Source organism: Bubalus kerabau, chromosome 10 (genome assembly GCF_029407905.1).
Source record: "Bubalus kerabau isolate K-KA32 ecotype Philippines breed swamp buffalo chromosome 10, PCC_UOA_SB_1v2, whole genome shotgun sequence".
Classification (NCBI taxonomy): Eukaryota; Metazoa; Chordata; class Mammalia; order Artiodactyla; family Bovidae; genus Bubalus; species Bubalus kerabau.
In genome coordinates, this window is record NC_073633.1 from 87,051,305 (window position 1) to 87,195,483 (window position 144,179).

Sequence of the window (144,179 nt, forward strand, 5' to 3'; positions counted from 1 at the left end):
CTGTGGTAGGGATAGAGAAATGACTAGAATTGAGAAGATTATTGGACACAGTACCTGCAGTGATATTGATGCTCAGATTCCAAAGCATCATTGTGGACCCTGAAATAGTGGGAGCTTATGACATCAGGAAAAAAGTGGAGTTCTAGCTGGCATACGTTTTACAATGGGTTCTGTGCCCTGCAGTCCAACTTAGTGGTCGCATGTCTGAGTCCTCAGGTATGTAATTGGGATTGGTATCTTAAGTAGTGGGAATAATGTCCATATGAAGTTGGCATGTGGAATAAAAGCTATCATCATTGCTATGCAGGTGGATGCCTCTTAAACATGCCTCTGCCTCTGGCCAGGATGATGAATCAAAGTCAATACTGTGTTCATGGTGAGAAGGTAGACACAAGTGCACTATTCAAGCCTAAAAGAAACAGCAGCAGTTGTATGTCTCACATCTGCATAGAAATCACCAATCCAGCCATTACAGAAACTGTATTGATCCTAGTGAGTGATTGTAGACAACCAACTCTCCAAAGAGAATGTCTTATTGCTGATAGTGGGTCACATATATCTACCATTGCTAGAGGATGTTAAATGGCATCAGGTGATGGTGGCATCAGGTGCATCAGTCATTGATTCACTAAACTTGTTAATTTCTATTTTGATCAGAAAAGAGCATCCAAAAAAAGTGTAGCATTCATATGTCATGGATAACCATGTATATTTTGTATATTTGCCTCCAGAGTTGTGTTCACCTTCTTGCATCTGGCATATTATCTGAACAGGTTTAGACTGTCTGAACATTGCAGAAGACATTGAACTGACTCATTATATCTACAGCATCATGAGGATGAGCCCAGGCAAACATGAGTTGGTTAGTTCATTGGAGGTCTTATAAGGAGATATACATTCCAAGTTTAGGAGACAAACCTTACAAAGATTCAGGGACAATTCATATTATTGGAGTATTTCAGATTACAGGATGTAGCTCATGTTGGGAAATAGCCGAAGAATAAAGGCAGATTGCTTCATGATGCCTTCCCTACCACAAAGAAGGTGATGCCTGATATATGCTTCTTTGGGTTACTGAAGCAAACATTTCACACCTGTGAATATGATGCTGGATGATAATAAAAGTGGCCAGTTTTGAGTAAGAATGCAAGGCAAGAAAAGGTCTTGGTTTCTTGCTTGCCCATTGAAAACCCAAAGCCATAATTAGAGCTGTCAAGTATGGCACAGCTGATGTCTTTGACCCTGTTGGAAACTGGTGGTAGTGGTAGATACGATGTGAAATCTATGACAAGAACCCCCCAAAAGAATCACTATATAGGCCTTGGGGTTTGGAAACAAGGCCATGTCCTCTGCCTATGAAGAAATAGCTCTTAGTGTGTGAGTAGATCCCAGGCAAAAATGAGAGTTTTGTCCATGTGGCTCCATATGAGCACATATACTGAATCACTGAGTATCAGCTAGGTTTCTTTGGGTCTGTTAACTTACAAAATCAAAAGGATCTTGCAGCAATTCACAGAAAGCTCAAAATAGAACATCTAGTGTCAACCTCATACAAAGGAAGACATCTGTAAATTGTATGAGCAGGTATTTGAAGTCATCATACCACTCATCATTGCTACACCAGTGTGCTTCACTCAGCTTCGATATATGCCCACGTGTCGGATATGCTCAGTTAGCTAAAGGAGGAATAAAATGCCTGACTTTGGTATATGAATGGGTAGGCTTGGTATCTGAGTTCAAACTAAACATGCAAGATTACTGCATAATATTCCTCTTCAGAGATGATTCTAAAAGGAGAGAAATAACAAAAAATCATATTCTCGGGCAGTTTTATGGCTAGTACTGTTGATTGTCTACCCTATGTGGAAAGTCCCTAATTAGACTACTTCAGGTGGCCAAGATATTACATAATATCATTTAGCATGATATTCTTTATTTCCATCCATGTTGTTGCAAATGGCAACATTTCCTCTTTTATGACTGAGTACTATTCTAGTGTATGTATTTATACCACATCTTTGTTTTAAAGCTTTTTATTTTATATTGGAGTATAATTGATTAACAATATTGTGTTAGTTTTAGGTATACAGCAAAGTCATTCAGTTATACATATACATATATCTATTCTTTTTCAAATTCTTTTCTCCATTAGGTTGTTACGGAACATTGAGCAGAGTTCCCTGTGCCATGCAGTAGGTCCTGTGTACTTGTCAATCGCACATTCCCTAACTATCTCTTTCTCCCTACCATTTGCCCCTGCTAACTATAAGTGCATTCTCTAAGTCTGTGAGTCTGTTTCTATTTTGTAAATAAGCTCATGTCTATCATTTTTTAAAGATTCTGCATATAAGTGATATCATACGATCTTTCTCTTTCTCTGTCTGACTTACTTCACTCAGTATGACAATCTCCAGATCCATCCATGTAGCTGAAAGTGGCATTACTTCTTCTTTTCAAAGGCTGAGTAAAATTCTATTGTATACACTTACCATCTCTTCTTCATCTGTTCTTCTGTTGATGGACATTTCTGTCGCTTCCATGTCATGACTATAATAAACAGTGCCACAATGAACATTGAAGTGCATGTATCCTTTTGTACCATGTTTTTCTCCAGGTATGTGCCCAAGAGTGGGATTTTAGGATCATATGATAGCTCTATCTTCAGTTTTTTAAGGAGCCTCCACACTGTTCTCCACAGTGGCTATACCAATTTACATCTTCATCAACAGTGTAGGAGGGTTCCCTTCCCTCCACAACCACTCCAGCGTTTATTTGTGGATTTTTTCCTTTTATGATAGTCATGCTGACTGGTGTGAGGAAATATCTCATTGTAGTTTTGATTTGCATGTCTCTAATAATTAGCAATGTTAAACATTTTTTCATGTGCCTCTTGGCCATCTGTATGTCTTCTTTGGAGAAATGTCAGTTAGCTTTTCTGCCTGTCTTTTCATTGGATTTTTTTTTTTTTTTAAAGATACTAAGTTGCACTCAGCTTTGTTAGTAAATCTTGGAGACTAATCCCCTGATCCATCACACAATTGGCAAATATTTTCTCCCCATCTGTGGGTTGTCTTTTTGTTTTATTTATGGTTTCCTTTGTTGTACAAAAACCTCTGCATTTAATTAGGTTCCACTTGCTTATTTTTGTTTTTATTTCCATTAAACAAAGAGATGGATTGAAAAATAACAGTGCTGTGATGTAATTTTTAAATTTATTTTTAGTTGCAGGATAATTCCTTTACAATGTTGTGTTAGTTTTGCCGTACAACATGAATCTGCTATAGTGTACATGTATCCCCTCCCTTTTGAACAGAGCAATGAGCTGAGTTTCCTGTGCTACACAGCTGCTTCCTGCTAGCTGTCTGTTTTACACATGGTAGTGTATATATGTCAGTGCTACTCTATCAATGGTCCCACCCTCTCCTTCCCCCACTGTGTCCACAAGTCCCTTCTCTATGTATGTGTCTATTCTTGCCCTGCAGGTTCATCAGTACTATTTTCTAGATTCCATATGTGTGTGTTAATAAATGATATTTGATTTTCTCTTTCTGACTTACTTCACTCTGTATAATAGGCTCTAGGTTCATCCACCTCATTACAACTGACTCAAATTCATTGCAGTTTATGGCTGAGTAATATTTAATTGTATGTATGTACACAACTTCTTTATCCATTCATCTGTCGATGGATATCTATGCTGCTTCCATGTCCTGGCTATAGTTCTGCTATTAGCATTAGGATATATGTATTTTTGAATTATGGTTTTCTCAGGGTATAAGCCCAGAAGTGGGATTGCTAAGTCATATTATAGTTTTATTCCCAGTTTTTTAGGGATTCTCCATACTGTTCTCCATAGTGGCTATATCAATTTACATTCCCACCAACAATGCAAGAGGGTTTGCTTTTCTCCACATCTTCTGCAGCATTTATTGTTTGTAGATTTTTTTGATGGTGGCCATTTTGACTGGTGGGATGTGATACCTCATTGTACTTTTGATTTGCATTTCTTTAATAATGAGTGACTTTGAGCATCTTTTCATGTGTTTCTTAGCCATTTGTATGTATTCTTTGGAGAAATATCTGTTTAGGTCTTCTACTCATTTTTTTAATGGCTTCTTGGTTTTTTTGATACTGAGCTGCATGAACTGCTTATATCCTTCAGAGATTAATCCTTTGTCACTTGCTTCATTTGCAAGTATTTTCTTCCATTCTGAGGATTGTCTTTTCATATTGTAATTTCCTTTGCTGTGCAAAAGCTTTTAAGTTTAATTAGTCCCATTTGTTTATTTTTGTTTCCATACTCTAGGAGGTGGTCAAAGAGGATTTTGCTGTGATTTATGTCAAAGAGAATTCTATCTGTGTTTAGAATTTTCTATGAATGGTATCAAGTCATCTGCAAATAGTGACAGTTTAATTTTTTATTTTCAAACTTGGATTCCTTGTATTTATTTTTCTTCCCTGATTACCATAGCTAAGATTTCCAAAATTACATTGAATTAAAGTGGCAACAGTGGACTCCTTCTATCTTGTTCCAGATCTTAGAGGAAATGTCTTCAGGTTTTTACCATTGAGTGTGGTATTAGCTGTAGGTTTGTTATATATGGACTTTACTATGCTGAAGTGTGTTGCCTCTGTGCCCACTGTCTGCAGAGTTTTTATCATAAATAAGTATTGATTAATTTCAAGTTTTTTCTCTATTGAGATGATCATATGGTTTCTATTCTTTATTTTGTTGATGTGGTATATCACACTGATTAATTTGTGAATATTGAAAAACCCTTGCATTCCTGGGATAAATCTTACTTGATCATGGTGTCTGATCCTTTTAATGTACTGTCTTGGATCATTGTGCTTTTGTTTTCATTTGTCTCTAGGTATTTTTCAGTTCCTTTGTTTTCTTCATTGATCCATTGGTTGTTTAGAAACATACTGTTTTTTCTTCATGTTTTTGTGTTTTTTATAGTTTTTTTCTTGTAGTTGGTTTCTAATCTCAGCATTTTGGTTAGAAAAGATACCTGATGTGATTTCAGTTTTTTAAAATGTGCTGAAACTTGCTTTGTGGACCAGCATGTGGTCAATCCTCAAGAATGTTCCATGTATACATGAGGAGAGTGTGTATTCTGCTCCTTTTGGATGGAATGCTCTATAAATATCAATTAAGTCCATCTGGTCTGATGTGTCATTTAAGGCCTGTGTTTCCTTACTGATCTTCTGTCTGGATGATCTGTCCATTGATGTAAGTGCAGTGTTAAAGTCCCCTACTCTTACTGTTTTACTGTTGGTTTTTCCCTTTATGGCTATTAGTATTTGCCTTGTATATTGTTGTGCTCCAGCATTGGGTGCATATATATTTACAATTGTTTTACCTTCTTCTTCAGTAGATCCCTTGATCATTTTATGCAGTGTCCTTTTTTTATCTTGTCTCTTGTGAAAGACTTTATTTTAAATTCTATTTTGCCTGATAAGAGTATTGTTCCTTCAGCTTTCTTTTGATTCCCATTTTCATGGAATATCATTTTCCATCCCCTCTCTTTCAGTCTGTATGTGTCTCTAGGTCTGAAGTGGGTCTCTTGGAGACAGCATATACACAGGTGGTCTTATTTTTGTATCCATTCATCCAGTCTGTGTCTTTTGCTTGGAGTATTTAATCCATTTGCATTTAGAGTAATAATTGGTATATGTTCCTAGTGGCATTTTCTTAATTGTTTTGGGTTTGTTTTGTAGGTCTTTTCCTTCTCTTGTGTTCTCTGTGTAGGGAAATCCTTTTAGCATTTGTTATCTAAAGCTGATTTGGTGGTGCTGAATTCTCTTACATTTTGCTTGTTTGGAAAGCTTTTAATTTCTCCATTAAATGTGAATGAGAGCATTGCTGGAAAGAGTATTTTTGGTTGGAGATTCTTCCCTTTCTTCACTTTAAATATATTATGCCATGTTCTTCTGATGTGCAGAGTTTCTGCTGAAAAATCAGCTGATAACCTTATGGGAGGTCCCTTGTATGTTTTTTGTTATTTTTCCCTTGTTGCTTTTAATATTTTTTCTTTGTCTTTAATTTTTGTTAATTTGATTTCTATTTGTCTCAGCACAGATTTATCCTACCTGGGACTCTCTGTATTTCCTGGAATTGGGTGATTGTTTCCTGTCCCATGTTATAGAAGTTTCCAGCAATTATCTCTCCAAATATTTCCTCAGGTCCTTTCTCTCTCTCTTTTCCTTCTGGAACCCTTAGAGTGGAAATGTTGGTGCATATAATGTTGTTCCAAAGGTCTCTTAGACTATCTTCTCATCTTTTCACTCTTTTTCTTCATTCTGTTCTGTGGCAATGATTTCTACCATTCTGTCTTCCTGGTTATTCATCAGATCTTCTGCCTCAGTTATTGACCTATTGATTCCTTTCAGTGTATTTTTTCTTTTCAGTTATTGTATTGCTCATCTTTTTGTTCTTTAGTTATTCTAGGTCTTTGTTAAACATTTCTTGCATCTTCTCAGTCCTTGCCTCCATTCTTTTTCCAAGATCCTGCATCATCTTCACTGTCATTATTTTGAAATCTTTTTCCAGAAGATTGCCTATCTCCATTTAACATAGTGTTTTGTTTTGTTTTCTGGGGTTTTATCTTGTTCCTTCTTCTGGGACATATACTCCTGCCATTTCATTCTGTCTGACTTTCTTTGATTGTGGATTCCATCCTGCAGGCTACAGGATTGTAGTTTTTCTTGCTTCTGCTACCTGCATTCTGGTGGAATGAGGCTATCTAAGAGGCTTGTGAAGGCTTTCTAATGGGAGGGACTAGTGTTGAGTGGAGATGGGTCTTGTCCCTCTAGTGGACAGGGCTGTGCTCAGTAAAACTTTAATCTGCTTGTCTGCTAATGGGTGGGGCTGTGTTCCCACCCTATTAGTTGGTTGACTTGCAGCAACTCAGCACTGGAGCCAAAGGCTGTTTTGTGGGGTTAATGGCAGGCTCTTAGGAGGGCTCATGCCAATGGATACTTCCCAGAACTACTGCTGCCAGTGAGTGTCCTTGACCACACATTGAGCCCTAGTCATCCCCACTTCTACAGGAGATCCTTCAATACTAGCAAGTAGGTCTGGCCGAGTCTCTTATGGGGGTCACTCCTTTTTCCCCCTGGGATCTAGCACACATGAGAGTTTGTGTGTCCTCCCCCTCCAAGAATGGAGTCTCTATTTACCCCAGTCCTGGGAGTGTCCTGTGATCAAAACCCACTGGGCTTCAAAAGTAGATTCTCTGGGGACTCCTCCTCCTGCTGCTAGCCTGGGAAACCAGATATGGGGCTTAGAAATTTCACTCCCGTGGGAAAACTTCTGTGGTATAATTGTTTTCCAGTTTGTGGGTCCTGAAATTTAAGTTTATCACAATTGAGACCTTCTTACTGTCTCTCTTTGTCTTTGGATATAGGGTATCCTGTATTAGTATGTTCCAGTGTTTTTTTGTTGATGGTTGTTCAGCTATTAGTTGTGATTTGGTGCTTTCATAAGAAGGGGATTATCCTGCATCCTTCTACCCTACCATCTTGAGCTAATCTCCTACCACATCTTCTTAAACCAATCACCTGTTGATGAGCACATGGGTTGTTCCCATGTCTTGGCTACTGAAAGTAGTATTGCTATGAACATTGGGGTGCATGTATGTTTTCAAATTAGTGTTTGTTTTCTTTTCCAAATATATATACCCAATAGTGGAATTACTGAATCATGTGGTAGTTCTAATTTCAGTTTTTAAAGGAACCTTCATAGTATATTCCATGGTGGGTGCAACCACTTACAGTGTACAGGGGCTCCCTTTTCCCTGCCTCTTCTCTAGCATTTATCATTTGTGGACAATCTGATGATAGCCATTCTGACAGTTGTGAAGTGAAACCTTTTTGCAGTTTTGATTTCCATTACCCCAGTACTTAGTGACATTGAGCATCTCTTCATGGGCCTGTTGGCCATCTGTATGTCTTATTTGAATAAATGTTCATATAGGTATTCTGCCCATTTTTTTTTGTTGGATTTTTGCAGCAGAGGTTCATGCTTGTCAAAAAGCATCCATCCTGGAAAAGGCGCAAACAACCAAGTAAGCAAAATGATTTGGCCAGTCAACATTAGGCAAACTTTACCAGTGACCATCATGGAACTGGCACAGTGGGTACAGGAACAGAGTGGCCATGCTGGCAGAAGTAGTGGCTACACTGGGCTCGATAGCATGAACTCTCATTTGCCAAGAAAGTCCAATCTCTAAATGTCCAACTTGCCAACAACAGAGATCATTGCTGAGATCCTGAGAAGTCACTGTTTCTCAAGAAGACCTGGCAACTGATCAGTGGGAAGTCAACTACTATGGGGCCCTTTAATCTGAAAGGGCCAGCATTTGGTCCTTGCAAGAATAGATATTTATTCTAGTTGTGATGAGTGGCCTTTTGTGCCTGCAGAGTCACAGTCAACATCTGTACTGAGGGCTTGCTTAGAAGTGTATGATCTTTAACCATGGAATCCCACATGGCTTAGCATGTGAACAGATATTTCAGCCTTCCATGACTGAGGCACAGAAATAGGTCCATCCCAATAGTATCCATTGTTTGCATCACTTATCAAATATTCACTAGCAACCACATGCACAGTGTGGTGCAACAATCTACAGAAGACACAGCAGAAAAACCAGCTCAGAAACAATATCCTGGAAGGATGAGTGCCATCCTTCAGGGTACAGTGTCTATACTAAATCAGAGACTGCCATATGGTACTGTATATCCGTTATGAGGAATATATGGGATCAGAAAGCAAGGAATAGAAGTTGGGTGGCCCTCCTTAACATGACTCTTAATGAGCCACTGGTTGTTTTTCTACTTGTCCTCCCAGCAACTGGGTGTTCTCCAGGGCTTTAGGAAGCCCATGGGCCACAGAAAATGTACTTTTGCCAGAGACACAGCATGAGTGCCATGGAACTGCAAGGTACAGCTGCTGTAAAAGCCCCCCAGGTATTAACACGTCCAAAGACTAGTCTGTGGGAGGAGGAGTCACCATTTTGGATGGAGTCATTGACCCTGAGTAGCAGGGGAGTTAGGGCTACTGATCCTCAGTAGAGGCTTGGAAGATTACCTGTAGAACCTAGGTAATACATTTGCCAGACTCCTGGAGCTCCCTTGCTTGGGCAATGGTGTGACTGGACTTGTGCAGCGATCTTCACCTGAGGGGTCTCAGAATCCTGAGGATAAAGATGCAAAATTTTTAAACAAACAATATGGAAAGTCCTGTGTTTTTTCACCATATATTCTACTCTGCTCCCTCTACTTTCTCCTTTCTTATACTCATACCACATGGGTATCTAAAACTACTATAAGGTTGGCAGAAACAGTTCTCAGCAGTAGTGTTCTGTTGTTTATCAGGACTCCTCCAAGGTATGGGATAATAGGAAACAGCCTCATGCATTAGTTTTTGTTAAAAGAGAAACTGTGGCTAAAGTTTAAACATAGAACTGCTATTCCAATTCTTCCTCTTCCAAAAACCCTGACCCTCTTTCATCTGGAAAGTGACCCTGGTCTGCAGATGTTCTCTGACACACCTCAACACAATGAAGTCTTTACCATCTATTGGAGTCACAGAAATCTTTAAAAAATTTTGATTCCATTGTTTGGGAGAAGTGGAAAAATTTCCAACACTGCCTAGTGGGGTTAAAAACAGAATCAGTACAGAAGACCTGTATATGGAAAATTGTAAGACACCGATGAATGAAATCAAAGATGACACAAACAGATGGAGAGATAGTCTATGTTCCTGGTTAGGAAGAATTAATATTGTGAAATGACTATACTATCAAATGCCATCTACAGATTCAATCAAATCCCCATAAAACTTCCATTTTTCACAGAACTAGAACAAAAATTTTCACAATTCATATGGAAACACAAAAGACCCTGAATAGCCAAAGCCTTCTTAAGAAGGAAGAATGGAACTGGAGGAATCAATCTTCCTGACTTCAGATTAAACTACAAAGCTACAGTCATCAAGACAGTATGGTACTGGCACAAAAACAGAAACATAGACCAATGAAACAAGATGGAGAACCCTGAGATAAACCCACACACCTGTGGGTACCTTACTTTTGACAAAGGAGGGAAGATTATACAATGGGGCATAGATTGCCTTTTCAGTAAGTGGTGCTGGTAAAACTGGACAGCTACATGCAAAAGAATGGAATTAGAACACTTCTTAATGCCATACACAAAGATAAACTCAAAATGGATTAAAGACCTAAATGAAAGAGCAGAAACTATAAAACTCTTAGAGGAAAGCATAGGCAGAGCACTTAATGACGTAAATCAAAGCAAGATCTTCTATAACCCACCTCATAGAGTAATGGTAATAAAAACAAAAATAAAGAAGTGGGACCTAATTAAACTTAAAAGCTTTTGCACAGCAAAGGAAACTACAAATAAGATGAAAAAACAACCCTCAGAATGGGAGAAAATAATAGCAAATGAAACAACTGACAAAGAATTAATTTCCAAAATATAGAAGCAGATCATACAACTCAACACCAGAAAAACAAATAACCCAATCAAAAGTGGGAAAAAGACCTAAAAAGACATTTCGCCAAAGAAGACATACAGATGGGTAACAAACACATGAAAAAGATGCTCAACATCATTCATTATTAGAGAAATGCAAATCAAAACTACAGTGAGATACCACCTCACACCAGTCAGAATGGTCATCATCAAAAAGTCTATTAAAAAAAAAATAGTCTACAAACAATAAATGCCAGAGAGTGTGTGGAGAAAAGGGAACTCTCTTGCATTGCTGGTGGGAATGTAAACTGATACAGCCACTGTAGAGATTCCTTTAAAAGCTAGGAATAAAACCACCATATGATCCAGCAGTTCCACTCCTAGACATATACCCTGAGGAAGCCAAAATTGAAAAAGACACATGTACTCCAATGTTCGTTGCAGCACTATTTAGTATAACTAGAACATGGAAGGAACCTAGATGTCCATTGACAGATAATGGATAAAGAAGCTGTGATAAATATGTACAATGGAATACTACTTAGCCATAAAAAGGAAGGCATTTGAGTCAGTTCAAGTGAGGTGGACGAACCTAGAGCCTATTATACAGAGTGAAGTAAGTCAGAAAGAGAAATGTAGATATCGTATACTGACACACACATATATATATAGAATGGTGGAATATATATGGAATCTTTTATATACCATAAAAGATAGTACTGATGAATTTATTTTCAGGGCAGCAATGGGGAAATAGACATAGAGAACAGACGAATGGACATGGAGGGAGGGGAAGAGGGAGAGGACGAGATGTATGGAGAGACTAACACGGACATTTACAATACCATATGTAAAATAGAGAGCCAGTGGGAACTCACTGTATGACTCAGGGAACTCAAACAGGGACTCTGTGACAATCTAGCAGGGTGGGATGGGGAGGGAGATGGGAGGGAGGTTCAGGAGGTAGGGGACATTGGCGTATCTATGGCTGGTTCTTATTGATGTATGACAGAAAACCACAAAATTCTGTAAAGCAATTATCCTTCAATTTAAAAAGTTAAATTAAAAAAACAGAACTGGTCAAAAACCCCTATTTTTTTCTTTTTGGTGTGGAAGTAAGTCCTCCTCCTGTTCTCATTTTTTTGCTTGTTTCTTTTTTGGTGTGTTTGTTTGTTTATAATTTGGAGTTGGGGGGCTGTAAATCTCTTGATTTTTTGGAGCACCCAAAAATAAAGTCTGACACTGTTTCCACTGTTTCCCCATCTATTTCCCATGAAGTGATGGGACCAGAGGCCATGATCTTAGTCTTCTGAGTGTTGAGCTTTAAGCCAACTTTTTCACTCTCCTCTTTCACTTTCATCAAGAGGCTTTTTAGTTCCTCTTCACTTTGAGCCATAAGGGTGGTGTCATCTGCATATCTGAGATTATTGGTATTTCTCCCGGTAATCTTGATCCCAGCTTGTGCTTCTTCCAGCCTAGCGTTTCTCATGACGTACTCTGCATATAAGTTAAATAAACAGGGTGACAATATACAGCCTTGACATACTCCTTTTCCTATTTGGAGCCAGTCTGTTGTGCCATGTCCAGTTCTAACTGTTGCTTCCTGACCTGCATATAGGTTTCTCAAGAGGCAGGTCAGGTGGTCTGGTATTCCCATCTCTTTCAGATCACTGCAGATGGTGATTGCAGCCATGAAATTAAAAGATGCTTACTCCTTGGAAGGAAAGTTATGACCAACCTAGATAGCATATTGAAAAGCAGAGATATTACTTTGCCAACAAAGGTCCATCTAGTCAAGGCTATGGTTTTTCCAGTGGTCATGTATGGATATGAGAGTTGGACTGTGAAGAAAGCTGAGCACCAAAGAATTGATGCTTTTGAACTGTGGTGTTGGAGAAGAGTCTTGAGAGTCCCTTGGACTGCAAGGAGATCCAACCAGTCCATTCTAAAGGAGATCAGTCCTGGGTGTTCTTTGGAAGGACTGATGCTAAAGCTGAAACTCCAATACTTTGGCCATCTCATGCAAAGAGTTGACTCATTGGAAAAGACCCTGATGCTGGGAGGGATCGGGGGCAGGAGGAGAAGGGGACTACAGAGGATGAGATGGCTGGATGGCATCACCGACTCGATGGACATGAGTTTGGGTGAACTCCGGGAGCTGGTGATGGACAGGGAGGCCTGGCGTGCTGCGATTCATGGTATCACAAAGAGTCGGACATGACTGAGTGACTGAACTGAACTGAAATCTCTTGAAGGTCAACCTTTTGTCACACGGAGGTCAGTATTTTTCTTTTGCTTTCTGAAGATCTTTGGACAAGCAGAAAATTAGGCATCTTTCCTAAGGTAGATCATGTGCCTCCTTTTACTTCAGACTTTTTTTTTACCAGAGAAACTCATATTTTATTCAAACTGTTCGTCAGATTTACTCTAGATATATGATGTGCCAGAAAGACCCTTAGTCTGTTAATTTCTTCTCAAAGTAGTATAGTCTTATTGAGTAAGATCTGGAATTGTAGTGGCCCTCTCTGGCTTCTTGGGGATGTCAGAGTTGTAAGTGTGGCCCTTAAGAAGAAAGGGCATTGGAATAGTCATCACACCATGGGCAATCTACCTCAGTTTGAGGTAGGAGATCGATGGGCCCCTGGTATGGACAGCTGGTATTTGTCAAATTTGTCAAACAAAACCGAAGCTTTGTTTTCTCTGAGCCAACCCAAGGACAAAGCTAGTGGCAGAAGCTGAACTCTGCTGAAGTAAAGAGAAAAGGGGACCACTCCTGAAGTCAAGGAAAACCTCCCTGTCTGCACATGTGCAGGAAGGCTCTTTAGGGGTCAGAAAGGGTGGAGGTGCCACCCTGTAATAAGTGTGGACATACCTCCACAGGCCTCAGGAGCGGGAGCCATCTTTGCAAAAACTTGCAGAGGCATGCTGGGGAGGGTCCTAGGGCAGGTCAGGTGTGAAAAAAGATAACTGGCCAAAGGTAAACAAGGACCCAGAAGGACTGTCTCACTTAAGTGATTTAAATAAGAGACACTGATGTATAGAACAGTCTTATGGACTCTGTGGGAGAGGGAGAGGGTGGGAAGATTTGGGAGAATGGCATTGAAACATGTAAAATATCATGTATGAAACGAGTTGCCAGTCCAGGTTCGATGCACGATACTGGATGCTTGGGGCTGGTGCACTGGGACGACCCAGAGGGATGGTATGGGGAGGGAGGAGGGAGGAGGGTTCAGGATGGGGAACACATGTATACCTGTGGCGGATTCATTTTGATATTTGGCAAAACTAATACAATTATGTAAAGTTTAAAAATAAAATAAAATTAAAAAAAAATTTTTTAATGAACATTTCAAATAATGATAAAAAATAAATAAATAAAAGAGAAAAAATAAAAAAATAAATCACCTCGTACTGCGGGCTTCCTCGTTAGAGAGGACCACCTCACGATTTCTCTCTTTTTTCTCCCGTGTGTAAAAAAATAAACAAACTGTTTCTCTGTGTGCTCTCCCACTTATGCTATGTCTCTAAGAATAAACTTTGTACTTATTTTTGTATTCTTGAAGCATTCTTGCTTTCAAATGGGGGCTAGAGCCAGGGGATCATTGCTTCCAGCCTCTAGTCACTGGTGGTCCAGTGGTGAGGATTTCTATTTTTTCACTCAGGTTACCCAGTTTCAGTTCCTGGGCAGGGAACTAAGATCTCTTAAGACCACTCCCTGCTCTCTCTCCAAAATCAAGCTGGTGAAAAGAAGCCAAGAAATGAAAGATTTTGAGTAGATTCTAATATTCTGTGGCCTCTATTATATAACTTTCACCTTGCTGCTGCTTCTGCTTTTTCTGTAGAAAAAGACCTTGTCTTTCTATGTCTTCATTTGATGAAAAGTAGTGTGCTCCCCACCACCAGGAATTTCCTTCACGTTGCTACAGTGTAGCATTCCACACAGAACATCATCTTGTTCACATTGTACAGGTTTTTCTCCTCCTCATATCACCATCACACCACAGTTTCCAAATTGGTCACCCCTGACAGTCAACACGTCATAGCATGCTGGGACAGCCTGTTTTATGTCATAGCCAAAGGAGGGCTTACCAGTATAAATCACAGTCACTACAGTTTGCCCTCACACAAACAGCTGATGCTGAACATGGGGTTCCATCCTGGATATAAGTGTCAGTTGGACAATCATGTGTCTCCCTGTTACAGTATTCTGGTAGATCACAAATACCAAGAGCATCTCTGTACATATATCCAGGTTGAGCATATTTACACTTCATGCAGCAATCTCCATGATCACGGTCACTGCCAAGGCTGAGGATACAACTGGTTTCACAACATGAGACCTCACTACAGTCTTTTAAGGTGCCACAGTCACATCCTTCAAAATTATCTGTTATCTTGTCACCACACCGTCTAGCTACATAAGGAAAATTATTATATGCTATATTTAGTGAACTCAAACAAGTTCAAACTCCCACACATGCAACCATTGATGAATAGCCTCAAAAGTACAATTGTTTATCATATCTAGAAGACCAGGATTAGGAGCCATGAGGCACTGATATCTTTGAAAACACCAACAACCTGGAACATCGTGAAATGCACCCATAAGACCTGTTCCATGTGCTCCAACAGTAGCAGCTAAAAATATGTGATATCTTACGACATAAACATATGATGCTCCCCGATTGTGGTTGCATATTCCATTATGGCTGCTATAATAGGAGGTCCCAGCGATTTTATGTCCTGTTAAAAGCAATGAAGTATCATGTGGTATATTTGCATGAAAATTCTGAGATTTCCATAAACCAAACTGAGCCTTTGCCTCTGCAGGGCTTCTAAACCTTTGGAGATTCATCTGATCTCTATGACTCCATATGCACAAAGCACGTATGAAAACCTGAAGTTGACCCTGGTAACAAATGGTGTGCAATATGTTGTTTATATTCACTATATTCTCTATTATATGCGTCTCATTACTGTTCTGAACAACTAATGAGTGAGAAATTGTGTAGTGAACTTTTAAGGCTTTTCTGTGTGGCCACCACAGATACACAGGGCCTGCTCTAGGCATTTCAGAAATCATTGCCTCCTCATACTCTTGATTTGTATCTTTCTCTTCAGCCTCACATTTCTCATCCTCTGCTGCTATTTTCTGTGTCACAAGCTGAGAAATCAGATGCTCAAATTTGGAAGAAGCCTCCAATGGTTTGATTTCGTAAGTGAAGTCGTCCAGCTGCAGCATGCCACGCAGACCCCCATAGCAGGTGTCCAGGGTGCCCATGGACCCAGGAACCCCTTCGATGTAGCTAAAGTAGTAGCAGTCTCGGGGGATATAAGGGTAGTTCTCCTGCATGGCACCTTGGTCGTTATCGGTGATAACAGGAAAATGTCTGGGCAGCAAGTTCTTCTTGACTCTCAAGTGAACCACGTGTCTTTGGCCGCTGAAGCGAATCTTGTAGGAGAGCTGGCCTTGTCTCTCAATTCCACTCACTCTGTGGGACACCTTCCTGGGAATCACAATTTCAGAAGAAGTGAAGCACCATCCTGGTGGGTCATGGGAACAGCAGGTTGGAAACAGGAATAGCCAGAGCAGAGGCAGCCAGAGATCACCTCTCAGGTGGGCCTGGGTGCAGGCACACCCCATGAGTGAGGAAGTGTGTGACCAAAGAAAATGCACTGCGGTGGGAGGCAGGCAAGACTATCCCTGGAGCAGCAACTTTTAGACAGCAGGCTAGTCCTGAGGAGAGCAGAGACAGACTGGAGGCTGGGCAGCCCCAGAGGTGGGGGAGGGAGGGGACGCTCTTACATAACAATGTGTCCTCATGAAGGGGAGGGGCTGTGCCAAGTGGTGCTAGGGGTCCTAACACAGGGGGGTTAGGGAAGACAAAACATGTCAGAAATGAGGAAAACAGAGTGCATATCTGGGCTGAGTGGTTCCAATCAGGGGGTTTGGTGCAAATTTGAGACAGTAATTGACTTTTTGCCCTCAAACCAAAATGAGACAAGGCTTCAATTTGTAATGAAAATACGAAATGGAGAAGAGGGTGGAAGCTTCTTTTAGTCAGACTTTTGAGGAGAGAATCAAATTCTTTCATACTTTACAAACGTGGGATGTGTTGGGGGTGATGAGTGGAACAAAACAATAGTGTCCTGAGTAGAAATGTTAGGGTGGATAATAGTTCCTTATAAAGTTAAAATTATGCCGGCCCTGTGTCTTGGTGATTCTAGCCATAGGAAGTTACCACAATGATTCTATATACATATTCATAACAGCATTATGCTTGAATTTATTCCACAGACTGGAAACAAGCAAACAGTGCTGGACAGATGAATGGCAGACACACGGGGCTATTCATTCAGTGGGAAAATCGTCAGTAAATCTGAACGAGTTTCTGGTATGTGTACGATCGTGGATGTATCTCATAGATAATATGATAACAGAAAGAAAGCAGACCAAAGAAGCAGTACATAGGACTTCCTTTGTACGACGTTCTGGAATAGTCCAAAATAATGTACGGGGAATCGAATTTTAATCAGTGCTTTGCTGATGTGAGGGAATGGAGGGATGGAGGGAACTTTCTGGAGTGATGGGAAACTTCTGAATCTTGACTGGGGTGTGTTCAAGATGAAGGTTTCCCTCCAGGGTCCACATGTTGAAATCCGACCCCCCGCCCCAGGTGATGGTATTAGCAGCTGGGGTCTTCGGGAGGTGATTGGTGCTTTTACAAGAGGCCTCAGAGAGATCCTTCAAGCCTTCTGCCCTGTGTGTTTACAGTGAGAAGGTGCATCTGTGAACCAGGAAAGGGTTCTCCAGACACTAAATTTGCTGGCGTCTTGATCTTGGTCTCACTAGCCTCCAGAACTATGAGAAATATTTTTGTTTATTACCCACCCAGACTAAGGTATTTTATTATAGTATTCTCAACACACTAAGACAGGATGGTACTTACCATCCTGTCAAACCTCAACAAGCTGCATGATTAAATCTGAGTATTTTATTGTATATGCTGAGCATACCTCGAAAAGTTGATTCACTTAAAAAGTTCTGACTTGAGCTTTTTTTTAGTTCCTTACAGAATAATGAATCATAATCTCTTTCATACATCTTTCTGCTTTCAAAAATCATTTCTGCATTGAATTGCCTGTAAATGAACTCAACTCAAACTAAGGAAGTTACCATGAGCAATTTATGTCGCCTGATTTCTCTTTTTGTGGGTCATATCTTGAAGTTGGAACCAGTAATAAGGACATTAACATTTAGAAGAGAAGACTGTCCTATTGCATAAATGTGATGTATGCAACACTGAAGGATTTTTAAAAAATTAGTGCACTCAGGAATATTCAAAAAAATACAAGTACGCTTGAACTCAGCTTGAAGTCAATTCACCATGAAAAGAATAGGTGATTTCCTATTTTTTAACTGAAGTGTAATTGAGTTATTGTATTGTTTTCAGGTATACAGCATAGTGATTCAATATTTTTATGGATTATATTCACTGAAAGTTGCTATCCTTTAAATATCTGATGCCAGATGCCACTCCCTTCTGCCTCCAAAGTTTCCACAGAAAAGTCAGCTGATGGCCTTTTGATTTAGTGTTTTCCTTTTCTTCTTCTATATACCCAGGTGTGGAGTTGCCGGATCATGTGGTGCATTTACTTTTAATTTTCTGGTAATCCTCCCTACTGTTTTCCTTAGTGTACCGATTTACATTCCTAACAACAGTGCACAACGCTTCCCTTTCCTCTGTATCCTCACTAACACTTGTTGTCTTTTTGATGATAGCTCTTCTGAGAGGTTCATGAAGTCATATCTCATTGTAGTTTTGATTTAAATTTCCTTAATGATTAGCGATGTTCAACACCTTTTCATATGCATATTGGCCATGTGTGTGTCTTTCTTGGAGAAGTGTCTATTCAGGTCTTCTGCCCATTTTCTAATTGGGTCGTTTGGTTTTCTATTTGATATTGAGTTATTATATACTTTGCATAATAATCCCTTATCCATCATTGCATCTCCAAATAATTTTTCCCATTCAGTAGATTGTCTTTGAGTTCAGTTAGTTCAATCACTCAGTTGTGTCCGACTCTTTTGGACCCCATGAATTGCAGCACGCCAGGCCTCCCTGTCCATCACCAACTCCCGGAGTTCATCCAAACCCATGTCCATTGAGTCGGTGATGCCATCCAGCCATCTCATCCTCTGTCGTCCTCTTCTCCTCCTGACCCCAATCCCTCCCAACATCAGAGTCTTTTCCAATGAGTCAACTCTTTGCATGAGGAAGCCAAAGTACTGGAGTTTCAGCTTTAGCATCATTCCTTCCAAAGAACACCCAGGACTGATCTCCTTTAGAATGGACTGGTGGATATCCTTGCAGTCCAGGGACTCTCAAGAGTCTTCTCCAACACCACAGTTCAAAAGCATCAATTCTTTGGTGCTCAGCTTTCTTCACAGTCCAACTCTCACATCCATTCACGACTACTGGAAAAACCATAGCCTTGACATGGACCTTTGTTGGCAAAGTAATGTCGCTGCTTTTGAATATGCTATCTAGGTTGGTCATAACTTTCCTTCCAAGGAGTAAGCGTCTTTTAATTTCATGGCTGCAGTCACCATCTGCAGTGATTTTGGAGCCCCCCAAAATAAAGTCTGACACTGTTTCCACTGGTTCCCCATCCACTTCCCATGAATTGATAGGACCAGATGCCATGATCTTCGTTTTCTGAATGTTGAGCTTTAAGCCAACTTTTTCACTCTCCTCTTTCACTTTCATCAACAGGCTTTTGAGTTCCTCTTCTCTTTCTGCCATAAGAGTGGTGTCATCTGCATAATGAGATTATTGATATTTCTCCCAGCAACCTTGATTCTAGCTTGTGCTTCTTCCAGCCCGGCGTTTCTCATGTACTCTGCATATAAGTTAAATAAACAGGGTGACAATATACAGCCTTGACATACTCCTTTTCCTATTTGGAACCAGTCTGTTGTTCCATGTCCAGTTCTAACTGTTGCTTCCTGACCTGCATATAGGTTTCTCAAGAGGCAGGTCAGGTGGTCTGGTATTCCCATCTCTTTCAGAATTTTCCTCAGTTTATTGTGATCCACACAGTCAAAGGCTTTGGCATAGTCAATAAAGCAGAAATAGATGTTTTTCTGGAACTCTCTTGATTTTCCCATGATCCAGTGGCAATTTGATCTCTGGTTCCTCTGCCTTTTCTAAAACCAGCTTGAACATCTGGAAGTTCATAGTTCACGTATTGCTGAAGCCTGGCTTGGAGAATTTTGAGCATTACTTTACTAGCGTGTGAGATGAGTGCCATTATGTGGTAGTTTGAGCATTCTTTGGCATTGCCTTTCTTTGGGATTGGAATGAAAACTGACCTTTTCCAGTCCTGTGGCCACTGCTGAGTTTTCCAAATTTGCTGGCATATTGAGTGCAGCACTTTCACAGCATCATCTTTCAGGATTTGGAATAGCTCCACTGGAATTCCATCACCTCCACTAGCTTTGTTCGTAGTGATGCTTCCTAAGGCCGTGACTTCACATTCCAGGATGTCTGGCTCTAGGTCAGTGATCACACCATCGTGATTATCTGGGTCGTGAAGATCTTTTTTGTACAGTTCTTCTGTGTATTCTTGCCATTTCTTCTTAATATCTTCTGCTTTTGTTAGGTCCATACCTTTTTTATCCTTTATCGAGCCCATCTTTGCATGAAATGTTCCCTTGGTATCTCTGATTTTCTTGAAGAAATCTGTAGTCTTTCCCGTTCTGTTGTTTTCATCTATTTCTTTGCATTGATTGCTGAGGAAGGCTTTCTTATCTCTCCTTGCTATTCTTTGGAAGACTGCATTCAGATGCTTATATCTTTCCTTTCTCCTTTGCTTTTCACTTCTCTTCTTTTCACAGCTATTTGTAAGGCCTCCCCAGACAGCCATTTTGCTTTTTTGCATTTCTTTTCCATGGGGATGGTCTTGATCCCTGTCTCCTGTACAATGTCATGAACCTCCGTCCATAGTTCCTCAGGCAGTCTGTCTATCAGATCTAGTCCCTTAAATCTATTTCTCACTTCCACTGTATAATCATAAGGGATTTGCTTTAGGTCATACCCGAATGGTCTAGTGGTTTACCTTACTTTCTTCAATTTAAGTCTGAATTTTGCAATAAGAAGTTCATGATCTGAGCCACAGTCAGCTCCCGGTCTTACTTTTGCTGACTGTATAGAGCTTGGCTGCAAAGAATGTAATCAATCTGATTTCGGTGTTGACCATCTGGCATCTCCAAATAATTTTTCCCATACAGTAGATTGTCTTTTAGTTTTGTGAATAGTTTACTTTGCTATGCAAAAGCTTTTAAGTTTAATTAGGCCCCATTTATTTATTTGTGCTTGTGTTTCTTTTGCCTTAGGAGACAGATCCAAAAGAATACTGCTGTGATATTTTTCAAGGAGTGTATGCCCATGTTCTCTTTTAAGTGTTTTATGGTTTCTGGTTTAGGGCTGTCACGCGAGCGTATGTTTCTCGGTTCCTTGTCTCATCACAACAAAGATTTGCAATGACGGAGTGTCAGAGCTCTCAGGTCTTGGATAGACCATGTTATAGCTCTCAGGTCGTGAAAGGACCGTGTTATAGCTCTTAGACAAATCAGTGTTACAGCTCAATTTTATTTAGAAGATAGCAGGAAAATCCATCTTCAAGGCGTGAGGGCATGTCGATCCAAAGACGGGAAGAGAAGAGCGCCCCAGTGTGCGGGAGAGAGAGCGAGCTAGCTTTGGCTCCTCTTTTTATATGTTTATGTCTCCCTAGGCCTGTCCCATGTAAATTGGGCCAGCCAGGAGTGTTGTTTGCTTTACCTGAGGTCCTCACTCTGGTCCTCGGACCTTCTTTTGTTCTATTTTCACGGGCTTTTCCCTTCTTTGTCTTGTAGCCACCGCCATTTTGGACTCCTTTCCCCTATTCTACCTACCTAACATTTCCAAACCCTCAGGAGATGGGAGGCCCAATTCTTTGGGAATAGGGGCATCGAGGTCTTTTTGGCTATTTCCTGCTCTACTGGGATGGCTAGGGGTATTGGGCCTCCTGTCCATCTAAGGGTGTGTGATATTTTTCGTGGTCAGCTGTAGTTTTATGTCTTTGTTGAACTGGCACTGCGTGTTGTAGCTTGTTGACCTGGGCAGAGACAAAACAGGTAAGACAATTGAGAGTACATGGAATAATCATAAGCATCATCAATATAGCATAACAAGCACTAGTAGAGACATCAGTCAATTTTAAACTCACATGGTCAGGATGGCTCAAGTCCCTCCTTGTTCAGGGATCAGAAGATCTATCTCCTGTCTGTTTTGGAGTACAATCTCTGTCAAGCTGTGTTGGCTCCTTAGAGTTATCCTGAGAAATCTTATCTCCAGAAACCAGGTTTTGGGGGGTGTTCATTAGAATGACACTCATTGGTAGTTCTGAATAGGTATCTGAGATCTCCCAGGGGCTCACAGGTGTATTGAGTATCCTCTTCTGTTTTCTTCCATGGCTTGACTCGTGAGTAGTGAATCCAGGAGTCATGTCCTGGTAACTTGACTGTTGTGGGGGTAGAAAGTATTACAGGGTAGGGGCCCTTCCATGTGGGCTGGAGTTGAGCCTTTGGGGACCCATCTTTCCAGACTTTAATTAGGACTTGAGTCCCTGGAGCATATAGTGGTGACTCCTTAGAATCTTTTGGGTCCTGGTTCATACCCCACAAGCATATATCCTGTTGGAATTGCCCAATGGCCTCGGCATAAGACTGGAGGGTCTGAACCTCTGGATCTAGGAAGAGGTCATTGACATAAACAAAAGGTCTCCCATATAGCATCTCATAAGGACTAAGACCAACCTGTTCCTTAGGGGCAATACGGGTGTGGAGGAGAGCTATTGGTAAAGCCTCCTTCCATCCCAGGGAGGTCTCCTGGGTTATCTTTTTTATCGCTGATTTTAAGAATTGATTGGCTCTTTCTAGTTTTTCTGAAAATTGCGGCCTCCAGGCACAATGGAGATAATAAGTAATGCCCAGTGCGCTCGAGACCCCTTGGGTGACCTTAGAAGTAAATGATGTCCCATTGTCACTTTGTAATGACCTGGGCAGACCAAATCTTGGAATGATTTCATGGAGCAGTTTTTTTACCACCTCCTCAGCCTTCTCAGTCCAGGTGGGAAAGCCTTCAGTCCATCCTGTGAATGTATCTATCATGACTAATAGGTATTTATACCCTTGAGAAACTGGCATCTGGGCGAAGTCCATCTGCCAGTCCTCTACTGGGTAGGCCCCACGTCGTTGGATGGGCTGGGCCAGCTGGGGTCTTCAGGCTCCTTGGGGGTTGTTTAGTTGGCAAGTGGGACAAGAGGAGACCACCTGTCTTATAGTTGTTTGGAAGCCTGTTCTTCTGAAGGACCTTTCTAGTAATCTTTGAAGGGACTTTTCCCCCAAATGAGTGGTAGCATGTAAGGAGTTAACCAACTTCCATTGGAGGTTCCCAGGCAGAAAAAGGAGTCCCTCCTTTTGGAACCACCCCATATGATCTTCTTGAAAGCCCTCGCTCTTAGCTTTAAGAGTCTCATCTTCAGTATATGAAGGAGTTTCTGGCAAATTAGTCTGTGGAACTAAGGTGGCAACCCCTATTAGGTCATGGTTCTGTAATGCTGTTCTCCTAGCTGCCTGATCAGATGCCTGGTTCCCTCGTGCCACTTCTGTGTTCCCTTTTTGGTGTCCTTTACAGTGGGAGACTGAAACCTCAGTGGGCAGATGGACTGCCTCCAAGAGTTGAAGAATCTGATCACCATATTTGATTGGGGACCCTCGGGTGGTAAAGTGGCCCCTTTCTTTCCAAATAGCCACATGTGCATGTAGCACCAGAAAGGCATACTTGGAGTCAGTGTAAATGGCTATTCTTTTTCCTTTTCCCAGCTCTAAAGCTCGAGGCAGGGCTATGAGCTCAGCTAATTGGGCCGAAGTACCTGGTGGTAGAGGCTTAGCCTCTATGGTCTCAAAATTGGAGACTACTGCATACCCGGCTCTTCTTCCATCCAAGACAAAGCTGCTTCCATCAGTGTACCAGATTTCCTCAGGATTAGTCAGAGGATCTTCTGACAATCCCTCTCGGGGTTTTGTGTAGTGGTCCAAGGTTTCTAGACAAGAGTGAAAGGGGAGAGAGCCCTCGGGGATAGGCAGGAGGGTGGCTGGGTTAAGAACCTCACAAGGGCATATAGTGAGGCCTGGATCAAGCATTACTTGATATCTGAGGATTCTTTGATCAGACATCCATAAATGGCCTCTCCCGTTTAGGAGTTGTTTTACTTGGTGGCTGATAAAAATAGTTAGTTTGCCCCCAAAGGAGAGTTTTAAAGCATCTTCTATCATGATTGCAATAGCTGCAAGACTTCAAAGGCAGCGGGGCCAGCCTCGGGTGGTTGGACCGAGCCTCTTGGATAAGTAAGCTACAGGCTGGGGCTCAGATCCCAACCTCTGAGTTAACACTCCCAAGGCTATTTCCTTTCTTTCATGGACATAAAGTTGGAATGCTTTTTCTGGGTCTGGCAACCTCAAGGCAGGTGCCTGACTTAAGGCCTGTTTTAGTGTAGCCTCTGCCTCCTTTTGAGGAGTTCCCCACATCAGTGGGATTGAATCATCTCGTCCCTTTAAGCTTTCATATAAGGGCAGGGCAATTAGACCATAGTTGGGTATCCAGATTCTACAATACCCAGTTAGCCCCTGGAAAGCTCGCAATTGTTTTTGAGTCATGGGGGAGGACAACTGGAGGATTCCTCGTACCCGATCAGAGGACAGCCTCCTGGGCCCGTGTGTAATCTGAACTCCCAGGTAAGCCCCTTTGTCTTGACCATCTGTGCCTTAGCACAGGAGACTTTATATCCCCTTTCTGCCAAGAAGTTTAGAACCTGAATTGTATGTTGTTGGGCACTTTTCTCCTCTGGAGAGCAGATTAGTAGGTCATCTACATATTGTAATATTTTCCCATTAGGTCCCAGGTCCAGATCTAGGAGATCCCGGCTAAGGGCCTGTCCAAACAGGTGGGGGCTATCTCTGAACCCCTGAGGTAATATTGTCCAAGTCATCTGTTGGTGTTTTTCTCCTGGGGCCTCCCACTCAAAGGCAAAAAGGTATTGGGATTCTTTAGCCAGTGGTATGCAAAAAAATGCATCTTTGAGATCCAAAACTGTAAACCACTTGGCACTGGGTGGGATTTCTCCCAAGATTACATAGGGATTGGGTACTGTGGGATAGAGGGGGACTACAGCTTCATTTATGATCTGGAGATCTTGAACCATTCGCCAGGTTCCGTCTTTTTTCTTTACTGAGAGGATTGGGGTGTTACATGGCGAACTGGTGGGGACCAATAGCCCACAAGCAAGGAATTTGTTTATTAAAGGCTGTAGTCCCTCCCCAGCCTCTCTTTTGAGAGGATATTGTTTCCGGTTAGGAAACCGAGTGGGATCTTGGAGGACAATGATGACGGGTTCAGCTTGGTGGGCTCATCCAGGAATCCCCTGGTCCCACACCTGGGGGTTAATTTTGTCTTCCCATAGTTTTTGGTCCCTCTCTATTGAAGGTGTAATGGGTTCTTCAGTAGTAACCAGGAGCTGTAGAGCTCTAGGGGCTGAAAAACTTCCCATCACAAGGGTGGTCCCCAGTTTAGTGAGTATCAGATCAAATCAGTCGCTCAGTCATGTCCGACTCTTTGCGACACCATGAATCGCAGCACACCAGGCCTCCCTGTCCATCACCAACTCCCGGAGTTCACTCAAACTCACGTCCATCGAGTCAGTGAAGCCATCCAGCCATCTCATCCTCTGTCGTCCCCTTCTCCTCTTGCCCCCAATCCCTCCCAGCATCAGAGTCTTTTCCAATGAGTCAACTCTTCGCATGAGGTAGCCAAAGTACTGGAGTTTCAGCTTTAGCATCATTCCTTCCAAAGAAATCCCAGGGCTGATCTCCTTCAGAATGGACCGGTTGGATCTCCTTTCAGTCCAAGGAACTCTCAAGAGTCTTCTCCAACACCACAGTTCAAAAGCATCAATTCTTCGGCGCTCAGCCTTCTTCACAGTCCAACTCTCACATCCATACATGACCACAGGAAAAACCATAGCCTTGACTAGCCGAAACTTTGTTGGCAAAGTAATGTCTCTGCTTTTGAATATGCTATCTAGGTTGATCATAACTTTCCTTCCAAGGAGTAAGCGTCTTTTAATTTCATGGCTGCAGTCACCATCTGCAGTGATTTTGGAGCCCAGAAAAATAAAGTCTGACACTGTTTCCCCTGTTTCCCCATCTATTTCCCATGAAGTGATGGGACCGGATGCCATGATCTTCGTTTTCTGAATGTTGAGCTTTAAGCCAACTTTTTCACTCTCCACTTTCACTTTCATCAACAGGCTTTTGAGTTCCTCTTCACTTTCTGCCATAAGGGTGGTGTCATCTGCATATCTGAGATTATTGATATTTCTCCCGGCAGTCTTGATTCCAGCTTGTGTTTCTTCCAGTCCAGCATTTCTCATGATGTACTCTGCATATAAGTTAAATAAACAGGGTGACAATATACAGCCTTGACGTACTCCTTTTCCTATTTGGAACCAGTCTGTTGTTCCATGTCCAGTTCTAACTGTTGCTTCCTGACCTGCATACAAATTTCTCAAGAGGCAGATCAGGTGGTCTGGTATTCCCATCTCTTTCAGAATTTTCCACAGTTTATTGTGATCTACACAGTCAAAGGCTTTGGCATAGTCAATAAAGCAGAAATAGATGTTTTTCTGGAACTCTCTTGCTTTTTATATGATCCAGCGGATGTTGGCAATTTGATCTCTGGTTCCTCTGCCTTTTCTAAAACCAACTTGAACATCAGGAATTTCACAGTTCACATATTGCTGAAGCCTGGCTTGGAGAATTTTGAGCATTACTTTACTAGCATGTGAGATGAGTGCAGTTGTGCGGTAGTTTGAGCATTCTTTGGCATTGCCTTTCTTAGGGAGTAGGACACTCAGGGACCACCAGAAACTGGTGGGAAAATATGTGTCCATCCCAGCAACAAAGAAGTGCTCGGGTGAATCTGTTAGTAGTTGCTTTTCCTGTGGCACCCAAAATGGTACAGGTTTGGGAGGAGAAGGCTCCGGAGTAGGAGATCAAGACAGAGTAGGTAGCCCCTGTGTCAACCAAGAAATTCTTGGACCTACCTGCCACATGGAGTTGCACCCTTGGCTCCAGCCCCGTGATGGTTATCTGTGACAGGCGGGCTGGCTGGAGTGGGCCGCTTCAGTCCTCTTGAACCATCGTGAGGGTAGGCTTGGCGCTTGACCTTGAGGCCCGATGTCCCAGTTGATGGCATTTGTGGCAAGCCGTTCTAGGAGACTTGTCATGGTTTGGACACTCTGGCCCAATGCCCCGCCTGTCTACAGATTAAGCATTTGCTTAGTGCCTTGTCCTTCAAGGGCTCGGGGTTTGCCATAGGGCTTCCCTGGAAGGGGGCCAGCATCTGGGCATGCCTTGTCTCTTTCTTTCTCTCCCTCTCCTAGGCCTTGGCCTCCTTCTCCTGTTCTCTGTTCTAAAAGGTATTGGTGGCTGTCTGGACCATCTCATCTAAAGAGGCAGCCGAGTCCTGCTGTTGTAGCTGTTGTAACTTAATTCTGATATCTGATGCACATTGGGACAGGAATTTGTCCTTTAAAATCACCTACCCCTCGTAAGAGTCTAAGTCCAGATTGGTAAACTTTTTGAGTGCTATTTTAGCCTTTCCAGAAAGGCAATGGGGTTCTCATTGGGCTCCCGAGTTATTGCTGAGACCCAGGCATAGCTAATTACTTTTTATTGTGCTGCTTTCAGTCCTGCCTTCACACGGATTAGAAAATGATCCCTTTCCCAGATGTGCTCAGGGTCATTATAATTCCAGTTAGGATCGGAGGAGGGGACTGCAGTTTCCCCTACTGGGTATCTATCACCAGACATGTGAAGCCCTGTTGCATACCTCCAGGCTTCCTTTAAGACCCTAGTATGTTCAGGGTCAGATAATATTTGACTAAATCTTACCATGATGTCTTTCCACATCAAGTCAAAGGCCAAGGTAATATGTTGGAATATATCTATATATTTGCCTGGGTCATCTGTATAGCTTCCCAGGTCTTGTTTGATCTGTCTTAGTTCTAAGAAGGAGAAGGGTTTATGGACCCGGGTTGGTCCGAATTCTCCTCCAGTTTCAACTAAGGGACATACTCGAGCTGGCTTTTGTGGAGGGGGTGCTCCCAGATATGGGGGCACGTTTGGATACAAGGAAGGAGCACCAAGGAACTTGGGAGCTGTGGGAGGTGAGCCTTCACGGGGTGGTTGGGGGGGGGGTTCCTTTTCTTGGTTGCCTGTGCCTAACACCATTTGCCTAGTGGTCTCACTTTGAGGGCGTACAACAATCCCATACTTAAGACAGAGTTCTTTCATATCTTTTAGTCGGAATAAAATTTGGACATAGGGGATCTCTGTCCATTTCCCTTGTCTTTTGCAGAATAATTCTAATTGCAAGATGGTATTGTAATTTAAAGTCCCATCCTCAGGCCAGTGTTCCTTGTCCCCCAGTGGATACTGTGGCCATGCAGTGGCACAAAAGAATTTCAAGCGACTTCTTAGAGCTAGAGGGTCAAACAGCTTCCAGTTATCAAGGATGCATCTCAAGGGCCTCTGCCGGGAAGTGGATTGGTTATTTCCCATCTGAAAGACAGTAATGACAGGAGAAAAGAAAAAGACCTCCTTTGATTTTCATGGGTGGACTTCCTTAGGGGTGAGTCTGAAGCTTATCCTACCCAGAACTGTTGCAGCCTGAGAGCCAGGCGTCCCCGGGTCAGGGTGCAGATCCCCAGGCAGGCTGAGGCGTGACAGCCTCCTAGAGATCGAATCCCCGGGCAGGTCGAGGCGTGACGACCTCCCGAGAATTGGGTCTCTGGACAGGTCGAGGCATGATGACCTCCTGGGATCCCCGGACTGGAGTTGAGCATCCCCAAGGTCTCCAGCATGACCAGTGCTGGGTAGAATTAAGGGGTTTGTAACTCATTGCTAGTTTGCCCACCGTGGACGGGAATAGATGTGATGTAAGCTCATCCTACCTAGTACTGTTGCAACCTGAGAGCCAGGTGTCCCTGGGTCAGGGTGCAGATCCCCAGGCAGGCTGAGGCATGACAGCCTTTTAGAGATCGAATCCCTGGGCAGGTGGAGGCATGACAGCCTCCCGAGAATTGGGCCCCTGGGCAAGTCGAGGCGTGACGACCTTCTGGGACCCCTGGGACTGGTGGATCGCCGAGCAGGTTGAGGCGTGACAACTTTTTGAGGACCAGATCCCTAGGCAGATCAAGGTGTGATGACTTCCTGGGACCCCTGGACTGGAGTTGGGCATCCCCAAGATCTCCAGTGTGACCAGTACCGGGTAGGATTAGGGGCTTGGACATTATAGAGTATTTCCCTTCCAAGGCCAGCTATTTTCTGATTGTCTCTCCAGAAGATTGTAGAGGCAACCTTGTGGGTCTGGATGGGGCTCAGGAAAAGAGCATGAAACAGGACGGAAGGGGGCAGAGCACAACCTTTGAAAGAATGACATAGCACAAGGGTATAATGTAAACCAATTAAAATCAATTGGGTCCAAGATGACAAGTCAAATTCAAGTAAACCTTAATCCCCAATCTATAAGCCAACGGACACACCCAGGGGGGCAGGACATCTCCAAGGCACTGTCAAAAGATGGAGGAGTGGATGGTTCCCCAAAGGCTGGGATGATCCTCTCACTCATTAGCATATGAATTCACCCCGCTAGCAAAATGCGGCCTAGCCAGGCTGCATTCCTTGGCCTGTACCCTGTAGAGTGGGCGCCTCTCTCTGAAACTTAACAAGTCTACCTCTTACTTATCACTTTGACTCTCAATGAATTTTTGCAATGAGACCTCAGAGCCTGAGCTTAATTAGGTACCCAAAGCCATTCTGGGTTTTGGTTGGGCTCAAGTCCCGGGAGAGGGCTGAAGGACAGGAGGAAAAAGCAGTAGGAAAAACTTGCCAAGGAATCCCCTTCATAGCCTGCCGGAAATTTTGCTTAATATCTGACCGATGCTCACAGTTTTATTGGTCTGATCCTTGGCACAGAGAAGAGAAAGGACAGAAGAACCCCCACCGGCTTGTGTAACAGCTACTGGGGCTCAGCAGATAGCGCCTTTGGGACATGCTGAGGAGTAGCCTCTCCAGAGTCCCTCAGTTGTGCCCCCTGCCACCCGCCTGTTCGCGGGAGGTTTGAGGAAACAAGGAATGAGAGATTGTAAAGGAATTAAGATTTCGTTAGGTATGTCCCTCAAGCCATAGGAGCAAGGACCTCCTACCTTAACCGGAGGTCTTCTGGAATCTGAGACTGGGCCGCGTGAGCTTTCTGCTGAATTCGTTTTTCACTGTCCTGGTTTCCAGCACAATGGGCCTTCCCCTGCGCTGGGTTTTCTTCCCGTTAGGCTTCTACTGTGGGAGTGTCACTGAGTGGGCTCCTGCTGTGCTTGGCCCCTTCCGCGCGGAGTTTGTTTCAGCCAGGTTAAACCCGAGTCACGGCACCATAGATGTCATGTATGTTCCTTGGTTCTTTGTCTCGTCACAACAAAGATTGGAATGACGGACATGAAAGCCCCCTCGGAATGTCACAGCTCTCCGGTCTTGGATAGACCGTGTTATAGCTCTCAGGTCGCGAAACCACCGTGTTACAGCTCTTAGACAAACCAGTGCTACAGCTCAGTGTTACAGCTGTATTTTATTTAGAAGAGAGCAGGAAAATCCATCTTCGAGGCGTGAGGGCACGTCGATCCAAAGACGGGAAGAGAAGAACGCCCCAGCTCGCAGGAGAGAGAGCGAGCTAACTTTGGCTCCTCTTTCTATATGTTTATGTCTCCCTAGGCCTGTCCCATGTAAATTGGGCCAGCCGGGAGTGTTGTTTGTTTTACCTGAGGTCCTCACTCTGGTCCTTGGACCTTCTTTTGTTCTATTTTCACAAGCTTTTCCCTTCTTTGTCTTGTAGCCACCGCCATTTTGGACTCCTTTCCCCTATTCTACCTACCTAATAGGTCTTTAGTCCATTTTGAGTTTATTTTTGTATATGGGGTGAGGAAATGCTCTTGTTTGCTGTACAGACAGCAAAGTCGCTCAGTCATGTATGACTCTTTGCGACCCCATGGACTATACAGTCCATGGAATTCTCCAGGCAAGAATACTGGAGTGCATAGCCTTTCCCTTCTCCAGGGGATCTTCCCAACCCAGGGATCGAACCCAGGTCTCCCGCATTGCAGGCGGATTCTCTACCAACTGAGCTGTCAGGGAAGCCCATTGCCAAAGCCCTTGACAAGTTTTGCTCTGCATTACTCCTGGAGGCCTCAATCCTCAGGAAAGGGAGAAAGAGCCAATCATTTCCTCAAAACATTCTCGAAAAACTAATCCGGGAAACTAAACAAGTTTGGGTAACCCTGTTACCTATTGCCCTCCTTAGCAGTAGAATAACTCCAAAGTATCCCTCAGATTGAGTCCACATACATTCTTTCTAACATCAGACCTCCTTATGGACAGGGACGCCCTAGGGCTATAGTATTATGTAACCAAACTCTCAGTGTTCTAACAGGCCATTAGGGAATTTGGCCCAGAAGCCAACCCTCCTAGCCCTCATTCAGCCATTCTATATCAACTTGGGGATAGAGTCCTTAATGGAACTTGGAAGGACAGTTCTCCCAAGTCCCAGCTGGTTCCTATTTGAAAGGGACATCTTCCAGTCTTCCTTTCCTCACCTACAGCCATCAAGGTTTCAGGAATCTCCAGCCGGATTCACCACTTTGGTGGGGGGAGCCTTGGAAACTGCCCTCTGAAGACTCAGGCACTCCAGCATCCTACGCCTCTGAACCACTTGAAGACCTTAAATTCCTCTTCAAAAGGACCAAAGATAAGTAACAATCGAACTCTTTAAATAAATACATGATCAACTGCCCGTGTTGTGCTGCTGATATCGTGATTGTCCTTTCTTTCTTCCAGTCTTGTGCCCTCCTGTGGATGATCCTGTCTCACACCTGTGGTACCTAGCCTTGGTTGTCTGGTCTTTCTGAGGCCTACACCAGGCATCATTCTTGACTAAATGCCCCTCAAACTCACTGTTGGGCTCCAGAATCACTGAGGACCGTGACTGAAGCCATGAAATTAAAAGACACTTGCTTATTGGAAGAAAAGCTATGACAAACCTAGACAGTGTATTAAAAAGCAGAGACATCACTTTGCCAACAAAAGGTTGTATAGTCAAAGCTATGGTTACTCCATTAGTCACGTACAGATGTGAGAGATGAAACATAAAGAAGGCTGAGTGCCGAACGCCTGATGCTTCTGAACTGTGGTGCTGGAGAAGACTGTTGAGAGTCCCATGTTCAGACCAGTCAGTTCTAAAGGAAATCAACCCTGAATATTCACTGGAAGGATGCTGAAGCTGAAGCTCCAGTACTTTGGCCACCTGACATGAAGAGCCGACTCACTGGAAAAGACCCTGATACTGGGGAAGATTGAGGGTAGGAGGAGAAAGGGGTGACAGAGGATGAGATGAGACGGTTGGATGGCATCATTGACTCAATGGATGTGAGATGAGTTTGAGCAAACTCTGGGAGATAGTGAAGGACAGGGAAGCCTGGTGTGCTGCAGTCCATGGGGTCCCAAAGAGTTGGACACGACTGAGCGACTGAACAACAACAAACTCACTCTCACTCTCACCTTACCCTTCCTCTGTTCCATCACACAAGCTAAACCCTCCCAACATTCCTTAGACCCAGAGGAGTATTTATAGACCTTAGCTACTGCCCACAACCCATCCTTCTACTGACTATGCATCTCTGGAACTAGCCTTCAGACAGTATTACTCTGGCCAGTAGAAACTCAGTCTAATGTCTCATCTTACCCAGATGCATAATTTGATCCTAGGACCACAAGCTTTAAGTTAGATCATATGGAGTCTATCTTTCTTCAGGTCCTACGAGAATGCCTAAATTTTATTCCTGTCATTCTGTCAACCCCACAACCCGGAAGCATCCTAACGAACCTAACCAAGGCTCCCATATACCCCCTCTATTTTCAGGGTGGTCACCCGTTGGGGTATTCTATGGTAACATCTCCACACCGTGGAACCATACTTTCATCCTGACTTTTCCCCCAGTGAGTAAACAACATTGGAACAGCACCAACCAAACTATCCAAGCAGCAGTTAAACACAAAAAAACTAGCCCTCTGAAATATCTCAGCTTTTTGGTTTTCAAACTACAGATGCCAGACAAACCCCTCTTTAATCATAGATACCGACAGTACTTTCATTTCTACAGGATGGGTCTCACTAAACATCTCTGGTCACCCCACACTTTTTGCACAATTACTGGTCTGGGGACAAAAAAAACCCCACTTTTTAAGTCTATGCTGTTTCCAGCATCCACAGGGGCAAATTGGGACCCTCTGATCCATGTGGAGGTCGGCTGGGAGTCCCAGTAGCCAGTAACACCAACCCCCCAATTACACTCCACTCCGACTCATATGGAGCCAGCTTACCCCCATCTCAAGGCCTCTTTTTCATGTGTGTGAGCTCAGCATACATGCGCCTGCCCCCACAGTGGAAAGGAAAATGTTCCCTGGGTTACATGCATGAAAATCTTTACCTGAAAATGTCTAATCATCTGAAGGCCTGTTAGCCCCTTATTGTTTTTTTTGTTTTTCCCCAGAGCACACTGCCTAATTTCTGATTTCCACTTTGAGCTCCTTTCAGGAGGTGCTGAAGGTTAGCTGCTGCAGTGGCTATGATGTAAGTTTTGTAGAGGCAGCCAGCACGTGCCAGAGTCCAGTTGGCAGGGCCCCTTCATGGCCAAAAATTTGACCATGGTTGGGAGCATCTTATGACCATTGGTCCTATGGTGCTAGGAATGCTCGTTTGCTGGTTTGGCAGAGATTCAGCTGATAGGCAAGTCAGTGTGCTGTTACTGGATTAGGCCATGAAAGTAGCAAAAGTTCTGGACCATACCTGTCTTACTAGTAATCTCTTATGGTCCAGGAAAATATTCCCTCTGTTGCTTCTTCCCATGTCTACACTCACATTATTACAATCAGCGATCTCATGTGTGTAGTTTAATCCCTGTGTTGTGCCCACTCTTTTGTAACCCTATAGACTGTAGCCCAGCAGAGGCTCCTCTGTCTATGGCATTTCCCAGGTGGGAATACTGGAATGCATTGATATTTCCTTCTCGGGGAACTTCCCAACTGAGAATTGAACCCTCGTCTCTTGCACTGGCAGGCAGATTCTTTACCACTGAGCCACCAGGGAGGCTATTGATTTCGTATGGAACTGTATATTTATATATATACATCATCGTTTTATCAGAGGCTCAGCCACACACACTTGGTAGTGCAAGCAACAGTTTTGTAAACCAGGCAATGAAAAGAAAGGAGCCAGCAGTAGTAGTGTCAGAAGCAAGAATTTAAGAATTTTATTAGGTATAGTCCAGGATACCCTAGGTCATCTAACTTAGTCTGTTAAGTAACTATTCAGTTCAGTTCAGTCGCTCAGTTGTGTCCGGCTCTTGCGACCCCATGAATCGCAGCACGCCAGACCTCCCTGTCCATCACCAGCTCCCAGAGTTCACTCAAACCCATGTCCATCGAGTCGGTGATGCCATCCAGCCATCTCATCCTCTGTTGTCCCCTTTTTCTCCTGCCCCAAATCCCTCCCAATATCAGAGTCTTTTCCAATGAGTCAACTCTTCGCATGATGTGGCCAAAGTAGTGGAGTTTCGGCTTTAGCATCAGTCCTTCCAAAGAACACCCAGGGCTAATCTCCTTTAGAATTGACTGCTTGGAACTCTTTACAGTCTAAAAGACTCTCAAGAGTCTTCTCCATACCACAGTTCAAAAGCATCAATTCTTCGGCTTAAGTAACTATAGCCTGGTGTTAATCTCCTGGTTGTAAATGGTGAAGCATCTGCTTTTACCCGAAGGTTGATGATGAAGTTAGGCATTAGGGGGAAAAAAAAACCCCACGACTTAGAGTATCCCTTTAATAATTTAGTTAAATATTGTTAACAGTATAACATAACAGCAAAGGACTGCCTGGGAAGTGAGTCTTAGTAGCACAGACCTTAATTAATAAAACTAGAATTTAATATTTAGTGAAACATAATTTTTTCTAAAATTATGCTCTTTTATTAAACATAGCCGACTAGTTTGTTCTAAAAATAAATTTGGTCCACTGACCATATAGGCTTTTTTTGTATTGACTCTGGCATAATCTTTCAGGAGTCTCAGACTAAATTCCCAAAGGCCTCTCAATGCCAAGAAGGTCATGCCAAAGGCCTGCCATCAGATTTTTCTCTTGTATCGGTCCCCCAAATATTTTGAGATATCTGTATTTTTTAGGAGACAGTCTTTTTATTTATTTGATGAGGTTTTTCAGAACCCAAGTGTCTCTAGTTTCTGGAGGGACAAGGCAGAGAGTAAAGGAAAATGTTTTAATTTTACCCACAGGTGTAAAATGCCAAATTGTTTTAAACCATAAGTAACTTGAGGAGAAGAGCTTTTTTATATCTGGGAAAAAAAAAAAAAAACCCACAAAGATTAGAAGCCGGTAAAATATCAGACAAAAAGTCATGAAAGTTGCAACCATATTTAGCAGTTCATTTAATCCTCTGTAATTAATCTTTGTTCTGTCTATGGGGTCCCACAGAGTAGGACACGAGTGAAGCGACTTAGCAGCAGCAGCAGCAGCAGCTGTTGCCCTTGCCTGATAATTGAGGATGATAGTTTAAAGAAGTTTGTAAAGTTTTTGTTAAGGCTTGTGTGATGGTCCAGAGAAGTAGAGGCCTTGCTCACTGGCGATTATAGAAAGCATATCCCAAGTGGAAGACACATTGTTAACCGTTTTTTCTGCACCGTGAGGGCATTAACCCTGTGCAGGCAAAAAAAACAAAAAACAAAAAAACAAAAACAACAATGAGGTTCGTCAGGGAGCGGGGAAAAGCCAAGCAGCTGTCGTAGATTTCCCATGGCCCTGACTGTTTGATTTACCCATTTTAAATTTCCTGACTTAGGAGTAGACTGTTGCCATGTTTTAAAGACATCAATACGGCAAAAGTCTTAATTTTTGTAGAAGAGGAATGAACTTTATCCACATGTGCCATAGTCTTCATAGACCATTGTGAAATAATGCTTATTTACTTTACCAAAGTAACAAAAGATTTTAAAAACAAATATAAATCACTTAAAGGTAAGGAAATTCACATAGTCTGTTATCAAAAGCCACATTCCAAGAAAACTTTGTCCTCTTAGGAGAGAGAAAACCAAATTCCAGTCTGATACCAGGTTATATTCACTGTGGTACAATAGTTATTCACTTAGTCAAAGTAACAAAAGATTTCAAAGGCAGTCAACATCTTAAGAAATCTTTACTATGCACCCTACTTTTCTTAAGCAACCATGAACTGTTCTTTATATTAGCACTCTGTAGGTTGGTAAACAGAAATCACCCAGAGCTCTTTTCTTTTCATTTTCTTTCCTTAAAAGTTTCTTCACGTAAAGTGACTTTCCCTGTTGACAAATTTGCAATAGATGTAAGAAGAATGTTATACTTATTGTTGATGATTCTTAAGACCTGTCCATATTAATTAGATTAGCAAACATTAATACCAGGTATTAATTTAACATTGAATATTTCCCAGTTCATGTGAACCTAAAATTCATTCAGCTTAATTTCTCTGTATTTAGAATTGTTTGATTTGTAAGCACTTTTCTTTAGGCCCGTTAAATTAGAACTCATTTACAAAATAACCTCAGCAATAGGATTCAAAGACAAAGATGCACACTGAGACATAGATTACTCCACATGGAAAGAGATCTCATAGTTTTCCACTTGAGATTTAAAATGTCTCTTTGCCCTTGTATTTTCTTCCTTGGCTTGGAGTTCTACTAATTTGTCCAAGACTGAAATCTCAGGCAGTGTGGGCCGTGTATGTCAAGGATGTGATAACAGTTAACTTCAGGTTTTTTCCTAGGCATGTTTCTGAAGGTCAGAAGTCTGAAAGAAGTATTTTAACAAGCTAGCTTTCTCCAATTGCACATGCAAAAAGAACCGGTTTTGTAATTTCAAAAAGGTTTCATTTTGACCAGTTTTCTCCAGAGTCTGAAGAATATTATGACCAGTCGTTCTGCATCATGACCTCATAGCTAACATTTAAATCCGAAAGTGCTCAGATTGGTTCTGATGACAGGTGCAGACTGACTGATAAGATGTTGTCCCCGGAGAGGTTGACCCTCTGGGGAGGTGGGGTCTTCGTTTGATCAGAAGAATCGGAAGGAGTAAGAAAACTTGCAGGAGTGGGGAAAGCTTGGTTTCCCTTCCTTCCTCACCACACGCCCTGAGAGGTAGGAGAAGTTAGAAGGAGATTTTTTTAGAACGTTCAGAGAGTTTTTTCAGGCTTCTGATTACAGACAGAGTAGGGGATGGGGAGATAAGGCAGCCACAGAAAGACACATACAACATGAGTCTTTCAGATTTGGATTCTGACTTCCCGCCATGAAGGAGTTTAGTGTGCCATTAAGAGGCCATTTTTCTTTGGCCCCTCAATTTGTGTTGGGGCTAGGAAAAGAAAATGAGCCTTTTCTTTTTGAGGTTTTCAGCATCAAAATTTTTTTCCAGTTCCCTAGAATGTAGCTGAGAGGTGAGTCTGAGGGACTCTTCCTCCCTCTCCAAAACCCATTCTTAGCCTATATGCCATAGAATGGGGGTGCTGAGAGTCACCAGCCATAGAAAGGAATCCCTTTTGTCCCAGGGAGCCCTCCCTGAAACTGAGACACCATGTGACTAATGGCACAAATGGCCAATCACCCCAACAATCGGGTCAAACAGTGAGAGGTAGCGCCTGAGCATGCAGCTAGGGCACAAAGTGTGAGGCTAGACACCATGGGACTCGGGCAGGAAAAGATAGGAGAGAAAGAGACTACTGGAACCAACCTGGTGACTCACCCTTTGGCAATACCCTGAAACACGGAGGCACTTTTTAGAATGACTCAGAGGCAACTCCCAGACTCCTGTGAATCAATCCAGACCAAGGGAGGAAAAGTGAAAGTAACAGGGAAGACAGGCTGAGGGATCTGCTTTGTGGCTCTGCCGGGAAAGCAGCAGTCAGGGGTGAATGGGCTCAGTGCTTTGCTTGAACCCATGTGTGCTTGACATTGCACAGAAACTGTGGTGGTGGGGGCAGATGTCCTAGTAGCCTTGTCCATTTTGTGACCCCCTCTCCTGTCATGGGAGTATTCACGTGGCAGGTGCACTAAGGGCTTTTAAGTGCCTGACCTGTGCTTGCAATTTTAATTGGCCTGGTCCTCAGCTTAAGGGAGAATGGGGGAAGGAGGAAAGGAGGGCCCTCACCCTTTTGGGTGGCAGTTACTGGGGCATAGTGGACTTTGGGGCCTTTGGAACATGCCAGAGAGTACCCCTGGCCAGAGTTCCTCAATTGCTTCCACAGACACTGGCCTGTTCACAAGCGGTTTGAAGAAAAAGAAATGAGAGAAGAAAGGAGAGTAGGGGAAAACCCCCCTGAGAATCCCCATATGGGCCACTCAATGTTGTGATCTGTGCCTGGGTTGGAAAAGAATTTCCAAATACAGAGTATTTTAGAAAGGAATGAGTTCATTACGAAAAAGAGCAGAGAAAATGAGGGTGCTGCAAGCACACGGGGTGACCTCCTGACAGACCAGGGAAAGGTAACGCTTTTCGTGGGTTCGTAGCCAATTGTTATAGTCTCAAGACACGGAAAATTCCTGCCAGAAGGGTGGCATTAGATAATTGCTTAGGATGGGTACTTTTGTCTATTCTGGGGTTAGGGAGCTGGCCGGTTTACATCAGGGGAGCTCTCGCAAAGCTTGCTATGTGGCTCGGTCACGTCCCGATGCCCATGGCGCAGGGCTCCACGTCTGTGGAACCTACCGCGTTCCACATAGAGCAGTAATCAACACAGCATGAAAAAGTTATCCTTCAATAAAAAGAAAAAAAGGAGAAAAATTTGGACAAATGAAAATGTCACAGGGTGGCTATCTTGTTGATTCTCTACTGCTACATCCATCCTCTTCCCTTAGGTAGTTACCCTCATCTGAGCTTTATATTTATAGAAACGGATTTGCCCCGAGGACTGAGACATTTAAATACCATGAATATAACATATATCACTTATGAGACCCGCTTCTAAGAATCTCTTATGAAGCAATTGCTTCCTGTCTCGTTTTGTATAAATTTTGTATCTGTACATACAAAAGGCACTCAGTTACACCTGTAGTTTATAAACAGGTTGTGCTTAGGCAATTCCTATGATTTTAGTATGAGATGCTATGACATTAATACCTGGGGACCACCAGTAGTGATAGAGCAGTGATCAATGGCTCCTTGTGTATTGGTTTTAAATTAAAGATAGCATATGCCAAAGTCATTATACTTTGAATACTTCTGTTTTAGCACAACCCAAGAGAACAATGAGAATGATAGGCACAGCATGTATTAAGTGCATAACATGTTCCAGGCCCCTCTTAGGTCCCTTCTTTGGACCATCACAAAACTCCAGAAAGGTACATTTCATCTTTCAGTGTAAAATGTCATATATAACCTTGATCCCTTAAAGCCTATGACTTTGAGCAAGATCATACTTAGCAGAGTGTTGAACTGCTGTTGATATTCACATGCCTGTAACATGGAATTTTTTATCTTCCTACAGCATCAGTTAAGGTATCTTTTATGCTATCTTCAAGTTAGGTTTATTTAACGCTAGCAAAAACATGAACTGGTAACAAAAACCTAGTACATAATCAACTAAGCAAAATGCTAATAAACTACTAAACACGTGCATACCAGTTCTAACAAGATGTGCTACAGGCACATCCATGAAACATTAGTAACCACAACATAAATAAGTAGAGGTCCTCTTGTTGGTTGGACTCTAACAGTTCCCATTATCATTGAGAGGAGTAGTAACACTAAGACCAGATATAAAATATTAAATGCATTTAACCACACAGACGCCTTTTAAATTGCCAAGTCATTTTAGTTGAAGATAACAATTTGGGAATTAGCAGTGTGATTATTGATCATTTCTCCCAGTAAGTGCCAATGTGATTTTCTCCATTTTGTGAACTCCAGTTTTATTTACTTGGATTCAAGGGATTAATTCTCAACACTTTAATCTTCCTCTTCAAGGATATCTTTTACATAGTAAATGGCACCTATAAATGCTGCAAAGAAAAGAAGGCAAAGGCGAAGAAGCATCACAGCTAATGCTCTGTTTAGACTCAGCCTTAGACTGGCTCGAATGCCTAGTTCTCTGTCAGGTGGAGGGCCACTATCTACGCTGCCACCTGGTCCTCTCTCAGTACAGTTTGGTGGTTTCCAACCTTGCTGACAGTGACAATGTTTCCGGTTGTTGCACACCCCTCTGTAATTGCATTTCCTGACATCGCAGTCAAAACCCAGGTCTTGAAAAAAAGTACAGTTTTGGTCCTTACAGTATGCTCCTGGGCCACATGTTGCACCATCCACTACAAGCCCCATTTCTGGCACATCTGTCCCGAAGTGGGCATCATACCCAAAGCAGGTTTGCGGTGTAACATCATGTACTATTATTTGATGAAAAGTAGTGTGCTCCCCACCACCAGGAATTTCCTTCACGTTGCTACAGTGCAGCATTCCACACCGAACATCATCCTGTTCACATGCAACAGGTCTTCCTCCTCCTTGAGTCAACTTCACACCACAGTTTCCAAATCGGTCACCCCTGATATTCAATACCTCGTAGCATGATGACGCAGCCTCTCTTATGTCATAGCCAAAGAGGGCTTGACACTGTAAATCACGGTCACTACAGTTTCCCCTCATACAAACAGCTGAAGGTGAGCACGGGGTTCCATCCTGGATATAAGTGTCATCTGGACAATCATGTGTCTTCCCGTTACAGTATTCTGGTAGATCACAAATACCAAGAGTATCTCTGCAAATATATCCAGGATAAGCATATTTGCAGTTTCTGCAACAACCTCCATAATCACAATCACTGCCAAGGCTGAGGGCACAATTGGAATTGCAGCACCGATCCTGAGTACAGTCTTTTAAGGTGCCACAGTCACATTCTTCATTGGGGTCTATCTTCTTGTCACCACATCGTCTTGCTATATAAGGAAAATTATCGTATGGTACATATGGAGCACTCAAACAAACATCCCACATATGTAACCGTCGGTGAATTCTCTCAAAAGTGCAATTGCTTATCATATCTAGAAGACCAGGGTTAGAATTCATGAGACAGTGTTGTCTCCGAAAACACTGACAACCTGGAACATCATGATGACAACCCAATACATGACCTATCGAATGTGCTCCAATAGTTGCAGTTAAAAATAGGTGGTATCTTGAAGCAAATACATATGATGCTCCCCAATTGGGATTGCATACTCCATCAAAGCTGCTACCATAGGAGGCCCCAGCAATTTTATGTCCTGTTACAAGCAATGAAGTATCATGAGGAATTTTTTCATACCATCCCCAATATTTCCATAAACCAAAGTTAGTTACTGCCTTTATAACAGTTCTAAATCTATCCAAATTGAACTTATCTCGGCCATCCCATATGCATAAAACACGTATAAAAACCTGAAGTTGACCCTGGTAATAAATGCTATGTATTATGTTATTCAAAATCACCATATTCTCTATTATATGTGTCATATTAATGTCCTGCATATATAATGAGTGAGAAACTGTGTAGTGAACTTTTAAGGCTTTCTTGTGTGGCCACCACAGATACACAGGGCCTGCTCTAGGCATTTCAGAAATCATTGCCTCCTCATACTCTTGATTTGTATCTTTCTCTTCAGCCTCACATTTCTCATCCTCTGCTGCTGTTTTCTGTGTCACAAGCTGAGAAATCAGATGCTCAAATTTGGAAGAAGCCTCCAATGGTTTGATTTCGTAAGTGAAGTCATCCAGCTGCAGCATGCCACGCAGACCCCCATAGCAGGTGTCCAGGGTGCCCATGGACCCAGGAACCCCTTCGATGTAGCTAAAGTAGTAGCAGTCTCGGGGGATATAAGGGTAGTTCTCCTGCATGGCACCTTGGTCGTTATCGGTGATAACAGGAAAATGTCTGGGCAGCAAGTTCTTCTTGACTCTCAAGTGAACCACGTGTCTTTGGCCGCTGAAGCGAATCTTGTAGGAGAGCTGGCCTTGTCTCTCAATTCCACTCACTCTGTGGGACACCTTCCTGGGAATCACAATTTCAGAAGAAGTGAAGCGCCATCCTGGTGGGTCATGGGAACAGCAGGTTGGAAACAGGAATAGCCAGAGCAGAGGCAGCCAGAGATCACCTCTCAGGTGGGCCTGGGTGCAGGCACACCCCATGAGTGAGGAAGTGTGTGACCAAAGAAAATGCACTGCGGTGGGAGGCAGGCAAGACTATCCCTGGAGCAGCAACTTTTAGACAGCAGGCTAGTCCTGAGGAGAGCAGAGACAGACTGGAGGCTGGGCAGCCCCAGAGGTGGGGGAGGGAGGGGAAGCTCTTACATAACAATGTGTCCTCATGAAGGGGAGGGGCTGTGCCAAGTGGTGCTAGGGGTCCTAACACAGGGGGGTTAGGGAAGACAAAACATGGCAGAAATGAGGAAAACAGAGTGCATATCTGGGCTGAGTGGTTCCATGGTCCTTTGGAAAAGTCACAGGGGGAGAATCAGGGGGTTTGGTGCAAATTTGAGACAGTGATTGACTTTTTGCCCTCAAACCAAAATGAGACAAGGCTTCAATTTGTAATGAAAATACGAAATGGAGAAGAGAGTGGAAGCTTCTTTCAGTCAGACTTTTGAGGAGAGAATCAAATTCTTTCATACTTTACAAACGTGGGATGTGTTGGGGGTGATGAGTGGAACAAAACAATAGTGTCCTGAGTAGAAATGTTAGGGTGGATAATAGTTCCTTATAAAGTTAAAATTATGCCGGCCCTGTGTCTTGGTGATTCTAGCCATAGGAAGTTACCACAATGATTCTATATACATATTCATAACAGCATTATGCTTGAATTTATTCCACAGACTGGAAACAAGCAAACAGTGCTGGACAGATGAATGGCAGACACACGGGGCTATTCGTTCAGTGGGAAAATCGTCAGTAAATCTGAACAAGTTTCTGGTATGTGTACGATTGTGGATGTGTCTCATAGATAATATGATAACAGAAAGAAAGCAGACCAAAGAAGCAGTACATAGGACTTCCTTTGTACGACGTTCTGGAATAGTCCAAAATAATGTACGGGGAATCGAATTTTAATCAGTGCTTTGCTGATATAAGGGAATGGAGGGATGGAGGGAACTTTCTGGAGTGATGGGAAACTTCTGAATCTTGACTGGGGTGTGTTCAAGATGAAGGTTTCCCTCCAGGGTCCACATGTTGAAATCCGACCCCCCGCCCCAGGTGATGGTATTAGCAGCTGGGGTCTTCGGGAGGTGATTGGTGCTTTTACAAGAGGCCTCAGAGAGATCCTTCAAGCCTTCTGCCCTGTGTGTTTACAGTGAGAAGGTGCATCTGTGAACCAGGAAAGGGTTCTCCAGACACTAAATTTGCTGGCGTCTTGATCTTGGTCTCACTAGCCTCCAGAACTATGAGAAATATTTTTGTTTATTACCCACCCAGACTAAGGTATTTTATTATAGTATTCTCAACACACTAAGACAGGATGGTACTTACCATCCTGTCAAACCTCAACAAGCTGCATGATTAAATCTGAGTATTTTATTGTATATGCTGAGCATACCTCGAAAAGTTGATTCACTTAAAAAGTTCTGACTTGAGCTTTTTTTTAGTTCCTTACAGAATAATGAATCATAATCTCTTTCATACATCTTTCTGCTTTCAAAAATCATTTCTGCATTGAATTGCCTGTAAATGAACTCAACTCAAACTAAGGAAGTTACCATGAGCAATTTATGTCGCCTGATTTCTCTTTTTGTGGGTCATATCTTGAAGTTGGAACCAGTAATAAGGACATTAACATTTAGAAGAGAAGACTGTCCTATTGCATAAATGTGATGTATGCAACACTGAAGGATTTTTAAAAAATTAGTGCACTCAGGAATATTCAAAAAAATATAAGTACGCTTGAACTCAGCTTGAAGTCAATTCACCATGAAAAGAATAGGTGATTTCCTATTTTTTAACTGAAGTGTAATTGAGTTATTGTATTGTTTTCAGGTATACAGCATAGTGATTCAATATTTTTATGGATTATATTCACTGAAAGTTGCTATCCTTTAAATATCTGATGCCAGATGCCACTCCCTTCTGCCTCCAAAGTTTCCACAGAAAAGTCAGCTGATGGCCTTTTGATTTAGTGTTTTCCTTTTCTTCTTCTATATACCCAGGTGTGGAGTTGCCGGATCATGTGGTGCATTTACTTTTAATTTTCTGGTAATCCTCCCTACTGTTTTCCTTAGTGTACCGATTTACATTCCTAACAACAGTGCACAACGCTTCCCTTTCCTCTGTATCCTCACTAACACTTGTTGTCTTTTTGATGATAGCTCTTCTGAGAGGTTCATGAAGTCATATCTCATTGTAGTTTTGATTTAAATTTCCTTAATGATTAGCGATGTTCAACACCTTTTCATATGCATATTGGCCATGTGTGTGTCTTTCTTGGAGAAGTGTCTATTCAGGTCTTCTGCCCATTTTCTAATTGGGTCGTTTGGTTTTCTATTTGATATTGAGTTATTATATACTTTGCATAATAATCCCTTATCCATCATTGCATCTCCAAATAATTTTTCCCATTCAGTAGATTGTCTTTGAGTTCAGTTAGTTCAATCACTCAGTTGTGTCCGACTCTTTTGGACTCCATGAATTGCAGCACGCCAGGCCTCCCTGTCCATCACCAACTCCCAGAGTTCATCCAAACCCATGTCCATCGAGTCGGTGATGCCATCCAGCCATCTCATCCTCTGTTGTCCTCTTCTCCTCCTGACCCCAATCCCTCCCAACATCAGAGTCTTTTCCAATGAGTCAACTCTTTGCATGAGGAAGCCAAAGTACTGGAGTTTCAGCTTTAGCATCATTCCTTCCAAAGAACACCCAGGACTGATCTCCTTTAGAATGGACTGGTGGATATCCTTGCAGTCCAGGGACTCTCAAGAGTCTTCTCCAACACCACAGTTCAAAAGCATCAATTCTTTGGTGCTCAGCTTTCTTCACAGTCCAACTCTCACATCCATTCACGACTACTGGAAAAACCATAGCCTTGACATGGACCTTTGTTGGCAAAGTAATGTCGCTGCTTTTGAATATGCTATCTAGGTTGGTCATAACTTTCCTTCCAAGGAGTAAGCGTCTTTTAATTTCATGGCTGCAGTCACCATCTGCAGTGATTTTGGAGCCCCCCAAAATAAAGTCTGACACTGTTTCCACTGGTTCCCCATCCACTTCCCATGAATTGATAGGACCAGATGCCATGATCTTCGTTTTCTGAATGTTGAGCTTTAAGCCAACTTTTTCACTCTCCTCTTTCACTTTCATCAACAGGCTTTTGAGTTCCTCTTCTCTTTCTGCCATAAGAGTGGTGTCATCTGCATAATGAGATTATTGATATTTCTCCCAGCAACCTTGATTCTAGCTTGTGCTTCTTCCAGCCCGGCGTTTCTCATGTACTCTGCATATAAGTTAAATAAACAGGGTGACAATATACAGCCTTGACATACTCCTTTTCCTATTTGGAACCAGTCTGTTGTTCCATGTCCAGTTCTAACTGTTGCTTCCTGACCTGCATATAGGTTTCTCAAGAGGCCGGTCAGGTGGTCTGGTATTCCCATCTCTTTCAGAATTTTCCTCAGTTTATTGTGATCCACACAGTCAAAGGCTTTGGCATAGTCAATAAAGCAGAAATAGATGTTTTTCTGGAACTCTCTTGATTTTCCCATGATCCAGTGGCAATTTGATCTCTGGTTCCTCTGCCTTTTCTAAAACCAGCTTGAACATCTGGAAGTTCATAATTCACGTATTGCTGAAGCCTGGCTTGGAGAATTTTGAGCATTACTTTACTAGCGTGTGAGATGAGTGCCATTATGTGGTAGTTTGAGCATTCTTTGGCATTGCCTTTCTTTGGGATTGGAATGAAAACTGACCTTTTCCAGTCCTGTGGCCACTGCTGAGTTTTCCAAATTTGCTGGCATATTGAGTGCAGCACTTTCACAGCATCATCTTTCAGGATTTGGAATAGCTCCACTGGAATTCCATCACCTCCACTAGCTTTGTTCATAGTGATGCTTCCTAAGGCCGTGACTTCACATTCCAGGATGTCTGGCTCTAGGTCAGTGATCACACCATCGTGATTATCTGGGTCGTGAAGATCTTTTTTGTACAGTTCTTCTGTGTATTCTTGCCATTTCTTCTTAATATCTTCTGCTTTTGTTAGGTCCATACCTTTTTTATCCTTTATCGAGCCCATCTTTGCATGAAATGTTCCCTTGGTATCTCTGATTTTCTTGAAGAAATCTGTAGTCTTTCCCGTTCTGTTGTTTTCATCTATTTCTTTGCATTGATTGCTGAGGAAGGCTTTCTTATCTCTCCTTGCTATTCTTTGGAAGACTGCATTCAGATGCTTATATCTTTCCTTTCTCCTTTGCTTTTCACTTCTCTTCTTTTCACAGCTATTTGTAAGGCCTCCCCAGACAGCCATTTTGCTTTTTTGCATTTCTTTTCCATGGGGATGGTCTTGATCCCTGTCTCCTGTACAATGTCATGAACCTCCGTCCATAGTTCCTCAGGCAGTCTGTCTATCAGATCTAGTCCCTTAAATCTATTTCTCACTTCCACTGTATAATCATAAGGGATTTGCTTTAGGTCATACCCGAATGGTCTAGTGGTTTACCTTACTTTCTTCAATTTAAGTCTGAATTTTGCAATAAGAAGTTCATGATCTGAGCCACAGTCAGCTCCCGGTCTTACTTTTGCTGACTGTATAGAGCTTGGCTGCAAAGAATGTAATCAATCTGATTTCGGTGTTGACCATCTGGCATCTCCAAATAATTTTTCCCATACAGTAGATTGTCTTTTAGTTTTGTGAATAGTTTACTTTGCTATGCAAAAGCTTTTAAGTTTAATTAGGCCCCATTTATTTATTTGTGCTTGTGTTTCTTTTGCCTTAGGAGACAGATCCAAAAGAATACTGCTGTGATATTTTTCAAGGAGTGTATGCCCATGTTCTCTTTTAAGTGTTTTATGGTTTCTGGTTTAGGGCTGTCACGCGAGCGTATGTTTCTCGGTTCCTTGTCTCATCACAACAAAGATTTGCAATGACGGAGTGTCAGAGCTCTCAGGTCTTGGATAGACCATGTTATAGCTCTCAGGTCGTGAAAGGACCGTGTTATAGCTCTTAGACAAATCAGTGTTACAGCTCAATTTTATTTAGAAGATAGCAGGAAAATCCATCTTCAAGGCGTGAGGGCATGTCGATCCAAAGACGGGAAGAGAAGAGCGCCCCAGTGTGCGGGAGAGAGAGCGAGCTAGCTTTGGCTCCTCTTTTTATATGTTTATGTCTCCCTAGGCCTGTCCCATGTAAATTGGGCCAGCCAGGAGTGTTGTTTGCTTTACCTGAGGTCCTCACTCTGGTCCTCGGACCTTCTTTTGTTCTATTTTCACGGGCTTTTCCCTTCTTTGTCTTGTAGCCACCGCCATTTTGGACTCCTTTCCCCTATTCTACCTACCTAACATTTCCAAACCCTCAGGAGATGGGAGGCCCAATTCTTTGGGAATAGGGGCATCGAGGTCTTTTTGGCTATTTCCTGCTCTACTGGGATGGCTAGGGGTATTGGGCCTCCTGTCCATCTAAGGGTGTGTGATATTTTTCGTGGTCAGCTGTAGTTTTATGTCTTTGTTGAACTGGCACTGCGTGTTGTAGCTTGTTGACCTGGGCAGAGACAAAACAGGTAAGACAATTGAGAGTACATGGAATAATCATAAGCATCATCAATATAGCATAACAAGCACTAGTAGAGACATCAGTCAATTTTAAACTCACATGGTCAGGATGGCTCAAGTCCCTCCTTGTTCAGGGATCAGAAGATCTATCTCCTGTCTGTTTTGGAGTACAATCTCTGTCAAGCTGTGTTGGCTCCTTAGAGTTATCCTGAGAAATCTTATCTCCAGAAACCAGGTTTTGGGGGTGTTCATTAGAATGACACTCATTGGTAGTTCTGAATAGGTATCTGAGATCTCCCAGGGGCTCACAGGTGTATTGAGTATCCTCTTCTGTTTTCTTCCATGGCTTGACTCGTGAGTAGTGAATCCAGGAGTCATGTCCTGGTAACTTGACTGTTGTGGGGGTAGAAAGTATTACAGGGTAGGGGCCCTTCCATGTGGGCTGGAGTTGAGCCTTTGGGGACCCATCTTTCCAGACTTTAATTAGGACTTGAGTCCCTGGAGCATATAGTGGTGACTCCTTAGAATCTTTTGGGTCCTGGTTCATACCCCACAAGCATATATCCTGTTGGAATTGCCCAATGGCCTTGGCATAAGACTGGAGGGTCTGAACCTCTGGATCTAGGAAGAGGTCATTGACATAAACAAAAGGTCTCCCATATAGCATCTCATAAGGACTAAGACCAACCTGTTCCTTAGGGGCAATACGGGTGTGGAGGAGAGCTATTGGTAAAGCCTCCTTCCATCCCAGGGAGGTCTCCTGGGTTATCTTTTTTATCGCTGATTTTAAGAATTGATTGGCTCCTTCTAGTTTTTCTGAAAATTGCGGCCTCCAGGCACAATGGAGATAATAAGTAATGCCCAGTGCGCTCGAGACCCCTTGGGTGACCTTAGAAGTAAATGATGTCCCATTGTCACTTTGTAATGACCTGGGCAGACCAAATCTTGGAATGATTTCATGGAGCAGTTTTTTTACCACCTCCTCAGCCTTCTCAGTCCAGGTGGGAAAGCCTTCAATCCATCCTGTGAATGTATCTATCATGACTAATAGGTATTTATACCCTTGAGAAACTGGCATCTGGGCGAAGTCCATCTGCCAGTCCTCTACTGGGTAGGCCCCACGTCGTTGGATGGGCTGGGCCAGCTGGGGTCTTCAGGCTCCTTGGGGGTTGTTTAGTTGGCAAGTGGGACAAGAGGAGACCACCTGTCTTATAGTTGTTTGGAAGCCTGTTCTTCTGAAGGACCTTTCTAGTAATCTTTGAAGGGACTTTTCCCCCAAATGAGTGGTAGCATGTAAGGAGTTAACCAACTTCCATTGGAGGTTCCCAGGCAGAAAAAGGAGTCCCTCCTTTTGGAACCACCCCATATGATCTTCTTGAAAGCCCTCGCTCTTAGCTTTAAGAGTCTCATCTTCAGTATATGAAGGAGTTTCTGGCAAATTAGTCTGTGGAACTAAGGTGGCAACCCCTATTAGGTCATGGTTCTGTAATGCTGTTCTCCTAGCTGCCTGATCAGATGCTTGGTTCCCTCGTGCCACTTCTGTGTTCCCTTTTTGGTGTCCTTTACAGTGGGAGACTGAAACCTCAGTGGGCAGATGGACTGCCTCCAAGAGTTGAAGAATCTGATCACCATATTTGATTGGGGACCCTCGGGTGGTAAAGTGGCCCCTTTCTTTCCAAATAGCCACATGTGCATGTAGCACCAGAAAGGCATACTTGGAGTCAGTGTAAATGGCTATTCTTTTTCCTTTTCCCAGCTCTAAAGCTCGAGGCAGGGCTATGAGCTCAGCTAATTGGGCCGAAGTACCTGGTGGTAGAGGCTTAGCCTCTATGGTCTCAAAATTGGAGACTACTGCATACCCGGCTCTTCTTCCATCCAAGACAAAGCTGCTTCCATCAGTGTACCAGATTTCCTCAGGATTAGTCAGAGGATCTTCTGACAATCCCTTTCGGGGTTTTGTGTAGTGGTCCAAGGTTTCTAGACAAGAGTGAAAGGGGAGAGAGCCCTCGGGGATAGGCAGGAGGGTGGCTGGGTTAAGAACCTCACAAGGGCATATAGTGAGGCCTGGATCAAGCATTACTTGATATCTGAGGATTCTTTGATCAGACATCCATAAATGGCCTCTCCCGTTTAGGAGTTGTTTTACTTGGTGGCTGATAAAAATAGTTTGCCCCCAAAGGAGAGTTTTAAAGCATCTTCTATCATGATTGCAATAGCTGCAAGACTTCAAAGGCAGCGGGGCCAGCCTCGGGTGGTTGGACCGAGCCTCTTGGATAAGTAAGCTACAGGCTGGGGCTCAGATCCCAACCTCTGAGTTAACACTCCCAAGGCTATTTCCTTTCTTTCATGGACATAAAGTTGGAATGCTTTTTCTGGGTCTGGCAACCTCAAGGCAGGTGCCTGACTTAAGGCCTGTTTTAGTGTAGCCTCTGCCTCCTTTTGAGGAGTTCCCCACATCAGTGGGATTGAATCATCTCATCCCTTTAAGCTTTCATATAAGGGCAGGGCAATTAGACCATAGTTGGGTATCCAGATTCTACAATACCCAGTTAGCCCCTGGAAAGCTCGCAATTGTTTTTGAGTCATGGGGGAGGACAACTGGAGGATTCCTCGTACCCGATCAGAGGACAGCCTCCTGGGCCCGTGTGTAATCTGAACTCCCAGGTAAGCCCCTTTGTCTTGACCATCTGTGCCTTAGCACAGGAGACTTTATATCCCCTTTCTGCCAAGAAGTTTAGAACCTGAATTGTATGTTGTTGGGCACTTTTCTCCTCTGGAGAGCAGATTAGTAGGTCATCTACATATTGTAATATTTTCCCATTAGGTCCCAGGTCCAGATCTAGGAGATCCCGGCTAAGGGCCTGTCCAAACAGGTGGGGGCTATCTCTGAACCCCTGAGGTAATATTGTCCAAGTCATCTGTTGGTGTTTTTCTCCTGGGGCCTCCCACTCAAAGGCAAAAAGGTATTGGGATTCTTTAGCCAGTGGTATGCAAAAAAATGCATCTTTGAGATCCAAAACTGTAAACCACTTGGCACTGGGTGGGATTTCTCCCAAGATTACATAGGGATTGGGTACTGTGGGATAGAGGGGGACTACAGCTTCATTTATGATCTGGAGATCTTGAACCATTCGCCAGGTTCCATCTTTTTTCTTTACTGAGAGGATTGGGGTGTTACATGGCGAACTGGTGGGAACCAATAGCCCACAAGCAAGGAATTTGTTTATTAAAGGCTGTAGTCCCTCCCCAGCCTCTCTTTTGAGAGGATATTGTTTCCGGTTAGGAAACCGAGTGGGATCTTGGAGGACAATGATGACGGGTTCAGCTTGGTGGGCTCATCCAGGAATCCCCTGGTCCCACACCTGGGGGTTAATTTTGTCTTCCCATAGTTTTTGGTCCCTCTCTATTGAAGGTGTAATGGGTTCTTCAGTAGTAACCAGGAGCTGCAGAGCCCTAGGGGCTGAAAAACTTCCCATCACAAGGGTGGTCCCCAGTTTAGTGAGTATCAGATCAAATCAGTCGCTCAGTCATGTCCGACTCTTTGCGACACCATGAATCGCAGCACACCAGGCCTCCCTGTCCATCACCAACTCCTGGAGTTCACTCAGACTCACGTCCATCGAGTCAGGGAAGCCATCCAGCCATCTCATCCTCTGTCGTCCCCTTCTCCTCTTGCCCCCAATCCCTCCCAGCATCAGAGTCTTTTCCAATGAGTCAACTCTTCGCATGAGGTGCCCAAAGTACTGGAGTTTCAGCTTTAGCATCATTCCTTCCAAAGAAATCCCAGGGCTGATCTCCTTCAGAATGGACTGGTTGGATCTCCTTTCAGTCCAAGGAACTCTCAAGAGTCTTCTCCAACACCACAGTTCAAAGCCATCAATTCTTCGGCGCTCAGCCTTCTTCACAGTCCAACTCTCACATCCATACATGACCACAGGAAAAACCATAGCCTTGACTAGCCGAAACTTTGTTGGCAAAGTAATGTCTCTGCTTTTGAATATGCTATCCAGGTTGGTCATAACTTTCCTTCCAAGGAGTAGGTGTCTTTTAATTTCATGGCTGCAGTCACCATCTGCAGTGATTTTGGAGCCCAGAAAAATAAAGTCTGACGCTGTTTCCCCTGTTTCCCCATCTATTTCCCATGAAGTGATGGGACCGGATGCCATGATCTTCGTTTTCTGAATGTTGAGCTTTAAGCCAACTTTTTCACTCTCCACTTTCACTTTCATCAACAGGCTTTTGAGTTCCTCTTCACTTTCTGCCATAAGGGTGGTGTCATCTGCATATCTGAGATTATTGATATTTCTCCCGGCAGTCTTGATTCCAGCTTGTGTTTCTTCCAGTCCAGCATTTCTCATGATGTACTCTGCATATAAGTTAAATAAACAGGGTGACAATATACAGCCTTGACGTACTCCTTTTCCTATTTGGAACCAATCTGTTGTTCCATGTCCAGTTCTAACTGTTGCTTCCTGACCTGCATACAAATTTCTCAAGAGGCAGATCAGGTGGTCTGGTATTCCCATCTCTTTCAGAATTTTCCACAGTTTATTGTGATCTACACAGTCAAAGGCTTTGGCATAGTCAATAAAGCAGAAATAGATGTTTTTCTGGAACTCTCTTGCTTTTTATATGATCCAGCGGATGTTGGCAATTTGATCTCTGGTTCCTCTGCCTTTTCTAAAACCAACTTGAACATCAGGAATTTCACAGTTCACATATTGCTGAAGCCTGGCTTGGAGAATTTTGAGCATTACTTTACTAGCATGTGAGATGAGTGCAGTTGTGCGGTAGTTTGAGCATTCTTTGGCATTGCCTTTCTTAGTGAGTAGGACACTCAGGGACCACCAGAAACTGGTGGGAAAATATGTGTCCATCCCAGCAACAAAGAAGTGCTCGGGTGAATCTGTTAGTAGTTGCTTTTCCTGTGGCACCCAAAATGGTACAGGTTTGGGAGGAGAAGGCTCCGGAGTAGGAGATCAAGACAGAGTAGGTAGCCCCTGTGTCAACCAAGAAATTCTTGGACCTACCTGCCACATGGAGTTGCACCCTTGGCTCCAGCCCCGTGATGGTTATCTGTGACAGGCGGGCTGGCTGGAGTGGGCCGCTTCAGTCCTCTTGAACCATCGTGAGGGTAGGCTTGGCGCTTGACCTTGAGGCTCTTGGGTCTCGAGAACAGAGTGCTGCCCGATGTCCCAGTTGATGGCATTTGTGGCAAGCCGTTCTAGGAGACTTGTCATGGTTTGGACACTCTGGCCCAATGCCCCGCCTGTCTACAGATTAAGCATTTGCTTAGTGCCTTGTCCTTCAAGGACTCGGGGTTTGCCATAGGGCTTCCCTGGAAGGGGGCCAGCATCTGGGCATGCCTTGTCTCTTTCTTTCTCTCCCTCTCCTAGGCCTTGGCCTCCTTCTCCTGTTCTCTGTTCTAAAAGGTATTGGTGGCTGTCTGGACCATCTCATCTAAAGAGGCAGCCGAGTCCTGCTGTTGTAGCTGTTGTAACTTAATTCTGATATCTGATGCACATTGGGACAGGAATTTGTCCTTTAAAATCACCTACCCCTCGTAAGAGTCTAAGTCCAGATTGGTAAACTTTTTGAGTGCTATTTTAGCCTTTCCAGAAAGGCAATGGGGTTCTCATTGGGCTCCCGAGTTATTGCTGAGACCCAGGCATAGCTAATTACTTTTTATTGTGCTGCTTTCAGTCCTGCCTTCACACGGATTAGAAAATGATCCCTTTCCCAGATGTGCTCAGGGTCATTATAATTCCAGTTAGGATCGGAGGAGGGGACTGCAGTTTCCCCTACTGGGTATCTATCACCAGACATGTGAAGCCCTGTTGCATACCTCCAGGCTTCCTTTAAGACCCTAGTATGTTCAGGGTCAGATAATATTTGACTAAATCTTACCATGATGTCTTTCCACGTCAAGTCAAAGGCCAAGGTAATATGTTGGAATATATCTATATATTTGCCTGGGTCATCTGTATAGCTTCCCAGGTCTTGTTTGATCTGTCTTAGTTCTAAGAAGGAGAAGGGTTTATGGACCCGGGTTGGTCCGAATTCTCCTCCAGTTTCAACTAAGGGACATACTCGAGCTGGCCTTTGTGGAGGGGGTGCTCCCAGATATGGGGGCACGTTTGGATACAAGGAAGGAGCACCAAGGAACTCGGGAGCTGTGGGAGGTGAGCCTTCACGGGGTGGTTGGGGGGGGGGTTCCTTTTCTTGGTTGCCTGTGCCTAACACCATTTGCCTAGTGGTCTCACTTTGAGGGCGTACAACAATCCCATACTTAAGACAGAGTTCCTTCATATCTCTTAGTCGGAATAAAATTTGGACATAGGGGATCTCTGTCCATTTCCCTTGTCTTTTGCAGAATAATTCTAATTGCAAGATGGTATTGTAATTTAAAGTCCCATCCTCAGGCCAGTGTTCCTTGTCCCCCAGTGGATACTGTGGCCATGCAGTGGCACAAAAGAATTTCAAGTGACTTCTTAGAGCTAGAGGGTCAAACAGCTTCCAGTTATCAAGGATGCATCTCAAGGGCCTCTGCCGGGAAGTGGATTGGTTATTTCCCATCTGAAAGACAGTAATGACAGGAGAAAAGTAAAAGACCTCCTTTGATTTTCATGGGTGGACTTCCTTAGGGGTGAGTCTGAAGCTTATCCTACCCAGAACTGTTGCAGCCTGAGAGCCAGGCGTCCCCGGGTCAGGGTGCAGATCCCCAGGCAGGCTGAGGCGTGACAGCCTCCTAGAGATCGAATCCCCGGGCAGGTCGAGGCGTGACGACCTCCCGAGAATTGGGTCTCTGGACAGGTCGAGGCATGATGACCTCCTGGGATCCCCGGACTGGAGTTGAGCATCCCCAAGGTCTCCAGCATGACCAGTGCTGGGTAGAATTAAGGGGTTTGTAACTCATTGCTAGTTTGCCCACCGTGGACGGGAATAGATGTGATGTAAGCTCATCCTACCTAGTACTGTTGCAACCTGAGAGCCAGGTGTCCCTGGGTCAGGGTGCAGATCCCCAGGCAGGCTGAGGCATGACAGCCTTTTAGAGATCGAATCCCTGGGCAGGTGGAGGCATGACAGCCTCCCGAGAATTGGGCCCCTGGGCAAGTCGAGGCGTGACGACCTTCTGGGACCCCTGGGACTGGTGGATCGCCGAGCAGGTTGAGGCGTGACAACTTTTTGAGGACCAGATCCCTAGGCAGATCAAGGTGTGATGACTTCCTGGGACCCCTGGACTGGAGTTGGGCATCCCCAAGATCTCCAGTGTGACCAGTACCGGGTAGGATTAGGGGCTTGGACATTATAGAGTATTTCCCTTCCAAGGCCAGCTATTTTCTGATTGTCTCTCCAGAAGATTGTAGAGGCAACCTTGTGGGTCTGGATGGGGCTCAGGAAAAGAGCATGAAACAGGACGGAAGGGGGCAGAGCACAACCTTTGAAAGAATGACATAGCACAAGGGTATAATGTAAACCAATTAAAATCAATTGGGTCCAAGATGACAAGTCAAATTCAAGTAAACCTTAATCCCCAATCTATAAGCCAACGGACACACCCAGGGGGGCAGGACATCTCCAAGGCACTGTCAAAAGATGGAGGAGTGGATGGTTCCCCAAAGGCTGGGATGATCCTCTCACTCATTAGCATATGAATTCACCCCGCTAGCAAAATGCGGCCTAGCCAGGCTGCATTCCTTGGCCTGTACCCTGTAGAGTGGGCGCCTCTCTCTGAAACTTAACAAGTCTACCTCTTACTTATCACTTTGACTCTCAATGAATTTTTGCAATGAGACCTCAGAGCCTGAGCTTAATTAGGTACCCAAAGCCATTCTGGGTTTTGGTTGGGCTCAAGTCCCGGGAGAGGGCTGAAGGACAGGAGGAAAAAGCAGTAGGAAAAACTTGCCAAGGAATCCCCTTCATAGCCTGCCGGAAATTTTGCTAAATATCTGACCAATGCTCACAGTTTTATTGGTCTGATCCTTGGCACAGAGAAGAGAAAGGACAGAAGAACCCCCACCGGCTTGTGTAACAGCTACTGGGGCTCAGCAGATAGCGCCTTTGGGACATGATGAGGAGTAGCCTCTCCAGAGTCCCTCAGTTGTGCCCCCTGCCACCCGCCTGTTCGCGGGAGGTTTGAGGAAACACGAAATGAGAGATTGTAAAGGAATTAAGATTTCGTTAGGTATGTCCCTCAAGCCATAGGAGCAAGGACCTCCTACCTTAACCGGAGGTCTTCTGGAATCTGAGACTGGGCCGCGTGAGCTTTCTGCTGAATTCGTTTTTCACTGTCCTGGTTTCCAGCACAATGGGCCTTCCCCTGCGCTGGGTTTTCTTCCCGTTCGGCTTCTACTGCGGGAGCCTCACTGAGTGGGCTCCTGCTGTGCTTGGCCCCTTCCGCGCAGAGTTTGTTTCAGCCAGGTTAAACCCGAGTCACGGCACCATAGATGTCATGTATGTTCCTTGGTTCTTTGTCTCGTCACAACAAAGATTGGAATGACGGACATGAAAGCCCCCTCGGAATGTCACAGCTCTCCGGTCTTGGATAGACCGTGTTATAGCTCTCAGGTCGCGAAACCACCGTGTTATAGCTCTTAGACAAACCAGTGCTACAGCTCAGTGTTACAGCTGTATTTTATTTAGAAGAGAGCAGGAAAATCCATCTTCGAGGCGTGAGGGCACGTCGATCCAAAGACGGGAAGAGAAGAACGCCCCAGCTCGCAGGAGAGAGAGCGAGCTAACTTTGGCTCCTCTTTCTATATGTTTATGTCTCCCTAGGCCTGTCCCATGTAAATTGGGCCAGCCGGGAGTGCTGTTTGTTTTACCTGAGGTCCTCACTCCGGTCCTTGGACCTTCTTTTGTTCTATTTTCACAAGCTTTTCCCTTCTTTGTCTTGTAGCCACCGCCATTTTGGACTCCTTTCCCCTATTCTACCTACCTAATAGGTCTTTAGTCCATTTTGAGTTTATTTTTGTATATGGGGTGAGGAAATGCTCTTGTTTGCTGTACAGACAGCAAAGTCGCTCAGTCATGTATGACTCTTTGCGACCCCATGGACTATACAGTCCATGGAATTCTCCAGGCAAGAATACTGGAGTGCATAGCCTTTCCCTTCTCCAGGGGATCTTCCCAACCCAGGGATCGAACCCAGGTCTCCCGCATTGCAGGCGGATTCTCTACCAACTGAGCTGTCAGGGAAGCCCATTGCCAAAGCCCTTGACAAGTTTTGCTCTGCATTACTCCTGGAGGCCTCAATCCTCAGGAAAGGGAGAAAGAGCCAATCATTTCCTCAAAACATTCTCGAAAAACTAATCCGGGAAACTTCACAAGTTTGGGTAACCCTGTTACCTATTGCCCTCCTTAGCAGTAGAATAACTCCCAAGTATCCCTCAGATTGAGTCCACATACATTCTTTCTAACATCAGACCTCCTTATGGACAGGGACGCCCTAGGGCTATAGTATTATGTAACCAAACTCTCAGTGTTCTAACAGGCCATTAGGGAATTTGGCCCAGAAGCCAACCCTCCTAGCCCTCATTCAGCCATTCTATATCAACTTGGGGATAGAGTCCTTAATGGAACTTGGAAGGACAGTTCTCCCAAGTCCCAGCTGGTTCCTGTTTGAAAGGGACTTCTTCCAGTCTTCCTTTCCTCACCTACAGCCATCACGGTTTCAGGAATCTCCAGCCGGATTCACCACTTTGGTGGGGGGAGCCTTGGAAACTGCCCTCTGAAGACTCAGGCACTCCAGCATCCTACGCCTCTGAACCACTTGAAGACCTTAAATTCCTCTTCAAAAGGACCAAAGATAAGTAACAATCGAACTCTTTAAATAAATACATGATCAACTGCCCGTGTTGTGCTGCTGATATCGTGATTGTCCTTTCTTTCTTCCAGTCTTGTGCCCTCCTGTGGATGATCCTGTCTCACACCTGTGGTACCTAGCCTTGGTTGTCTGGTCTTTCTGAGGCCTACACCAGGCATCATTCTTGACTAAATGCCCCTCAAACTCACCGTTGGGCTCCAGAATCACTGAGGACCGTGACTGAAGCCATGAAATTAAAAGACACTTGCTTATTGGAAGAAAAGCTCTGACAAACCTAGACAGTGTATTAAAAAGCAGAGACATCACTTTGCCAACAAAAGGTTGTATAGTCAAAGCTATGGTTACTCCATTAGTCACGTACAGATGTGAGAGATGAAACATAAAGAAGGCTGAGTGCCGAACGCCTGATGCTTCTGAACTGTGGTGCTGGAGAAGACTGTTGAGAGTCCCATGTTCAGACCAGTCAGTTCTAAAGGAAATCAACCCTGAATATTCACTGGAAGGATGCTGAAGCTGAAGCTCCAGTACTTTGGCCATCTGACATGAAGAGCCGACTCACTGGAAAAGACCCTGATACTGGGGAAGATTGAGGGTAGGAGGAGAAAGGGGTGACAGAGGATGAGATGAGATGGTTGGATGGCATCATTGACTCAATGGATGTGAGATGAGTTTGAGCAAACTCTGGGAGATAGTGAAGGACAGGGAAGCCTGGTGTGCTGCAGTCCATGGGGTCCCAAAGAGTTGGACACGACTGAGCGACTGAACAACAACAAACTCACTCTCACTCTCACCTTACCCTTCCTCTGTTCCATCACACAAGCTAAACCCTCCCAACAGTCCTTAGACCCAGAGGAGTATTTGTAGACCTTAGCTACTGCCCACAACCCATCCTTCTACTGGCTATGCATCTCTGGAACTAGCCTTCAGACAGTATTACTCTGGCCAGTAGAAACTCAGTCTAATGTCTCATCTTACCCAGATGCATAATTTGATCCTAGGACCACAAGCTTTAAGTTAGATCATGTGGAGTCTATCTTTCTTCAGGTCCTACGAGAATGCCTAAATTTTATTCCTGTCATTCTGTCAACCCCACAACCCGGAAGCATCCTAACGAACCTAACCAAGGCTCCCATATACCCCCTCTATTTTCAGGGTGGTCACCCGTTGGGGTATTCTATGGTAACATCTCCACACCGTGCAACCATACTTTCATCCTGACTTTTCCCCCAGTGAGTAAACAACATTGGAACAGCACCAACCAAACTATCCAAGCAGCAGTTAAACACAAAAAAACTAGCCCTCCGAAATATCTCAGCTTTTTGGTTTTCAAACTACAGATGCCAGACAAACCCCTCTTTAATCATAGATACCGACAGTACTTTCATTTCTACAGGATGGGTCTCACTAAACATCTCTGGTCACCCCTCACTTTTTGCACAATTACTGGTCTGGGGACAAAAAAAACCCCACTTTTTAAGTCTATGCTGTTTCCAGCATCCACAGGGGCAAATTGGGACCCTCTGATCCATGTGGAGGTCGGCTGGGAGTCCCAGTAGCCAGTAACACCAAGCCCCCAATTACACTCCACTCCGACTCATATGGAGCCAGCTTACCCCCATCTCAAGGCCTCTTTTTCATGTGTGTGAGCTCAGCATACATGCGCCTGCCCCCACAGTGGAAAGGAAAATGTTCCCTGGGTTACATGCATGAAAATCTTTACCTGAAAATGTCTAATCATCTGAAGGCCTGTTAGCCCCTTATTGTTTTTTTGTTTTTCCCCAGAGCACACTGCCTAATTTCTGATTTCCACTTTGAGCTCCTTTCAGGAGGTGCTGAAGGTTAGCTGCTGCAGTGGCTATGATTTAAGTTTTGTAGAGGCAGCCAGCACGTGCCAGAGTCCAGTTGGCAGGGCCCCTTCATGGCCAAAAATTTGACCATGGTTGGGAGCATCTTATGACCATTAGTCCTATGGTGCTAGGAATGCTCGTTTGCTGGTTTGGCAGAGATTCAGCTGATAGGCAAGTCAGTGTGCTGTTACTGGATTAGGCCATGAAAGTAGCAAAAGTTCTGGACCATACCTGTCTTACTAGTAATCTCTTATGGTCCAGGAAAATATTCCCTCTGTTGCTTCTTCCCATGTCTACACTCACATTATTACAATCAGCGATCTCATGTGTGTAGTTTAATCCCTGTGTTGTGCCCACTCTTTTGTAACCCTATAGACTGTAGCCCAGCAGAGGCTCCTCTGTCTATGGCATTTCCCAGGTGGGAATACTGGAATGCATTGATATTTCCTTCTCGGGGAATTTCCCAACTGAGAATTGAACCCTCGTCTCTTGCACTGGCAGGCAGATTCTTTACCACTGAGCCACCAGGGAGGCTATTGATTTCGTATGGAACTGTATATTTATATATATACATCATCGTTTTATCAGAGGCTCAGCCACACACACTTGGTAGTGCAAGCAACAGTTTTGTAAACCAGGCAATGAAAAGAAAGGAGCCAGCAGTAGTAGTGTCAGAAGCAAGAATTTAAGAATTTTATTAGGTATAGTCCAGGATACCCTAGGTCATCTAACTTAGTCTGTTAAGTAACTATTCAGTTCAGTTCAGTCGCTCAGTTGTGTCCGGCTCTTGCGACCCCATGAATCGCAGCACGCCAGACCTCCCTGTCCATCACCAGCTCCCAGAGTTCACTCAAACCCATGTCCATCGAGTCGGTGATGCCATCCAGCCATCTCATCCTCTGTTGTCCCCTTTTTCTCCTGCCCCAAATCCCTCCCAATATCAGAGTCTTTTCCAATGAGTCAACTCTTCGCATGATGTGGCCAAAGTAGTGGAGTTTCGGCTTTAGCATCAGTCCTTCCAAAGAACACCCAGGGCTAATCTCCTTTAGAATTGACTGCTTGGAACTCTTTACAGTCTAAAAGACTCTCAAGAGTCTTCTCCATACCACAGTTCAAAAGCATCAATTCTTCGGCTTAAGTAACTATAGCCTGGTGTTAATCTCCTGGTTGTAAATGGTGAAGCATCTGCTTTTACCCGAAGGTTGATGATGAAGTTAGGCATTAGGGGGAAAAAAAAAACCCCACGACTTAGAGTATCCCTTTAATAATTTAGTTAAATATTGTTAACAGTATAACATAACAGCAAAGGACTGCCTGGGAAGTGAGTCTTAGTAGCACAGACCTTAATTAATAAAACTAGAATTTAATATTTAGTGAAACATAATTTTTTCTAAAATTATGCTCTTTTATTAAACATAGCCGACTAGTTTGTTCTAAAAATAAATTTGGTCCACTGACCATATAGGCTTTTTTTGTATTGACTCTGGCATAATCTTTCAGGAGTCTCAGACTAAATTCCCAAAGGCCTCTCAATGCCAAGAAGGTCATGCCAAAGGCCTGCCATCAGATTTTTCTCTTGTATCGGTCCCCCAAATATTTTGAGATATCTGTATTTTTTAGGAGACAGTCTTTTTATTTATTTGATGAGGTTTTTCAGAACCCAAGTGTCTCTAGTTTCTGGAGGGACAAGGCAGAGAGTAAAGGAAAATGTTTTAATTTTACCCACAGGTGTAAAATGCCAAATTGTTTTAAACCATAAGTAACTTGAGGAGAAGAGCTTTTTTATATCTGGGAAAAAAAAAAAACCCCACAAAGATTAGAAGCCGGTAAAATATCAGACAAAAAGTCATGAAAGTTGCAACCATATTTAGCAGTTCATTTAATCCTCTGTAATTAATCTTTGTTCTGTCTATGGGGTCCCACAGAGTAGGACATGAGTGAAGCGACTTAGCAGCAGCAGCTGTTGCCCTTGCCTGATAATTGAGGATGATAGTTTAAAGAAGTTTGTAAAGTTTTTGTTAAGGCTTGTGTGATGGTCCAGAGAAGTAGAGGCCTTGCTCACTGGCGATTATAGAAAGCATATCCCAAGTGGAAGACACATTGTTAACCGTTTTTTCTGCACCGTGAGGGCATTAACCCTGTGCAGGCAAAAAAAACAAAAAAACAAAAAAAAACAACAATGAGGTTCGTCAGGGAGCGGGGAAAAGCCAAGCAGCTGTCGTAGATTTCCCATGGCCCTGACTGTTTGATTTACCCATTTTAAATTTCCTGACTTAGGAGTAGACTGTTGCCATGTTTTAAAGACATCAATACGGCAAAAGTCTTAATTTTTGTAGAAGAGGAATGAACTTTATCCACATGTGCCATAGTCTTCATAAACCATTGTGAAGTAATGCTTCTTTACTTTACCAAAGTAACAAAAGATTTTAAAAACAAATATAAATCACTTAAAGGTAAGGAAATTCACACAGTCTGTTATCAAAAGCCACATTCCAAGAAAACTTTGTCCTCTTAGGAGAGAGAAAACCAAATTCCAGTCTGATACCAGGTTATATTCACTGTGGTACAATAGTTATTCACTTAGTCAAAGTAACAAAAGATTTCAAAGGCAGTCAACATCTTAAGAAATCTTTACTATGCACCCTACTTTTCTTAAGCAACCATGAACTGTTCTTTATATTAGCACTCTGTAGGTTGGTAAACAGAAATCACCCAGAGCTCTTTTCTTTTCATTTTCTTTCCTTAAAAGTTTCTTCACGTAAAGTGACTTTCCCTGTTGACAAATTTGCAATAGATGTAAGAAGAATGTTATACTTATTGTTGATGATTCTTAAGACCTGTCCATATTAATTAGATTAGCAAACATTAATACCAGGTATTAATTTAACATTGAATATTTCCCAGTTCATGTGAACCTAAAATTCATTCAGCTTAATTTCTCTGTATTTAGAATTGTTTGATTTGTAAGCACTTTTCTTTAGGCCCGTTAAATTAGAACTCATTTACAAAATAACCTCAGCAATAGGATTCAAAGACAAAGATGCACACTGAGACATAGATTACTCCACATGGAAAGAGATCTCATAGTTTTCCACTTGAGATTTAAAATGTCTCTTTGCCCTTGTATTTTCTTCCTTGGCTTGGAGTTCTACTAATTTGTCCAAGACTGAAATCTCAGGCAGTGTGGGCCGTGTATGTCAAGGATGTGATAACAGTTAACTTCAGGTTTTTTCCTAGGCATGTTTCTGAAGGTCAGAAGTCTGAAAGAAGTATTTTAACAAGCTAGCTTTCTCCAATTGCACATGCAAAAAGAACCGGTTTTGTAATTTCAAAAAGGTTTCATTTTGACCAGTTTTCTCCAGAGTCTGAAGAATATTATGACCAGTCGTTCTGCATCATGACCTCATAGCTAACATTTAAATCCGAAAGTGCTCAGATTGGTTCTGATGACAGGTGCAGACTGACTGATAAGATGTTGTCCCCGGAGAGGTTGACCCTCTGGGGAGGTGGGGTCTTCGTTTGATCAGAAGAATCGGAAGGAGTAAGAAAACTTGCAGGAGTGGGGAAAGCTTGGTTTCCCTTCCTTCCTCACCACACGCCCTGAGAGGTAGGAGAAGTTAGAAGGAGATTTTTTTAGAACGTTCAGAGAGTTTTTTCAGGCTTCTGATTACAGACAGAGTAGGGGATGGGGAGATAAGGCAGCCACAGAAAGACACATACAACATGAGTCTTTCAGATTTGGATTCTGACTTCCCGCCATGAAGGAGTTTAGTGTGCCATTAAGAGGCCATTTTTCTTTGGCCCCTCAATTTGTGTTGGGGCTAGGAAAAGAAAATGAGCCTTTTCTTTTTGAGGTTTTCAGCATCAAAATTTTTTTCCAGTTCCCTAGAATGTAGCTGAGAGGTGAGTCTGAGGGACTCTTCCTCCCTCTCCAAAACCCATTCTTAGCCTATATGCCATAGAATGGGGGTGCTGAGAGTCACCAGCCATAGAAAGGAATCCCTTTTGTCCCAGGGAGCCCTCCCTGAAACTGAGACACCATGTGACTAATGGCACAAATGGCCAATCACCCCAACAATCGGGTCAAACAGTGAGAGGTAGCGCCTGAGCATGCAGCTAGGGCACAAAGTGTGAGGCTAGACACCATGGGACTCGGGCAGGAAAAGATAGGAGAGAAAGAGACTACTGGAACCAACCTGGTGACTCACCCTTTGGCAATACCCTGAAACACGGAGGCACTTTTTAGAATGACTCAGAGGCAACTCCCAGACTCCTGTGAATCAATCCAGACCAAGGGAGGAAAAGTGAAAGTAACAGGGAAGACAGGCTGAGGGATCTGCTTTGTGGCTCTGCCGGGAAAGCAGCAGTCAGGGGTGAATGGGCTCAGTGCTTTGCTTGAACCCATGTGTGCTTGACATTGCACAGAAACTGTGGTGGTGGGGGCAGATGTCCTAGTAGCCTTGTCCATTTTGTGACCCCCTCTCCTGTCATGGGAGTATTCACGTGGCAGGTGCACTAAGGGCTTTTAAGTGCCTGACCTGTGCTTGCAATTTTAATTGGCCTGGTCCTCAGCTTAAGGGAGAATGGGGGAAGGAGGAAAGGAGGGCCCTCACCCTTTTGGGTGGCAGTTACTGGGGCATAGTGGACTTTGGGGCCTTTGGAACATGCCAGAGAGTACCCCTGGCCAGAGTTCCTCAATTGCTTCCACAGACACTGGCCTGTTCACAAGCGGTTTGAAGAAAAAGAAATGAGAGAAGAAAGGAGAGTAGGGGAAAACCCCCCTGAGAATCCCCATATGGGCCACTCAATGTTGTGATCTGTGCCTGGGTTGGAAAAGAATTTCCAAATACAGAGTATTTTAGAAAGGAATGAGTTCATTACGAAAAAGAGCAGAGAAAATGAGGGTGCTGCAAGCACACGGGGTGACCTCCTGACAGACCAGGGAAAGGTAACGCTTTTCGTGGGTTCGTAGCCAATTGTTATAGTCTCAAGACACGGAAAATTCCTGCCAGAAGGGTGGCATTAGATAATTGCTTAGGATGGGTACTTTTGTCTATTCTGGGGTTAGGGAGCTGGCCGGTTTACATCAGGGGAGCTCTCGCAAAGCTTGCTATGTGGCTCGGTCACGTCCCGATGCCCATGGCGCAGGGCTCCACGTCTGTGGAACCTACCGCGTTCCACATAGAGCAGTAATCAACACAGCATGAAAAAGTTATCCTTCAATAAAAAGAAAAAAAGGAGAAAAATTTGGACAAATGAAAATGTCACAGGGTGGCTATCTTGTTGATTCTCTACTGCTACATCCATCCTCTTCCCTTAGGTAGTTACCCTCATCTGAGCTTTATATTTATAGAAACGGATTTGCCCCGAGGACTGAGACATTTAAATACCATGAATATAACATATATCACTTATGAGACCCGCTTCTAAGAATCTCTTATGAAGCAATTGCTTCCTGTCTCGTTTTGTATAAATTTTGTATCTGTACATACAAAAGGCACTCAGTTACACCTGTAGTTTATAAACAGGTTGTGCTTAGGCAATTCCTATGATTTTAGTATGAGATGCTATGACATTAATACCTGGGGACCACCAGTAGTGATAGAGCAGTGATCAATGGCTCCTTGTGTATTGGTTTTAAATTAAAGATAGCATATGCCAAAGTCATTATACTTTGAATACTTCTGTTTTAGCACAACCCAAGAGAACAATGAGAATGATAGGCACAGCATGTATTAAGTGCATAACATGTTCCAGGCCCCTCTTAGGTCCCTTCTTTGGACCATCACAAAACTCCAGAAAGGTACATTTCATCTTTCAGTGTAAAATGTCATATATAACCTTGATCCTCTTAAAGCCTATGACTTTGAGCAAGATCATACTTAGCAGAGTGTTGAACTGCTGTTGATATTCACATGCCTGTAACACGGAAATTTTTATCTTCCTACAGCATCAGTTAAGGTATCTTTTATGCTATCTTCAAGTTAGGTTTATTTAACGCTAGCAAAAACATGAACTGGTAACAAAAACCTAGTACATAATCAACTAAGCAAAATGCTAATAAACTACTAAACACGTGCATACCAGTTCTAACAAGATGTGCTACAGGCACATCCATGAAACATTAGTAACCACAACATAAATAAGTAGAGGTCCTCTTGTTGGTTGGACTCTAACAGTTCCCATTATCATTGAGAGGAGTAGTAACACTAAGACCAGATATAAAATATTAAATGCATTTAACCACACAGACGCCTTTTAAATTGCCAAGTCATTTTAGTTGAAGATAACAATTTGGGAATTAGCAGTGTGATTATTGATCATTTCTCCCAGTAAGTGCCAATGTGATTTTCTCCATTTTGTGAACTCCAGTTTTATTTACTTGGATTCAAGGGATTAATTCTCAACACTTTAATCTTCCTCTTCAAGGATATCTTTTACATAGTAAATGGCACCTATAAATGCTGCAAAGAAAAGAAGGCAAAGGCGAAGAAGCATCACAGCTAATGCTCTGTTTAGACTCAGCCTTAGACTGGCTCGAATGCCTAGTTCTCTGTCAGGTGGAGGGCCACTATCTACGCTGCCACCTGGTCCTCTCTCAGTACAGTTTGGTGGTTTCCAACCTTGCTGACAGTGACAATGTTTCTGGCTGTTGCACACCCCTCTGTAATTGCATTTCCTGACATCGCAGTCAAAACCCAGGTCTTGAAAAAAAGTACAGTTTTGGTCCTTACAGTATGCTCCTGGGCCACATGTTGCACCATCCACTACAAGCCCCATTTCTGGCACATCTGTCCCGAAGTGGGCATCATACCCAAAGCAGGTTTGCGGTGTAACATCAGGTACTATTATTTGATGAAATGTAGTGTGCTCCCCACCACCTGGAATTTCCTTCACGTCGCTACAGTGCAGCATTCCACACAGAACATCATCCTGTTCACATGCAACAGGTCTTCCTCCTCCTCGAGTCAACTTCACACCACAGTTTCCAAATCGGTCACCCCTGATATTCAATACCTCGTAGCATGATGACGCAGCCTCTCTTATGTCATAGCCAAAGAGGGCTTGACACTGTAAATCACGGTCACTACAGTTTCCCCTCATACAAACAGCTGATGGTGAGCACGGGGTTCCATCCTGGATATAAGTGTCATCTGGACAATCATGTGTCTTCCCATTACAGTATTCTGGTAGATCACAAATACCAAGAGTATCTCTGCAAATATATCCAGGATAAGCATATTTACAGTTTCTGCAACAACCTCCATAATCACAATCACTGCCAAGGCTGAGGGCACAATTGGAATTGCAGCACCGATCCTGAGTACAGTCTTTTAAGGTGCCACAGTCACATTCTTCATTGGGGTCTATCTTCTTGTCACCACATCGTCTTGCTATATAAGGAAAATTATCGTATGGTACATATGGAACACTCAAACAAACATCCCACATATGTAACCGTCGGTGAATTCTCTCAAAAGTGCAATTGCTTATCATATCTAGAAGACCAGGATTAGAATTCATGAGACAGTGTTGTCTCCGAAAACACTGACAACCTGGAACGTCATGACGACAACCCAATACATGACCCATCGAATGTGCTCCAATAGTTGCAGTTAAAAATAAGTGGTATCTTGAAGCAAATACATATGATACTCCCCAATTGGGATTGCATACTCCGTCAAAGCTGCTAGCATAGGAGGCCCCAGCAATTTTATGTCCTGTTACAAGCAACGAAGTATCATGAGGAATTTGTTCAAACCATCCAAATAATTTATATAAACCAAAATCAGATACTGCCGTTTCAACATTTCCATATTCATACAAATTCATCCTATCGTGGCCATCCCATATGCATAAAACACGTATCAAAACCTGAAGTTGACCCTGGTAATAAATGCTATGTATTATGTTATTCAAAATCACCATATTCTCTGTTATACGTGTCATATTAATGTCCTGAATATATAATGAGTGAGAAACCGTGTAGTGAACTTTTAAGGCTTTCCTGTGTGGCCACCACAGATACACAGGGCCTGCTCTAGGCATTTGAGAAATTATTGCCTCCTCATACTCCTGATTTGTATCTTTCTCTTCAGCCTCACATTTCTCATCCTCTGCTGCTGTTTTCTGTGTCACAAGCTGAGAAATCAGATGCTCAAATTTGGAAGAAGCCTCCAATGGTTTGATTTCGTAAGTGAAGTCATCCAGCTGCAGCATGCCACGCAGACCCCCATAGCAGGTGTCCAGGGTGCCCATGGACCCAGGAACCCCTTCGATGTAGCTAAAGTAGTAGCAGTCTCGGGGGATATAAGGGTAGTTCTCCTGCATGGCACCTTGGTCGTTATCGGTGATAACAGGAAAATGTCTGGGCAGCAAGTTCTTCTTGACTCTCAAGTGAACCACGTGTCTTTGGCCGCTGAAGCGAATCTTGTAGGAGAGCTGGCCTTGTCTCTCAATTCCACTCACTCTGTGGGACACCTTCCTGGGAATCACAATTTCAGAAGAAGTGAAGCGCCATCCTGGTGGGTCATGGGAACAGCAGGTTGGAAACAGGAATAGCCAGAGCAGAGGCAGCCAGAGATCACCTCTCAGGTGGGCCTGGGTGCAGGCACACCCCATGAGTGAGGAAGTGTGTGACCAAAGAAAATGCACTGCGGTGGGAGGCAGGCAAGACTATCCCTGGAGCAGCAACTTTTAGACAGCAGGCTAGTCCTGAGGAGAGCAGAGACAGACTGGAGGCTGGGCAGCCCCAGAGGTGGGGGAGGGAGGGGAAGCTCTTACATAACAATGTGTCCTCATGAAGGGGAGGGGCTGTGCCAAGTGGTGCTAGGGGTCCTAACACAGGGGGGTTAGGGAAGACAAAACATGGCAGAAATGAGGAAAACAGAGTGCATATCTGGGCTGAGTGGTTCCATGGTCCTTTGGAAAAGTCACAGGGGGAGAATCAGGGGGTTTGGTGCAAATTTGAGACAGTGATTGACTTTTTGCCCTCAAACCAAAATGAGACAAGGCTTCAATTTGTAATGAAAATACGAAATGGAGAAGAGAGTGGAAGCTTCTTTCAGTCAGACTTTTGAGGAGAGAATCAAATTCTTTCATACTTTACAAACGTGGGATGTGTTGGGGGTGATGAGTGGAACAAAACAATAGTGTCCTGAGTAGAAATGTTAGGGTGGATAATAGTTCCTTATAAAGTTAAAATTATGCCGGCCCTGTGTCTTGGTGATTCTAGCCATAGGAAGTTACCACAATGATTCTATATACATATTCATAACAGCATTATGCTTGAATTTATTCCACAGACTGGAAACAAGCAAACAGTACTGGACAGATGAATGGCAGACACACGGGGCTATTCATTCAGTGGGAAAATCGTCAGTAAATCTGAACAAGTTTCTGGTATGTGTACGATTGTGGATGTGTCTCATAGATAATATGATAACAGAAAGAAAGCAGACCAAAGAAGCTGTACATAGGACTTCCTTTGTACGACGTTCTGGAATCACATCAGATCAGTCGCTCAGTCGTGTCCAACTCTTTGCGAACCCATGAATCACAGCACTCCAGGCCTCCCTGTCCATCACCCACTTCCGGAGTTCACTCAGACTCAAGTCCATCAAGTCAATGATGCCATCCAGCCATCTCATCCTCTGTCGTCCCCTTCTACTCCTGCCCCCAATCCCTCCCAGCATCAGAGTCTTTTCCCATGAGTCAACTCTTCGCATGAGGTGGCCAAAGTGCTGGAGTTTCAGCTTCAGCATCATTCCTTCCAAAGAAATCCCAGGGCTGATCTCCTTCAGAATGGACTGGTTGGATCTCCTTGCAGTCCAAGGGACTCTCCAGAGTCTTCTCCAACACCACAGTTCAAAAGCATCAATTCTTCAGCGCTCAGCCTTCTTCACAGTCCAACTCTCACATCCATACATGACCACAGGAAAAACCATAGCCTTGACTAGCCGAAACTTTGTTAGCAAAGTAATGTCTCTGCTTTTGAACGTGGTATCTAGGTTGGTCATATCATTCCTTCCAAGGAGTAAGCGTCTTTTAATTTCATGGCTGCAGTCATCATCTGCAGTGATTTTGGAGCCCAGAAAAATAAAGTCTGACACTGTTTCCACTGTTTCCCCATCTATTTCCCATGAAGTGGTGGGACTGGATGCCATGATCTTCGTTTTCTGAATGTTGAGCTTTAAGCCAACTTTTTCACTCTCCACTTTCACTTTCATCAACAGGCTTTTGAGTTCCTCTTCACTTTCTGCCATAAGGGTGGTGTCATCTGCATATCTGAGGTTATTGATATTTCTCCCGGCAATCTTGGTTCCGGTTTGTGTTTCTTCCAGTCCAGCGTTTCTCATGATGTACTCTGCATATAAGTTAAATAAACATGGTGACAATATACAACCTTGATGAACTCTTTTTCCTATTTGGAGCCAGTCTGTTGTTCCATGTCCAGTTCTAACTATTGCTTCCTGACCTGCATACAGATTTCTCAAATGGCAGGTCAGGTGGTCTGATATTCCCATCTCTTTCAAAATTTTCCACAGTTTACTGTGATCCACACAGTCAAAGGCTTTGGCATAGTCAATAAAGCAGAAATAGATGTTTTTCTGGAACTCTCTTGCTTTTTCGATGATCCAGTGGATGTTGACAATTTGATCTGTGGTTCCTCTGCCTTTTCTAAAACCAACTTGAACATCAGGAAGTTCACGGTTCACATATTGCTGAAGCCTGGCTTGGAGAATTTTGAGCATTACTTTACTAGCGTGTGAGATGAGTGCAATTGTGCAGTAGTTTGAGCATTCTTTGGCATTACCTTTCTTTGGGATTGGAATGAAAACTGACCTTTTCCAGTCCTGTGGCCACTGCTGAGTTTTCCAAATTTGCTGGCATATTGAGTGCAGCACTTTCACAGCATCATCTTTCAGGATTTGGAATAGCTCCACTGGAATTCCATCACCTCCACTAGCTTTGTTCGTAGTGATGCTTTCTAAGGCCCACTTGACTTCACATTCCAGGATGTCTGGCTCCAGGTCAGTGATCACACCATCGTGATTATCTGGGTCGTGAAGATCTTTTTTATATAGTACTTCTGTGTATTCTTGCCATCTCTTCTTAATATCTTCTGCTTCTGTTAGGTCCATACCGTTTCTGTCTTTTATTGTGCCCATCTTTGCATGGAATGTTCCCTTGGTCTCTCTAATTTTCTTGAAGAGATCCCTAGTCTTTCCCATTCTGTTGTTTTCCTCTATTTCTTTGCATTGATCACTGAAGAAGGCTTTCTTATCTCTTCTTGCTATTCTTTGGAACTCTGCATTCAGATGTTTATATCTTTCCTTTCTCCTTAGCTTTTTGCTTCTCTTCTTTTCACAGCTATTTGTAAGGCCTCCCCAGACAGCCATTTTGTTTTTTTGCATTTCTTTTCTATGGGAATGGTCTTGATCCCTGTCTCCTGTACAATGTCATGAACCTCATCCCATAGTTCATCAGGCACTCTATCTATCAGATCTAGGCCCTTAAATCTATTTCTCACTTCCACTGTATAATCATAAGGGATTTGATTTAGGTCATACCTGAATGGTCTAGTGGTTTTCCCTACTTTCTTCAATTTAAGTCTGAATTTGGTAATAAGGAGTTCATGGTCTGAGCCACAGTCAGCTCCTGGTCTTGTTTTTGCTGACTGTATAGAGCTTCTCTATCATTGGCTGCAAAGAATATAATCAATCTGATTTCGGTGTCGACCATCTGGTGATGTCCATGTATAGAGTCTTCTCTTGTGTTGTTGGAAGAGGGTGTTTGTTATGACCCGTGCATTTTCTTGGCAAAACTCTATTAGTCTTTGCCCTGCTTCATTCCGTATTCCAAGGCCAAATTTGCCTGTTACTCCAGGTGTTTCTTGACTTCCTACTTTTACATTCCAGTCCCCTATAATGAAAAGGACATCTTTTTTGGGTGTTATTTCTAAAAGGTCTTGTAGGTCTTCATAGAACCGTTCAACTTCAGCTTCTTCAGCATTACTGGTTGGGGCATAGACTTGGATTACTGTGATATTGAATGGTTTGCCTTGGAAACGAATAGAGATTATTCTGTCGTTTCTGAGATTGCATCCAAGTTCTGCATTTCGGACTCTTTTGTTGACCATGATGGCCACTCCATTTCTTCTGAGGGATTCCTGCCTGCAGTAGTATATATAATGGTCATCTGAGTTAAATTCACCCATTCCAGTCCATTTCAGTTCGCTGATTCCTAGAATGTCAACATTCACTCTTGCTATCTCTTGTTTGACCACTTCCAATTTGCCTTGATTCATGGACCTGACATTCCGGGTTCCTATGCAATATTGCTCTTTACAGCATTGGACCTTGCTTCTATCACCAGTCACATCCACAGCTGGGTATTGTTTTTGTTTTGGCTCCATCCCTTCATTCTTTCTGGAGTTATTTCTCCACTGATCTCCAGTAGCATATTGGGCACCTACTGACCTGGGGAGTTTCTCTTTCAGTATCCTATCATATTGCCTTTTCATACTGTTCATGTGGTTCTCAAGGCAAGAATACTGAAGTGGTTTGCCATTCCCTTCTCCAATAGGACTTCCTTTGTACGAGGTTCTGGAATAGTCCAAAATAATGTACGGGGAATCAAATTTTAATCAGTGCTTTCCTGATATAAGGGAATGGAGGGATGGAGGGAACTTTCTGGAGTGATGGGAAACTTCTGAATCTTGACTGGGGTGTGTTCAAGATGAAGGTTTCCCTCCAGGGTCCACATGTTGAAATCCGACCCCCCGCCCCAGGTGATGGTATTAGCAGCTGGGGTCTTCGGGAGGTGATTGGTGCTTTTACAAGAGGCCTCAGAGAGATCCTTCAAGCCTTCTGCCCTGTGTGTTTACAGTGAGAAGGTGCATCTGTGAACCAGGAAAGGGTTCTCCAGACACTAAATTTGCTGGCGTCTTGATCTTGGTCTCACTAGCCTCCAGAACTATGAGAAATATTTTTGTTTATTACCCACCCAGACTAAGGTATTTTATTATAGTATTCTCAACACACTAAGACAGGATGGTACTTACCATCCTGTCAAACCTCAACAAGCTGCATGATTAAATCTGAGTATTTTATTGTATATGCTGAGCATACCTCGAAAAGTTGATTCACTTAAAAAGTTCTGACTTGAGCTTTTTTTTAGTTCCTTACAGAATAATGAATCATAATCTCTTTCATACATCTTTCTGCTTTCAAAAATCATTTCTGCATTGAATTGCCTGTAAATGAACTCAACTCAAACTAAGGAAGTTACCATGAGCAATTTATGTCGCCTGATTTCTCTTTTTGTGGGTCATATCTTGACGTTGGAACCAGTAATAAGGACATTAACATTTAGAAGAGAAGACTGTCCTATTGCATAAATGTGATGTATGCAACACTGAAGGATTTTTTAAAAATTAGTGCCCTCAGGAATATTCAAAAAATACAAGTATGCTTGAACTCAGCTTGAAGTCAATTCACCATGAAAAGAATAGGTGATTTCCTATTTTTTAACTGAAGTGTAATTGAGTTATTGTATTGTTTTCAGGTATACAGCATAGTGATTCAATATTTTTATGGATTATATTCACTGAAAGTTGCTATCCTTTAAATATCTGATGCCAGATGCCACTCTCTTTTGCCTCCAAAGTTTCCACAGAAAAGTCAGCTGATGGCCTTTTGATTTAGTGTTTTCCTTTTCTTCTTCTATATACCCAGGTGTGGAGTTGCTGGATCATGTGGTGAATTTACTTTTAATTTTCTGGTAATCCTCCCTACTGTTTTCCTTAGTGTACCGATTTACATTCCTAACAACAGTGCACAATGCTTCCCTTTCCTCTGTATCCTCACTAACACTTGTTATCTTTTTGATGATAGCTCTTCTGAGAGGTTCATGAAGTCATATCTCATTGTAGTTTTGATTTAAATTTCCTTAATGATTAGCGATGTTCAACACCTTTTCATATGCATATTGGCCATGTGTGTGTCTTTCTTGGAGAAATGTCTATCCAGGTCTGCCCATTTTCTAATTGGGTCGTTTGGTTTTCTATTTGATATTGAGTTATTATATACTTTGCATAATAATCCCTTATCCATCATTGCACCTCCAAATAATTTTTCCCATTCAGTAGATTGAGTTGTAGTTTTGTGAATAGTTTACTGTGCTCTGCAAAAGCTTTTAAGTTTAATTAGGCCCCCTTTATTTATTTGTGCTTTTTTTTTTTTTTTGCCTTAGGAGACAGATCCAAAAGAATAATGCTGTGATATTTTTCAAGGAGTGTTATGCTCATTTTCTCTTCTAAGAGTTTTATGGTTTCCTGTTTACATCTTTAGTCCATTTTGAGTTTATTTTTGTATACGGGGTGAGGAAATGCTCTTGTTTGGTGTACACACAGAAAAGTTGCTCAGTCACGTCTGACTTTTTGCTACCCCGTGGACTATACAGTCCATGGAATTCTCCAGGCAAGAATACTGGAGTGCATAGCCTTTCCCTTCTCCAGGGGATCTTCCCAACCCAGGGATCGAACCCAGGTCTCCCGCATTGCAGGCGGATTCTCTACCAACTGAGCTGTCAGGGAAGCCCATTGCCAAAGCCCTTGACAAAAGTTTTGCTCTGCATTACTCCTGGAGGCCTCAATCCTCAGGAAAGGGAGAAAGAGCCAATCATTTCCTCAAAACATTCTCGAAAAACTAATCCGGGAAACTTCACAAGTTTGGGTAACCCTGTTACCTATTGCCCTCCTTAGCAGTAGAATAACTCCAAAGTATCCCTCGGATTGAGTCCATATACATTCTTTCTAACATCAGACCTCCTTATGGACAGGGAAGCCCTAGGGCTATAGTATTATGTAACCAAACTCTCAGTGTTCTAACAGGCCATTAGGGAATTTGGCCCAGAAGCCAACCCTCCTAGCCCTCATTCAGCCATTCTATATCAACTTGGGGATAGAGTCCTTAATGGAACTTGGAAGGACAGTTCTCCCAAGTCCCAGCTGGTTCCTATTTGAAAGGGACTTCTTCCAGTCTTCCTTTCCTCACCTACAGCCATCAAGGTTTCAGGAATCTCCAGCCGGATTCACCACTTTGGTGGGGGGAGCCTTGGAAACTGCCCTCTGAAGACTCAGGCACTCCAGCATCCTACGCCTCTGAACCACTTGAAGACCTTAAATTCCTCTTCAAAAGGACCAAAGATAAGTAACAATCGAACTCTTTAAATAAATACATGATCAACTGCCCATGTTGTGCTGCTGATATCGTGATTGTCCTTTCTTTCTTCCAGTCTTGTGCCCTCCTGTGAATGATCTTGTCTCACACCTGTGGTACCTAACCTTGGTTGTCTGGTCTTTCTGAGGCCTACACCAGGCATCATTCTTGACTAAATGCCCCTCAAACTCACCGTTGGGCTCCAGAATCACTGAGGACCGTGACTGAAGCCATGAAATTAAAAGACACTTGCTTATTGGAAGAAAAGCTCTGACAAACCTAGACAGTGTATTAAAAAGCAGAGACATCACTTTGCCAACAAAAGGTTGTATAGTCAAAGCTATGGTTACTCCATTAGTCACGTACAGTCACGTATGTGAGAGATGAAACATAAAGAAGGCTGAGTGCCGAACGCCTGATGCTTCTGAACTGTGGTGCTGGAGAAGACTGTTGAGAGTCCCATGTTCAGACCAGTCAGTTCTAAAGGAAATCAACCCTGAATATTCACTGGAAGGATGCTGAAGCTGAAGCTCCAGTACTTTGGCCATCTGACATGAAGAGCCGACTCACTGGAAAAGACCCTGATACTGGGGAAGATTGAGGGTAGGAGGAGAAAGGGGTGACAGAGGATGAGATGAGATGGTTGGATGGCATCATTGACTCAATGGATGTGAGATGAGTTTGAGCAAACTCTGGGAGATAGTGAAGGACAGGGAAGCCTGGTGTGCTGCAATCCATGGGGTCCCAAAGGGTTGGACACGACTGAGTGACTGAACAACAACAAACTCACTCTCACTCTCACCTTACCCTTCCTCTGTTCCATCACACAAGCTAAACCCTCCCAACATTCCTTAGACCCAGAGGAGTATTTATAGACCTTAGCTACTGCCCACAACCCATCCTTCTACTGGCTATGCATCTCTGGAACTAGCCTTCAGACAGTATTACTCTGGCCAGTAGAAACTCAGTCTAATGTCTCATCTTACCCAGATGCATAATTTGATCCTAGGACCACAAGCTTTAAGTTAGATCATGTGGAGTCTATCTTTCTTCAGGTCCTACGAGAATGCCTAAATTTTATTCCTGTCATTCTGTCAACCCCACAACCCGGAAGCATCCTAACGAACCTAACCAAGGCTCCCATATACCCCCTCTTTTTTCAGGGCGGTCACCCGTGGGGGTATTCTGTTGGTAACATCTCCACACTGTGCAACCATACTTTCATCCTGATTTTTCCCCCAGTGAGTAAACAACATTGGAACAGCACCAACCAAACTATCCAAGCAGCAGTTAAACACAAAAAAAACTAGCCCTCTGAAATATCTCAGCTTTTTGGTTTTCAAACTACAGATGCCAGACAAACCCCTCTTTAATCATAGATACCGACAGTACTTTCATTTCTACAGGATGGGTCTCACTAAACATCTCTGGTCACCCCTCACTTTTTGCACAATTACTGGTCTGGGGACAAAAAAAACCCCCACTTTTTAAAAGTCTATGCTGTTTCCAGCATCCACAGGGGCAAATTGGGACCCTCTGATCCATGTGGAGGTCGGCTGGGAGTCCCAGTAGCCAGTAACACCAACCCCCCAATTACACTCCACTCCGACTCATATGGAGCCAGCTTACCCCCATCTCAAGGCCTCTTTTTCATGTGTGTGAGCTCAGCATACATGCGCCTGCCCCCACAGTGGAAAGGAAAATGTTCCCTGGGTTACATGCATGAAAATCTTTACCTGAAAATGTCTAATCATCTGAAGGCCTGTTAGCCCCTTTTTGTTTTTTGTTTTTTCCCCAGAGCACACTGCCTAATTTCTGATTTCCACTTTGAGCTCCTTTCAGGAGGTGCTGAAGGTTAGCTGCTGCAGTGGCTATGATGTAAGTTTTGTAGAGGCAGCCAGCACGTGCCAGAGTCCAGTTGGCAGGGCCCCTTCATGGCCAAAAATTTGACCATGGTTGGGAGCATCTTATGACCATTGGTCCTATGGTGCTAGGAATGCTCGTTTGCTGGTTTGGCAGAGATTCAGCTGATAGGCAAGTCAGTGTGCTGTTACTGGATTAGGCCATGAAAGTAGCAAAAGTTCTGGACCATACCTGTCTTACTAGTAATCTCTTATGGTCCAGGAAAATATTCCCTCTGTTGCTTCTTCCCATGTCTACACTCACATTATTACAATCAGCGATCTCATGTGTGTAGTTTAATCCCTGTGTTGTGCCCACTCTTTTGTGACCCTATAGACTGTAGCCCAGCAGAGGCTCCTCTGTCTATGGCATTTCCCAGGTGGGAATACTGGAATGCATTGATATTTCCTTCTCGGGGAACTTCCCAACTGAGAATTGAACCCTCGTCTCTTGCACTGGCAGGCAGATTCTTTACCACTGAGCCACCAGGGAGGCTATTGATTTCGTATGGAACTGTATATTTATATATATACATCATCGTTTTATCAGAGGCTCAGCCACACACACTTGGTAGTGCAAGCAACAGTTTTGTAAACCAGGCAATGAAAAGAAAGGAGCCAGCAGTAGTAGTGTCAGAAGCAAGAATTTAAGAATTTTATTAGGTATAGTCCAGGATACCCTAGGTCATCTAACTTAGTCTTGTTACATAACTCTAGCCTGGTGTTAATCTCCTGGTTGTAAATGGTGAAGCATCTGCTTTTACCCGAAGGTTGATGATGAAGTTAGGCATTAGGGGGAAAAAAAAAACCCCACGACTTAGAGTATCCCTTTAATAATTTAGTTAAATATTGTTAACAGTATAACATAACAGCAAAGGACTGCCTGGGAAGTGAGTCTTAGTAGCACAGACCTTAATTAATAAACCTAGAACTTAATATTGAGTGAAACATAATTTTTTCTAAAATTATGCTTTTTTATTAAACATAGCCAACTAGTTTGTTCTTAAAATAAGTTTGGTCCACTAACCATATAGGCTTTTTTTGTATTAACTGGCATAATTTTTCAGGAGTCTCAGACTAAATTCCCAAAGGCCTCTCAATGCCAAGAAGATCATGCCAAAGTCCTGCCATCAGATTTTTCTCTTGTATCGGTCCCCCAAATATTTTGAGATATATTTTTTAGGAGACAGTCTTTTTATTTATTTGATGAGGTTTTTCAGAACCCAAGTGTCTCTAGTTTCTGGAGGGACAAGGCAGAGAGTAAAGGAAAATGTTTTAATTTTACCCACAGGTGTAAAATGCCAAATTGTTTTAAACCATAAGTAACTTGAGGAGAAGAGCTTTTTTATATCTGGGGAAAAAAAAAAAAAAACCCACAAAGATTAGAAGCCGGTAAAATATCAGACAAAAAGTCATGAAAGTTGCAACCATATTTAGCAGTTCATTTCAGTTCAGTTCAGTCGCTCATTCGTGTCCGACTCTGCAACCCCATGAATCACAGCACGCCAGGCCTCCCTGTCCATTACCAACTCCCAGAGTTCACCCAGACTCACGTCCATCGAGTCAGTGATGCCATCCAGCCATCTCATTCTCTGTTGCCCCCGTCTCCCCCTGCCCCCAATCCCTCCCAGCATCAGAGTCTTTTCCAATGAGTCAACTCTTCGCATAAGGTGGCCAAAGTGCTGGAGTTTCAGTTTCAGCATCATTCCTTCCAAAGAAATCCCAGGGCTGATCTCCTTCAGAATGGACTGGTTGGATCTCCTTGCAGTCCAAGGAACTCTCAAGAGTCTTCTCCAACACCACAGTTCAAAGCCATCAATTTTTCGGCGCTCAGCCTTCTTCACAGTCCAACTCTCACATCCATACATGACCACAGGAAAAACCATAGCCTTGACTAGATGCACCTTTGTTGGCAAAGTAATGTCTCTGCTTTTGAATATGCTATCTAGGTTGGTCATAACTTTCCTTCCAAGGAGTAAGTGTCTTTTAATTTCATGGCTGCAGTCACCATCTGCAGTGATTTTGGAGCCCCAAAAAATAAAGTCTGACACTGTTTCCACTGTTTCCCCTTCTGTTTCCCATGAAGTGATGGGACTGGATGCCATGATCTTCGTTTTCTGAATGTTGAGCTTTAAGCCAACTTTTCCACTCTCCACTTTCACTTTCATCAACAGGCTTTTGAGTTCCTCTTCACTTTCTGCCATAAGGGTGGTGTCATCTGCACATCTGAGGTTATTGATATTTCTCCCGGCAATCTTGATTCCAGCTTGTGTTTCTTCCAGTCCAGCGTTTCTCATGATGTACTCTGCATATAAGCTAAATAAACAGGGTGACAATATACAACCTTGATGAACTCTTTTTCCTATTTGGAACCAGTCTGTTGTTCCATGTCCAGTTCTAACTGTTGCTTCCTGACCTGCATACAAATTTCTCAAGAGGCAGATCAGGTGGTCTGGTATTCCCATCTCTTTCAGAATTCCACAGTTTATTGTGATCCACACAGTCAAAGGCTTCGGCATAGTCCATAAAGCAGAAATAGATGTTTTTCTGGAATTCTCTTGCTTTTTCCATGATCCAGGGATGTTGGCAATTTGAGCTCTGGTTCCTCTGCCTTTTCTAAAACCAGCTTGAGCATCAGGAAGTTCACGGTTCACATATTGCTGAAGCCTGGCTTGGAGAATTTTGAGCAAATCTTTACTAGCGTGTGAGATGAGTGCAATTGTGCAGTAGTTTGAGCATTCTTTGGCATTGCCTTTCTTTGGGATTGGAATGAAAACTGACCTTTTCCAGTCCTGTGGCCACTGCTGAGTTTTCGAAATTTGCTGGCATATTGAGTGCAGCACTTTCACAGCATCATCTTTCAGGATTTGGAATAACTCCACTGGAATTCCATCACCTCCACTAGCTTTGCTCATAGTGATGCTTTCTAAGGCCCACTTGACTTCACATTCCAGGATGTCTGGCTCTAGGTCAGTGATCACACCATCGTGATTATCTGGGTCGTGAAGATCTTTTTTGTATAGTTCTTCTGTGTATTCTTGCCACCTCTTCTTAATATCTTCTGCTTCTGTTAGGTCCATACCGTTTCTGTCCTTTATTGTGCCCATCTTTGCATGGAATGTTCCCTTGGTCTCTCTAATTTTCTTGAAGAGATTCCTAGTCTTTCCCTTTCTGTTGTTTTCCTCTATTTCTTTGCATTGATCGCTGAAGAAGGCTTTCTTATCTCTTCTTGCTATTCTTTGGAACTCTGCATTCAGATGCTTATATCTTTCCTTTGCTTTTCACTTCTCTTCTTTTCACAGCTATTTTGTCAGACAAAAAGTCATGAAAGTTGCAACCATATTTAGCAGTTCATTTAATCCCCTGTAATTAATCTTTTTTCTGTTACCCTTGCCTGATAATTGAGGATGATAGTTTAAAGAAATTTGTAAAGTTTTTGTTAAGGCTTGTGTGATTGGTCCAGAGAAGTAGGGGCCTTGCTCACTGGCGATTATAGAAAGCATATCCCAAGTGGAAGACACATTGTTAACCATTTTTTCTGCACGAAGAGGGCATTAACCCTGTGCAGGCAAAAAAACAAAACAAAACAAAACAAAAAAACCAACAATGAGGTTCGTCAGGGATCTGGGAAAAGCCAAGCAGCTGTCTTAGATTTCCCATGGCCCTGACTGTTTGATTTACCCATTTTAAATTTCCTGACTTAGGAGTAGACTGTTGCCGTGTTTTAAAGACATCAGTACGGCAAAAGTCTTAATTTTTGTAGAAGAGGAATGAACTTTATCCACATGTGCCATAGTCTTCATAGACCATTGTGAAATAATGCTTATTTACTTTACCAAAGTAACAAAAGATTTTAAAAACAAATATAAATCACTTAAAGGTAAGGAAATTCACATAGTCTGTTATCAAAAGCCACATTCCAAGAAAACTTTGTCCTCTTAGGAGAGAGAAAACCAAATTCCAGTCTGATACCAGGTTATATTCACTGTGGTACAATAGTTATTCACTTAGTCAAAGTAACAAAAGATTTCAAAGGCAGTCAACATCTTAAGAAAACTTTACCATGCACCCTACTTTTCTTAAGCAACCATGAACTGTTCTTTATATTAGCACTCTGTAGGTTGGTAAACAGAAATCACCCAGAGCTCTTCATTTTCTTTTCATTTTCTTTCCTTAAAAGTTTCTTCACGTAAAGTGACTTTCCCTGTTGACAAATTTGCAATAGATGTAAGAAGAATGTTATACTTATTGTTGATGATTCTTAAGACCTGTCCATATTAATTAGATTAGCAAACATTAATACCAGGTATTAATTTAATATTGAATATTTCCCAGTTCATGTGAACCTAAAATTCATTCAGCTTAATTTCTCTGTATTTAGAATTGTTTGATTTGTAAGCACTTTTCTTTAGGCCCGTTAAATTAGAACTCATTTACAAAATAACCTCAGCAATAGGATTCAAAGACAAAGACGCACACTGAGACATAGATTACTCCACATGGAAAGAGATCTCATAGTTTTCCACTTGAGATTTAAAATGTCTCTTTGCTTTTTATTTTCTTCCTTGGCTTGGAGTTCTACTAATTTGTCCAAGACTGAAATCTCAGGCAGTGTGGGCCGTGTATGTCAAGGATGTGATAACAGTTAACTTCAGGTTTTTTCCTAGGCATGTTTCTGAAGGTCAGAAGTCTGAAAGAAGTATTTTAACAAGCTAGCTTTCTCCAATTGCACATGCAAAAAGAACCGGTTTTGTAATTTCAAAAAGGTTTCATTTTGACCAGTTTTCTCCAGAGTCTGAAGAATATTATGACCAGTCTTTCTGCATCATGACCTCATAGCTAACATTTAAATCCGAAAGTGCTCAGATTGGTTCTGATGACAGGTGCAGACTGACTGATAAGATGTTGTCCCCGGAGAGGTTGACCCTCTGGGGAGGTGGGGTCTTCGTTTGATCAGAAGAATCGGAAGGAGTAAGAAAACTTGCAGGAGTGGGGAAAGCTTGGTTTCCCTTCCTTCCTTACCACACGCCCTGAGAGGTAGGAGAAGTTAGAAGGAGATTTTTTTAGAACGTTCAGAGAGTTTTTTCAGGCTTCTGATTACAGACAGAGTAGGGGATGGGGAGATAAGGCAGCCACAGAAAGACACATACAACATGAGTCTTTCAGATTTGGATTCTGACTTCCCGCCATGAAGGAGTTTAGTGTGCCATTAAGAGGCCATTTTTCTTTGGCCCCTCAATTTGTGTTGGGGCTAGGAAAAGAAAACGAGCCTTTTCTTTTTGAGGTTTTCAGCATCAAATTTTTTTCCAGTTCCCTAGAATGTAGCTGAGAGGTGAGTCTGAGGGACTCTCCCTCCCTCTCCAAAACCCATTCTTAGCCTATATGCCATAGAATGGGGGTGCTGAGAGTCACCAGCCATAGAAAGGAATCCCTTTTGTCCCAGGGAGCCCTCCCTGAAACTGAGACACCATGTGACTAATGGCACAAATGGCCGATCACCCCAACAAGCGGGTCAAACAGTGAGAGGTAGCGCCTGAGCATGCAGCTAGGGCACAAAGTGTGAGGCTAGACACCATGGGACTCAGGCAGGAAAAGATAGGAGAGAAAGAGACTACTGGAACCAACTGGTGACTCACCCTTTGGCAATTCCCTGAAACACCGAGGCACTTTTTAGAATGACTCAGAGGTGATCCAGGGATCATTACATCAGTTTCAGAGGAGGGATCTCTAGTGCCTGCAGGATCTTGTCATGCCCTGTCAGAGTTGCCTCCCTCCTAGGCTCCTCCACCATCCCAGCAGGACAGACAACAGTAGCCACCCTTCTGTAAGGTACAGGCAGCTGGCTTTGGCAGTGTACACACTGGGCAGTCTCCATGGATGTGCAAATTCCACCCAGATTTTGAAGGATGGAGATTATTGGAGCCAAGGGCCCATTACCTTTGAGAAGCAGGGCTCCATAGAGAACACACCATAGGGCACTGCCCAGCAGAGCCATGAGGGCAGGCCACTTCAGAACCCCAGACTAGTAGAACCATTGCACATTATTTCAGCCACGGGCATTCAACTGTAGCCCATGAGAAGTACAGTGTAGGCTACGCTCTGCAAAGTGATGGGGTAGGCCTCTGGGAGTTGTGGGTGTCCAACCCAGAACTGTCACCCCAGTGTGTCTGGAAGGCAAGACCTCCACTTTAGTGGGTCAGGGAGTGGGACAAAATCCCCAGTGTGCCTGGAGGGAGGAAAGAACGTGGAACCAAAAAGGATTAATTATTCTCTTGCTTTAAGATTTTAGACATAAGTGGAAACTGTCACTCCTTTCTTCCCTCCTATTTCTCCCTTTTGGAATGGGATTGTCTATCTTATGCCTGTCCCACCATTGTATTTTTGAAGCATATAACTTTGGTGACTTTTTACAAAAATTATTCAGGAAGTTCCCTGGTAGTCTAGTGGTTAGGATTCTAGGCTTTCACCGATGTGCCCAGGGTTCAATCCCTGATCAGGGAACTAAGATCCTACAAGCCATGCAGAGTGGCCAAGAAAAAATTATTCAGGAATATCCATATATAGTTGAAAGATAAAGATTGAGGCTTTGACAGAAGGTGGTTTGAATTTATCTGGGCCATTATGTGACTGACGTCATCTTTTAATCAGCTTTTCTTCCTATTTGTTCCCGTTAGGATCTCCTAGTGTCCAGTATAGCATCTCACTTATTTTTGAGTGATATAACGTTCTGGAGGCTTAGAAGTCTGAGATAAGGATGCCATCATGTTTTGGGTTCTGACGCATGCTGTCTTCAGGGCTGCAGGCTGCTGAATCCTCCTTGTATCTCTGCATGGCTTAAAGAGATGTGTGTGTGTGTGTCCCATAATTTATTGCACCTTGAAGATCCTACAATGTAGACTCCTCTCACAGGGAAGCGTCTTTCAGAGAGAGAACCATTATCCACATGACTTGTTCATTTCCATTAACAGCTGGACTCCTCCTCTTGGATTTCCCGCTCTTGACTTCCCATGTGTACATGTGATAAAACACTGTACATGGTGACGTGATATGAGGGCTAGACACCCAAGAGCAGTATAGCACATTGAGGCTGCCCTTGTTAAAACACTGCAGGAAGCATGCTGTGGGAAAAGGCCACAAGGTCATAACATGACGCATCCCCATCAGATTTCCAAACTGGCAGTGACTCGGGCACATACTCACTACAGTCATGGGAAATCACCCACAGTTTTTTAAAATATTTTCTTTTCCACTTCCAAGGTAATCAAGGGAGGAAAAAGAGAAGCTACTATGTTATCAGAGAGTGGAAGGTATTTTGTTGAATAATATAAAGAATTTACAGTTTGGCACTTTGTTACCTTATATATGACAGGTTGTTGTAATGAGACATATTGAATATTCCAATAAAACTGTTGTGATTATAGCCTCTTTCTCCTAATAGACCCCCACATTTTTTTCAAATAAAAACTAACAGTATTTGAATATTGATATTTTTATTCCCATTTTGCCAAAAAGAGAAAATAGAACACGAAAAATCTACCTGGTCAGAAAAAAATGTTTATAACCAAAAAAAAAAAAAAAAAAAAAACCCACAAAAGAAAACAATAAATCTTTATTCACCAAGAGCTGCTGCTGCTGCTGCGTCGCTTCAGTCATGTCCAACTCATAGACGGCAGCCCACCAGGCTCCCCAGTCCCTGGGATTCTCAAGGCAAGAACACTGGAGTTGGTTGCCATTTCCTTCTCCGGTGCATGAAAATGAAAAATGAAAGTGAAGTCACTCAGTCGTGTCCGACCCTCAGGGACTCTTAGCGACCCCATGGACTGTAGCCCACCAGGCTCCTCCATCCATGGGATTTTCCAGGCAAGAGTACTGGAGTGGGGTGCCATTGCCTTCTCTGTCACCAAGAACTGTTGACTGCTAAAATCACTTAAATTGGATATGTCAGTGGATTTTACCAATAAAGTAATTCCTACAGTTACAGAATATTAAAAACATACAAAAGTGCTGTTTTTATACACAGTGTAACTGAAATATAGTTTAACCAATGGTTTACAAGGTAGTCAAATACCACAACAGCAAACCATGGAAGGAGTCATAAATTATGTATTTTCTACACATCTGGAAAGCTTTCAGCTGGGACCAATCTTGTGTTTTTATCTTTGAAGGATGACTGTTGTAAAATGACAATATTCATTAGCCTGCCCTCTAAAAAGCAATAAGCTTAATTTATAGAATGAACAAAGGAACAAATTTTCTATTGTTCTTAAAGTATAATACGATTCCTTTATTTAAGTGGAGGGTATAGGAAGTGAAAACCCATTGTGTGGATCTACCTCTTACTTCAGGGATGAGGGTACTGAGGCCCAGAGAAGGGCAGTAACTTGGCCAAGGTCAACACAGCACGGTCTCTGATTCCCAGTTCAGAGAGACCTGGGGCTCTGGGATGGTCCTTTCCCCCTGAGTCATAACATTGTAACAGACTTGATCTGGATGAGTATGTAGAAGTTTGGAACTCTTGGATCCTATCTATACCTCAGGTACAGTTTCTCTTCTTTTCCAGGAGATAAGGGTCACTTGTGTTGAATGGCTTCCCAGGGAGTTGATCTCTGTACAGCAACTCTGAGATGCACTCTTTGTACCTTCACCAAAAATCTCCCTGCACTGTTCATCATGGCTATTGCAGCTCTTTTGATAGAAGTAGGCTACCACTATAGGGAATCCCATTCTGCACATGGACATCTTCTGGGCACTGATGAAATCTCCCATTGTACCCCTCTGGAAGGTCACATTCATTGATCTGAGGTCTACAGAGCTCCCCTGATGGCATGAACTTGCAGTCTTTGCAACAAAGCCCGAAAGCACAAGCAGCCCCAGGTCTTAGAGTGCAGTTCAACAGACAACAGGGATCTTGTTCACACTGCTTTATAGATCCACAGTCACACTTCTCTTCTTCAATCACACCATTCCCACAGTGCTTCAGCATGAAGACTGTCCCTGGAATTGGAGGATTGTGCAGACATGATCCCTGGTTTAAAGTGGTCTTTGTAAATTCTGCATAGCTACAATTCGTGAATCTCTCTGCTGGCAACCTGATAGCATTCATGATGCAAGCACTTTGTCCACACACACAGAATTCTTCTTCATGCTGCATACCAAGTTCAGTTCAGTTCAGTTCAGTCACTCAGTGGTGTCCGACTCTTTGCAACCCCATGAATTGCAGCACGCCAGGCCTCCCTGTCCATCACCAACTCCTGGAGTTCACTCAAGCTCACATCCATTGAGTCAGTGATGCCATCCAGCCATCTCACCCTCTGTTGTCCCCTTCTCCTCCTGCCCCCAATCCCTCCCAGCATCAGAGTCTTTTCCAATGAGTCAACTCTTCGCATGAGGTGGCCAAAGTATTCGAGTTTCAGCTTCAGCATCAGTCCTTCCAAAGAACACCCAGGACCAATCTCCTTTAGAATGGACTGGTTGGATCTCCTTGCAGTCCAAGGGACTCTCAAGGCTCTTCTCCAACACCACAGTTCAAAAGCATCAATTCTTCGGCACTCAGCTTTCTTCACAGTTCAACTCTCACATCCATACATGACCACTGGAAAAACCATAGCCTAACTCATGAGCTACAGTGAGAGCAAAAACACACCAGGGGTCTCCTTTGAAATTATTGACTCTACAGTTGAGAAAAGGACAACATATTCCTGCTATATATGCTATAGCAAGGACACTTAGAAGTGAACCTTTAACAAAAATATGTACAGCATCATACTGTAGCTGGGAAAGACTGCTTTGTTTTCTCTGTCTTTATTTGTAATTTGTGTCATCTTTCTCAATTTTTAGTGTGGAAAGTTTATAAGTTTCACTGATATTTTCAAAGGACCAGATTTGGTTTCATTGATTTTTCTCTATTAATTTTCAGTTTCATTATTTTCTGCTTTATTTAATTTCTTCTCTTCTGCTCACTTTGGGTTAAATTAGGTACCAGATTAGTACAGACCTTCTTTCTAATATATGCAATCAGTTTTATAAATTTTCATAAATACTAAATACTGCTTTCACAGCACCCCGTTAATTTTGAAAAGCTGTGGGATTTCCATCTTTGGAATTTGTTATGTTTCAGAATGTGTTCTACTTGGTAAATGTTACATATGGGTTTCGGAAGAATGTGTTCTGCTGTTGTTGAATGAAATATTTATAAATGTCAATTATATCCAGTTGACTGATGGAGTTGAGTTCATCTATATCCTTCCTTCCTAATTCTCTGCTTGCTGGGTCTGTTGTTGTTGTTGTTTTTCACTTGCCCAGTGCTGTCTGACTCTTTGTGACCCCATGGACTGCAGCACGCCAGGCCTCCCTGTCCCTCACCATCTCCCAAAGTTTGACCAAGTTCGTGTTCATTGCATTGGTGATACTATCCAGCCATCTCATCCTCTGACGCCTCAGTCTTTCCTAGCATCAGGGACTTTTTCAATGAATCATCTGTTCACATCAGATAACCAAAATACTGGCGCTTCAGCTTCAGCATCAGTCCTTCCTGGTTTGATTCTTTGCTGTCCAAGGGACTTTCAGGAGTCTTCTCCAGCATCACAGTTCGAAGGTATCAGTTCTTTGATGTTCTGCCTTCTTTATGGTCCAGCTCTCACAACCATACGTGGCCACTGGGAAGACCAGAGCCTTGACTATACGGACCTTCGTCGGAAGAGTGATGTCTCTGCTTTTCACCACACTGTCTAGGTTTGTCATCGCTTTTCTGTCAAGAAGCAATTGTCTTCTGATTTCACGGATGCAGTCACTGTCTGCAGTGATTTTGGAGCCCAAGAAGAGGAAATCTGTCACTACTTCTACCTTTTCCCCTTTAATCTGCCATGCAGTAATGGGGACAGATGCCATGATCTTAATTTTTTTTAATATTTAATCTTAAGCCAGCTCTTTCATTCTCCTGCTTCACCCTCATCAAGAGGATCTTTTGCTGGGTTTACCAATCACTAATAGAGAGTTGTTGACATCTCCAAATATAATAATGCATTTGTCAGTTTCTTCTTGCACGTTTATCATTTTTTTTCATCTAAGTATTTTGCTGCCCTGTTAGAGATATATACATTAAGGATTGTCATGCCTTTTGGAGAACTGACCACTTTATCATTATTTAGTGCTCCTTTGTATACCTTATCATTTTCCCTGCTCTGAATTCTGCTCTGTTTGAAATTAGTATAGCTATTCCAGCATAGTTTTGATTAGTGTTAGCATAATATCATTCTTCATCCTTTTACTCTTTATCAGTGTCTTAAAGTATGTTTCTTGTAGACAACATATAGCTGGGTCTTGTCTGGGTCTTGTATTGTATTTACTCTGATAGCTTCTTTCTTTTAAAATGTATATTCACATTTAAAGTGATTATTGATATATTTGGCTAATATCTACCATATTTATGTTTTCTGTTTATTGCTCTTGTTCTGTTTTTTGTCTTCTATTCTTTCTCTTTTTTTTGCCTTTTGTGGTTTTAATTCTGAAAAATTTTCTCATTCAAATGAAACCTACAAAACTAGTTCCCTTGAGCCATTTTCCATCCCCTTTACAGTATAATTGTGTTAAATATTTCTTCTCTGTATATTGAGAACTACATTAGACAATATTATATTTGCCTTAGCTACTAAATATAATTTATAAAATTCAGGAGGAAAAAGAAAGTCCATTGTATTTACCCATATTTTAACTCTTCCATTACCCTTCTTCCTTCTTGATATTAAAAGATTCCTTGTTTTATAATTTCTTTTCTATTTCAAAAATTTTCTTTAGCTATTTTTTCAAGCAGGTCTGCTAGTGACAAATTCTCTTAGTTTTCCTTCATCTGAGTATGTCTTGGTTTCCTCAGCATACCTGATGAGTATTTTCAGTGGATATAAAATTCTGTATTGATAATTTAATTCTTGTGAAATATTTTGCTATTTCCTTCTGGCCTATGTGGTTTCTAACAAGAAATCTGCTATTTTTCAAATTGTCTCCCCCCTTAGAAGTAAGATTAGGCAATATAAAGTTTCTCTCAAATTACTTTCAAGATTTTTTCTTTCTTTTAGTTTTCACAGTATGATTATGATGTGTCCCAGCATGTTCCTTGGGTATATCCTGTTTGTGATTCTGAGTTTCTTAAATCTGTAGGCTATGACTCTTGCCAACTTTTAGAAATCTTCAGTCATTATTTGAGTAATTGGAATCCCTGCCCTATTCTTCTCTCCTTCTGTAACTGGGATAACATGAATCTTATATCTTTTGTTATAGTCCTAGAGGTTACACATTTTTTTCCACTTTATTTTTTCCTCTCTGCTTTTCAGATTTAGTAGTAATTCTTTCTCTGTGTTCAGTTTCACTACTTATTTCCTCTGTTAACTCTGTTTTATTTTCCAGCCCATCCATTGACTTTCTGCCTTCAGATTTTGTATTTTTCAGTTATAAATTTCCATTATTTTCTTTTAAAAAATATCCTACACTTCTTTGGTAGGACTTTATTTTCATGAAATTTTCTACTTTTTCCAATTGTTTTGATCATCCTTGTCATTGTTCACTGGAGCATTTTTATGTTGGCTACTTTAAAATTCTTACCAGATAATACCAACATCTGCATCATCTCAGAGTTGGCATCTGTTGATCGTCTTTTCTCCTTCAAGTTGCAACTTCTATACTTCTTTATATGACAGGTGAATTTTCATTGTATTCTGAACATTTTGGCTGTTATATTTTGAGGCTTTAGATCTTATATACACACCAGGACCCCTCTGACAGTGTACTAGCAGAGGAAGAGAAGTATTCCGTTGTCGCTATGATGGTACATGCTTAGGTCTCCACTCTGTTTCTGTTGATGTGCTGAGGAGAAGGGGAACCTCATATTGTTAAAGTATGGAGCACATTAATTTCCTCTCTTGGTCTCTGCTGACAGCACCCTGACTGGGAAATTTAAGAATTCCACTGCCCAAGTGGCCTCCAAAAGCACTGTAATATGAGAGCCTCATTACTACATGGTGAGAATGAAAGTCCCAGAAGTCTATTTGACCTTCCCTGACACCACCCCAATGAAGGGGTGGCTAAGGCACGTCATGATCTGGGTGACATTGGATATCTAATCTCCTCACCTGGACTTTGCCTATGAGGATTCATGTGGGACAACAACTTTTCCCATGACATTTGGCTGGAGTAGGATGGTTATTTTCTATTAATGAAAGGTTTCTGTCTTTCCAGGCTGCTCATTTCTTGTTTCTTTGGCTAGTGAGAACAAACTTGCTTGGGCCTTTTGTTTGTTTGTATCTATTGCATTTTAGCGTTTAACAGCCTTTTCCATACTACAATGAGGGTAAAAGAAAATAGAAAGAAATCATCACCATGCTGTTCTTAGGTTCCAGTGTCACTAACTGGTCTATAATTTTTGCTCCACCTTTCTGAACCTTCTTATGTTTGTTTTATATGTAAAGTACAGTACTTTAACCAGTACTGAGCATCAGCAATATGGAGACAAGTGTTTATTCTACCTTTTCAGGAACCAGAAGTCCTTAATGCTATTTTTAAAAAGCATTGCTCCCTGTTAAAGCAAGCAAGACCAAGTCAAAACTACTTTGGGAGATTTGAATTCTTTCTCACCTCTCAATCTCCTGGGTATTTTCTATTTGAAGCAGGTGCTCTAGTCTTCTTTCCTGAGTTGAATTTCCTTGCTCTGCTTACAGGTCCTACTTGTTTGTTACTAAAACTTTTCCATGATTGACTGTCTATAGTTTGCTACTTTCTTATCTCTTGGTTATATTTTCTTCATTGTTAATTACCTCATGCACAGGAGCAGACTTAATCCACTGAATTTAGCTGTAGACAAACTCTTTTTTTAAATCTTCCCTTCCTAAGAAAGGGATATCTCCAGTTCTGCGTGGTTGAATGAAACAGTTTATGAAAAGAAAAATCTCAAACAGATTTCTGAGGAAATCAGCATGGCTAGAAAGAACTTTTCCTGAGAGTAAACAGAAGGGGACTGTCACTGAAAATGCTTCTAATTGATAATTATTTCATAGAGCTCTGAATCCAGTTAAATTAGGAGGTGACAAGACTCATTTAGCCAATAATCCTTTTAAAATAGGATCTACCCAGATTTAGTATTTTATTGACTCAGTTTTTTTCTATGCAATATTTATAGAGTTAAAATCATTTTAGAGATGATCTATTTTGTCAAATATTATACTCTAAATTATCTACCAAATCATTTTGAGTGTGTTTTTTGTCAAAATATTACAGTTTAATAGGAGATGCAACTTTTAAAACTTGTATACAAAACAAAATAGCAAAGTTATAAATTATATAATACAAAAATGTGTTGACTATGGCAATTATAAGGAGAATTATAGAATATCAGTGTTGTCTGTATTATTTAGGAAATACGTAATATCTTGACCTACAATGTTAGTATAATTAAACCCAACAGTGAAAAGTGATTAGACAATCTGGCCAATACAATAGCATGGGTAAAATGATGAAGCAGAAATGAATCTACACAAATTGGAGGTGAAGAGGCTATCAAATTTCAATTATAGTGAAGTCAGACATAAATTTGTATAGAAATGGTGGAGCCAGAGCAAGACATTCTTGAGAGCCAGTTGTTTCTGGAGAAGTGAAAAATCCTTGTTGCTAAGCAGCTAAATCTAGAACTTTGTCACCTGAGAGACAAGAGCGGCAAAGCTTAAGTTTCCCTTTGTTATGTGAGGTCTCAACTACCCATCTTGGTTCACTGATAAGTGTGGTACAAATTATCTCGAAGGAAAAAGCATGGAAGCTACTGTTACTTCTGTTGGTAAGTCATTTATCAAATTTGCCTCTATGTGTAATTTGGTAATCAGAATAATATGTCGAATAATGGAAAGATTCTTAACTTTGGTTGTTTTTCCTTTTAAAAGATGTGAGAGACTTTAGCATGAGAAGGTGGAGCTATGTTGCAGCTAGGGTTTGCCTAAAACTGAGGGGGTTGCTGTGATGTGGGACTTTCAGTTTATAAACAAGATAGTACTGGGCAAAGCAAGATAAGTTGATTACCCAAACTGCTAGTAAAGAACAGGAAAATAGGAAAAAGTAAAGTTGAGAGTAGGAAAAATTTATAGACTTGGTGCTTTAGTAGATAGGAGATATGATCTGGAATAGAAGATAAGGGCTAATACCTGAATCTCAGGCAGGATCACTCTTCCATTATGACTGGAATATGGAGTAGGGTAGCGAAGTAAAAGAAATGGGCATACATTCATATAGGTTTGTAACAGTGAAAATCCTAAAAACCATTTGGTCTTTGAATTTGGCATCAGTATGAATATTTTTTTCACTCTGTTCTGGAGTAAAAATTCATTTTGTATTATGACCCAGTGGCCACACATACACAAATACCCACAAAATTTGTGCATCATTCATGTATGAGTTGCTAAGGAACTTCTAGGGATGTCCTCTGATACTTTAATTCAATAAAAGATAAAAACTGCACGTCTGCCGGGGTCCAGCCCCGGTGGATCCAGGGAAACTCGAAGGAGAGACGGCGTCGGCTTTGATCAGGAAACAACTGCTAGATTAAATATTAACTAGAGGGTTATAGAGTGGTAAAGTGAAGATAGCTCAGCAGGGAAATTCAGTGGAGAAAAGAGGCTGAATAACTTGGTTTACGCGGAAAACCAATAAAACTTCAAGACAAGAAGTTTGCACCACCCATGTAGGCCACAGGTGTCTTCCCATTCTCCCGAGGGAGAGGAGACACTAAGGCCTCCCCGGTCAGATCTAAGAAGCCCAGGCAAAATTAGTAGGCTTGGCGGGCCTCCGCACTCCAGATGGGAATTCAGCCAGAAGGTGAAAGAAAGAATGACATGAGGAGACCAGTCTTTCAAGGAACTGATCCCATTCTTTATTTTCCAGGGTGCACTTTTATACATTGAGATGTTATACAAAAGTCACGCGGGATCAGCAGCCCTGACTTTTATTAAAGTCAGGTGCTTCATACAAATGTATACAAAGGTATTAGGGGTGTTACATCATCTTCTGGCCAGGGGGCCTGCTAACAATTTATGACCCTCTCCTTGTGACAGCGGTCAGTCAACCAGAACACTTATTTATCCAGGGGTAATTATTCTTAAAACAGATGCCACCTTCCGAAGGTACCAGATAAAGTTACATTCCTATAGGGTGAGGATGCAGTGGGTTTTAATTAAGGAAAGAATTTGCTTAGCCTAAGGTCTAACATGATTAATATCAAAGGTTAATACTTTTTTCTTCTACATATTCATCAATGTGTATAAGGGCAGGGAATGTGGAGACTTAGGAGCAAACATTGGCTCAACAAATGAAAAAACCCTTCACCAGTACAATTTCTAATCAGCCCACTATACTACACTAATAATTTCCTAACTTCTCAAAAGAATCTGTTTTTAGAAGGTTTAAAGCATCTTGTGCCTCTCATGGTTGGGAGGCTGTGAACAATCACATGTGGCTGGACAAGCCTGTCAGGCAGGCTAGAGAATTCTCAGAGGAATTTGTAGGTTGAAACACTCCTGTCACGCCTAGGAATTATTATTAACTGGAGCTCTAAGTTAACTCTTTTTCAGAGAGAGGTGGTGGAAGACAGCCCCTGTAAAGTCAGAGGTGTAGGTGAGAGCACAAAGCAGTAAAGTAGGCAGACTCTGGTTTTGGGGGTAGATGCTTGAGAATTTCCAGGGGGACTCCTGAGGCTCGATCCTGCCTTTGCGTATGTCAAGCCTCCTTTCTCATGACCTTTGCCACGGGCGGAGTTCCTCATGCTGGCTCCTGGCACATGTCAAGAACCATTTAATTGACTTCATGACTCTAATGAATCAGTGACAGACTGTGTATTCAAGCATAACAGAGTAAGAGAAGTGATGGGTAGGTAAAGGTTTTCAGAAATTTGAGATAGCTGTGGGGAAAAATTAAAAGTTGAAAAAAATATATGGAGGAGGGCTATTGTCTACTCCAAGTTTCCAATAATTATAGAGAATATGGATTTTTAATGGCACCACTTCACAGTATTAAACATTTAGAATGATGTTCTTTTAGGAGTTTGGGTCTCTGGGGTCCTAGAAATAACGAGGACAAGGATTATGACAAAGATACTTTGAAGCGTTTTCCTATTCCCTGCTCTCAAGATGAGCAGAATATGACATAGGTTGTTTGTTTGGCCTCAGGGCAGCTCAATATAAAAAAAAATTACAATAAAAAATGAGTGGAAGATCTAAACAGATACTTCTCTAAAGAAGACATACAAATGGCCAAGAAGTATATGAAAAGATGGTAAAAGTGAACGTCGCTAAGTCATGTCTGACTCTTTGTGACCCCATGTAGGGAATTCTTCAGGCTAGAATACTGGAGTGGGTGGCCTTTCCCTTCTCTGGCAAATCCTCCCAACCCACGGATCGAACCCAGTCTGATCATGCACATGCACTTCAATGTTCATTGCAGCACTATTTACAATAGCCAAGACATGGAAGTAGCCTAAATGTTCATCAAGAGAGAAGTGGCTGGATCATACCATAGCTCTATTTTTAGGTTTTTAATGAACTTCTGTATTGTTCTCCATAGTGTCTGTACCAATTTACATTTCTACCAACAGTGTAGGAGGATTCCCTTTTCTCTGTCTCACTGTCTCCAGCATTTACAGTTTGTAGACAGGGAGGCGGGGGATGATTTGGGAGAATGGCATTGAAACATGTATAATATCATATAAGAAATGAATCGCCAGTCCAGGTTCGTTGCAGGATACAGGAACCTTGGGGCTGGTACACTGGGATGACCCAGAGGGATGGTATGGGGAGGGAGGTGGGAGGGGGGTTCAGGATGGGGAATATGTGTACACCCATGGCGGATGCATGTTGATGTATGGCAAAACCAATACAATATTGTAAAGTAAAAAAAATAATAATTAAAAAAATTTTTAAAAAGAAGATGTAGTGTGGGTATACACACACACACACACACACACACACACACATATAATGGGCTATTACTTGGCCATAAAAAAGAATGAAACAATGCCATTTGCAGCAACAAAGATGGACCTAGAGATCATCATACTAAGTGAAGTAAGTCAGATAGAGAAAGACAAAAATCATATAATATCACTTATATGTGGAATCTAAAAAGTGGTTAAAATGAGCTTATTTACAAAACAGAAATAGACTCATAGATTTTGAAAACAAACTTATAGTTATCAAAGAGAAAACATGGCAGGGCTGTAAATTAGAGTTTGGGATTAATATATATACACTATTATACATAAGGGCTTCCCTCATAGCTCAGTTGGTAAAGAATCCGTCTGCAATGAAGGAGACCCCAATTTGATTCCTGGGTCAGGAAGATCCACTGGAGAATTCTTGTGGATTCTTGGGCTTCCCTTGTGGCTCAGCTGGTAAAGAATCCACCTGCAATGTGGGAGACCTGGGTTCAATCCCTGGGTTGGGAAGATCCCCTGGAAAAGAGAAAGGATACCCACTCCAGTATTCTGGCCTGGAGAATTCGTCCCAAAGAGTCAGACACAACTGAGTAACCTTCACTTTCACTTACTATATATAAAATAGACAACTAAAAGGACCTATTGTATAGTATAGGAAACTCTACTCAATCTTCTGTAATAACCTATATGGGAAAAGAATCTGAAAAAGAATGGATACGTGTGTGTGTGTATATATATATATATATATATTAATGAATCACTTTGCTGTACATCTGTAACTAACACCGCCTTGTATATCAACTATACTCTATTATACAATTAAAATTAAATTAAGCAAAACCAAAAATACAACCTACTGAATAGGTGACAATATTTGCAAATGATATGACCAATAAGGGATTAATACCCAAAGTATATAAACAACTCATACAACTCAACATCAAAGAAATAAACAACTTTATTTAAAAATGGGCAGAGAACTAAACAGACGTATTTCCAAAGAGGAAAGGCAGATGGCCACAGGCACATGAAAAGATGCTTAACATTGCTAATGATTAAGAAATGAAAATCAAAACCACAGTGACATCACACTAGTTTGACCAGCTATCATCAACAAAAGACAAATAACTAATGTTGGTGAGCATGTGGATAAAAGGGAACCCTCATACACTGTTGGTAGGAATGTAAATTGGTGCAACTATTATGAAAACAGCATGAAGGTTTCTCAAAAACTAAAAAATAGAACTTCCATATGACCCAGGAATGTACTCCTGGGTGTATACCTTTAAAAACCACAACCATTAATTTGAAAAGATACATGCACTCTATTGTTAATAGCAGCACATGGGAACAACAGAAGTGTCCATTGACGGATGAATGGATAAAGAAGATGTGCTATATACATATAATGTAATTATCACTCAAGTATAAAAAAGAATGAAATTTTGCCATTTGCAGCAACATGCATGGACTTTGAGTGCTTTATGCTATGTGAAGTCAATCAGAAAGAGAAAGATATATATTGCATGATATCACTTGTAAGTAGAATCTAAGAAAACACCAAACTAGTTACTATAAAACAAACAGACTCACAGATATCGAGAACAAATGGGTGGTTATGAGTGTTGGATGGAAAGGATGGATTTATAGGAACAAGGATGTGTGAAGTACAAACTATTTAGTGTAAGACAGGTTCAAAGATGCCTTGTACAACCCGGGGAATATAGCCAATATTTTGCAATAACGTTAAATGAAAAGTAACCTTTTAAAATTATATAAAAATAAAAAATATTAATCCAATGACCCTTGATTCAAACTGATATTTGCTCAAACTCTTAAAATTTAACAAAACAGATAATTCAATGTCTAAAATAAATAAATAGCAGATTAAGTGATAAAAAAGAACACATAAGTGATCTGGAAGATAGAATAATGGAAATCACCCAATCAGAACAGCAGACAGAAAGAAAACAAAACAAAAGCAATCTATGACATCGTTGTTTGAAGCATCACTACCAACAAAGCTAGTGGAGATGATGGAATTCCAGTGGAGCTATTCCAAATCCTGAAAGATGATGCTGTGAAAGTGCTGCACTCAATATGCCAGCAAATTTGGAAAACTCAGCAGTGGCCACAGGACTGGAAAAGGTCAGTTTTCATTCCAATCCCAAAGAAGGACAATGCCAAAGAATGCTCAAACTACTGCACAATTGCACTCATCCCACATGCCAGTAAAGTAATGCTCAAAGTTCTCCAAACCAGGCTTCAGCAATATGTGAACCATGAACTTCCTGATGTTCAAGCTGGATTTAGAAAAGGCAGAGGAACCAGAGATCAAATTGCCAACATCCACTGGATCATCGAAAAAGCAAGAGAATTCCAGAAAAACATCTATTTCTGGTACATTGACTATGCTAAAGCCTTTGACTGTGTGGATCACAATAAACTGTGGAAAATTTTTAAAGAGATGGGAATACCAGATCACCTGACCTGCCTCCTGAAAAACCTGTATGCAGGTCAAGAAGCAACAGTTAGAACTGGACATGGAACAACAGACTGGTTCCAAACTGGGAAAAGAATACGTCAAGGCTGTATATTTCCACCTTGCTTATTTTACTTACATGCAGAATACATCATGCAAAATGCCGGGCTGGATGAAGCATAAGCTGGAATCAAGATTGCTGGGAGAAATATCAATAACCTCAGATATGCAGATGATACCACCCTTAGAACTAAAGAGCCTCTTGATGCAAGTGAAAGAGAAGAGTGAAAAAGCTGGCTTCAAACTCAACATTCAAAAAACTAAGATCATGGCATCTGGTCTCATCACTTGATGGCAAACAGATGGAAACAATGGAAACAGTGACAGACTTTATTTTGGGGGGCTCCAAGATCAGTGGGGACGGTGACTACAGTCATGAAATTAAAAGACGCTTGCTCCTTGGAAGAAAAGCTAAGACCAACCTAGTCAGCTCAGCTCAGTCACTCAGTCATGTCCAACTCTTTGAGACCCCATGGACTGCAGCATGCCAGGTCTCCCTGTCCATTAGCAACTCCCAGAGTTTACTCAAACTCATGTCCATTGAGTCAGTGATGCCATCCAACCATCTCATCCTCTGTCATCCCCTTCTCTTCCCGCCATCAATCTTTCCCAGCATCAGGGTCTTCTCCAGTGAGTCAGTTTTTCACATCAGGTGGCCAAAGTATTGGAGTTTCAGCTTCATCATCAGTCCTTCCAATGAATATTCAGGACTGATTTCTTTTAGGATGGACTGGTTGGATCTTGTAGTCCAAGGGACTCTCAAGAGTCTCCTCCAACACCACAGTTCAAAAGCAGCAGTTCTTCGGCGCTCAGTTTTCTTTATAGTCCAACTCTCACATCCATACATGACCACTGGAAAAACCATAGCTTTGACTAGATGGACTTCATCAACAGGTTCTTTAGTTCCTCTTTGCTTTCTGCTGTTAGAGTGGTATCATCTGCATATCTGAGGTTGTTGATATTTCTCCTGGCAATGTTGATTCCAGCTTGTGATTCATCCAGCCTGGCATTTTGCATGATGTACTCTGCATCTAAGTTAAATACGCAGTGTGACAATATACAGCTTTGCAAAGTATAGAGAAATACAAATGAAAACCACAATGAAGTATCACTTCACACCAGTCAGAATGGTTATTATCAAAAAGTCTACAGATAAAAAAATTCTAGAGAGGCTGTGAAGAAAAGGGAACACTCCTATACTGTTGATGGGAATGTAAAGTGGTTCAGCCACTATGGAAAACAGTATGGTGTTTCTTAAAAAAACTAAAAATAGAACTACCATGTTATCCTGCAATCCCACTCCTAAGTATATATCCTGAAACACCAATTCAAAAAGATACATGCACCCCAATGTTCATAGCAGCAGTATTTACCATAGATAAGACATGGAAACAACCTGAGGACCCATCAACAGATGGCTGGCTTAAGAGGATGTTTTATATATATATATATATATATATATATATATATATATACACACACACACATACACACACATGCATGCGTGTGTGTGTACACCCACACACAATGGAACACCACTCAAGCATAAAAAGAATGAAATATTGCCATTTGTAGCAACATGGATAAACCTAGAGAATATTTAGTGAAGTAAAGCAGACAGACAAATACTGTATATTACTTGTAAGTGGAATCTAAAAAACAGTATAAACGAATCTATGTACAAAATGGAAACAGACTCACAGAAATGGTAAACAAACTTATGGTTACCAAAGGGGAATGCAAGTGGAGAAAGATAAGTCAGGAATATGGGATTAATAGATACAAAGTACTGTACATAAAACAGATAAGCAACAATGATCTAGTGTATAGTACAGGGAACAATATTCACTATTCACTAGTAAACTACAATGGAAAATAAGAAAATAATCTTAAATATCCATCTATCTATCTAAATCATTTTGCTGTACACCTGAAACTAACACAATGTTGTAAATCAACTCTACTTCAATTTAAAAAGCTTGACTTAAATAACAAATACAAAAACAAAAAACCACATTGAAAAACCCTCCTGGTTTTCAGATGGGTTGTCTATATGCTTACAAGCATTAGTTATGATGAAGGTAGGGTTTTTGATGCAGAATAATTATATCAGTCAGGTGTCTTGGAGTTTGTGCAAGAATGATAGGGACTGGTTGACGGAAGAGTGAGAAAGAAAGGTTAAAACTTTTTTTTTTTTTAAACTTTACATAACTGTATTAGTTTTGCCAAATATCAAAATGAATCCGCCACAGGTTGCCCACAGCTCACCAAGTCAAATCCAAACCATTTATCCAACTGCTTCCGACTACAGTAAGTTTTAACTTACTGTAATCGGAAGCAGTTGGATAAATGGTTTGGATTTGACTTGGTGAGCTGTGGGCAACAGGAACCCAGCCTATGGACCATAAAGACATATGACTTCTATGATATGGGTTTCTCTAGAGTGAGCTTTAGGGCAAGCAGTAAACTGTGAGGAAGCTTAAGTTTAAGCAGGTAAGTATATGTAAGGAGTTTTGTGAAGAGGTGAGGGTTGATTTGGGTTGTCTTTCTCTGTCTGTCTGCCTGTCTCTTTCAACAAATGAAAACTCAGAAGTAATAGGGAAAATTGTATGTAGGGATGATATAGAGGAATCTGAATTAAAGTAAAAGAAGTATTGACTAGGAATGGATTTAGAATCCAGGAGATGATTGGTACTGGGTCAGGCATCTTCATTTTAATACCAGCTATGAAAGACTTCTTGGAATACGGAATGAAGCAGGGCAAAGACTAATAGAGTTTTGCCAAGAAAATGCACTGATCATAACAAACACCCTCTTCCAACAACACAAGAGAAGACTCTATACATGGACATCACCAGATGGTCAACACCAAAATCAGATTGATTATATTCTTTGCTGCCAAAGATAGAGAAGCTCTATACAGTCAGCAAAAACAAGACCAGGAGCTGACTGTGGCTCAGACCATGAATTCCTTATTGCCAAATTCAGACTTAAATTGAGAAAGTAGGGAAAACCACTAGACCATTCAGGTATGACCTAAATCAAATCCCTTATGATTATACAGTAGAAGTGAGAAATAGATTTAAGGGCCTAGATCTGATAGATAGAGTGCCTGATGAACTACGGACTGAGGTTCATGACATTGTACAGGAGACAGGGATCAAGACCATTCCCATAGAAAAGAAATGCAAAAAAGCAAAATGGCTGTCTGGGGAGGCCTTACAAATAGCTGTGAAAAGAAGAGAAGCGAAAAGCAAAGAGGAAAGATATAAACATCTGAATGCAGAGTTCCAAAGAATAGCAAGAAGAGATAAGAAAGCTTTCTTCAGCAATCAGTGCAAAGAAATAGAGGAAAACAACAGAAAGGGAAAGACTAGAGATCTCTTCAAGAAAATCAGAGATACCAAAGGAACATTTCATGCAAAGATGGGCTCGATAAAGGACAGAAATGGTATGGACCTAACAGAGGCAGAAGATATTAAGAAGAGATGGCAAGAATACACAGAAGAACTGTACAAAAAAGATCTTCACAACCCAGATAATCACGATGGTGTGATCACTGACCTAGAGCCAGACATCCTGGAATGTGAAGTCAAGTGAGCCTTAGGAAGCATCACTACGAACAAAGCTAGTGGAGGTGATGGAATTCCAGTGGAGCTATTCCAAATCCTGAAAGATGATGCTGTGAAAGTGCTGCACTCAATATGCCAGCAAATTTGGAAAACTCAGCAGTGGCCACAGGACTGGAAAAGGTCAGTTTTCATTCCAATCCCAAAGAAAGGCAATGCCAAAGAATGCTCAAACTACTGCACAATTGCACTCATCTCACACGCTAGTAAAGTAATGCTCAAAATTCTCCAAGCCAGGCTTCAGCAATATGTGAACCATGAACTTCCTGATGTTCAAGCTGGTTTTAGAAAAGGCAGAGGAACCAAAGATCAAATTGCCAACATCTGCTGGATCATCAAAAAAGCAAGAGAGTTCCAGAAAAACATCTATTTCTGCTTTATTGACTACGCCAAAGCCTTTGACTGTGTGGATCAAAATAAACTGTGGAAAATTCTGAAAGAGATGGGAATACCAGACCACCTGATCTGCCTCTTGAGAAATTTGTATGCAAGTCAGGAAGCAACAGTTAGAACTGGACATGGAATAACAGATTGGTTCCAAATAGGAAAAGGAGTTCGTCAAGGCTGTATATTGTCACCCTGTTTATTTAACTTATATGCAGAGTACATCATGAGAAACGCTGGACTGGAAGAAACACAAGCTGGAATCAAGATTGCCGGGAGAAATATCAATAACCTCAGATATGCAGATGACACCACCCTTATGGCAGAAAGTGAAGAGGAACTCAAAAGCCTGTTGATGAAAGTGAAAGTGGAGAGTGAAAAAGTTGGCTTAAAGCTCAACATTCAGAAAACGAAGATCATGGCATCCGGTCCCATCACTTCATGGGAAATAGATGGGTAAACAGTGGAAACAGTGTCAGACTTTATTTTGGGGGGCTCCAAAATCACTACAGATGGTGACTGCAGCCATGAAATTAAAAGACACTTACTCCTTGGAAGGAAAGTTATGACCAACCTAGATACCATGTTCAAAAGCAGAGACATTACTTTGCCAACAAAGGTCCATCTAGTCAAGGCTATGGTTTTTCCTGTGGTCATGTATGGATGTGAGAGTTGGACTGTGAAGAAGGCTGAGCGCCGAAGAATTGATGCTTTTGAACTGTGGTGTTGGAGAAGACTCTTGAGAGTCCCTTGGACTGCAGGGAGATCCAACCAGTCCATTCTGAAGGAGATCAGCCCTGGGATTTCTTTGGAAGGAATGATGCTGAAACTGAAACTCCAGCACTTTGGCCACCTTATGCGAAGAGTTGACTCATTGGAAAAGACCCTGATGCTGGGAGGGATTGGGGCCAGGAGGAGAAGGGGACGACAGAGGATGAGATGGCTGGATGGCATCACTGACTCGATGGACGTGACTTTGAGTGAACTCCGGGAGTTGGTGATGGACAGGGAGGCCTGGCGTGCTGCGATTCATGGGGTCGCAAAGAGTCGGACACGACTGAGCGACTGATCTGATCTGATCTGATCTGATGAAAGACTTCTTAGTTTAGCTTGGCTTAGTTGCTCTTCATAAGAAATTGAACTTACCTTGGCAGTACATTTATCACAGTCATGGATGAAATCAGATTTTTGAGCCTGAAGCATCTACAAGAGGAGAGGCCACTTTAAGAAAAAGAATAGAAAATTACAATAAGGATAAAAATGAACATTTATTTGGCATGGGAAGAAATCACAATAAACAATAACTTTCAAAAGTTTGAAAATACCATAAACATCACAAAAAATTTCAAAAACCCAATACTTGCATTAACTTCCTAACACACTTCTATGTTTCCCTACAGTTTTATAATCACTTCCTCTTGAGCTGCCTCCCTCATGAGAATTATTTTGTTATATTTTCTCTGGAGAGGACAGAAAGTAATTGCCTGTCCCTAGTGTATTCAACCAAAATTTATTTTTTATTATTGATATTTAGAACATTCAGCTTTACAACTTGTTACTGGTAAAACAATAAAAATTACCTAAGTTATTAAATTTCAGGAAACATTTATCAAGTCTTTAATATATGAACCATTTTATTTCAGGGCACTCCAAATTTTCTTGTGTAGTAACTAATTTTGAACACTCTTACATGGATGACTCTCATAAACTGCATTACTAAGCACCTCCTAGGGGTTTATGGAGGTCTATACAATGAGGGTCCCTGAATTATTAACTTTATTACTCAGATTAATGTGATTCAGATCCTATTATAATAATTTAATTATTTGTCTTTTTTCCACAGGCTCAGTGCTTCTTAGCCTCTTTTTTGTCACTTAACTGAGACTATGATGATGTCTATGGACACTCTCCTCAGCCATAGAAAAGGGCACATAATATATAAAATATTGAATACAATGTTATAGAGCCTTCTAAAGTTATTCTTGCTCCTGCCATATATTTCTGCACTTAATTGATAATCTGCTTAATGCACTGTATTTTAATTTTATTTCCCTAGTATCTAGCACAAGGTCCTACAGTTTGTATGCTCCAGACATAAATTAAAGAAATTTATGAGTGTTGCCAGGCAGATTGTATGCCAGGTAATACAGAAATTCCTCACTTTCAAAAACTGTTGGTAAATACATTTTAGCAGACATTGGGAATTTTCCCCTGCAGTCCTAAAATACCAGGCACTCTGATGCCTTTGCCCCTAGAAGAGAGAATTCCTTTTCTCAGACTTCTAAATTTCATGAATTCGTATTAATCCCTTCTGAAGTTATTTCCTCTTGTATTTCATATTCTCCTACAGGTAACCAGGGAGAACAACCTTGTTTTCCTCATTCCTTTAGAAGATGTCAGTGTTCATGATTTTTTTCTCTTATAAAAATTATATTCAAATATGAATACATTTTAAGTGGCATTCACCTATAACCCAAGTACTTCACCACCCCTCCCCGTCACCACCCACCGTTTCCATTTTTCACTGTATGGAGGGCTATACTAGGTATTATAGACCTTATACTATAGGGGATGTTAAAATGAGTTAAAATCATAAACCTTGCACTAAATGACTCAATGAGTGAAGGAAAATATCACAAGGAGACAAGCAAATGACTTGAGATAAATAGTCTAAAGTAAGTCATAAGACTGATGCAAATTGACATAAGGATTGTGATGGTCTCTGACCTCTCCAGTTTTGACAGGAGAAAGTAACAAGAGTTATGCAAGGGCAACAGGCACAAACCAACAGTTTTGGACAAATTGAGATACAGTGTCACTGTATTCTGAAGTTTCCTTAGTTTTGCTTTAACATTATATTGAGGAGATTTTTATACCACCTATAGGTGTTTGAGATAATTGTATAATGAAAACCCAAGTGCCTAGCATCCAGTTCCAACAACTATCCACTGTCGATAGGGCCAATATTGTTTTATCTTTGTCCCCTCTAACTTTACATCCCCAGTTATTGAAAGCAAATCCAAAGCTTTTTGCTGCATTAATCATTCTTGACACATTCAAATTCTTTCTCCTATTTTCCTTACCCAATCCCACCACCATCCCCCACCCTTCTTTTTATTTTCTCTTTTCAGCACTGCCCGCTCTGATGGTCACACTCTGACAGGACACAGATCCTTAAAGTTCAGCTCAGAGGGAGGAGCCAGGTCAGCAGTGCCTGATAAGTTCTTCTCTGGACAGATGGCTCCATAGTGGCTGCTCCATCATGGTGACTGGTGAGGCGAGAGTGTCCATGCAGGTTGTTGGACTGCTCTGGCTTGAGGTGTCTCTGTTCTCTTCTGGCCTGTCCCAGGAAAGGCGCTCTCAAAGCCTCAACTCCCCAGATGTGGTGATTCCCTTGAAGGTTACCAACGGGGGCAGAGGTCCAAATGCTCCAGGCTGGCTTTCCTACAGCCTGCAGTTTGGGGGTCAGAGACGTGTTGTCTACATAAGAGCTAAGAAGATCTTGGTTTCCAAAGCCCTCCCAGTGTTCACCTACACGGACCAGCACGCCCTTCAGCAGGATCAGCCTTTTGTCCCTAATGACTGCTTTTATCATGGTTATGTGGAGGGGGTCCCCGAGTCCCTTGTTGCCCTCAGTACTTGTGCTGGGGGCTTTCAAGGAATGCTGCGGATAAATGACTTTACCTATGAAATCAAGCCCATCAGGCACTCTACTACATTTGAACACCTGGTATATAAGATAAACACTAAAGAGACACAGTTCTCACCAATAAGATGTGGCTTAACAAATAAAGCAGCACACCAGCAGCTGGAATTCGAAGAGGCTGAGAAATTAACTCTGAAACAAAATTCTGCTTATAACCGGTGGGCCCATTTGTGGTTTCTGGAGCTGGTTGTGGTGGTAGATCACAATTTCTTCATTTATTCTCAAAGTAATTTCTCGAAGGTGCAGGAGAATGTATTTGTTGTTGTCAACATAGTGGATTCCATGTATCAGCAGTTGGGTACCTATGTGATTTTGATGGGGATTGAGATTTGGAATTATGGAAATGTTTTTCCACTGATAAGCATAGAACAGGTTCTGGAGGACTTCTCTCAGTGGAAACAAATCAGTCTTTCCCAACTACAGTATGATGCTGCCCATATTTTCATTGAAAATTCACTTATAAGTGTCCTTGGTATAGCCTATGTGGCAGGAATATGTCACCCTCCTCTCGACTGTGGAGTTAATAATTTCAAAGGAGACCCCTGGTCTGTTTTTGCTCTCACTGTAGCTCATGAGTTAGGTCATACTCTGGGTATGAAGCATGATGAAGAATTCTGTGTGTGTGGACAAAGTGCTTGCATCATGAATGCTATCAGGTTGCCAGCAGAGAGATTCACGAATTGTAGCTATGCAGAATTTACAAAGACCACTTTAAACCAGGGATCATGTCTGCACAATCTGCCAATTCCAGGGGCAGTCTTCATGCTGAAGCACTGTGGAAATGGTGTGATTGAAGGAGAAGAGAAGTGTGACTGTGGATCTATAAAGCAGTGTGAACAAGATCCCTGTTGTCTGTTGAACTGCACTCTAAGACCTGGGGCTGCTTGTGCTTTCGGGCTTTGTTGCAAAGACTGCAAGTTCATGCCATCAGGGGAGCTCTGTAGACCTCAGATCAATGAATGTGACCTTCCAGAGTGGTGCAATGGGACATCTCATCAGTGTCCAGAAGATGTCCACGTGCAGGACGGGATTCCCTGTAGTGACACTGCCTTTTGCTATCAAAAGAGCTGCAATAGCCATGATGAACAGTGCAGGGAGATTTTTGGTGAAGGTGCAAAGAGCGCATCTCAGAGATGCTATAAAGAAATCAACTCCCAGGGAAGCCGTTTTGGCCACTGTGGTGTAAATGGCACAACATACCTAAAATGCCCTATTTCAGATAGCTTTTGTGGGAGAGTTCATTGTGAGAATGTGGGGAACATCCCCCACCTGAGAGATCACTCCAATTTGCAATACACTCACATCAATGGTGTCACCTGCTGGAGTATAGACGATCACTTAGAGATGAGTATACCTGGCGCTGGTGAAGTGAGAGATGGCACCATGTGTGGTCCAGGAAAGATCTGCATACGCAAGAAGTGTGTCAGCCTGTCTCTTCTGTCACAGGCCTGCTTGCCTGAGACCTGTAACATGAAGGGGCTGTGCAATAACAAACACCACTGCCACTGCGGCTACGGGTGGTCCCCGCCCTACTGCCTACACAGAGGCACTGGGGGTAGTGTTGACAGCGGCCCAGCATCTGCCAGAAGAGCTTTCTTGCCAACAGTTGTGCCTCTTGGTTTGTTTGTTTTGCTTTTACCTTTAATTGCTGTATTTATGTATCTTCAAAAACGTTTTAGACCCAAGAAGACTAAGACTCACTCTTCCAATTAAGAATATGACTGTAACCTAATAGCCTATACATTAAGTTTTAGTCTAGGGCAGTAGAAATATTCCAACGTGCCTGTTCAGGAACACATTTCTGACAGTTTGCAGAAAAATGCGGACACCTTGCCTTCTGCCAGTATTAAAGATATTGCCATCAAGCAAAGGTAATTCCTAACGTTTTCCTATCTACTATTCATGGTTGTAAAAGGCAAATAAAATTCATTTCCCTGCAAGTGAGTCCTCTTTGTGTTTTTTGAGCACAGATATGACTCAGGAAAGGCAGGAGATAGACATCTGGGGACCCAGGGATGAGTCTCGCCTCTTTTCATTTCTTCCCAAAGTAACTTCTCAAAGTTACATAGGATGTATTTGCTGTTGTCAGCCTAGTGGATTCCATTTATCAACAGTTGGGTACTGATGTGATTTTGATTGGGACTGAGATTTAGAATCATGGAAATGTTTTCCCATTGAAATGCACAGAACAAGCAAAGACTGCAATGCAATTCGTGCCATCAGTGGGACTTTGTAGATATAAGGTCAATAAGAGTGATCTTCCAGAGTGCTGCAACGGGACATCTCATCAGTGCCAGAAGGTGTACATGCGCAGGACAGGTTTTCCCTGTAGTGACGGTGCCTGCTGTTACCAAAAGTGAAATAATAAAGTTGAACAATTACTTAATTTTCTAACACTGTGATCCAAAATCTGAAAAGAAGGGTAACAACAATGCTTTCCCATCCAACCTCTAGGGGTTATTAGGTAAACAAAAGAGAGAAAGGAATGGTTTCTTATTAAAGTATAAACAAATTGTTTTTAACAAAAACTCCTGACACTGTTCCTTCTGCTTCCTAGCCAAGCTTATCTGCTCTAACACTTTGTCTTAATTTGGCAGTTTGCATATCCTCTTGGAGGATTTTCTTTGAATACCAGAATATAGTCTTCACGAGGGCAGAGTTGTTTTAACTGTTTTCTGCTCACTGTTGTGTCCCAGTACCTAGAACAGTGCCAGATACACAATAAATATTTAAATGGACTATTAATTGCATAAAATTAATTAGGAAATGAAAAAAATACTTTGGTCCTCTTTTAAAAACTACTATAGCTCTTCTTCAAAATTGAACTTTGAATATTTAAAATGTGTATTTATAATGCTCTTTTTGTACTTGTCCTTCACTATCATTTAGTCCCCAGTTTATGATCTATCTCCTCAGTCTATTCTCAGTATAGCTGGAAGTCTTGTCTCTTGAAAACACATTTCTATATCAGATACCCTCTGTATATGGTCCAGACAACTTGTAAATGCCTCTTTGTCAACTGAATTAAACTTTTTGATATCATTTTCCACTATCCTTTGCACATTTTACATCCTCCAGCTATTTCCTGTTTTAAATATACTTAGCTGAGTCAGACCTCTGCACATCTGTACATCAATTCCCGTTCCCCAAATTCTGTTTACCACCCTCTCCAACCCCCTTGCCTTGGAAAACTCCCATTTTCCTCTCAACAGAGGTTAAACAAAACATCTTTGGAAAAGCATTTCCTTGTGAAATGCTTGTTCTACTTGTGTGCTTGTCACTTTGTGCTCATCGCTTGGAGGCATTCTAGGAACAGATGAGGAATAGATGGTAACAATGGATCACCCAGAAACAGAAAGAAGAAATGGATGTTTAGTGGAGTCACAGAAACAGGGAAGCAAGAACCAAGGAGACAAGCTGATTAAATTTAGTTTTAGAACATAAATCAGAGATTTACCCACACGTTTTCAGTATACACAATCATATGGAGACAAAAGGCAGCTGCTCCAATTTATTGTTTCTCTTTTGAAATTATTTTGTGTATGTTGTCATTGTTCAGTTGCTAGGTCATATCCAACTCTTGCAACCCCAAGGAGCCCATTAGGCTCCTCTGTCCATGGGATTTTCCAGGTAAAAATACTGGAGTGGGTTGCCATTTCCTTCTCCAGGGGATCTTCCCAACCAGTGATGGAACATACGTCTCCTACATTGGCAAGTGGATTCTTTACCACTGAACCACAGGTAAGCTCCTGTTTTTGTATAAAAATATTAAATTTGGTTACAGTCAAATTTATCAATCTAATATTATTTTACATTCACTGGGTTTTACATTTTTCACTTGTGGTAACTTTGAGATAATCCTTTTTATTTTCTGGGATTATGCTGACTTTGGTTTTCATGCTCAAATTTGGACTTTATTTTGCTATAAGAAATGAAATCTTCAATTATTTACTAAGAAAAAAACCCCTCAAATTGTCAGAGAGCAAAGAGAACCATCAAGAAGTAAAATTCCTTAAATATATTAAAAAATTAAACACATATCCATTGTAGCAGTGGACATGCAAAATATAATTTGCATAATTGAGAGTTTCTTTCTATAGATGAGAACTGAAAAGTAGAAACAATGAGAAAAAACAGAGTGCTCAATTATTTCTCCTTTAAACTCCTTTATGACTTAGCATGGCTGGATTAGGGAATTAGAAAACAAAACATATCCTCACCTAGGAGTGCCGCCAGGGTTAGCAGAATCTCAGTGTGTCTCATTCCTTTTCTTTTATGGAAATACAGGAGAATGCAGAAAACTAATATTTCTAAAACCTAACAGGGGAAAAGATAGGAAGAGTAAAGTGTAAATTATTCTACACAAAGTCTTCAGAATGCCACACTTCTCTTTTTTGATTTTGCAATGATTATCATATGAGGGTTGAGGGTGACTAGAGTTCCCAAGAACAATTCTAAATATATGAGAACAACATAAGGAGCCTCAAGCCATCCAGACTCAGAGTTCTAATATCACCTGCAGGGTAATGACACCTAGCTCTAGATCTCCAGTTCTTCCTGCAACTCCACTCTCATTTAACCAGTTGTCTACCAGACATTCCCACATGCATGTTCAAAAACCATATCATATGAATATGGGCAACACTTAACTCTTTTTGAGGGGGAGGGGCTGTACCATGCAGCATGTGGGATCTCGGTTCCCTGACCAGGGATGGAACTTGTGTACCCTTCTCTTGAAGTGTGGAGTCTTAACCACTGGACTACCAGAGAAGTCCCAACACTTAACTCTTTCTCCTCCCCCTCTCCATCAGCAAGGTTTAATTGTTATGGCTCATTCCAGTGATAAAAATAAAGAATCAATGGTACAACAACAATGACAAAAAAAGAAATGAAATAGAAACCCAACCATATTTTTTTTTCAAATGGCTATCCAGTTGTTCCAATGTTTTACCAACAAATTAAGATTCTGTATTATATTTTAATTTGTTAGAGTCATATTATCTTCCTTGCCAAGTTTTTTCAAGAAGTTGCAATGTTTACAATATTTCTAATTTTAGGAAAAGCTGCATTGTTATTTTATGTTGGCTGAGTTAATTAGGGCTGAATCTGTCAATTATGTCAAGATTAGTGGTTAAAACTAACCTCCTCATAATGAACATAGAGTCCTAATTGGAGTTCCCTAAAAAGTATGCACTGAGATCAGGGTTTAGGTGGAGTTAATTTACATGGGAAGCACAAAGTTGAGTATATTATGAGCAAATTTCCACTGTGGGCTACTGGAGCCATTCCCTGTAAACTCTCTAAGTCATGTGAAACACACCTTAGAATACCCCTCCATGTCGTAGGAGAAAGCTGTCAGAAAAAGAAGTGAAATGCAGCATTTGAAGTAGGAAGCTGCCACAGGATGGAAAATTGTCACAGCAGGAAACTGCCTCCTGCACAGTGAACTTAGGTGGAACGGGGAGGCGCAGGTGGGCCATCAGCTACTGCACCCAGGTTCCCTAGAAAATAGATGCTGAGCCAAGGATTACATGCATCTGACCTTTTGTAGTATGATGACAATTCCTATACAGACTAGTGGCTTCTGACTTTACAGCAGTGTATTTGGCCCATCCACGGAGCAGGCTAGAAGCAAAAAGGAGTTAATACATCTGGAAGCAACTCTTAATCAATGAGAAAGCTTTTGCGAATAAATCTCACCGTTTCCCGAGTCCTCATGGAACAATTCTGAGGTGTCTGACAGTGTCTCTCAGAGAATCCACAGTAGAACTGTGTCCTAGTTGCTCACGTGGTCACTCACTAATGTATGCTTGATTTACTTTTATCCCTTCCCTGTCTTAGTTGTAAAGTTGGGCATGGTATTAAAGTCCCAAGACCTCTAAATGTTTACAGAGAATCTCAGCCTACAGACTGTGCTGAAAATAATACCCAAGATTTGTCACACATCTGCAAAATTATAAAGATTTAGATCCCTGGTATGTTTCCTACATAAAAATTAAAGGTCCTCTTAGGAAAGAAGTGTTACCTTAAGATTTGGGATGAGAACATTTGAGGGGATGCATTTGAAAACTTGAATCGGGAGATTTTCTTGAACACTCTGGGCCAGCATAACTCATTCCTTAATGCTTGCTATAAGAGAGCAGCCTCTCATTACCTGGAGACCAGGCTTCACCAAAGATTATGCTTACACTCCTGAAGATCTGTCCTTAATTTTCCCTCATAGCATCTAGAACAATAACTAGCGTCAGTCCTCAAAATGGTCCAAGTGGGGCTGTACAGTTCTTGGTATGAGACGAACTGGATCATTGCTACAAAGAACTACGGGAAGTGGCTAATATATGACCTTAGGAGTCAGGTAGAGTGCCTGAAGAACTATGGATGGAGGTTCGTAACATTGTACAAGAGGAATTGATCAAAACTATTCCCCAAACCAGACACTGAAGAGACCAGCAAACAGAAGAAGCTATAACAGAGGGAAATGCCTTGGAAGCTACAGGCCATAGATTAAAACCCTGTGGTTACTACGGATTACATAGGAAGGGGCCTATAGATCTTGAGAAATATAAGTCGGACTAAGGAACTGCCAAAAATGAACTGAACCCACAATACTCACAACAAAACCAGAGAAAGACCTAGATATATTTTTACTATTTTTACGATCAATCTTTCTTTTTTTTTTTTTTAATTAAAAAAAAAAATTTTTTAAGTCCTCTATTGTCCTTTAATTTTCACTTTTATAACTATTACTTTGCAAAAAAAAAAAAAAAAAGACCCTATTTTTTTTTTCTTCTTCAGCAAACTTCATATATATATTTTATAATTTTTTGACCGTGGTTTTTTTTTTTCTTTTTTCTTTTTCTTCTTTTCTTTAACATTGTATTTTTGAAATTCCAAACTCTACTCTAGATTTTTAATTTTAGCCTTTTGATATATGTTATCAATTTTGTACCTATAGTTTTTTTCATAATTTCTGTGACTTTTTTTTCCCTCTGTTTCTTTCTCTTCTTCTTTTATATAACATCGTATATCTGCAATTCCAAACTCTACTCAAGATTTTTAATTTATGCTTTTTGGTATTTGATATCAATTTTGTACCTGTATTTTCTTTATAATTTTTGCGACATTGTTTTTGTTGGTTTGTTTGTTTTCTCTCTTTATTTTTCTTCTTCTTCTTCTTCTTTTTTTTTTTTTTAACGTTGTATTTTTGAAATTCCAAACTCTACTCTAGATTTTTAATTTTTGCTTTTTGGTATTAGTTATCAATTTTGTACCTGTAGTTTCTTTATTACTTTCACGACCTTGTTTGTTTTTCTTTGTTAGTTTTTTCTCTCTTTCCTTTTCCTTCTTCTTTTCATTAACATCGCATTTTTGAAATTCCAAACTCTACTCTAGATTTCTAATTTTTGTTTTTATGTATTTGTTACCAATTTTGTACCTTTAAGAACCCAATCTTCAGGACCCATTTTTCACTAGTGTACGAGATTACTGGCTTGACTGCTCTCTCTCCCTTTGGACTCTCCATTTTCTCCACCAGGTCACCTGTATCTCCTCCCTAACCCCTCTCTACTCTACCCAACTCTGTGAATTTCTGTGTGTTCCAGACGGTGGAGAACACTTAAGGAACTGATTACTGGCTGGATCTGTCTCCCTCCTTTTCATTTCCCCCTTTTATCCTTCTGGCCACCTCTGTCTCCTGCCTCCTTCTTCTCTTCCCTGTATAACTCCGTGAACATCTCTGAGCGGTCCAGTTGTGGAGTGCACATAAGGAAGTGACTACTGGCTAGCCCACTCTCTCCACTATTGATTCCACCTCATCTCATTTGGGTCACCTCTAACTCCCTCCTCCCTCTTCTCTTCTCCATATAACGCTGTGAACCTCTCTGAGTGACCCTCACAGTAGAGAAACTTTTCATCTTTAACGTAGATGTTTTATCAGTGGTGCTGTATAGAAGGAGAAGTTTTGAAACTACTGTAAAATTAAGGCCGATAACTGGAAGTAGGAGGCTTAAGTCCAAACCCTGACTCCAGGGAACTCTTGACTCCAAGGAACATTAATTGACAGGAGCTCATCAAACGCCTCCATACCGACACTGAAACCAAGCACCACACAAGGGCCAACAAGTTCCAGGGCAAGACATACCAAGTAAATTCTCCAGCAACAAAGGAACACAGCCCTGAGCTTCAAGATACAGGCTGCCCAAAGTCACCCCAAAACCATAGACATCTCATAACTCATTACTGGACATTTCATTACACTCCAGAGAGAAGAAATACAGCTCCATCCACCAGAACATCGACACAAGCTTCCCTAACCAGGAAACCTTGACAAGCCACCTGTACAAACCCACACACAGCGAGGAAACGCCACAATAAAGAGAACTCCACAAACTGCCAGAATACAGAAAGGACACCCCAAACTCAGCAATTTAAACAAGATGAAGAGACAGAGGAATACCCAGCAGATAAAGGAACAGGATAAATGCCCACCAAACCAAACCAAAGAGGAAGAGATAGGGAATCTACCTGATAAAGAATTCCGAATAATGATAGTGAAATTGATCCAAAATCTTGAAATTAAAATGGAATCACAGATAAATAGCCTGGAGGCAAGGATTGAGAAGATGCAAGAAAGGTTTAACGAGGACTTAGAAGAAATAAAAAAGAGTCAATATATAATGAATAATGCAATAAGTGAAATTAAAAACACTCTGGAGGCAACAAATAGTAGAATAACAGAGGCAGAAGATAGGATTAGTGAATTAGAAGATAGAATGGTAGAAATAAATGAATCAGGATAAAAGAAAAACGAATTAAAAGAAATGAGGACAATCTCAGAGACCTCCAGGACAATATTAAACGCTACAACATTCGAATCATAGGGATCCCAGAAGAAGAAGACAAAAAGAAAGACCATGAGAAAATACTTGAGGAGATAATAGTTGAAAACTTCCCTAAAATGGGGAAGGAAATAATCACCCAAGTCCAAGAAACCAGAGAGTCCCAAACAGGATAAACCCAAGGCGAAACACCCCAAGACACATAGTAATCAAATTAACAAAGATCAAACACAAAGAACAAATATTAAAAGCAGCAAGGGAAAAACAACAAATAACACACAAGGGAATGCCCATAAGGATAACAGCTGATCTTTCAGTAGAAACTCTTCAAGCCAGGAGGGAATGGCAAGACATACTTAAAATGATGAAAGAAAATAACCTACAGCCCAGATTATTGTACCCAGCAAGGATCTCATTCAAGTATGAAGGAGAAATCAAAAGCTTTTCAGACAAGCAAAAGCTGAGAGAATTCTGCACCACCAAACCAGCTCTCCAACAAATACTAAAGGATATTCTCTAGACAGGAAACACAAAAATGGTGTATAAATTCGAACCCAAAACAATAAAGTAAATGGCAACGGGGTCATACTTTTCAGTAATTACCTTAAACGTAAATGGGTTGAATGCCCCAACCAAAAGACAAAGACTGGCTGAATGGATACAAAAACAAGACCCCTGCATATGTTGTCTACAAGAGACCCACCTCAAAACAGGGGACACATACAGACTGAAAGTGAAGGGCTGGAAAAAGATTTTCCATGCAAATAGGGACCAAAAGAAAGCAGGAGTAGCAATACTCATATCAGATAAAATAGACTTTAAAACAAAGACTGTGAAAAGAGACAAAGATGGTCACTACATAATGATCAAAGGATCAATCCAAGAAGAAGATATAACAATTATAAATATATATGCACCCAACACGGGAGCACCGCAGTATGTAAGACAAATGCTAACAAGTATGAAAGAAGAAATTAACAATAACACAATAACAGTGGGAGACTTTAATACCCCACTCACACCTATGGATAGATCAACTAAACAGAAAATTAACAAGGAAACACAAACTTTAAACGATACAATAGACCAGTTAGACCTAATTGATATCTATAGGACATTTCATCCCAAAACAATGAATTTCACCCTCTTCTCAAGCGCACATGGAACCTTCTCCAGGATAGATCACATCCTGGGCCATAAAGCTAGCCTTGGTAAATTCAAAAAAATAGAAATCATTCCAAGCATCTTTTCTGACCACAATGCAGTAAGATTAGATCTCAATTACAGGAGAAAAACTATTTAAAAATCCAACATATGGAGGCTGAACAACACGCTGCTGAATAACCAACAAATCACAGAAGAAATCAAAAAAGAAATCAAAATTTGCATAGAAATGAATGAAAATGAAAACACAACAACCCAAAACCTGTGGGACACGGTAAAAGCAGTCCTAAGGGGAAAGTTCATAGCAATACAGGCACACCTCAAGAAACAAGAAAAAAGTCAAATAAATAACCTAACTATACACCTAAAGCAACTAGAAAAGGAAGAAATGAAGAACCCCAGGGTTAGTAGAAGGAAAGAAATCTTAAAAATTAGAGCAGAAATAAATGCAAAAGAAACAAAAGAGACCATAGCAAAAATCAACAAAACCAAAAGCTGGTTCTTTGAAAGGATAAATAAAATTGACAAACCATTAGCCAGACTCATCAAGAAACAAAGGGAGAAAAATCAAATCAATAAAATTAGAAATGAAAATGGAGAGATCACAACAGACAACACAGAAATACAAAGGATCATAAGAGAGTACTATCAACAATTATATGCCAATAAAATGGACAACGTGGAAGAAATGGAGAAATTCTTAGAAAAGTACAACTTTCCAAAACTCGATCAGGAAGAAATAGAAAAGCTTAACAGACCCATCACAAGCACGGAGATTGAAACTGTAATAAAAAATCTTCCAGCAAACAAAAGCCCAGGTCCAGATGGCTTCACAGCTGAATTCTACCAAAAATTTAGAGAAGAGCTAACACCTATCTTGCTCAAACTCTTCCAGAAAATTGCAGAGGATGGTAAACTTCCAAACTCATTCTATGAGGCCACCATCACCCTAATACCAAAACCTGACAAAGATCCCACAAAAAAGAAAACTACAGGCCAATATCACTGATGAACATAGATGCAAAAATCCTTAACAAAATTCTAGCAATCAGAATCCAACAACACATTAAAAAGATCATACACCATGACCAAGTGGGCTTTATCCCAGGGATGCAAGGATTCTTCAATATCCGCAAATCAATCAATGTAATACACCACATTAACAAATTGAAAAATAAAAACCATATGATTATCTCAATAGATGCAGAGAAAGCCTTTGACAAAATTCAACATCCATTTATGATAAAAACTCTCCAGAAAGCAGGAATAGAAGGAACATACCTCAACATAATCAAAGCTATATATGACAAACCCACAGCAAACATTATCCTCAATGGTGAAAAATTGAAAGCATTTCCTCTAAAGTCAGGAACAAGACAAGGGTGCCCACTTTCACCATTACTATTCAACATAGTTTTGGAAGTTTTGGCCACAGCAATCAGAACAGAAAAAGAAATAAAAGGAATCCAAATTGGAAAAGAAGAAGTAAAGCTCTCACTGTTTGCAGATGACATGATCCTCTACATAGAAAACCCTAAAGACTCCACCAGAAAATTACTAGAACTAATCAATGACTATAGTAAAGTTGCAGGATATAAAATCAACACACAGAAATCCCTTGCATTCCTATACACTAATAATGAGAAAACAGAAAGAGAAATTAAGGAAACAATTCCATTCACCATTGCAACGGAAAGAATAAAATACTTAGGAATATATCTACCTAAAGAATCTAAAGACCTATATATAGAAAACTATAAAACACTAGTGAAAGAAATCAAAGAGGACACTAACAGATGGAGAAATATACCATGTTCATGGATTGGAAGAATCAATGTAGTGAAAATGAGTATACTACCCAAAGCAATCTATAGATTCAATGCAATCCCTATCAAGCTACCAACAGCATTCTTCACAGAGCTAGAACAAATAATTTCACAATTTGTATGGAAAAACAAAAAACCTCGAATAGCCAAAGCGATCTTGAGAAAGAAGAATGGAACTGGAGGAATCAACCTACCTGACTTCAGGCTCTACTACAAAGCCACAGTTATCAAGACAGTATGGTACTGGCACAAAGACAGAAATATAGATCAATGGAACAAAATAGAAAGCCCAGAGATAAATCCACGCACATATGGACACCTTATCTTCGACAAAGGAGGCAAGAATATACAATGGATTAAAGACAATCTCTTTAACAAGTGGTGCTGGGAACTCTGGTCAACCACTTGTAAAAGAATGAAACTAGAACACTTTCTAACATCATACACAAAAATAAACTCAAAATGGATTAAAGATCTAAACGTAAGACCAGAAACTATAAAACTCCTAGAGGAGAACATAGGCAAAACACTCTCTGACATACATCACAGCAGGATCCTCTATGACCCACCTCCCAGAATATTGGAAATAAAAGCAAAAATAAACAAATGGGACCTAATTAACCTTAAAAGCTTCTGCACATCAAAGGAAACTATTAGCAAGGTGAAAAGACAGCCTTCAGAATGGGAGAAGATAATAGCAAATGAAGCAACTGACAAACAACTAATCTCGAGAATATACAAGCAACTCCTACAGCTCAACTCCAGAAAAATAAATGACCCAATCAAAAAATGGGCCAAAGAACTAAATAGACATTTCTCCAAAGAAGACATACAGATGGCTAACAAACACATGAAAAGATGCTCAACATCACTCATTATCAGAGAAATGCAAATCAAAACCACTATGAGGTACCATTTCACACCAGTCAGAATGGCTGCGATCCAAAAGTCTACAAGTAATAAATGCTGGAGAGGGTGTGGAGAAAAGGGAACCCTCTTACACTGTTGGTGGGAATGCAAACTAGTACAGCCACTATGGAGAACAGTGTGGAGATTCCTTAAAAAACTGGAAATAGACATGCCTTATGATCCAGCAATCCCACTGCTGGGCATACACACTGAGAAAACCAGAAGGGAAAGAGACACGTGTGCCCCAATGTTCATCGCAGCACTGTTTATAATAGCCAGGACATGGAAGCAACCTAGATGTCCATCAGCAGATGAATGGATAAGAAAGCTGTGGTACATATACACAATGGAGTATTATTCAGCCATTAAAAAGAATACATTTGAATCAGTTCTAATGAGGTGGATGAAACTGGAGCCTATTATACAGAGTGAAGTAAGCCAGAAAGAAAAACACCAATACAGTATACTAACGCATATATATGGAATTTAGAAAGATGGTAACAATAACCCTGTGTACGAGACAGCAAAAGAGACACTGATGTATAGAACAGTCTTATGGACTCTGTGGGAGGGAGAGGGTGGGAAGATTTGGGAGAATGGCATTGAAACATGTAAAATATCATGTATGAAATGAGTTGCCAGTCCAGGTTCGATGCACGATACTGGATGCTTGGGGCTGGTGCACTGGGAGGACCCAGAGGGATGGAATGGGGAGGGAGGAGGGAGGAGGGTTCAGGATGGGGAACACATGTATACTTGTGGTGGATTCATTTTGATATTTGGCAAATCTAATACAGTTATGTAAAGTTTAAAAATAAAATAAAATTAAAAAAAAAAAAAAAACTATTCCCAAGAAAAAGAAATGCAAAAGGGCAAAATGGTTATCTAAGAAGGCTTTGATGGAGCAAGGTGGCACTCCATCAAATCGATGGAGCAAGATGGCAGAGTAGAAGGACATGTGCTCATCTTCTCCTGCAAGAACTTCAAAATTGCAACTTGCTGATGAACAACCATTGAGGAGAATGTTGGATCCCACCAAAAAAAGATGCCCCACATCCAAGGGCAAAGGAGAAGCCCCAGCAGGATGGTAGGAGGGGCAAAATCATGTCTAGAATCAAACCCCATACTCACCAGAGATGCTTGGAGGGCTGAAACAAAATCTTGTGCACACTACACCCACAGACCCCACAGAGACTGAGCCAGACCAACCTTGGGGTGTTTGAGTATCTCCTGTGGAGGCACAGGTCAGCGGTGGCCTGCCACAGGGGCAGTGGCTCTTGCTGCAGCAGACCTAGGCCACACAGTGTGTGGCATAAGCCCTCTTGGAGGAAGTCACCATTAGCCCCACCATAGAGCCACCAAGCAGACAACCCACAAACTGCAGAACAATTATACCAAATAAATTCTCACACTGTTAAGAAAGTTCTAGGAACCACAACAGATTTCCCAACCTGGGGGTCTGGCAAAGGGACTGAGAACCCCTGGGGAATTTGACTTTGGAGGCCAGTAGGATTTGATTACAGAACTTACACAGGACTCGGGAAACAGACTCTTGGAGGACACAAACAAAACCTTGTGTGCACCAGGACCCAGGAGAAAAAGAGCAGTCCAAAAGAGACTGACCCAGACTTGCCTGTGAGTCTCAAGGAGACTCTAGCGGAGGCATGGGTCAACAGTGGCCTGCTGCAGGGTCAGGGACACTGAATACGACAGTGCATGCAGAAGACCTTTTGAAGGAGGTTTCCATTATCTTCATTCAGTTCAGTTCAGTCACCCAGTTGTGTCCAACTCTTTGCAACCCCATGGACTGCAGCACACCAGGCTTCCCTGTCCATCACCAACTCCCAGAGCTCACTCAAATTCATGTCCATCGAGTCGGCGATGCCATCCAACCATCTAATCCTCTGTCGTCCCCTTCTCTTGCCTTCAATCTCTCCCATCACTGGGGTCTTTTCCAATGAGTCAGTTCTTTACATCAGGTGGCCAAAGTATTGGAGTTTCAGCTTCAGCATCAGTCCTTCCAAAGAATATTCAGGACTGATTTCCTTTAGGATTGACTGGTTGAATCTTCTTGCTGTCCAAGGGACTCTCAAGAGTCTTCTCCAACACCACAGTTCAAAAGCATCAATTCTTTGGCCCTCAGCTTTCTTTATAGTCCAACCCTCACATCCATACATGACTACTGGAAAAACCATAGCTTTGACTAGATGTACCTTTGTCAGCAAAGTAATGTCTTTGTTTTTTAATATGCTGTCTAGGTTGGTCATAGCTTTTCTTCCAAGGAGTAGGCATCTTTTAATTTCATGGCTGCAGTCACCATCTGCAGTGATTTTGGAGCCCCCAAAAATAAAGTCTGACACTGTTTCCACTGTTTACCCATCTATATGCCATCAAGTGATGATCAGATGCCATGATCTTAGTTTTTTGAGTGTTGAGTTTTAAGCCAGGTTTTTCACTCTCCTCTTTCACTTGCATAAAGAGGCTCTTTAGTTCTTCTTAGATTTCTGCCATAAGGGTGGTGTCATCTGCATATCTGAGGTTATTGATATTTCTCCCTGCAATCTTGATTCCCATTTGTACTTCATCCAGCCTGGCATTTTGCATGATGTACTCTGCATCTAAGTTAAATAAACAGGGTGAACATATACAGTCTTGATGTACTCCTTTCCCAATTTGGAACCAGTCTGTTGTTCCATGTCCATTCTAACTGTTGCTTCTTGACCTGTATACACAGTTTGCAGCAGGAAGGTAAAGTGGTTTGGTATTCCCATCTCTTGAAGAATTTTCCACAGTTTGTTGTGATCCATACAGTCTAAGGCTTTAGCATAGAGCAGAAATAGATATTTTTCCAGAATTCTCTTGCTTTCTCATACTTTTTTCCATGATCCAATGGATGTTGGCAATTTGATCTTTGGTTCCTCCACCTTTTCTAAATCCAGCTTGAACATCTGGAAGTTCTAGTTCACGTACTGCTGAAGCTTAACTTGAAGGATTTTGAGCATGACCTTGTTAGCATCTGAAATGAGTGCAATTGTATTGTAGTTGGAACATTCTTTGGCATTGCCCCTCTTTGCAATTGGAATGAAAACTGACCTTTTCCAGTCCTGTGAGTTTCCCAAATTTGCTGGCATATTGAGTGCTGCACTTTAACTGCATTATCTTTCAGGATTTGAAATAGCTCAGCTGGAATTCCATCACCTCCACTAGTTCTGTTCGTAGTGATGCTTCCTAAGGCCCACTTGACTTCACACTTCAGGATGTCCGGCTCTAGGTGAGTGCACACCATTTTGGTTATTTGGGTAGTTAAAATCTTTTTGTACAGTTCTTCTGTGTATTCTTGCCAGCTCTTCTTAATTTCTTCTGCTTCTGTTAGGTCCATACCATTTCTGTCCTTTATTGTGCCCAACTTTGCATGAAATGTTCCCTTGGTATCTCTAATTTTCTTGAAGAGATCTCTAGTCTCCTCCATTCTATTGCTTTCCTGTATTTCTTTGCACTGATCACTTAAAAAGGCTTTCATTTATCCCTGCTATTCTTTGGAACTCTGCATTAAGATGGGTTTATCTTTCCTTTTCTCTTTTGCCTTTTCACTTCTCTTCTTTTCTCAGCTATTTGTAAGCCCTCCTCAGACAACCATTTTGCCTTTTTGCATTTCTTTTCCTTGGGGATGGTTTGATCACTGCCTCCTGTACAATGTTACAAACCTCAGTCCATAGTTCATTGGCACTCTGTCTATCAGATCTAATCCTTTGAATCTATTTCTCACTTCCACTGAATCATAAAGGGATTTGATTTAGGTCATACCTGAATGTTCTAGTGGTTTTCCCTAATTTCTTCAATTTAAGTCTGAATGTTGCAATAAGTAGTTCATCACAGTCAGTTCCCTGTTTTGTTTTTGCTGACTATATAGAGCTTCTCCATCTTTGGATGCAAAGAATATAATCAATCAGATTTCAGTATTGACCATATGGTGATGTCCATGTGTAGAGTTGTCTCTTGTGTTGTTGCAAGAAGGTGTTTGCTGTGAAAAGTGTGTTCTCTTGGCAAAACTATCAGCCTTTGCCCTTCATTTTTTAGTCCAAGGCCAAACTTGCCTATTACTCCAGGTATCTCTTGACTTCCTACTTTTGCATTCCAGTCCCCTATGATGAAAAGGACCTCCTTTTTCAGTGTTAGTTCTAGAAGGTCTTGAAGGTCTTCATAGAACTGTTCAACTTCAGCTTCTTCAGCTTTAGTGGTTGGGGCATAGACTTGGATTACTGTGATATTGAATGGTTTGCCTTGGAAACAAACTGAGATCATTCTGTCATTTTTGAGATTGCATCCAAGTACTACATTTCAGAGCCTTGTGTTGACTATGAGGGCTACTCCATTTCTTCTAAGGGATTCTTGCCCACAATAGTAGATATAATGGTCATCTGAATTAAATTTGCCCATTCCTTTCCATTTTAGTTCACTGATTCCTAAAATGTTGATGTTCAATCTTGCCATCTCCTGTTTTGACAATATTTCAACATAAATTAACATGCCTTAAAATAACTTTCAGGTAACAGGACAAATCATGAGAGATATTAGAAAATATTTCAACTGCATGAAAATAAACGTACTACATGTCAAATTTATATATTTATTCAAATAAAATATGTAATATGCAATTACTATAGAATATTGCCTATTCTAGGATCTCACATAAATATCAATAGTATGCATTCTTTTGAGAAGTGCTTCTTTCACTTAGTATATTTTCAGAGATTCATCCATGCTACCTATTCATGAAGTCTCGATAGTATTGGCATAAGAAAAGATATATAGATCAATGGGACAGAATAGGGAGTCCAGAAAGAGTTTTTCTTGCTTTGTTTTCATGATAGTTCATTATTAATGTGTAGAAAAGCAATAGATTTCTGTGTATTACTCTTGTATCCTACAACTCTATTGAACTTTTTAATTAGTTTCAATCATTTTTTGCTGGAGACCTCAGGATTTTCTCCATATATTACCACATCATCTGCAAATAGTGACAGGTTACTCTTTCTTGGATAACTTTTATTTCTTTTTCTCATCTGACTGCTATGGCAAGGACTTGCAATGATGTGTTAAATATAAATGGTTAGAGTGGGTATCCCTGTCTTGTTCCTGATTTTAGAGAAAAAGTTTCAACATTGAGTATGACATTAGTGTGGGTCTGTCATAATGGCCTTTATTATGTTGAGATACGTTCCTTTTGTACCCATTTGGATGAAAGTTTTTATCCTGAATGAGGTTGAATTTTGTCAAATGCTTTTCCTGTGTCTATGGAGATGATTATGTGCTTTTTATCCTTCCTTTTGTTAATGTGGTATATGACATTGATTTTTTTCAAATGTTGACTCATCCTCACATCTCTGGACTAAATCCCACTTGATCATGGTATTTAATCCTTTCTACATATTGTTGAATTTTCTTTTTTTTTTAACTTTATTAACACATTTTCAATTAGAATAGGCATAAACCAAGAGAGGGAAAAAAATCAGGATGATGTACCGCTGTCACTCTGTGAGCAGGGAGGAGGCAGGAAATGGAACAGATGAGCAGAACAGTGTCCTGAGACTATGCTACATAACGTGTAAGTGCCTTGATCAAGTCTTAGCCAACTTAATCTACACTTGAAAACAGGAGCCAAGGTTCATCTTATTTAGTTCAAGAATTTTTACACTGAATATATAGTGCTTCATTTCTCAGAAAGTGATACTAGTTATTATTATAAAGAAGAAGTTCCCATTACACAAGGACTGCTGCTGCTGCTGCTAGAAAACCTCAAATGCAAGTAGGTAGCCGTGCTTGCTCAGGATGCACCGTCGGACTGCGCAGCTTGTGTACATCTCCTTTGAATGCAGATCTGCATCTGGGTTTAGAAAGGCAGCAATCATTACGTCTTGGCTTTTATTCTGGATGCTTAACTTAGTTAAGGTGAAAATTCAAGCGCATTAAGTAGTTAAAATGTAATGATAATCAATACAGTCTCTTACAGCTACACACATTCTCTAATAATGCTTACATGGAATAAAACCAGTGTTACTTAATTGGTGTGTGACACACACAGAACTGAAGAAAAGTAATTCTACATGTACTACAGTGACACGGTAAAAATGCAAATACACCACAGAACTACAGCGATCTGACAGCACTGCTTGATACCCAGGGTGCAGGTGAGGGGTCTAACACACAGCTGAGCCTGTATCAGTCATTCCACTCACAAAGCTTGTGAAAGATTCAGTTTAGTTCAGTTCAATTGCTCAGTCATGTCCAACTCTTTGCGACCCCATGGACTGCACCATGCCAGGCTTTCCCGTCCATCACCAACTCCCGGAGCTCGCTCAAACTCATATCCATCCAGTTGGTGATGCCATCCAACCATCTCATCCTCTGTCATCCCCTTCTCCTCGTGTCTTCATTCTTTCCGAGCATCAGGGTCTTTTCCAATGAGTCAGTTCTTCACATCAGGGTGGCCAAAATATTGGAGCTTCAGCATCAATCCTTCCAATGAATATTCAGGACTGATTTCCTTTAGGATTGACTGGTTTGATCTCCTTGCAGTTCAAGGAACTCGCAAGAGTCTTCTCCAACACCACAGTTCAAAAGCATCAGTTCTTCAGCGCTCAGCTTTCTTTACAGTCCAACTCTCACATCCATACCTGACCACTGGAAAAACCATAGCTTTAACTAGTTGGACCTTTGTCGGGAAAGTAATGTCTATGCTTTTTAATATGCTGTCTAGGTTGGTCATAGCTTGTCTTCCAAGGAGCAAGCATCTTTTAATTTCATGGCTGCAGTCACCATCTGCAGTTATTTTGGAGCCCAGTGATTTTGATCCTGGGATCAGGATCCCAGGAAAGCATCAGGTTCCCAGGAAAGAAACTAGTCTGTGAAAGTCTTTTCAACTGTAAAACCAGGATACGATTACAACTATCTTGATGTCTGAACAAGATACCAGATCGAACAGTAAGATCCCCAGCCCTACTGGAAGACATGAAGGTCCTCACACAGCAAATGCTCACTGGCTCCTGGAAGGCTTCATGTGCATGATATAAAGGCAAGTTGCTGAAGACTTACAGGCAAACTTCTAGGAAGTTTCCACTGTGCCCTGAATTCTAAACCCCAGGAATGTTGTGACCCAGCAAGCTTTTCATTATGCTTGGAGGAATGGTGTGATCCAGCAAGCTTTTCATTATGCTTGGCACCATCTGTTTAATAATGTGTCCAAAGATAAAAGCAGACATGATTATAATAGTAACTATATTTAACTATATTTCCAGCTGTGGACAGTACATCTGCGATTCGAGAGTCCTTCAGTCCAATGACGTGCTGTCCATTGACCTCACAGGTGTTGTGTTCTGTGAGAAGACCATTTCTAGCTGCAGAACTGTCTTTCACGATGGAAGTGATTTTTCCATTTTTTAAAGACAAAGTCGACGTGTCCAGTACTATCTTTATTCAAGGTAATTGTCCGTTCAAAGGGCCTGTCACAAATGGTCATGGTGATCTTCTCCCCAAAAGCCTGTGTGAGCACCCTGAGTGCCTGATCCGAGCTCCAGCCCACACAGTTCTCCTTGATCTGCAGCACCTGGTTCCCAAACCACAGACCCACCAGGGAGGACCAAGACTAGGCCTGGATGAGCTGAATAAACACACCATTGTCTATGGATTTCAGCCTGAGCCCGATTTTTTTTTTCTGTCCTAATCTTTACACAAGATGACTTCCCAGATTCCTTACTTAATCTCTGCTCTGCAGATTCCCATGTCACCAGCAGTGACTGGAAGGAAGTTCATGCCAACCAACTGCCCCCGACTTGGTGCTCCAGGAACCATGGCCCTATTTGCACATATTTATTCTTCATTTAAACTCAGTCCCATGTACTGAGAGAACTCTGGATATAGTTTAGGGCAGAGATTTCCATATGGAGAGACAGGAGCAGAGGCTTCGGATAAAATCACTGGGTTGGCAGGGTTTGCGGTAAAGGCAGCCTGAGCCTGAATCTCCTTGTCTACCTTCAGGTCTTCAGGCGATGGGTACAGACACAGAGCAACTGGTCTAATGTGTCATTTAAGGCCACTGTTTCCTTATTAATTTTCTGTCTGGATAATCTGTTCTTAGATTTAAAGGCGGCCATTAAAGTCTCTTACCATTAATGTACTATTGTCAATTTCTCCATCTATGCCTTTGAAAGTTTGCTTTATATATTTGGGTGCTCTCATTTAGTTGCACATATGTTAACGAATGTTATATCCTCTTCTTGTACTGATTTATCATTATATAATGCTATTCTTTGATTTTATAATAGACTTTGCTTTAAAGTCAACTTTGTCTGATATGAATATACTTACCCAGGTTTCTTTTCATCTCCATTTGCATGAAATATCTTTTTCCATCTCCTCACATTTAGTCTGTGTCTTTAGATCTGAAGTGTGTCTCTTGTAGGCAGCATATAGATGCTCCTTGTTTGTTTTTTTTAATCCAATTAGCCACCTCTGTATTTTTTTTTTAAGATTTACTTATTTGGAGCTGTGCTGAGTCTTTACTGCTGTGCATGGGCTTCCTCTAATTTCAGTGAGCAGGAGCTACACTCGATTTGTGGTGTGTGAACTTCTCATTGTGGTGGCTTCTCTTGTTGTGGAGCTTGGGTTTAGGCATGTGGGCTTCAGTAGTTCTGGTGTATGGGCTTAGTAGTTGTCGCTCATGGGCTCTAGAACACTGGCTCTTCAGTTGTGGCCATAGCAGGTGGGATCTTCCTGAACCAGGGATTGAACCTGTGTCCCTGCAATGGCAGGTAGATTCTTAACTACTGGGCTACCAGGGAAGCCCAACCCTATGTCTTTTGATTGAAGCATTTAATCCATTGGCACTTAAAGAGATTATTGATAGGTATGTACATGTTGCCAATTTGTTGCTTAATGGTTCTTTTTGTAGTTTTTCTTTGTTCTTTTTTCCTTGTCATTTGGTTTTCTTGAGTAAAAAAGTTGTGTTTTTTTCTCTTTAGTTTTATGTATCTATTGTGTATAGATTTGGGTTTTTTTTTTTTTCCAGTTAAGTACAGTTGATTTATAATGCTGTATTAGTTTGTATTACAAAGTGATTTGGATACACACACACACACACATATACACACACATGGAAGTTCCCCTGGAGAAGGGCATGGCAACCCACTCCAGTATTCTTGCCTGGAAAATCCAACAGAAAGAGGAGCCTGGCAGGTTACAGTCCACTGGGTCACAAAGAGTTGGACATGACTAACGTGATTTAACAGCAAAGGTGAAATACAATGAGTAACCCATGAAGATGTGTACTACACTCCAAAGGAACTATCTGAGTTTTCTAATTTATAGAAGTAGACATCAAGTGAACATGTGTGAGAATGAACACTGAGTATGTAGGATAATGGTAGAGGGATCATAAAGTTGGATTGGTCTGAATTTATTGACATGGGCTCACTAAGCTGAGATTCTGCATTAAATGCTGCAGGTTGGGGTTTCAAAAAGGGCTCTAACAATTTGTTGGTTGGTTCTCTGAAACATGGACCAAAAGAAGGCCTACTGTGAGCCAACTGGAAATGCTGAACCTCTTTTGCTTTAATGTAGAAGAAGGGATTCAGAGGCTTAGGGAGACTGAAATATTAGAGTGAAGTCATTTAAGACTTGCTCACCTACACTGGGAGGGTCCAGAGGACATACCTTTCACTTAATATTTTGAGAAATAAATTTGTGAGAGGAGCCCAAAATCCTTGAAGAGCTCAATGATGGCTCTTCTCTGGAGGACAGATCTTGGAGTGGAAACCATGGCTACTCAATTGGGAAACTTCATGCAATAGGAATATGTGGATCCTAGGGTGGCAGGGGCCAAGTGATGGCACTCAACCAAAAAAGCCAAGGGAGGCATGGTTACCATAATGAACAGTAGAGCCAAAGTAGCCATCAGAATAGTCAGGCTCATGCAAACCTACGGTCTTGGTGAGTTAATCATGATGTTCCTACAAGTGAAACAGAAATTCTCTCTTGAGCTAAATAAGCAGAAAAGTTCAAAGTCAAGTGAACAAAGTCACTTGACTCAAATCAGGAAATGAGTCACAGCCACTCAATCAATTCCCAGAGTTGAGCCAGTTTAGAGACCCGAAACCCTTTGAATGAATGGGAGGTTAGGTCCCCTTGAGGAAGGACCCTGGCAGACTAATGGAGATTTATACAGTAAACTTTTCTCCCAGCCTTCCCCAGAGGAACCTGTGGCCTTTTAACAAGGCAAATGAACATTGAGGGAAGGAAATAATCCTACCTTCTGGAGATTACCAGACAGTGGCTCCAAACTGACACTGATTCCAGAAGACTCAAAACATCACTGCAGCCCTCCAGAGAGAGCGGGTGCTTTCAGAGGTCAGGTAGTCAAGGGAGCTTTATCTCAAGCCCATCTCACAGTAGGTCCAGGGCCTCTCTGCACCCACCCTGTAGTTTCTTCCCTAGTTGCAGAATGCGTAACTGGAACAGACATAGTTAGCAGCTGGAATCCTCACATTGGTTCCCCACTTGTGCAGTGAGGGCTATTATGGTAGAAAAGCCCAAGGGGAAGCCATTTGTACTGTCTCTGCCTAGGAAAATAATAAACCAAAAGTAACACCACATCCCTGGAAGAACTGCAGATACTGCTGCCACCATCAAGGACTTGAAGGACGCAGTCCTTCACACCACATTCTCATTCATCTCTAGCTGACCTGTGCAGAAGACATGTGGATCTTGGAGAATGACAGTGGATTACTTCATTCTAAGCTTAAAGAAGTCGTGACTCCAATTGCAGCTGCTGAACCAGATATGATTTTGTTGCTTGAGCAGATTCACACATCCGCTGGTACCTGGTATGTAGCTACTGATGTGGCAAATGGCTTTTTCTCTATTGCTGTCCATGAGGCCCACCAGAGGCAGTTCCTTTCACTGGCAAGGCCAGCAATGCACATGCACTGTTCTCCCTCTCAGACCTATCAACCACCCAGCTCTATGTCATAATTTAGTTTGCAGGGATCTCAATCACTTTTCCCTCCACAAGATATCATACTGGCCCACTATATTGATGATACTATGTTGATTGCATCTAGTGAGTGAGTTACAGTAACTACCCTAGGCTCACTGGCAAGACATTTGTATATCAGAGCGTGGGAAATAAATCTAACCAAAATTCATTCCTACCTCAGGGAAATTTTTAGGGAATCTGTGGTCTGGATCATGTCATCACTTCTAAGATAAAAAGTAAATGGTATCTGGCTCTGGTACAACCAAGAAAGCAGATCAATCCCCAAGGGGACTCTGGATTTGGGAGGCAACATATTCCTCATTTGGTGTGTTGCTCCAAACCATTTACCAAGTGGCCTGAAAAGGTGCTACTTTTGAGGAGGCCCAGAAGATGAGAAGGTTCTGCCCCAGATCCGCCAGCTGTGCAAACTTCTCGGCAACTTGGGCCTTATGATCCAGCACGTGGAGTGGTGCTTCAAAGTCTCTGCCGCAGATGGGGACAGCATTTGGAGACTTTGTCAGGCTCCTATACGTGAATCGCACTGTGGTCCTTTAAGAATTTGATGCAAGGCTATGCCATCACCTTTGGATAACTACTCTCTTTATGAGAAACAGGTCTTGGTAGATTATAGGGCCATAGTAGATAATGAATGCTTGATGATGGGCTTACCCAGTTGCCCATCATGAATTGGGTATTATCTGAGCCACCACACCATAACGTGGGCCTGCATAGTAACACTCCATCATCAAATAGAAGTGATATATACAAGTCAGGCCTGAGCAGGAGAGCCTCATGGGGAGTTCCCTGTAATCAGATGACAGGGGAATAGAACATCCGGGCCTGGTTTACAGATGGTTCTGCACGATATGCATGGACCACCTGTATGTGAAGAGCTGCAACACTATGACCCTTTGCGGGGACATTCCTGAAGCACAGTGAAGAAGGAAAATTCTCCTGGTGCACAGAACTTTGGGGAGTGCACTCCACTGTACACACTGCTTGCAAGGAGAAACGGCCAGATCTGTGATTATATACCTATTCATGGGCTGTGGCCAATGGTTTAGGGACATGTGAAGAACATGACGTGAAAATTGGTGACAAAGAAATATGGGAAAGAGGTATGTGGACGGGCTTATCTGGTCAAAAAACATGAAAGTATTTGTGTCACACATGAATGCTCACCAAAGGGTTCCCTCAGCAGAGGATTCAAATAACGAAGTGGATAGGATGACTCATTCTGTGGATACCGGTTGGCCTGTTTCCCTAGCTACCTATCATCACCCAATGGGCTCATTAACAAAGTAGCCATGGTGGCAGGGCAGAGTTGACAGTTATATGTGGGCTCAGCAACACTGACTTCCACTCACCAAGAATGACCAGGCTATAGCCACCACTAACTGCCCAATCTTCAGTGGCAGAGACCAACACTGAGCCTCCAATATGGCAATATTCCCTGGGGTGATCAGACAGCTTCCTAGTGTGTGCATCAGAAGGTGGTTCATTACCTCCCTGGACTGCTTCCAATATACAAGGTGAAGCATTTTATTCCTACAAGAGTAGACACTCTGGATGTAATCTGCGCCCCCCCACCCCACCCCACGCCCAGTACTTCTGCCAAAGATACCATCCATGGACCTAAAGAATGCCTTATCCGTCAGCATGGTATTCCACACAGCATTACTTTTGATCAAGAAATGCACTGCACAGAAAAAGAAATGTGGCAATTGGTCCATGCTTATAGAATTTACTGGTCTTATCATGTTCCCCACCATCCTGAAGCAGCTGTCTTGACACAACAGCCTTTTGAAGACTCAGTTATAGTGCTAGCTAGGTGGCCATACCTTGCAGGATTGAAGCAAGGGTCTTCAGAAGGCTGCTTATGCCCAGAATCAATGTCGAATATATGGTGCTATTTCTCCATACTCAGGATTCAAGGGTCCAGGAATCAATGTGGAAATGGAATTGACCACATTCATTATTAACCTTGGTGACCTACTAGCAAAATTTTGGCTTCCTCTTCTTATGATTTTACACTTTGCTAGCTTCGAAGTCTTAGTCCTAGATGGCAAAATGCTTCCACCAGGAGACCCTAGATTGATTTTATTAACAGAAAGTTAAGACTGCCACCTGGACAATTTGGTTTGCCATGCCTCTGAATCAATGAATGGAACTATGGTGACGACTCAATATGCCAGCAAATTTGGAAAACTCAGCGGTGGCCACAGGACTGGAAAAGGTCAGTTTTCATTCCAATCCTAAGAAAGGAAATGCCAAAGAATGCTCAAACTGGAAAATTCTGAAAGAGATGGGAATACCAGACCATCTGATCTGCCTATTGAGAAATTTGTATGCAGGTCAGGAAGCAACAGTTAGAACTGGACATGGAACAACAGACTGGTTCCAAATAGGAAAAAGAGTATGTCAAGGCTGTATATTGTCACCCTGTTTATTTAACTTATATGCAGAGTACATCATGAGAAATGCTGGGCTGGAAGAAACACAAACTGGAATCAAGATTGCCAGGAGAAATATCAATAACCTCAGATGTGCAGATGACACCACCCTTATGGCAGAAAGTGAAGAGGAACTAAAAAGCCTCTTGATGAAGGTGAAAGTGGACAGTGAAAAAGTTGGCTTAAAGCTCAACATTGAGAAAACGAAGATCATGGCATCCGGTCCAATCACTTTATGGGAAATAGATGGGGAAACCATGGAAACAGTGTCAGACTTTATTTCTCTGGGCTCCAAAATCACTGCAGATGGTGACTGAAGCCATGAAATTAAAAGACGCTTACTCCTTGGAAGGAAAGTTATGACCAACCTAGATAGCATATTCAAAAGCAGAGACATTACTTTGCCAACAAAGGTTCGGCTAGTCAAAGCTATGGTTTTTCCTGTGGTCATGTATGAATGTGAGAGTTGGACTGTGAAGAAGGCTGAGTGCTGAAGAATTGATGCTTTTGAACTGTGGTGTTGGAGAAGACTCTTGGACTGTAAGGAGATCCAACCAGTCCATTCTGAAGGAGATCAGCCCTGGGATTTCTTTGGAAGGAATGATGCTAAAGCTGAAACTCCAGTACTTTGGCCACCTCATGCGAAGAGTTGACTCATTGCAAAAGACTCTGATGCTGGGAGGGATTGGGGGCAAGAGGAGAAGGGGACGACAGAGGATGAGATGGCTGGATGGCATCACTGACTTGATGGACATGAAGTCTGAGTGAACTCCGGGAGTTGGTGATGGACAGGGAGGCCTGGCGTGCTGCGATTCATGGGGTGGCAAAGAGTTGGGCACGACTGAGCGACTGATCTGATCTGATGGTGATGACTGGGGTGATGAGGGGAAATTGGACTACTATTCCACAGTAAAGGTAAAGAAGAGAAGGTCTGGAACACAGGAAATATCTTAGGGATTCTCCAGTATTACCATGCCGTGTGATTAAGGTCAATGGCAGGTTGGATTGGCACAGACCCTCCAGGAATAAAGGTTTGGATTACCCCCATCAGATAAAGAACATGATTAGATACAGTACTTGCTGAAGACAAAGGAACAAAATGGGTAGTAAAAGAAGATGGTCATAAATACCAGCTGCAACCATATGAGCAGTTACAGAAACAAGGATTAGAATGTGTCATGAGTATGTCCTGCTTATTTTGGTATATTTTTATATTCATATTTCTTGTCTTTTCTTGTTATTTCCTCTTATTCTACCGTGTAGCATAAGGCGTATTGAATTTATATCATAATATCTCAGGATTAATTTCCCATTATACTATTAAAGTTACCAGATTTCAAGAAGAATCAATATCACCCAAGGACTTTACTTCCTCTTCTGCTGCTGCTGCTAAGTCGCTTCATTCATGTGCGACTCTGTGTGACCCCATAGACGGCAGCCCACCAGGCTTCCCCGCCCCAGGGATTCTCCAGGCAAGAACACTGGAGTGGGTTGCCATTTCCTTCTCCAATACATGAAAGTAAAAAGTGAAAGTGAAGTCGCTTAGTCATGTCTGACTCAGCGATCCCATGGACTGCAGCCTACCAGGCTCCTCCATTCATGGGATTTTCCAGGCAAGAGTACTGGAGTGGGGTGCAACCGCCTTCTCCGACTTCCTCTTCTGAGAAAAGGGTAAATCTACAAATCTGCACAGCCTCTTGGTTCTGTCTCCCTGGGGAACTCTCACTCAGGAGCATCCCAGGAGGGACTGTACGCACTAAGCCAGGACCTTGACAAGGGTCTGGCAGCCAGGGGCTGGAAGTAGCAGTGGCACCGCTTACACTCACTCCCTGACTCACTGCTGTGTTTTGTACTTCCTGTCCCCTGCAACTCTGGCTCCGCAGAGTCACCTAATGGGTCATATTTTTGCCTTGGGACAAAGCTAAAGTGCCAGTGGAAATAAAGGCTGCCACCTGGGCATTTGGGGATCCTTGGATCCCTGTAGTAGCAAGAAGAGGTCACAGTCTTGACAGGCATAGCTGAGCCTAATCATAGGAGGTAGGGCAGGGGTGTGGAAGCCAGGAGGTCTCGGGTGCCTCTTCTTATCCTCCTGCTCTACTGTGACTGTGACTGGATAGATTCAGCAATCCCAGCCTGAGAAAGGCAACGTGATCAGACGTTTGGGGATTTTAAAGATACGGACCTGGGTAAGGACACAGGGTGAATATCCCACCCAAACCATCAGAATGCTCTCTAGAGATGAGGGAAACTAGAAGGCATAGTGGAGAGAGGCAGTAACAATCAACTTCAGCTCCAAAACCAACACAGTAGTAGGGTCTGTGCTTCATCCCACTAACTTCCCTCTTCTGTGGTTCCCCACAGGCAGAGGTGCCTGCCAGAATCCAAAAGTTGTTTCAAAATATAAAAAGAGGGATGGTATGGGGAGGGAGGAGGGTTCAGGATGGGGAACACATGTATACCTGTAGTGGATTCATTTTGATATATGGCAAAACCAATATAATATTGTAAAGTTAAAAAATAAAATTAAAAAAATATATAGAAAGAAAAGCTGATCAGAGCAGTGTAAAGGTCAGATTGTGGAATTTCCATATCAGGCACCTTCATCCTCCTTCCAGGGAAGTCTTGCTGACCAGCTGCTGGAATTATCAGCATAGAGCCTCCAGATATTGGCTCTTTGGGGTCAGCCTCAGTTGCTGAGGTGCACGGCCAAGCTCTTAGTCTTCTTGGAGCACCCATATCCAGTGAATGGGCAAGGGGAAAGTGTGAAGACAGGCCATTTTAGCCCAATTCAAGACTAGTCTGTCAGGTAATATTCATTCCAGAGCTTGCTGCCAGGTTGGCCAAGGCTGAAAGGGTAGTATAATTTCTCATCTGTACAGCTAACTTCCTCCACCCTTTCTCTCTAAACTCTAGTTCAGTGTCTGCTGCTGGACAATTCAAACTATCACAATGAACTAACTACTGAAAGTACCTTGCAGCCGCAGGGCCAAGGGAACAAAAGAAAGAAGTTGGTTCATTCAAGTACTGGTGATTTCAGGAGGTCCTCTGCAGAGCAGGGACCAAGACTTCTAAGGAGGGCAAGTGACCAGCTGCTGCTGGTGCTCCAGCAACTCCGAGGAGAACCACACTGCTAACCCCAGAGCTACAACAGTGATCTTTCAAAGCATCACTGGTCAACTGGTGCTTGTACTTCTAATGAAGAATGAGGGTGATTCTAACAGAGTCAACAAAACCGGAATCCAAAACCAAGCTTGGCTACCAAAATGACAGAGTAACTTTTGGCACACAGGAAGGTAAACTCCCTTCTCTCTTCATCCATCATTCCAGGCTACTTTTACTGGCCCCTCTTTGGCACAGATCCCCAGAAAAGAGCAGGCCAAACAGCAATAGGGTATATAGTGGCACATCTTGGATATGACATTTTAAGAATACAAAGGTGGGAGGATGTTTACAACTGATAGACATTAGGTTACAAATGAGACTTTTCCGTGCCTTTGCTCAGGAAACAAAGAGATGACTTCCAGAAGGAAAAAATGAACTTTTAATATTGCTTAGCACACTGAAGAGTAAGTTAAGAACACGATAAGAATCCTTCAGTGAAATATTACTGCTTATGATCCTGCCATAAGAGATCCTTAAATTTTTCTTGAAGCAGTCAGACATGCCCTAATGCTCCTCTACTATTTAAAAGAAAAGCCAGGGATTTTTTTTTCTTTGCGAATGAAGCAGGAGCCTTAGTCACTTTCTTCCTCCGTCTCCTCTTTTTCAGTATCCTCTTCCTCCATCATTTCTGGCTCCTTTTTCTTTTTATGGTTCTTACAAAGCACAAGGAAGCAACATACAAATAAACAAATCAAAGGAATAAGCCACAGTAAGATGTGAGTGTTCTTTTCCATTTTTGTGTCTTCCGCCTGTTCTGCGTCTTCTGCCTCTTCTTCCTCATCTCCTTGGGGATTACCAGATGGGCCACTACTATTACTACCTCCACTGCCTTCATCCTTGCAGTAGGGAGGTGCCCATCCAGGGTGGCAGTGGCACTCTTGCTTATTATTGCAGACACCCTTCATGTGGCAGGTCTCGGGCTGACAGGCTTGTGGCTCAGGAACCATAGTGACACACCTGCTGTGAACACAGATCTTTTTTTGACCACACATTGTGCCCTCCTTCACCTGGCCGATATCAGGTATGGACATTCCGACATGATAGTCGGTGCCCCAGCAAGTGGTGCCATTGACTTGAAACTGATGCACTGTGGAATGTTCCATCAGATTCGGAATTACTCCCACATTTTCACACTGAACTCTCCCACACAGGATATCAGGGACTTCACATTTTATGTACTCTGTGTTGCTGATACCACAGTGACCAAATCGATTTCCTTGGGTGTTGATTTCTTTGTAGCAACTCTGAGATGCACTCCTTGCATCTTTGCCAAAAATCTCCCTGCACTGTTCATCATGGTTAGCACAGTTCTTTTTATAGCAGTAGGCACTGTCACGACAGGGAATCCCATCCTGCACATATACATCTTCTGGGCACTGATGCGATGTCCCATTGCACCACTCTGGAAGGTCACATTCATTGATCTGTTTTCTGCACAAGGTCCCTGCTGACATGACCTTGCAGTTTTTACAGCAAGACCCAGAAGCACAAGCAGCTCCAGGCTTCAGAGCGCAATTCGGCAGACAGCAGGGATCACGTGCACACTGCCCTATGGTTCCACAGTCACACTCCTCTCCTTCTTCGACCACTAGGTTCCCACAATACTTTATCCTAAAGATATTCGCTGGATTTGGAGGAGAGAAGAGACAAAGTCCATTCCTCATCACATTGTCCCAAAACTCGGCAAAACTGCAGTTGCTGAATTTACTCGTTACCGATCTGGCGGGATACATTATGCAAAACTGAAGTTCACACACACAAAATTCAGTATCATGCAGCATACCTAAATTATGACCAAGTTCATGGGTAACAATAAGCCCAAAATCATACAGACTCTCATCTTGGAAAACCATAACTCCACTATTAAAAGGATTCTGGCATACTCCAGCAACATAGGCAACTCCAAGTGTAGGGTCAAATGATTTCTTTATGAAAAGATGGGCTGCATCATGTGGCAGTCGGTTATCAAGGTTAAAAAACTTCCAAAGAGCAAAATCCTCCAACATTTTATCTATGTTATCAGTGGCAATTTGGTTTCCTTCAGTCCAGATTTCAAGCCCAGTTAAAGTTACATCAACTGCCAAAGGGCGATACAGGCTATTTATTATGTTGACAGCATTAGCTATATCATTTTGTACTATTGACACATTGCTTCCCGAGAAAACATATCGAAGATTGTCCACAATCACTACCAGCTCAAGAAACCGCAAGTGGGTCCACCAGCCTGTGTAAGAACTTTGCTTCAGAGTGAAATTATGCAACTCCAATTGGCGTGCTATTTCCTCTTCTGTTAACCCACATCTCATACGTGGGAACTGAGTATCATCGATATCTATTCTATACACCCAGTGTTCAAATGTGGCAGAAGACCTAACTGGTTCAATTTCATAAGCAAGATCATTTATCTGTAGTATTCCTCGAAAACCTCCAGAACAGGTACTGAGGGCAACCAGGGACTTGGGAGCACCCTCCACATAACCATGATAGTAGCAGTCATCAGGAACAAAAGGCTGATCCTGGTGCAGGGAACGCTGGTCTGTGTAGGTGAACACTGGGAGGGGCCTGGAAACCAAGAACTTCTTGACCTTCATGTGGGTGATGTGTCTTTGGCCCCCAAATCGCAGGCTATAGGAGAGCCAGCCTGGAACCTTTGCATTTCTGCCCCAGCCAGTCACCTTCAAGGGGATCACCAACTCTGGGGAAGAGAAGTGCTGGGAGGGCCTGGCCTGAGAGTGACCAGAAATGAACAGACACACCCCAAACCAGAGCAGCAGGGGAGTGACTCTGAAGTGTACCAGGGCCTCACCCACTGTCATTATGGAGCCACCTGCTTAGGACAGAAGAGGGCAGGGCATCAGGCACTGCTGGTCTGGCTCCTCCCTCTCAGCTGTTGAGGGTGCAGGGATGACCTTTATGGATCTGTGTCCTGGAAGAACTGGCCCATCAAAGCCGCAACGCTGAAGTGAAAATAGAAAGAAGATCTAGGAGAGGGTGGTTGGGGCAGAGAGGGTAGGGGAGAGAGGGAGAGAGAGGGAGAGAAAGAAAGTGATTTCAATTGGGACAAGGCTTGAATCAATAAAATTCTGGAGATTGTCTCATATATGTAAGGGCAAGGGATAAGGGAAGAGCAGGTTTACAGGGAAAGAAATGAAGGAAATTCATCATAGATGGGTAATTGTTGAATCCTGTTGTAATATAAGGACTCATTAATATACTATTCTCTAAGCATGAACACTGGCATGACATTTCTCATTTTAGAAAGACTGACGTCTGACTCCCAATTTACTCCCCACCCAAAGTCGATTGGTACTCTGCTAGCTTCAGTAAGCATGCGGACAGCCCATCCAAAACTCACCATTTTTTGGTTTCTTTATTCAGACAGTTTGCTCCATCTCCCCTTCTCTTCTACAGACATCTTATCTAGCTCCCATTCTGTTTGAGGTGAGCAGTCCAAGTAAGTCTCACTTAAGGGACTCATTAGTTTTGGGAGCCCAATCCAGACAAACATGTAATTTGTAACACACTTTCATCTGCAGAAAACCCCTGGACCTTCCAAGGAAGGCAGCTACGTTGACAGAGCAATAGGAATGAGGCTGTTATCTGGGGACACGTCAACAACCCAGCTGCCTCTAATCAGGGCATGGAAGCAGCAGCCTTCTCTGCACCTAGCCCACCTGCATCATGTTCTCAATCGTAAGAGACTCACCTTGGCTGTGTTTAGATATATTCCATTCTATATTTTACATGCATGGTGAGTTAGCTGAATTCTCTAGAGAACCTTAGACCGAAGAATTTAAATCTAGAGTGAGTTCACTAAAAGATTCAGAGATCACAATTTGAATGGACTTACTTCATACCTGTTGAAAACACAAATTTTAACCCAAGTAAAAGCTAATTTTCTTCATTTGCTGACTTTCAGTTAAAAGTATCAATAATTTCCTTAACATTTGAAAACAACAGATTTTAAAAAATTGGAGACACATCAGAACATACACTGGTTGGTGGCTGAATATTCTAAACACGGACACAAATGGGGCTGACAGTAGAGAGCATAAAAATACTCTCAGCAGTACAATGTCAAGAACACCTGGGCAGTCCTAGCTACTTTGCCAGAACTAATGGATAGCTCCTGGAAGCCAAGGATACTAGATGAAACTTCTAAGGGAAAGCATCTCTGATATAGGTCAAATCCTAATGACCAGATTTCCTTTCCATGTCTCCCTTCATGATATCCTTGGTATCTGCTACAGATCTGGGGATATTAAGATGGAAATGTGTGAGGTGAAAGAGGACTATTAGAAACAAATCATTATAAAGAGGAAAATAACTTATATTACGTTATTTCATCAGAAATAGGATGTGGTAACAAGAGAAAATCTCATTGTCAAGGGTCTTTAAGTCATGCCCGTCTTCGTCACTATTGCACCATTACATACGTTGAACTGCTGCCACTCCAAAGCCCTTCCTCTCCATCATTACCTGCATTTCAAGTAGTGTCAGAATCTTCCTTGGCATCAGTAATTAACTCTTTCTTCCATCCCAGCAGCTACTTCAACTCCTCAAAACCTCTATCTTACCTTGTCTCCACTCACTTTTAGTCACAGCTAATTCAGGGTTTCTTACACTTAGGTCACAAACCATTCAGGGTCATGAGAAGAATGTAGTGAGCCACAACTAAATAAAACAACAGAAAATATGAGACAGCATCACACAAATCATTTATCACCTCCTATATATCACCTGGCACCACAGAACTATTAGCAGAACTCTGCTGACATAGCTTATACTGATTATCAACTATTCTCTGAGTCCTAATGCTAAAGTTTATACTTTGTCTATGGAGCTAGAGATGGGAACTGGCACATTATATTTCCCCATTTCTAGCTGGATTCCTGAAAAGTGCTGTCAAGAAAAGCCTGAGAGGGAGAATAAAAAGCAAAAGGGAAGGACAAGGGGCTCTTCCTGTTTGACTGCTTTTACTGTCAGTGACCTTCCCCCTACGCCCAGAATGGTCTCTTGCTCTGGTGCTGAGAGTCAGTTACCACATTCTAGAACCAGCTCCATCAATCCTACCAAAGGCACCTAGTGTCAATGCCCCCTGCCAGAGGGCTCAGAACCAGATGTACAGAGCCATCTTCCAGTACTGTGGGCAACCCATACCAGCCAGCCAGTACCTCTTTCTCAGATGTTTCAGGCTATACCACAAAGCTCCCTGATATGGGTTTGATATGCTCCATGAGAGGAGTAACCCTCTGTCTCTGAGATCTGTGTCAGAGTCCTGGCGGACCTTCTTCCAAGTCCCTAAGGAACCAGTACCAGCTCAATCTTACCTAATAGGAAGTACAGCTATCAACTCTACACTACTTTTCTGAGTTCCTAAACTACCAGCATCACCTGGGCTGGTAGTGCTCTATCTTCTATTGTCCAGGTCCAGACCTATGAGGCCACTGTGAGAGCTTCTAGGTTATGAAAACCCCCATCTCTTCCCTTCGTTCCCACAATCTCAGGGGTGCAACTCTCTGTGGTAATTCATACTTCTCTGTACCTCCGTGTTCCCTTTTTACCTTTTTGGCTCTCTAATACCTTTCCAAGAATTTTTATAGTAATTACTCTTGGTGGATTTTTCTTTTCTGGACTAGATCTTGACAGATACATACAGCACTTGGTACCAAGAGTGCTGCCAAGAGAGACAGATAAATGGGTCTCTGGGATTCGCTTAGGTATGTCCATGGCCTTAACACACTGCTGAACTCCTGTTGAATGGGGGATGGGCTCATAATAACATCACAATTAAGTTAAATTTCTCCTCACTGTTGATTGTGATGAAGTGCCCTATTGAAGCAAATGTGTGGGGGACCAAGGGAAGGCTGTGATGTTGCCTAGAAATATCTCAAAGACTGAGGGTGGAATGGGTGTACTAAATTCTAACGGACACTTCGCACAATGAGGCTCAAGGCTCTAAGGTCTCAGCTCAGATTGCTGATAATAGGAGACTTAAAAAAAAAAATCTCTCCTTTAGCCACAGAGCGAACTTCAAAGAAAACCAGAATTTAACTGTGGAGTTTCAGAATCACAGCGTAAGTTGAATACCGAGATTTGCCAAGACTGTAGCGGGAAATCTGATTGAGACAAAAAACAAAAAAACAAAAAACTTTGACCTTGATAATGGGAGTTCCAGGTGGACTGGATTGGTTCTGAGTATCTAGATCCTCCCAAGACACCTGACGTTCCTCTACCAGGGAAGGTGCCTAGACTCCTCTTGTCTGAGAAGCCTAGCCACCTTTAGCTAGAGACCCTGTGATTATCTCAGCTGGGGAAGTTATCCCACCAGGGCATGTCTAGTATCCTCAAGACATACTCCTACTGCCCTTTAATGGCTCTAAATGCAAACCAGAATCTAATTCAATATGCTGCAGAGGAAAAGGTTCTTTCCTCTGAATTGAGAGGAAAGAACTTCTACTCAAAATAATGACAATAGTTTACTAATTTATATTGACAAAAGAAAGGAAACAAACCATATTAATAGCAGAAACTATGAAGTCATTACAGAGATAAAGATGTTGGGGGCCAGCATGAGGTACTCTGCCCATGGCAAAGGTCATGAGGAAGGAGGATCGACATACGCAAAGGCGGGATCGAGCCTCAGGAGTCCCCCTGGAAATCCTTGAGCATCTACCCCCAAAACCAGAGTCTGCCTACTTTACTGCTTTGTGCTCTCACCTACACCTCTGACTTTATGGGGGGCTGTCCCCCACCACCTCTTTCAGAGGAGTTAACTTAGAGCTCCAGTTAATAATAATTCCTGGGCGTGACAGGAGTGTTTCAACTTACAAACTCCTCTGAAGGTTCTCTAGCCTGCCTGACAGGCTTGTCCGGCCACATGTGATTGCTCACAGCCTCCCAACCGTGAAAGGCACGAGATGCTTTAAACCTTCTAAAAACAGGTTCTTTAGAGAAGTTAGAAAACTATTAGTATAAGTATAATGGGCTGATTAGAAATTGTATTGGTGAAGGGGTTTTCATTTGTTAAGCCAATGTTTACTGCTAGGTCTTCACATCCCCTGCCCTTACACACATTAATGAATATATAGAGGAAGTAAGTATTAACCTTTGATATAAATCACGTTAGACCTTAGGCCAAGTAAATTCTTTCCTTAACTAAAACCCACTACACCCTCACCCTATAGGAAAGTAACTTTATTTGAGTGACGTCTGTTTTAAGAATAATCACCCTTGGAGAAAAAAGTGTTCTGGTTGACTGACCACTGTCACAAGGAGAGGGTCATAAATTGTCAGCAGGCCCCCTGGCCAGAAGATGATGTAACACCCCTAAGACCTCTGTATACATTTGTATGAAGCACCTGACTTTAATAAAAGTCAGGACTGCTGTCCCCGCATGACTTTTGTATAACATCTCAGTGTATAAAAACAGACTCTGGAAAATAAAGAATTGGGATCAGTTCCTCAAAATACTGGTCTCCCCATGTCTTTCTCCCTCTCAAACTCTGGCTGAGTCTCCATCTGGAGCGCGGAACCCACCAAGCTTACTAATTTTGCCTGGGCTTCTAAGATCCGATGGGGGAGGCCTCAGTGTCTCCTCTCCTTCGGGAGAACGGAAGGACACCTGCGGCCTACGTAAGTGGTGCAAGCTTCTTGTCTTGAAGTTTTATTGGTCTCCTGCATAAACCAAGCTACTCAGCCTCTTTTCTCCACTGAATTTTCCTACTGAGCTATCCTCATTCTATTACTCTTTATATTTTTGATGAATATTTAAATAGTCGCCGAAGCCGTCTCCCCTTCGAATACCCTGGATCAGCCAGGGCTGGACCCCGGCATAAAGATATATTCAATATGATAAAATTCAGCAGGAGTTTGTATCTTCTTAACAAATAGCTTTGAAATAAATAAAGCGAACACCAACAGAACAAAAAGGAGAAATAGAAAAATTCAAAATCTACTTGTAGGTGTTAACATACTTTCTTTCAGCAACAAATACATCAGACCCCCCCCCCCAAAAAAGAGTTAAGTAGAAGATTTAAGCAAACTTAATCAAATTAACCTAATTGAAACAGGCTTCCCAGGTGGCCCTAGTGGTAAGAACCCACTTGCCAATGCAGAAGACATAAGAAGACAATGGTTCAATCCCTGGGTCTGGAAGATCTCCTGGAGGAGGGCATGGCAACCCACTGCAGTATTCTTGCCTGGAGAATCCCATGAACAGAGAAGACTGGCAGGCTACAGTCCATAGGGTTGCAAAGAGTCAGACATGACTGAAGCAACTTGGCACACAAGCACGCACATGATATTTACCAAAACAGACAATATTTACAGTCATAAAGGAAGTTTTAACAAATGCTAAAAGTAAAAACTGCTTAAGGCTCCTTACTTGCAGAATTAAAATTGTATAAAGAAGAAAAACAAACTAGAAAATAGCCATTTGCTTCAAAGTTAAAGAACAGCCATGATCCAAACATGGTTTAAATGTATAACTGTAAATATTTTGGTCTGAATGAAAATATAACATTATATTTGTATAATGGAGTTAAAGCAAAAGCTTACATGAAAATTTTTGGCTTTGGGGATACTAGTAGGAAAGGAGAAAGACTAAAAATACTTTGTATAAGATATAATGTCACAAAACTTGAAAGATAACAGCTAATCAATCTTTAACAGCAGAATTAAAAAACAGAGTACCAAAGACATAAAAAGCAAACACTGAAAAGAAAGTTAAAGCCAAGTCCTTATGAAGAACTGACAAACACCTACCAGTGATGATCAAGAACTACACTGGAGAATCGAACTGCGGGCTCCTGCATTGCAGGTAGATTCTTTACCAGCTGAACTACCTGGGAAGCCCAACTTTTCACAAAGACTTAAAAAAATAATGAACATATAAACAACTTTATATCAATAAATTTGAAAATTTTAGCAATATGGGAAAATTCCTTGATAAACCACACTAACAAATGTAACAAGAAAACTAAATGGTTCTATATTAACTAGAGGTTGGATCTATAGTAAAAATATAAATTAAAAATAATATATCTTTTCACAAAACCCCCAGTACAGTGGATTCTTCCAACTGTTTTTGGCGGAAATACAAATGACTGAATAGTAATAAATCAGAGATTATCCTTACAAGTTATATTAATAAAGCTTCAATTGCTTCAACAATAGTAACCTGAGAGCAACTGTTTGAATCTGAAGGAATTACAAATGTCTGTGCTATGATAAAACCTTTAACTATATTGGGATAATGATACCAATTACACTTATATTTAACTCACCTGTTTGACATGTACAAGTGGGTTGATCCTGAAGAGTTACTATTGAGATTCCTAAACTAGGCAGGGGTGATTTTATTTACACTTGCTATTTCAGTTGTCATTTCTTTATAAATAAGCCAAATCTAATATGAAGGTAATTATGGAAGGCTGAAAGCAAAAGATAAAACATATGGATATTAAAAAGTAAAGAAAGTAGTCAATGTAAACATTATAAAAATAAATCTTATTAAAAGTTGACAAGATATTGACAGTAATAGAAAGGTATAAATCAAGTACAGAAACATCCAGTATATGAAAGAAAAACAGGGACCATTCCACAGTGTTTTATATGCACATAACAGCATAGCTTCAAAACATACAAAGCATATGTTGAGAGTGAGAGATAATGGAGCAAGAGTTGAGAAATCAAAAAAAAAAAAAAAAGAAAAATCCAGGATCATACATGAAGAAGTTTACCAAGAGTAAGCATGCAAAAAAACTAAAGACAGAGAAGAGTTAAACAATATTAATCAAATTGACTTTCATATATATAAAATACTATACTCAAAAACTGTAGAATACACATTATTTTCAAATGCATGTGGGACGTTTACCAAGATTGACGATCTTGGTAAAGATCATTGGTAAAGATCATTTGTGGCTTCTGCTAAGCCACAAAGCATCTACACAAACCTTAAAACATACAAATTGCACAGTGGGTACCCTTCCAATTTCCACTCTGACATGTAGATCTTGTTCTCCTACTCTCACAAAAAGAAAAAAACTACACTGAAAAGCAATGAGTTTTCTTCCGTTCACTTTAGTCATTCAGTCTTGTCAGACTCTTTGCAACCCCATGGACCACAGCACGCCAGGCCTCCCTATTCATCACCAACTCCCAGAGTTCATCCAAACCCATGTTCATCGAGTCGGTGATGCCATCCAACCATCTCATCCTCTGTCGTCCCTTCTCCTCCTGCCCTCAATCTTTCCCAGCATCAG

The 144,179-nt window shown here is 41.9% G+C and overlaps 2 protein-coding genes, 1 long non-coding RNA gene and 1 pseudogene across 8 annotated transcripts; 2 read left to right on the forward strand and 2 right to left on the reverse strand.

Annotated features, from left to right (window-relative positions):
• The first annotated feature begins 15,622 nt into the window (after window positions 1–15,622).
• Window positions 15,623–74,439, forward strand: LOC129621740 (uncharacterized). 4 transcript variants are annotated; one of them, XR_008699651.1, is made up of 10 exons: window positions 15,623–15,718; window positions 16,802–16,898; window positions 31,315–31,464; window positions 31,550–32,070; window positions 41,438–41,531; window positions 42,644–42,740; window positions 57,179–57,934; window positions 67,289–67,382; window positions 68,495–68,591; window positions 74,255–74,439. It is a non-coding gene; the product is annotated as an uncharacterized LOC129621740 (long non-coding RNA). The 4 variants fall into 4 exon arrangements; XR_008699648.1 differs by having other exon boundaries at window positions 31,315–32,070; XR_008699649.1 differs by having other exon boundaries at window positions 31,315–32,070; window positions 57,194–57,934.
• Window positions 74,440–104,051: 29,612 nt separating this feature from the next.
• On the forward strand, window positions 104,052–106,244 carry ADAM21 (ADAM metallopeptidase domain 21). The gene has a single exon (XM_055539021.1). It carries the CDS (start codon window positions 104,088–104,090, stop codon window positions 106,242–106,244), a length of 2,157 nt encoding a protein of 718 aa, XP_055394996.1. The 5' UTR covers window positions 104,052–104,087.
• Window positions 106,245–124,397: 18,153 nt separating this feature from the next.
• Window positions 124,398–129,605, reverse strand: LOC129622130 (syntenin-1-like; annotated as a pseudogene).
• A 1,873-nt stretch (window positions 129,606–131,478) lies between these two features.
• On the reverse strand, window positions 131,479–137,599 carry ADAM20 (ADAM metallopeptidase domain 20). 3 transcript variants are annotated; one of them, XR_008699652.1, is made up of 3 exons: window positions 137,267–137,599; window positions 136,718–136,892; window positions 131,479–132,882 (listed from the first exon to the last, which is right to left on the reverse strand). XR_008699652.1 is itself a non-coding variant. In XM_055538483.1 (2 exons), exon 2 carries the CDS (start codon window positions 136,725–136,727, stop codon window positions 134,484–134,486), a length of 2,244 nt encoding a protein of 747 aa, XP_055394458.1. In that variant the 5' UTR covers window positions 136,728–136,868; window positions 137,267–137,585; the 3' UTR covers window positions 134,139–134,483. The 3 variants fall into 3 exon arrangements, 2 of the variants coding, with proteins under 2 accessions (XP_055394458.1, XP_055394457.1); XM_055538483.1 differs by lacking the exon at window positions 131,479–132,882 and having other exon boundaries at window positions 134,139–136,868; window positions 137,267–137,585; XM_055538482.1 differs by lacking the exon at window positions 131,479–132,882 and having other exon boundaries at window positions 134,139–136,892; window positions 137,267–137,585.
• Window positions 137,600–144,179: the final 6,580 nt, after the last annotated feature.

Coding starts and splice junctions, on each gene's coding strand:
- ADAM21 (XM_055539021.1), top strand. CDS start 104,088: ATGGTGACTGGTGAGGCGAGAGTGTCCATGCAGGTTGTTGGACTGCTC.
- ADAM20 (XM_055538483.1), bottom strand. CDS start 136,727: ATGACAGTGGGTGAGGCCCTGGTACACTTCAGAGTCACTCCCCTGCTG.